At 39.4% G+C, this 144179-nt stretch overlaps 1 long non-coding RNA gene across 1 annotated transcript; it reads right to left on the bottom strand.

Annotated features, from left to right (window-relative positions):
• Positions 1 to 42459: 42459 nt before the first annotated feature.
• Positions 42460 to 134413, bottom strand: LOC123393613. The gene is made up of 3 exons (XR_006608438.1): positions 134335 to 134413; positions 132922 to 133019; positions 42460 to 42548 (listed from the first exon to the last, which is right to left on the bottom strand). It is a non-coding gene; the product is annotated as an uncharacterized LOC123393613 (long non-coding RNA).
• Positions 134414 to 144179: the final 9766 nt, after the last annotated feature.

The following is a 144179-nucleotide window of genomic DNA, read 5'->3' as shown; positions in this document are numbered from 1 at the left end:
AAATGAAAGAAAATATGAACACTTCCATGCCTCCCCAGCCCTGTGTGAACTCCGACAGCCCATTGTCGGGTGTTGTCCTCCAAAGACCCAGGCAAGAGCGTGGTGATGAGCATTTAAAGGATCTTAGTCAAGTTCACAAGACCGGGAATAATAAGAGACTAACAGAGAAAGACATGTATGTTCTCCAAGTTTTATTCCTCAAACTATCCATGGCCTACTATCTGCTTAATGGGACATGGTAAAGCACTGTTCTTCCAATATAATTTATGATTATATATATATATATAACATAATTAATTGCAAGATAATTAAAATTGCATAGGACAGATATTTCATAACACATGAACTTTTAAAATGCTGAAAAGGATCATTAACACACATTATTTAGATCTTTCTGTTTGGATATCCAAAGCATATGAAAGATACTATTTCTGGCCTTGATTTAATTCTAACTAAAAACTGAGATGGAACATATGGTCCCCAAACTCCATCAAGTATTATATTCAACCTTTTAGAACTTTATATCCAAACTTTCAGGCTTGCTATAAAAGTTAAAAAAAAAAAAAAGCCATCAAAAAGAATGGAGCGCATATTCCCTATTAACAGTAGTGAAGTTAGATGTTCATATTCGACCGAGGAGTCATGGGCCTGAGTTTTTATTCCACAAACTTGGACTTTAAATCTTTGTTGATTTCATCGGCATTTGTAATCTTATAATTAGGAAAAATTAATCTTCAATAGCAATGATACAGGAATCCTGCAGTTGAGCAGAACCTATATTTCTCTTGTGATTCTAAAAACAGAGTCATCATTTATCTTCTATTTTTAAGACTTTTTTTTTCAATCATACTATTTCAGCCAGCTGTTACCCACTAATTGTCTTAGTCTCCCTTCAGGTCCTGCATTCGGTTTGATGACGCTAACCTAGTGCTGGCGACACTCAAACTAATTAGTCCTGCTTCTTGAGTTTCAGCAAAGGTTCAATTTATACTGCTGCAAATTATGCTAATACGATTCAAAGTTTTGTTTTAGGATTTAAGCAGAGAATGATAGGAAAGTTTATTTCTTTTACTATCTTAATGATAGAACATTACAGATATGATCTATATTATAAATATATAATATAAATTTAAACACTATATACTATATATTTATATAGTATAAATATTATATATATGTAAATTACAAGAACATGATAGGCTTTTCAATTCTTCATGGTTTGACCCAAGTATGAGTGTGATGTGATTTTCAGAAATTTGAAGAAACTGGGCGCCTGGGTGGCTCAGTGGGTTAAGCCGCTGCCTTTGGCTCAGGTCATGATCCCAGGGTCCTGGGATCGAGTCCTGCATCGGGCTCTCTGCTCAGCAGGGAGCCTGCTTCCCTCTCTCTCTCTCTCTCTCTCTCTCTGCCTGCTTCTCCATCTACTTGTGATTTCTCTCTGTCAAATAAATAAATAAAATCTTTTAAAAAAAAGAAATTTGAAGAAACTTATATTCAAGGGACTCATTATAAACACTACATACATTTTGATTTCTAATTCTTCTTTTTGTGAGGAGGGAGTTCTGGACAACATGGCTTACGTTATTTAACAGCTATAAAATAGGAACTGAACAAAACTTCTTAAAATTGTCCTAATCTTCAATTTGAAATATTAAATCACTTTGACATATATTTTAGGTTTCCTGGAGTCTTCTTATTGGCCTCTTTATCCGAGGGAATGTTGGGCTCAGGACCTCAGCTAACTCATCTCCAGAGGTCTGAAGCACTGTGGACATTATTTGCAACTCAATAAACTCTCTTTGTGGCCTGTCTGCCGTTGTGAATGGACAGAAATAAAATACAGGTGAGGCAGATAGATGGGAAGTATCCCACTTTGTAACTGCCTACTGGTAGTAGACTCTTCACTATCTTTTTAAGATTTTATTTATTCTTTTGAGACAGATATATATATATAGAGAGAGAGAGAGAGAGAGAAAGAGAGAGAGCGAGAGCGCATGAGCAGTGGGGAGAGGCTGAGGGAGACCGAGAAGTAGACTCCCTGCTGAGCCAGGAGCCTGACCTGGAGGACCTGGGGCCTGATTAGATCCCAGGACCTGGAGATCATGACCTGATCCAAAAGCAGATGCTTAACCATCTGAGCCATCCAGGCATCCTGGCTCTTCACTATTTAATACTTGGTAATGTTTTCACCAAAGTGTCGCTAAGCCCCTTGCCCTAGCATGGACCATTCTAGGAATGGTGTGTGTGTGTGTGTGTGTGTGTGTGTTTACTATGGGGGAAAAAAGTCTGTCTCTTTAATATTTGGAAAACCTTTTCACTGGCTTTTGTGTAACAGGGTCTAATAAACTCATTTTCCCCCAACAACACTGTGAAGAGACCAGGGTAGGAGAGACAACAATTCCTGAGATGTGTGTATATACGTACTTTTTGATGAAATAAGACACAGTCACTGAAAAGGAAATGGCTTTCATGTCTAGGATAGGAACTGATTCCATATTTCAAATTACATAAAGATATGCTTATCTAAATTTTTTGTTTGTTTGTTTTAAGATTATTTATTTATTTATTTGTCATAGAGAGAGAAGCGGGAGCGAGCACAGGCAGACAGAGAGGCAGGCAGGGGCAGAGGGAGAAGCAGGCTCCCCGCCGAGCAAGGAGCCCGATGTGGGACTCAGTCCAAGGACGGTGGGATCATGACCCGAGCCTAACTGAGTCACCCAGGCGTCCCAAGCTATGCTTATCTAAAAGTGGCCAAATTATGCATTGTCATATGATTATCCTCTGAAAACTGTTTTCCTCTTATTTTGCCAAAAACAATAAATAATTTAATGTATCTTTATGATGAGGGAGCAGGAGGCTGGCTGAGGACAAAGCAAGAGCTGGCGCCTTGCACCCCCCCCTCACCCGCTCCCCTCCATAGGTGTAGCATTCCTCAGGCACCCCGACTGCCATAAAATGATAAATAGTTAACTTGCTGAGATCACAGTCCTGCAAGGCAGGAGTCTTCCTTGGTTTGCAAATGTCCTTCAGATTACAACAAAGAAGTTACCTTATCAATAGCCCAATTTCCAAAGACACAGAACTCAGTTCCTCAAGCCTAACGTCACCCTCCCCTCCATAAAAAAACCGAAGGAGGCGGAGGTAGAAGGAAAAGTAAATAAAGTTAAATTTCTTCTAAACCTAAATCTCATTAACAAGGATGCTTGATAGCAGGAATGTAACATTCCACCAGACTTCCAATTGTCTTTACTTGATAGCAACTAAGCCTTCAATATCCTGATAGTATTCTTTGCCCCAATAGCCCTTCTGGACACCCCTTTGTCCTCACCTACCCAACTCCTGTGTATATAACCAGCCACCCCTCACAACCCGGGGCAGCAGCAGCTCTTCCTGCCCACGGGTCCCGTCCCCGTGCTTTAATAAACCACCATTTTGCACCAAAGATGTCTTAAGAATTCTTTCTTTAGTCGTCAGCTCCGAACCTCACCCCACTGAACCTGACTTAGGTTCTGGGACTTCATCATTTATATTGACATTCAAGATCTGCCATAGAGTTGAATATATACTCTTCGAAGAGAGCAAGTTTGGTCACATTTAAAAGGGTGTCAGCTTGGCTCAGGGTGTTAAGCCTCTGCCTTTGGCTCAGGACATGATCTCACAGTCCTGGGATCAAGCCCCAGCACTGGGCTCTTTGCTCAGCAGGGGGTCGGCTTCCCCCTCTTCCTCTGCCGGCCTCTGTCTACTTGTGATCTCTCTCTCTGTGCCATATAAATAAATAAATGAATAAATGAATAATCTTTAAAAAAAAAAAGGCATCAGCTTTTATGTTACTGTTTTGTATTAGCAAACTCACCATGAAAAGTCTTCTTCTGGGGCGCCTGGGTGGCTCAGTGGGTTAAAGCCTCTGCTTTCGGCTCAGGTCATGATCCCAGGGTCCTGGGATCAAGCCCCGCATCGGGCTCTCTGCTCAGCAGGGAGCCTGCTTCCTCCTCTCTCTCTGTCTGCCTCTCTGCCTACTTGTGATCTCTGTCTGTCAAATAAATAAATAAATCTTTAAAAAAAAAAAAAAAAAAAAAAAAAGTCTTCTTCTATATTAATGAACAAAATAAAATCACTATGGCTTGTACCATTAAATGTAAATTTTGTAAATAATTTTTAAAAGCAGCAAATTTATTTTGTTTTTGGCTTTTGGGATGTTGTTCCCTTAGTGCTAAAATCCTCAGCCAGGACGGTTCCTTCCTCTGCAACGATCTACCTCACCTCCCCGATGAGCACACTTCCTGACTCCCCTTTTCAGACTGACTTCACATCTGGTCTTTCTGTTAACTTACTGACTGTAGAGGTACTTTGCTTCTGTCTTTTCACCGGGGCAGGTTTTACTTTTTAATGCAAAAACTCCCTTGGTGCCTGGGGATTCTGCCTTTTTTCTTTCTTTCCAGGTTCAAATTCACTTTTATTGGTATTTAAATGCCTATTAGTTAAACCGCCAACTCTTTCAAGGAAAAACAAAAACAAAACCCCTTTATCCCAAACCATTATTCACTGTAGGAAATGTATCAACAGATGCCAACTGACCTCATTTTCTCAGTCTTTACAGAAGAAGCTAGAGTGCTGGGCCCTCTGTTCTGCAAAGTCTCTGGGTTGGTGCCACTTAAATACTTTTTTCTGTATAATTCGAGCACCACTGTAAACAGCTCTGTAGGCAATGTCATATTCCAGTCTGTGATTTTTATATCTCTTAAAATATTGGTCGGTTGTCTATTTTAAAAAACATCAATTTATTTTTAGTCAGGAAAGGGAAAAAAGGAATTTTAAGACATATTTATGTAAGAGAATTATGAATGATACTATATAAATATATTACATATACTATACATGTACAATATACTATGTATATAATATATACCACTATACATAATATATAGCTATATATTAAACATCTGTGGAGGGAAGATCTGTTCCGACAGAAGTTAATATATAACATTGCCTAAATAATTTCCCAAGTTCCTACAGTTGAAATAAAATCCTTAATGTTCACCTAAAAATGCCTTTAGAACAAAGAATCTCTAAGTTCTCAAGTGTGAAGACTGTATATTATTTCTGGTCAGTTCCTAGTGATGAAGTTCTAGAACCTAGGTGAGGTTCGGTGGGCTGAGGTCCAGAGCCGATGACCAAGAAAGAATTCTTGAGACATCTTTGGTGCAAAATGGTGGTTTATTAAAGCACGGGGTCAGGACCTGTGGGCAGGAAGAGCTGCTGCCCAGGGCCTGTGAGGAGTGGCTGGTTAGATACACAGGAGTTGGGTAGGTGAGGACAAAGGGGTGTTCAGAAGGGCTATTGGGGCAAAGAATACTATCAGGATATTGAAGGCCTGTTTACTATCAAGCCAAGGCCACTTCCCCTCTAATGAGGCATTAACATAAAGACAATTGGGAGTCTCCTGGTGGAATGTTACATTCCTGCTATCAAGCATCCTTGTGAGTGAGATTTAGGTTTAGAAGAAATTTAACGTTTTTTTACTTTTCTTTCTACCTCCGCCTCCTTCGGTTTTTTATGGAGGGGAGGGTGACCTTAGGGCTTGAGGAACTGAGTTAAGTGTCCTTGGAAACTGGGCTATTGATAAGGTAACTTCTTTGTTGTAAATCTCAAGGACATTTGCAAACCAAGGGAGACTCCTGCCTTACTGGACTGTGATCTCTGCAAGATAACCATTTGCTCTTCTTGTAGGGCAGTCAGGGGTGCCTGAGGGATGTCACACAAATTACCAAGGGGAGTGGGTGGAGAGGGGGTGCAGGGCGCCGGCCCCTGCTCCCTCATCACTAGTCACAAGTCTTCCCATGTCTGCATTTGCTAAGGACAAAAATATTTGATGAGTTAAAATCCTGAAGACAATATTTTTTTCCTGAGATAGAATAAATAGTTTACCTCCCTCAGGAAGAAGACACTCATCTGCTATTAGTCAAATATGAACGAAAGGAAGCCACAAATGAAACCTTTCTAAAGAGACTGGAGTTTCTTTGGGCCCACGCTCACCTGCACTCAGAGGTACCCGGCCCCACAGGCATCTGCTGAATCCCAGTCATGTCATGTCAGCTGTTCTAAAAACAGGTACGAATCCAGTGTTTTACAGCCCTGAAATCTAAACCATAAATTTCTCCTGGGAGTTACTTTTCTAAGAGCGCTCTGTAGGGACTTTAATCTCAAGTTGTCCGCTATCAAAGTTTGATTTTAACTCAATAATGAATCACTGCATACCTGTCAGGCAACAAAATGGCTGAGTTTCCAAAACAGTTGCATAAGGAATACACCTTACTCTAGAATATCTAACTCTATCCTTACCTCGAGTTAAATAAACAGAAGGCCACACTCCTCCTAGCAAATTTTAAATAGACAAGACAGGATTGTTAACGAATCACCTTTCTCCAGAAATTATTCATCTTGTCCAAGGGAAACTCGGGTAAATTGTAAAAACCAGTCTGTTTGCCTTGGAAGCCCAGATCTACCGCTGAGTAGATGTGGGGATGTGTGAAGAATCACGGACTTCTTTGGACTCAGTTTCTTCATCTGTAGAATAGGTACACATGATGGTGCCTACCTTGAAGCATGGATCCAAAGGTTAAATGAGTTCATGTGCGTAAAGCCTTTGCAAGAGGGTCTGGAATACAGTGATTACTCTGTGAAACTCTGCTGCATTGTTGGTGTTAAAACTCAGTCTTGCCTGGAAACCCGGGATCGGTTTCTGAAGCATCTCCCATGTCTAAGAGGACAAGCAGGTAGAAAGTGCAGAGAAGGCAGGGAATCTTCAGATGGGTCGGTACTGATTGTCCTTCAGCAGAAATACAGAAAACATGAAGATACTTCGTAACATTGTGCTCAAGAACAATTTCACAGTGTTGCTCTATTTCCATGGGAAAGAAACTCACACTTTAAGGTAGAGGCTATGGCTTTAGCCCCATTGAGTTGGGTTATCCCCTACAACATTACTTCAACTACTGAGCAAAACACATTCACAGAACAGCAACTGAGCATTATCCTTTTAAAATATATATCGTGTGTGTGTGTGTGTGTGTGTATGTGTGTGTGTATAATTTAATATCTGTCTATAGATTTATAGAAGAAATTCAGTCTTATATTGTCATTGCAAAAAAACTTTACTTTTTACCCTAAACAAGTGGATGTAGTGTTTAAATTCTATAGTTTTGTTAGTTATGTCTTTAAGACAAATATCTTCCCAAAATAGCCAAAGTCTTATTACTGATTTAGAGACGTAAAATGTAATCATGGGATGCTTTAGTAATCCAAAACATTGAAAAAGATACATGATGGGATTATCTAATTCCCAGTTTGGCTCTAAAGGAAATAGGAGAGAGCAAAATCTCATCGCCACGTGAGATTACAGCATCTTTTACCCATGTGTAGACCACATGACGCTTATACATCTTCTGTAATTCCATCCACGTAGCAACTGCCACTGGCCCCACAATTTCTGAAGGCTGTATCATTTAAAAATTATGTATATATTGTCAAAATATTTAGAGATCTGAAGTATGTAATTCTCTGAGTGTTTAAAATCTAATTTAACATAAACCTGACATTTGGAAAATGTTAAATGCTAAAAAGAGTATCTAATTCATGTGCTAACTGGTAATAAGCTAGCCTACACAGTTTTTCCACATTAAGCAGTTTTGGAGAACTGAGTTATATATGGTAGAACTTGTCTATTTTCCATTAGAAAAAGATAAAAAACAAGGTCGGGGAGCACCTGGGCAGCTCGGTCAGTTAAGTGTCCGACTCTTGGTTTCAGCTCAGGACATGATCTCAGGGTCTGAGATCGAGCCCTGCATCGGGTTCGAGCTCAGTGAGGAGTTTACTTGGGATTCTCTCCCTGTCCGCCTCTACCCTTCGCCCCTCTTATCTCTCTCTCTCTCTCAAATAAATAAATAGCTTTAAAAAAAAAAAAAGAAAGAAAAATGTAAAAAAAAAGTAGCTTATACTTAGAAGATAGATGGGTGCTAAGATAAGTCATCTTTGTTTCAATAAAGGATTACCTGGTGGATAGGATAAGGGCTCCGGGGAGCCAGGGATCACTCGGAACTTTGTGTTCTTAATGCGTTTGCATTAAGTGAGATTGGAAAGACTGAGGAAAGAGTAAGTTGGGAGGCAACCATGGTGGTGGGTGTCGCTCATCTGAGCATGTCAAATCTGAGATGCTCCCTAGACGTCCCAGCAGAGATGTCCAGCAGGCGGTGGGGACACCTGATACTGGTGTTCATCCGAGAGGTTTGGGCTACAGGGATGCATTCAGGAGTCACTGCACGCCACGGAGCTGGACTGGATCAGATAAGGACAAGGATAAGCAGAAAAGAGAGGAATGTCAGCGACAAGAAGGGGTCTGGTGGTCAGAATGATGGGGTACCTGGACATGTGTTTGGGAAGAAGGTTAGAGTCGATCAAGCGAGACTGAACATTATGGTTCTCTTCCTGGGGAGAACTGTAAGACGGAAATGGGCGAAGAGAACATCAGCACAAAAGCCCAGACAACACATCAGATACGAAGGTCTGCAGAGGGAGCAGAGCTTAGGCAGAGACACTGAACAGCTCTCTCCCAGGCGAGCCGCTTCTGAGCCTGCGTCTTCTTCCTGCAGGTTCTAACTGCGCAGTGTGCAATTTCTCTTCTGATGTTCTCTCTCTCTTAGAAACTTCTAGCCTAGGGGTGCCTGGGTGGCTCAGTCGTTGAGCATCTGCCCTGGGATCCTGTCCAGGGCCCTGAGATCAAGCCCGCATCGGGCTCCCTGCTCAGCCGGGAGCCTGCTTCTCCCTCTCCCATTCCCCCTGCTTGTGTGCCCTCTCTTGCTGTCTCTCACTCTGTCAAAAAATAAATAAAATCTTTAAAATAAAAAAAAGAAAAAAAGAAACTTCCACCCTGTGTGTATTAATAGTCTTTAGCTAAGTGGCAGTTCACACCTACAGCTCACAACTTTTCACTGGGACACAAGGAAACAACTATTCCAATCCGTGAGGCCTCTGAGCCATCTTTAACTGACAGCATAAAGTCCCACTTTTAGACACACACATAGACACACCCTCGGCTTTGAGGTGCCCACATACAGCTTACAGAAACTAGTCACAGCAAAACTTCACCCCAACAACAGCCTTTTAGGTATGACTAAATTTCAGTATCAGACACCATTTTAGAAATTTCATGTCCCCTTACAAAACTCTGAGTTTTGAGTAACTTCTCTGAGATGCTTGGGTTTATATTTATTATTTCAATTTAAACCTACCAAAATCACACACACAAAACATTATCAGGAAGTAAAGATGTCAGAGAATATTTCCACACAAGACTGTGCAACACAGATAAATTGTATCGTGCCATGAAAAACTCAAATTTCAGGGATCAAGTCACCAAAAAATAAAGATATAATGTCTAGGTTGGTATGTCCTACTTATCGGTTACATTAGATTCAAATTTTCCTTTCACATTTGTATCTCCTTCCTCCTGCTGAAATACTATTGAGCGAAATTCTACAATCATATTGTTGTTTCAGAGATTTTTATATAAAAACAAGCATATATATGTACCCATGTGTATGCATAAGTCATGCATATACTTTTATTTTGCATGCATTAAATAGCCATGTCTACATTCTTAATTTTGTATTTTAGGCAACTAGATAGCCACCAAAAGAATAAAGTAAGCGTACCTTTTCAAAACTTAGAAATTTAGGAAGGGAGACATGATAATAAAATTCTCTCCCAATTTTCATGAGATGATAATTTCTATTATCCATGATGATAGATAAACCACAAATCCATGGTGATGATAAACCACAAGATGAAAATTTCTGTGTGTAGAAAGGTAATCATCTTTGATTTTTTCACTGGGGCCCAGGTTGTGTGACCAATGAAACCTGCTTGGACTGTCGGAGTTTTCCTTAAGTTAACACATACAAAAAAAGCCAATCCAGAAATTCAGCTAGCTGTTTTCTAAAATTAAATAGTAAGCCTTATTATTCTGACCTTAGCAGCTGTAAGTCAATATAGTATCTCCCTAGTACTGAGGCTTTCTTACAACCTTCAATAGGTCTTTTATCCATTGTCCACATCTAGAAAAGCAATAGTCCTTGGTTAACAATTTTTTGCACCCTTACTGTAGGCTTCAGAAATTTAAAAAAAAGAAATCCACTTTTAAGAGTGTCTTGAAAATAATTATGTGCTCCATGTTTGAGCATCTCTCCTCCCCAACACACCTGGACCATTGTCTCTGTCCTCTCTCTCCCCTGTACCAAGACACTGTACTCTGCTTTCTGAAGCTGGAGAATGAGAAGTTTGTCCCTACTTTTGGACAAAACAGATCTAGACCTCAAAGGCATTTTTTAAAAAAAAAAAGTTTCCTTAAATAATGTCCTAAAGCTGGCTTTTCTGTGTTTGGTCACACACCATCGAAAACAATGATGTTCTTACTTGTTCCAAATATTTTAAAAATGGTTTAAAGAATTTACAACTTACTTCCTTATTCTAACAAGCACTGCATTCATGATAGTGATATGTCTAACACTAAGTAAAATTTGTAAATTGACCTCTGACATTTGAAAGAACAAGAAGCCTAAAACGGTTTCTAGGATTCGACAAATACTTCTTGCAGCTCCGCATTCGAACATGCACATGTCAGAGTTAGGGGGGGTGTGGGCAAAGCCTTCTTTATCCCCGCAAAGAAACAATATATTTCTTTATGAAGAAGTTTCTGCACAGATTTAGGCAGTTTCCAAGCCTAAAGAAATCTAGCCTTTCATTCAAACCGCATCCATACCAGGACCATTAGCTTTCTGGCAAACACTTGGTCACCAGTTCCTCTCCAATAGGACAGAAACGTGAGCCCCCAGTGTCCCCACCTGTCCAGTTTTCTTGAGGTCAGCGAGTGTCCCGACCTCACACGCTCAGAGAGATGTCTCTTCTTGCCCCATGAAAGATCATTCTGAGGGTAACACTAAGAGCAGGGAGCCACTGTACCAACATTGGCCCTTTACGGTTTATGGTTATTACAAAACTTTGTTTTTGTTTGTTGAGTTATCAAGCATTTAAACCAAGATTATTATCATTCCTCAACTCTGACCATGATGGTGTTTTTAGACATCTCTTAACCACTCGTGAAATGAGAAAGCCACAGCGCAGTTTGCAAGGGTTCAGGAGTTAGGGAACCCAGGCCATTTATTTGGTCTGCAACACACACTTCCCAAATCTCCAGTGATGTATTTGGGCAAAACCTGTAAGTTTTGCTTCACTTAACGGCGTTTCTAAAAGTCTTAAGGGTTACTAGAAAACTTAGTTTGCCATCATCCAGAAGCCTCTCCTTCATTAGTTACTAATATTATTGTCTTACTGGCATCAGAATAGTAGTTATTTTTTTGCCTTAATGGTAGACTAACACAACTTTGGGTTTGGGGGGAAATAATGCTAAAATTGTATAGCTCTTATTAAAAAGAAAAGCCTGACTGTGTCTTGGGTTGGAGGATTTTCAATCTCCCTTTATTCTCAGGGATAATTTCCAAACATGGAATGGATCAGCGGAGACACAGAATAAGCTGCTGTGGAGATTGGTTATGAAACTCCTGTAGAGTCTAATCATTCTTTCTCATACTCATTCTTCCACCCACTAAATCATTACCTTCATTAACGGTGATTAGAACTAAGCCCCCAAGCTGGCAGAGCTAGACGGATTCGCACATCTTTCTAATGACTATGGTCTAAAGCACCCTTTTGGGAAAATGAGCTGCTCGCAGGGCTGTGGTCAGAGCAGACAGAGAGAACTAACCGGGGTTCACAGGATGTGCAGATGTAAAACAGACAAAAGGCTCAACTCGAGGGCTGGTGTTCCAAATTCAGTCACAAATGTGCAGTGCCTAACGCACATTTGTTTGCAGAGCTTAATTCTGCATCTGAAAATCAACTGACATCTTCAAGACTATCAGAGAACCCGATGAAGTAGATGAAATGTCAGTAATCACTCACTTCTTTGGGCTGAAATCAGATCCCATATATGGCTCAGAAATTAAACACCACCTTCTTCCAGAGATCACTGACAAGTCTTGAATGCCGTGACAAAAGTGACTTCTAAATTTTGAAATAAATTATGGGGAAATGTCCACCTGTCCTGTCATGCAAATTACACGTGATTTGTATTAAATGTGGAAGCTAGTACGCACTTGCTGCAGGGAAGGTGGATAATGGAGAAACGCGAACATTACTAATGATGCGTTTCAGGAGAACTTACCAACTACTTGCTCAAAGGGATTATTCTGGCAGGATAATCATAATAAACGGACCTTTCAACGTTTAAAATTTTACAAACATCTTAAAAGACATGGTAGTGGAATTTGCTTCCTGGTAAGTATTTCCTTAAACAGCAGACCTGTTCTAGCGGCGCCTGGGTGGCTTTGACTCTCGGTATCTGCTCAGGTCATGATCTCAGGGTCTGGGGATCAAGCCCTATGTGGGGCTCTGTACTGAGCAGGGATTCTGCTTCTCTGCCTCTCTCTCCCTCTGCTCCTTTTCTACCTCACACATGCATGCACACTCTCTCCCCCCTCTCAAATAAATAAATAAATCTTTAGAAAACGCAGAGCTACTCTGAATTACCTCTCTCCTTGAAACAGCTGATTCAATGTGGCAGTTACCCAAAAGTGACAAGTGAACTCAGAACTAGCAATTATAATTGGAAGAGCAGTCTTCAATACATCAAAAGAGCAGAAGAAACAATAAAAAAGAAGCAAGAATAAAGGAATTACAAGGAGACTTCGGAAAATTGGTCTAATTGAATATATGCCTATTTTATCTTCAAACACCTGTTTGAGTACCTCTAAAGGATTGAAAATAACATGACTATTAGAAAAAGTGGTGTGATATGTAAAAAGAATTCTTATTTTTTCCTTGTCCTTCATGTCTCGCACCTGAAGACGGATTTCTAGATACTACAACTAAGTAAGAGTGAATAGCTCCCCTGACTTTTCTCAGGTGGTCAGGCCTTACCATAACCTTGGGCTGCAGAACTGGTCAGGCTGGGAAAGCAATTGTGAGGAAAATTCTAGCATGTGCTTTCTCTTGTAAGTGAAATGCTAATTTGGGAATATTACTGCTTGACCCGATTGATACTAGGGCTGTGGGGATTAAACAGAAGTTTGTCAAGGGCTGTAGAATTTATTACTAAGTCTGCTCATTTACCAATTCCATTATACTGATTTACAGAAGGAAGGCATCTGTACCATCTTGGGATCTGTGTTCAAACAAATCACTTTCTTAGGGTCCCCACGGCTGGTTGGGAAGCTTGCTTAGTTTTTAGACTGTAATCCTGCAGCTCAGGTAAGAAAATGTAAAACGGGCTGCCCAGTTTCTGTTTCTTTGAAATGACGTAATAGAGCCAGATCCATCTGGCTTACAGGATGGGCAGGAGGGCCTGAAAACCGAAAAGAGCAGAAAACGGGCAAGCTAAAGATAGATAAAGAAAAACGAAAACAAAAACAAAACAAGAAAGCAAAAATAAAAGAAAGACTGACGACCAGTCTTGGTCTTCAGCCAAGCTAGAGAGAGAGTCACTTCGCGGAGTAAGGGGGCACACGGAACTGTTGAGGCGAAGGCAGTCCTGTCCAAGCAGTGGCCGCTGTGATCACCTCACGGTCGGGGGACGGGGGGACAGGTGAGTAGCAGGAGATACACAGCAGAGCTAAGTGCTAGTGTGAGCGCAGGGGAGAGCGGACGGTGCATTTCCAGCGGTGGGAGCCGTGGAAGAGCCGGGACGGACACTACGGGGAAGACAGGGCTCCGGCCCAAGACGGAAGGAGAGCACCGTGAGGTCCGGCGAGAAAACGAACAAGCCGGGCAGAGGGAGCTCAGGGATGCTCGGCGGCTGTTAGGGAACGCAGATCACTCCGTCCACGGGGCGCTTTAGCTTAGGTGTAAGGAGATGCTTCTGATTCTTATTCTTTGAAGAGAAAATGGACACATGCTTCGGGAAGAGTTTTAGGTGAAGAAGTGGGGTTAGGTGATACATATTCACCACCTAAGAAAGCACACCCCTCGGTCCCAATCCCGAGTGCCTTTCTGAGGGCCCACGTGTTACTTACAGGACATTGTCTTTCCTTCAGAGACGAAGGATTTTTTTTTTTAAGTTGTGAGATCATGACAAGAACCTGTTCTTGGTAATGACTCACACAGTCTCCGGGGATGTAATTTCATTTACAAGCAGATGGATAAGACAGACTTACAACATTGGGAAAGCCCAGCCAGGCCTGTCTATGATCACAGAAGCATACTATAGCTAAGAACTCAGTCTCAAGATGGGAAACTTAATTTAAAAAAACCTATGGGAGGGGCACCTGGGTGGCTCAGTGGGTTAAAGCCTCTGCCTTCGGCTCAGGTCATGATCCCAGGGTCCTGGGATTGAGCCCCATGTCCGGCTCTCTGCTCAGCGGGGAGCCTGCTTCCTCCTCTCTCTCTGCCTGCCCCTCTGCCTACTTGAGATCTGTCTGTCAAATAAATAAATAAATAAATAATCTTAAAAAAAAAAAAAGAAAGAAAGAAAGAAAACAACCATAATCTGAGAACTCAAAGAGGAGGGACCAGCCCTACCTGATGCCAAAGGAACCACACATGCATCTAAATTGCAAAAGTAACCACCAAAAACCCAAGACAGCTAATGGTCATTCTCTCTGGGCTGCAGAATGGAAATGACGGTGTTATTTTCATTATAAATCCTCTGATTCTGTGGAGAAGGGTGTGGTTTAATAAAATGGCCACGGGAAGTAATTCTGAAGACGCAGAATGAATCCCCCATTTTTGAAGAGAAAAATACTGGTGTCATCCGTAAAGTCCAATAATGAAAACCAGGCGCAGACCAGAGCAAGGAGAGGAACAACGGAAAACAAAGGAAAGGAAACAAGACCACCAACCAACCAACCAACCAACCAACCAGAACTCTATTGAGAAAAGCTCCTGTAAATAGTCAAAGGAAGGAGAGAATGCTAAGGGAGAGTAAGGTTTCAGCTCAAACCACACAAATTTAGTTCATTTGTCAGGAAAGGAAGCAGATGCTCCCAGCACTGCATGGGGTGGGGGTGGGGAGGGAGGGGCTGGTGCTCCCGGAGGCGCCGCTGATAACCCTCTCAGGATTAAGAGAGGAAGAGGGGGAGATAGGTACTAATGATGAAAAACCAAGCAAAGGATAAAGAGAAAGTGTGTAAAGCCAGATGTCACAACTAAAAGCGTGGGAATGCCACGATAAACAGCGAGGAAGGAAAGAGATCGTTGAACTTGGACCGTGAGGCTCTGGGGAAGTTCTGCTCTCGATACAATCCAAACAGCATAGATTTTTCAGACAGAGATTTGGGTTCAAGTTCTCCAGTTCTGCTTATCTGTTGTTCAAAAGGGGGCAAGGACCGTCCATTTTTTTCCACCTCGGTTTCGTTACTGGTGAAATGGAGGTCACTGTCTACACCAGAAGAGTCTTGTTAAACGTGGTCCCCCAGATGTTTGCAATGATTGATTTCATGAGCGTGTCTGCTGTAATCGCTTATTATGAATCTGTCACTCTCCTACATGCTGGACAGAGAGAAATGGATGTGGACAAAGTCCTTTCTTAGAACCTAAAATCTCATAGGAGAGGTAGACCGACAAAGGCTTCATATGGAGGATGTAGAATGTACTGGAAGAAGAAAATACAGTAAAATAATAGGAGGGGCAAGGATCGTGCAGGTTCAGTTAATGCTGCTAGGAATTTCCCATGAATGAGGTGGGGTAGAATCTGTATCCTTTTATGTATGGTTGTGCCTTAGTACTAGATATACAGTAGGTGAGGGGGTTTCAGTTATGACATACACTGCTATGCCTGATGGTGCCAGAAAATGATATATTTATTTACCATTTATATAGTAGGAGTGATATATTTTTAGAGTAAAGAAAAAAATCTACTGGACAAATGATTATTATTTTAAAAGTCATTATAAGTGAGTGGTGGGTAAAACATACTGACCCACACATAAGGTTATACTACGGCACTCTGACCAAGCGAGAGAAGGGGAACAAGCTATTCGTGCCTGTGCGGGGTGGGAACCAGGTGTGGTAAGACCACCTTTCCAGAAAGATCTGCCCTGTTTATTTGAGCCTCTCTGGACTCACTCTTGAAGGTAAGCACATCAAATGCAACTGAGGCCAGGGTAAAGCTGTTTCTGCTATGTTATTCTAAGCCAAATGTTTAAGACATGAAACAAAGCTCGACAGAATATAATAATATACCATCAATATGTGAAATATTGAAGTTCGGGTTTCTGAGTCAGACCTAAGTTTGAATTATGATTCTACCATCTCAGAGATACTATAAACTCAAATAATCACTCTACATTGTAGGGGATAGTTTGTCAGAACTACTCAGAGCAGTTCCAACAAAAATGTGGATTACTCAACAGAGGTTCTCATGAGAAGTAGAAGTCACAGCAAGCATAAGAAAAAGCCATAGTCACGGGAACCTGGCTAGGGACCCTGACTGTGATTATCAAACACCAGCCCCGTAGCCTAGACACAGTATTTATTTGCTTTTCTGCGAGTGCCACATGAACAGTCCAGGACTGAGATGATGTTCTTTAAAGTGCTTAGATACACAGTCTGCCAACTTTGCTCTGCCATTTTTACTGTCTGATTTCTGCTCTCCAGCAACCACTGACTCTATTTTCTGGGTAAGACTCTACAGAAAAGCTGGCAGAAAAATGGATTCCTGTCACTTAGTCTACTGTCTCAAAGAACTTTGCTAGAATCTCCACTCAACCACTAAAATTACAGAAGGTAGCCATCCCTAGAAGTGAAGATTAAAACTATGGTCTGCAATAGGACACATGACCACCAGGAACGAAGCCAGTGTTCAGCTAGGAGAAAAAAATGGAGGGATGAATGGTGTAGCCACAAGAGGGCTGGGCCACAGAGTATGAGTAGACTGTACCCAAGACGGGCAATGGAAAAAGGATTTTGACATACTTGTATGAAGGAGGATGATGCCAGAATGTTGGGAACTAACAGGAAATGTAGACAAATGCTTGGGGGTGAAATTTGCAAATTATAGGGGCTAGACATGTATGTTCTGCTGACAAGTCCTTCAGATTCACCCAAGGGGATCTTTGCTCCCTCAAATGGGTCATTTTGTCAGCATTCTGTGAGGAGACAAGGAAAACTCAAGACTATTCAGCAGCATAATGCAGATATGGTGGATGAAGTCTCAGTGTGCTGTTGTATTTTATATTTTATATTAGAGAAGAAGAGATATCTTTCTGAGCATGGCAAAAAAAAAAAGTTAACTTCTAAGGACATAATCCAAAGTGGACAGAAGGTAGCACAAACAATATCCTAAGTAAAGAAACTAAATCATATTATTCAGGGAAGCTTTAAATGATGAAATTGAATTAAGAGGAAGACTAAATTATTTTTAGAGGCAGCAGGATAATAACTAGAATCATGTAAATATCATTGAGAACATTTTATACAAAGTGGCAGTTAAAGGCATTTTAGGGTTTCGGGGAAAGAAAGAACATCTCTCTCTTTCTTTAAAAAAAAATTATTTATTTGGGAGGATAGAGATAGAGAGAAAGAGAGAGAGAGAGTGCAGGAGGGAGAGGGAGAGAAAATCTCAAGCGACTCCGTGTTGCACACAGACCCTGAGATCATGACCCAAACAAAGCCAAGAGTTGGGCGCTTAACCAAATGAGCCATCCAGGTGCCCCAAGAAAGAATATTTCTATATAAATAGTGTGAAAAGGTTAAAATACAGGATGAGGTAACATTCACACATGGTTAGTATAAAGTATTCTGGAAACAATTAGTAATGTTTCTAAGGAAATGTGACTACATTGCAGTTACAAAGAATGTTAACTGTAAAGAATAAAGGATATTGATTTTGGAGATAAGTGAGATTCTGAAAGGTGTGCCTTCAGATGAGTGTGTAAAAGAAGGAAAACATGTATGCCTTTATCTCATAATATTTAAGCACTAGCTCAGTGCTGCGTATTCAATGGTGAATAGTTGTGAATGGAAAATGGGGAGAGAAATATATCTGCGTACCTACGCTGCTATACAGTAAAGTATTTCCAGTGGGAAGTCATGGATATAAGAACAAATTTAAGATACTATGGCCAGCTCTTGGGCCTCACTGAGAATCTAATAAGAATTTGAAAATTAAGTGAAGGAAGTTGTTTCTGTAGGCTAAAATGAGATTAATGTAGAAAATTAAAGAATATGTGAATTACTTGAGGATCTTCAGCCCAACAGGACCTGAAGGCAACTTGAAAAAGAACATGCAGTATCTAGTTATGAACATGACTTTAGAACGAGTATTTATCAGTCATCTTTGTTAGCCATAAAGGCACATATAGGCACCATATAGAAAAGTTGTCAGTCTCCACCCAGACACTGCCCAGGGGCAAGGAGAGGTTTATGCTCTTGGATTCTACACTTGCCCATGGATTGAAGAGCTTTTTCATGGGAGATGGGTGAGTCACGCTGTCTTGGCATCGTGCCACTAGCTTGATTGTTCCAATTTGGCTTTACTTCTTCTGAGTCTATGATCAACAAATGACCTTCTAATGTTGCCTTATAGCAAAGCTCAAATAGGAGAGATTGAATATATTACTTCCTCATTCATAGCAATTCTCATGGATTAATTTTATCTTACTAACTGTAAGTTTGGTTCATGTTCATCTGCACTGAGATATATTTTTATAACATCCTACCTGATATAACCATAATACAAAGTATAAGAAATGATAATTTTCACATGCTATGATTCAGGCAACAAGAACCATGATCCCTGGGAGGAGAAGAAACCAAGTAATCAAGCCCTGAGCTTATACCAGTTACTGCTTGAAGTTTCCAGCCCATGTGTCAGGGAAGGGACACCCACGTGGGGCCATGCTGGTGCCCTGAGCTGAGGTAGTTCAAGGCAGCTAAGGGCTCTGCACAGAATACCAATGAGGAGGTGCCTGTACAGAGAGGATACTGCAGACATATACAGAGGGGGTCCCCTAAAGTCTTCAGCAGAGTAGTGATCAGTGTGTTGGAGAGAGGAAACTCCTGGAGGCTAGTGGGAAATTTTCCCAAGAGGACCACAGGAACACAGCTCATATTCAGAAAGGGTCACAAATAGTGACTATTTCCACCAGCAGATTAGAAAACTTCAAGAGTATATATTGAGAAGAGTACTCAGAGGGTTTTGCCTCAGTAATAAGGTATAATTAGTTTTAGACTAATCACTGCCCAACAAATCTTAAAAGCAACACCTAAAAAGATGAAACAATTTGCAAGTAACATAACATCATTTCACAGCAAAGCTCAAGAGTAGTTCTAGGAACACAAAAGCATCTGATGCCACTTAAGGTAAGGCTCACACCATCTACCAATTTAGAGTTCTGTTCCCTGAAAACAACTTCACATGAAGGCAAAATAAAGACTTTTTAGACATAGGAAAGCTGGAAAACACCAGTAAAGCTCCACTAATAAACATGTTAAAAAATATCCTACAAGCACAAGAAAATGATACCACAGGGAAATAGGGATCTACCCAAGGAAATAAACAGCATGAAAGGATAACTTTATGATTAAATACATTAGATGTTCATATTATTTATATATTTTTAAAAGAGAATTCACTGTTTAAAGAGAGTGATCATGATCTGTGGGGTTTATGAGGATTGTAAACATAAGTTATATGACAGCAGAAGCATAAATATTGGGAAAAGTGAAAACATACTGTTATAAAGTTCTTATTCTGTAACTGTGGTGGCATAACATCATCTGAAGGCAGCCTGTGATTTTATAAAGATGAATTCTAAAACCCCAAAAGATCCACTAAAATATGAGAGTGTATGCCTAATAACCCAACAAAAGAGATAAACTGTATTTTTTTAAAATGAGCTAGTGATTTCAAAGAAGACAGAAAAGGAGAAAAAGGGAAGCAAAGAGGAACAAATACAAAACAAATAGCATACTGTCATTAAACTGAACCATAGCAACAATCGCATTAAGTGAAAGTGATCTAAATACCATAATTAAAAGGCAGAGACTCTCAGATTGCAGGAAGGGTGGGGGTAAGCAAAATCCAGCTACATACTGCCTACAACAAACCTTAATTATTAAAAAAAAAATAGTAAAAGGATGTAAAAATATATCATAAGAATATCAATTTTAATAAAAGCTGGTAACCATATTAATGAGACAGCACAGTTTTTAGAAAACAATAGTATTACTAGGAATAAAGGAGGTCATATAATAATGTTAAAAAGATTAAGTCATCCAAAAGAGAAAGTAGCCCTAAATAATAGAATGCTATGGTCTGAATATTTGTGCCCCCAAATTTCATGTTAAGGTGATGGCCTTTGGGAGGTGCTTAAGAGATGAAGGTGAAGCTCTTATGAATGAGATTTGTGTCTTATAAAAGAGAAACCTCTGGCTCCTTCCATCAAATGAGGACAGAGTGAGAAGGTATCAACTGTGAACCAGGAAGAGGGCTTTCACAGAACATGGCTATGCTGGCACCTGGACCTTGGATTTCCCACCCTCCCAAACTGTAAGAAATAAACTTTTGTTGTTTATAAGCTACCCAGGCTATGGTATTTTTGTTATAGCAGCCCAAACAGACTAAGACATAGAGCTTCAAGATACATGTTGTAAAAACTGACAGACCAAGAGAAATAAGCTAAACGAAATCCGTAATTGAGATTTCACTCTCTCTCTCACAATAACTGCTAGAACAAGACAAGCGAGGATCTAGAAGACTGGAAAAACATGACTGACTTAACTGATATTGACAAGACAGCCCAAAGAGCAGAAAGAGCATACTTCTTAAGTTCACATACAACATGTTTAAAGAGAAATCACGTTCTGGGCTATAAACCAAGGCTCAATATATTTATTTAAAAGGATTCAAATCATATGAAGAAAGTTCTCTGACTACAATTAAATTAAATGAGAAATAAATAGCATCTATGGAAAATTGCCATAAAAAAAACTAAATAAGTTTCTAAGTAATTCATGGGTCAAAAGGGGAATTGAAGGGGGAATTAAAAGATATTTTAACTAAATTACAATAAAAATTCAGCATATGAAAATTTGTGAAATGCTGCTAAAGTGGGGCTTGGGGACAGGAATCATCTATAGAATCATCTATATAAGAAAAGAAAGCTCGGAGTGTCTGTGTGGCTCAGTAGGTTAAAGCCTCTGCCTTCGGCTAAGGTCATGATCCCAGGGTCCTGGGATTTAGTCCCGAATTAAGCTCTCTGCTCAGCGGGGAGCCTGCTTCCTCCTCTCTCTCTCTGCCAGCCTCTCTGCCTACTTGTGATCTCTGTCAAATAAATAAATAAAATCTTAAAAAAAAATGAAAGAAAAAAAGTAAAGAAAGCTCTCAAATCAACGACCCCAGTGAACACTTGAAGAAACTAGGAATTAGGGGCACCTGGGTGGCTCAGTAAGTTAGGTTACCACCTTTGGCCTTTGGCTCAGGTTCTGCACGCTCTCTCTCTCTGTCAAATAGATTAAAAAAAAAAAAAAAAGAAAAAGAAACGGAATTTTAAAAATTGAACTGAGTAGATTAAAAAAAAGGAAACAAGAAAGATGAGAGTAGAAGTAAAGATACAGAAAATTAAAAAAAAATGGAAAAAGTCAATAATAACTACATTTTATTGGTTAGAAACCAGTTAAGGTCCCAACCACTCTCAGTGGAAGAAGTTTATATAAATGTAAGAATATCAGGAGGTGGACATCATGGTGATTACATTACACTCTGTCTGACACAAATTCTGACTAAATACATGTTGGACCTATACATTGAAAACTATAAAACATTGTGGAGAATAAAGTAATGAAGACCTAAATAAATGGAAAAATAGTCCATTTCCATAGGTTGGAAATCCAGTATTATTAATGTCAGATCTACTCACATTTATCAATTCAACCCTAATCAAATTTTTTGTTGAAATGAAAAAAATTGAAAATTTTATAAAAAGTGACAAAATTATTCTAAAATTCTTATAGGAATTAAAATATATCCAAAATGTATTTTAAAAAGCACAAAACATGAAGTAATAACTTTATCTGACCTATTTTAAGTCCTCAGTAATTATGACAGTGTGGTATGGACATTATGATGGATAATAAAAAAAGGAAACAGCACAGAGAACCCAGAGATTGACCTAAACATATAGAGACAATTGGTTTTTGACAACCAGTTGAAAACACAATTAAGAAAGAATATTCATCAATTAGAATGGCTAAAATTTAAACCAACAATGTGGCTAGAACAGATGTTTGGAAATGCACATGAATTGGATCTCTAATATAATGCTTGGGGATATAAAATTTAAAACTACTTTGAAAAACAATTTTATAGTTCCTTAAAAAATGAAGCACACATAGTGTATTGTTCAGCTATGCCATGGTTTGGTGAGTAGCCAAGGGAAATGAGATGGCACATCGCGCCATGACGTGGACGTGCAGTGAGTTCGACATTCATGGACGTGGCCGCTTTACTGGTGGTGCTCAAGCACTGGAAAGAAACAGAAGGCCTTTCAACAAGTGCATGGTTGCACTGATTGTATACCACGGAATGGAGCCAAATCAGCAACGAGTAGACCGAACACATGTAAATGAATCCCAACATAATTATATTTGGAGAAAAAAGCATACCAAAAAAAGAGTGTACTGGGGGGTTTCATTTATAAAAATCTCAGGGCACGTCAACCAATTTAAAGGAACCGGAAACGAGTCAGTGACTGGGGCTGGGGAGGGGTAGGGATGAATTACCAAAAAGCTTGAGGAAACAGAGTGATGGATGTGTTCATTATCTTCATCGTGGTGTCGGCATCAAGAGCATCTGTGTATGGCAAAATTGACGCCATAGGACATATGTAATATGTGAATTTACATCTGAATAAAGCTGGGACAAGGAGTTGAAATACTCACCAAACAGAGACCTGCTACTGGTAACCTGAAAAACGGTCTTTTTCTGAGTCTGCAGACTGAGGCTTGAGTATTGGATTATGGTAAATGTTCAAATCCCACAAGAGACATCCTGGATGTGGACAGATTCCTGGTCATCTTTCTGGCATTATCCGCTCCCCTCTAAACCCCGGCTTTCCTGTGTAAGAGATGTTTTTTCTTTTCTTTCTTTCTTTTTTTTTTTTTTTTGAACTTACATAAACTCTAGGAAGAAACTCGAAGGTGCTACATAACTAAGGAGTGGTGTTAATTAGACAAAACCTGGTGCTTTTTTATAGCCTGGAAGACTGTCACTGCTGATCAGATTCTTTAGCAAAAATAGCTAATTGGGTATAATGGGTCACATTTTCCTCCAGTGGTGTTTTCTTCTCCTTCTTGTTGCATTGTTTACAAATAGTGTTGTTAGGGTGATATTTATATTTTGAGTTGAACAGCAGTCTAATACTGAATCACTTACTTCATAATATGCCCGATACATATATTTAGAGTCCCCAAAGAGAAGATGCCATTACTTCATATTTATTTATATATTTTTAATTTTTTAATGGAAGCATTGTTGTCAGACAGCATTACTTTAGCCTCAGGAATACAACATAGAGATTCTGTAAGTCTACACATTATGCTCCATTCACCACATGTATAGCTACCATCCCTCCCCATACAGCACACTGCAACATAATGAACTATATTCCCCACGCTGTATCCCCCATCCTTGTGACTTTCTCATTTCATAACTAAAAGCCTGTATCTCCCACTCTTCCTTGCTCATTTTGTCCATCTGCCACCTCTCTCCCCTTTGACAACCAAAAATTTGTTCTCTGTATTGATGGGTCTGTTTTCTGTTGGGGTTTGTTCATTTTTTTTTCCCTTAGATTCCACATATAAGTGAAATCATATGGTATTTGTCTTTTTCTGTCTGACTTATTTCACCTGCTATAGTACTCTCCGTGTCCATCCACGCTGTCCCATGTGGCAAGATTTTATTCTTTTTTATGGCTGAATAACATCCCAGTGTGTGTGTGTGTGTGTGTGTGTGTGTGTGTATTTTACCCTTACCCATTCATCTATCCATGGACATGTGGGCTGCTTCGACATCTGGCTGTTGTAAATAAACATAGGAGTGCCTATATCTTCAAATTGGTATTTTTGTTTTCTTTGGTTAAGTAAAAGTGGAATTTTTTTTGATGGCTACATAGTATTCCATTGTGTATATATACCACATCTTCTTGATCCATTCATCTGTTGATGGACATCTAGGTTCTTTCCATAGTTTGGCTATTGTGGACATTGCTGCTATAAACATTCGGGTGCACGTGCCCCTTTGGATCACCACGTTTGTATCTTTATTTGCGATAACATGGATGGAACTAGAGCGTATCATGCTTAGCGAAATAAGTCAAGCAGAGAAAGACAACTATCATATGATCTCCCTGATAATGAGGAAGTGGTGATGCAACATGGGGTCTTAAGTGGGTAGGAGAAGAATCAATGAAACAAGATGGGATTGGGAGGGAGACAAACCATAAGTGACTCTTAATCTCACAAAACAAACTGAGGGTTGCTGGGGGGAGGAGGTTTGGGAGAAGGGGGTGGGATTATGGACATTGGGGAGAGTATGTGCTTTGGTGAGTGCTATGAAGTGTGTAAACCTGGCGATTCACAGACCTGTACCCCTGGGGATAAAAATATATGTTTATAAAAAATTAAAAATTAAAAAAAAACATGGTAAGAACACTTAAAAAAAAAGTGGAATTTTTTGAGTCATGTGATATTTCTATATTTTTAGTTTTTTGAGCAAACTATACTATTTTCCATAATGGTCACATCAATTTACACTCCTACCAACAGTGCACAAAAGTTCCTTTTTTTCCACATCCTCACTAAAATTTTTATTTCTTATCTTTTTTACTTTAGCCATTCTGACAGTGTAAAGCGATGGCTTGTGGGAATTTATCAAAATAAAAAACTCTTGTGTAGCAAATAAAGCCATTAACAAAACAAAAATGCAACCTACTGAATGGGAGATGATATTTGCAAATTACATAACTGATAATGGGTTAGTATCCAAAATACATAAAGAATTTATACAACACAACACCCCCTCAAAAAAATGACACAAACAATCAAATTCAAAAATGGGCACAGGATCTGAATAAACATTTTTCCAAAGAAGACATACAGATGACAATCAGACATATAAAAAAGATGGTCAGTATCACTCATCATCAGGGAAATCTGTATCAAAACTGCAATGAGGGGCGCCTGGGTGGCTCAGTGGGTTAAGCCGCTGCCTTCGGCTCAGGTCATGATCTCAGTGTCCTGGGATCGAGTCCCACATCGGGCTCTCTGCTCAGCAGGGAGCCTGCTTCCCTCTCTCTCTCTCTCTCTCTCTCTGCCTGCCTCTCTATCTACTTGTGATTTCTCTCTGTCAAATAAAAAAAAAAAATCTTAAAAACAAAAAACTGCAATGAGATAGCGCCACAACCATACTTTATAATTCATTCAGAGAATCATATCTCCAAATGGAAACAAAAAGATATATTTCACACATTCTACACAGCTTAATGTCTGATTCTGCTAGGTTTCCAAATTGAGACGCTTTGTTCTCAAGGTAATATAAACTTGCAACCTTTAAGAACATAAACAAGAAACCTCAAAATCTTGGATTTTCTGCACCTTCAATTAAGAAACAAAGAGAGCTTTGATGTTTTGAAGCTATTTTGTAACAAATATCCATTAGTATGTGATAATTTTAAGTTATAGATTGTCCGTGGAGTGATAGAGACTGGAGAGATGGTCACTAATCACCTGATGCCTGTACAAGGACCGCCATCGATAAGATGAGAAATAGCAAGTGTTGGTTATAGAGAAAGAGAACCCCCGTGAACTGCTGGTGGGAGCGCAAACTGGCCACTAGGGAAAACCACTAATTAACTTACTAAAAAAAAAAACAGAGGGGGAAAATGAATATTCATATAGAATTGGACATAATTTTTTAAAATAATTTTTTAAATTTTTTATAAACATGTATTTTTATCCCCAGGGGTACAGGTCTGTGAATCAGCACTCACCAAACCACATACCCTCCCCAATGTCCATAATCCCACCCCCTTCTCCCAACCCCCCTCCCCCAGCAACCCTCAGTTTGTTTTGTAAGATTAAGAGTCACTTATGGTTTGTCTCCCTCCCAATCCCATCTTGTTTCATTGATTCTTCTCCTACCCACTTAAGCCCCCATGTTGCATCACCACTTCCTCATATCAGGGAGGTCATATGCTTACACCACACACAAAAATAGACTCAAAATGGATGAAGGACCTCAATGTGAGACAGGAATCCATCAAAATCCTTGAGGAGAACACAGGCAGCAACCTCTTTGACCTCAGCCGCAGCAACATCTTCCTAGGAACATCGCCAAAGGCAAGGGAAGCAAGGGCAAAAATGAACTATTGGGATTTCATCAAGATCAAAAGCTTTTGCACAGCAAAGGAAACAGTTAACGAAATCAAAAGACAACTGACAGAATGGGAGAAGATATTTGCAAACGACATATCAGATAAAGGACTAGTGTCCAAAATCTATAAAGAACTTAGCAAACTCAACACCCAAAGAACAAATAATCCAATCAAGAAATGGGCAGAGGACATGAACAGACATTTCTGCAAAGTAGACATAATTTTTTAAATGTGAATATAAGAAAAGCAAAAACACAAATAGAAGAAAATAAAAGCTTGCAGTTTTTTCAATTTCTGTTTAAGAATTTGAAAACCTGGATGAAAATGATGATTTTTCAAAAAATGTAAATTAATATTTTATGTTCCCAAGAAAACTACTAATGTCTAAGGTACTATTACTGTGGAACAAATTGAGACCGCTTAAAAAAATCTACGTTCTCCTCCCCTCCCAAAAAAAACCTAGTAAGTTTAAGTCCACGTCATAGGTGATTTTAGCTCTTCAAAAGAGGTCATTCCAAAGCTCTTTAATTTATTTCAGAGCATGGATTAGAGAAGGAAGAAGAGAAAGTTTTTGTCTGTAGCGCCATAATGTTGACACAACATCTGAGGCCAAATTTCTAGACCAGTAGCACTTGTAATACATAATGGAAAATTTAAAATGAAATACTAAAATATTCAGAATAGAAACAATATCACAATATTTGTAACACGTTAAAATAATTCATAGTAACCTATAAAAAGGTTAAAATTATCTCCTCGGGAGCAAAGAAAGCATTTGATAAAATCCACCATCTGATAAAACTCCTTGAAGTGAATATTTTGTTGTTTTGACCTGATAATCATGTGTGTGTGTGTTTGTGTGTGTGTGTTTGTGTGTTTCACCCTAAAACTAATATGTTTAATAAGAAAACATTAGAAGCACAGCCAGTGAAAGTCAAAAGGTAAGAATGTGCACGATTACATTAATTATTCACCATTTTTCCTGAAATACTAATAGTGTGATGAGGATGAAGAGAAAAAATCCTGTTTATAAATTGTGGTTTTGTGAAGACTCTTGAAAGACTTTTCATTGTTGCCTCCTTTGTGCTGATAATTCAGCATGTGCTGTGTTATAAAAAATGTGAAAAACTCAACTTCACAAATGTAAAGAATACATCTCTTCAAATTATATTTTGGTTCTTTGAATCCATGTTACATAAACATTAGGCTCAATAATTGAGAGAAAAATTAGTGGAATCATAATTTCTATATAAATGGTTAATACATTTTTAATGATGAAAAAGCAGAGGATGCATTCCAAAGTATAAAATGTATTCCTTAGAATTAAATTGTCTTGTGTTAACATAAACTGTTTCACTCTCACTCTAATCTTACTTTCCTATCTACAAAGCTATAACTGAGACCATGTTTATATGAATGCATAACCAGCTGAACTTCAAATATTAAACCACAGCCACTGTATAGCTTCTGTTTGAAATTACAGATTCTCTCGTGACATTATTCCATTTTAGGAAAGAACTTTTAGATGCTTTGGAGTTAATCATGCAATGAGCCGTCATGCATGCGTGTTGTGGGATTGCCCAAATGTCAGCGCACTCCTATTAGAAGGAACTTAGGTTATGTATCACCTCCAAGTTGGTACAACACATTGCCCCTACAGCAGATCTCGTATATACGTTCAGTTAAAATGAGTTAAAAATCAAGGGACTTCGCCAAGAAGTGATTATAGTTAAGCTTGTTCTCACAGAAGACACATTGGGGTGTGGGGTACTTGTAGAAGGTGACATTTTCAGAGCTAAAGGCATTGCTATAAATACTTTATAATAAGCATGTTCTCTATACCTTTGTAACTTGAGAAATGGACAGTTGGTGAATCAGTAAGCATTCATATTTTCTGCAGGATCCCTATGCCCTCGAGTCCCTCATAAAAAGATAAGATTTCTGACCCAGATATTTTCTGATAAGGGGATTTTATAAATATATTACAAAACCAAAACAAATAATAACAATAAAGCAGCATTCTATTATTCTGTGACAGGGACAACTCTGCTCCTCAATTAATTTCTTTGTTGTCCCAAATTTCCTAGTCTCCTAAGAGTCAGGCTAGTCACGTGATGAGTCCTGGCCAATGCGTTGAGGACAGAAGAATGTTTCCCATGCATTTGGGAGCATAAGAGAACTGACAAACCACAGTCAGACCTGTTCTTTTCTGGTCCAGCAAACCAGAAGCCACCTTTTTTAGGAGATGCCTCCAGAGGCGTGGGTCCAGGAGTGGAGAAATCCCTAGACCACGCACCCTAGGCATGGAGAATGAGCACATCTCTTTCCGCTCTGAAGATTCCAGGGCTGTTTTTCACATGGTTCCTTCTGATAATACATGTCCCATGTTTGTTCCAGAGCCCTATATGAAATGACTTCCTAGAGTCCCTTCATGGGTCAGAGTCAGCAATGACCTGCTAAACCATGACTCACTAAAAGAAACAGATACAATTAACTAATGACATGGTAGAATGGAATTTGAGTCTGCTCCCATGATGGGTTGGGCCTCCTCCTCGAGAAACACCTGGATTATTCATCCCCACTAAGTAGAGCTTGCCCCACTGGAACGTTTTCCTCTGTCTTTTCCTTAACGAACTCAATTTCCTCCATTATTTAAGAAGATTGCTGTATGATCTAATCAACTAGTTGAAGCCTTGTGTTGTTGACTTGCTGAATTGTCTTAAGGCCCTGTGCCTTGAGAGATGGATCAAGCACATTTATCCTAAGGTGTTCATATTGGGGAAAAACATTCCCAAACTCTGAAACAGTCTATCTCAAAATAAGACATTTATTGTGTAAATACTCAAGGCTTCCACAAAATTAACTTCTTCGATCTCTGTGAGGGAAAATGTGCCACACTGAAGTCAAGGCAAATGCTGGACAGTAGAGTAACAGACTATAATGGGCCCTCAGGACATGTCTTCTCAGAGTAATAATCTCTCAGGAGAGTGATCCCCGCTGACCCCAGGCAGTGCTGCCACTCCGATATTTTGCTCCTCTGGCTACAGTGATTTGCCCAAGAATGGGCATCTAATCCAACTCTGGCCCATCAGATTCTTTCCCTGGAACTATGAGCCTCAATGGATGTGAAGCTTATGGACCAGGACCTTCTAAAGACCATGTTTCCCACTAAATTGCCTACAGTTGAAGAAAGACACCGAAACATGTGTGAGGAGGGATGTGGAACCTGAAGTTCTGAGTGGCCCCAGGCCCACCCTGTGCAGACCTGAAGCTTCTCTGGTCACCATGTTTCCATGTTTCTTAAGATGGCTTTTCTGGATCTTCATTTCTATGTTTTCTTGATGTCTTTTTGAGAGCTTCCCCTCTGTCAGCCTTTCTCTTTGTATTATTTTTCTTTTTATTTCAAATTGGTTTCCAGTATTTAAATCCAGATTTTCTAGAAAATGTGGGCCACATCAACAATTTGAAAATGGAAGACAACCTAAAGCAAGGGTTCTGGTGATGAGTTACTTGCCATTCCAAGTATTTTTAGGAGTAATTTGCACAGAAGTTGCTGACGCCATAAGAGTGTGAGAACCACCCTAGCTAGGTTCCTTTTCAGCAAAAGAATCATTAAGGAAGCAAGCCAAACTGAGCTAGCCGGCACCTTGGGGATTCTGCACTTTCTTATCTACCCACTGGAACTACTCTTTAGATGTAGCTTCCACTGTTGGGAGGAAACATGGCCCCAGTATTGGCTTCCTTCTGCCTCCTGTGCAGGAGAGCTGGGAAGTCTAGCTTCTATACTTTGCATCTTTACTACTACCGCTTTCCCTACTTTGAAACCCACTGTTATCCCTGGATATCAGTCTCAATGGACCAACAAATCAAAAAGACAGCCTATCCTGCTCTACTTCTGTGCTCAGGCCACATCAGACCTCTTGAACTCCTTGTTCTCTGGGAAAAGAGTTGAACCATAACAAAAGTGGTATCAGGGCACCAAGAGCTCTTACCAGCCTGCCGCGGGGAGCAGAGACACACAGAAGGTGTTAAAGGCAGTTGCAGGTAGATACCTGATAGACAAGTACTGGGAAAGAAGGCTGGGAATAAGACAGGAACAGGTGGCACTCCTGATAAGACATGCTTCTGAATCTTTACAGAGAGATCGCCATGCGATAGCAGATAATCTGCTGGATGCCAAAACACCTGATCTATAAATGGTACGTTGTGTGACATATATTCATGACTCATGTACATGGCTTAAAGTTTAAAGTTAAAATTTTAAAGTTTAAGCTTAAAATATAAATACACGCATAGAGAGAAATACATGATAGAGTGGAAGCTCCAGATGTTTATCCAAATTTGACTTTGATTCATTTTCCATCTCTGAGATTTTAATATGTTCACTTTTGTACTTTCACATGATACAGGAGCTTTAAGCATAATTAGTATGCTTGACTTATTTTAGGATAACACTGGATTTTTTTCAAAGGTAAATCCAACATTAAACAAAAAAAAATTCTAAAAGAACAAATAAAAGGGGGAAGATAGCATGTGTGGTGGTTAATGTGGTAGTCATGCCCTACTCCATTATCAGTACGTCACAGTGTGAAGCTCGGTGTCATACTCTGGGAGTCTCATGGTGAGACAGATCTAGCGGATGTAGGTGAAGGCGTAGATGAGGGTTTGCTGAGTATCCGCTCGTCCCTGCTGGGATACAGGCGTGAAAAGAAAATGCCTCGAATGTTCTCCACACTAGTTTACATCTCCCTGGCTTATTTCTTCACAGTTCTCTGTATTCCTTTATAACCTATAACAATACTAATAAATTTTCTGCATAATTGTCCATTTAAATTTGCCCCTTTTCCTATGTTAAAGGATTTTTTTCTAAGATTTTATTTAAGAGAGAGAGAGAGAGAGAGAGAGAGAGAGAACAGGCAAACATAAGCAGGGGGAATGGCAGGCAGAAGGAGAGGGAGAAGCAGACTCCCTGCTGAGCAGAGGGACTGATGTGGGACTCAATCCCAGGACCCGGGGATCATGACCTGAGCTGAAGGCAGATGATTAACTGACTGAGCCACCCAGGAGTCCCTAAAGAATTTTTCAAAAGATCCATAGTTTTCTTCCATTATGTTTGTTTATTTCCTCTGGTGGGACACAGAGTAGACGCTCGATACCTATGTGTCTTGGGAACTTATCAGGAACAGAGGCAGACACAGCCAGCATACAGAGAAAACTCAAACAGGAATTGAGGACTGACAGCAAACAGGTCAAATCTGCTTGGATGTATGAGTCCAAACACCAACTTTATAGTGCAGAAAGGCAGACAGCTAGGATCAGCAAGTGAACGTCACAGAGAACTAGTCATTATAGAGGAGAACTTTCTGATTCTGAGTTCATCCCCAGATGAAAGAACACATCTGGAACCTCGTCAGAGACTATGATGAAGAAGACTGGTTCATGGAAACTGGAGATAAGAGGCTGAATCAAGGCATGTCAGCATAAATAAGTTAATACTGCTTAACTATAGTAGATAAAATGCATCAAAGCCTGAGAAAATGAGTGAATAGAAACAGAAATTTTTTAAAAGTTCAAGAATTCCAAACAGTGACTGTGGAGATCACTATCGATTTTGAAGGGATCAGTCTTTGTACTGGAGAACTGTGTGAGCCACTGTGGGAACTAGGTGACATGGCCAGGTTCTGTGCTCCGCTCTGTCATCTGCTAATTTCATGACTCAGATATGTGATTTTTACCTTGCTATTTCCTTACCTTCAAAATGCAGAAATTGAGATGATCTATCTTTCTATGACTTCACATCCTATGATAGAAGGTGTGGAAATAGTGGAACCAAACCTCAGCATTTCCCCCAGTACAACCAGAGCTGTGCTGGTGATAGAGACAATGATGGGAAGAAGACTGACCGAGAAAAGGGAAAGCTGATGAAGAGAGATAAATGCTTGTGATAATCCCAGACATTATGGAATCATTGAGAAATGGTTCATTTTATTGGCTGCTTGAAGGTACAACATGCACACTGTAGTAACACTTTCTCAACATTTATTGAGATTTGTTATTTAATTTTTTAATAAAACTAATAGGCCAAAGTATGCTTTTTCAGAACAGGCATTTCCATTGATTGGAACCTATAGTTCCGATGTTGGTCACTGCGGATCAGTCAAAGTAAGGGGTTGAAAGTTATCAACAATGCGTGAAAATGCATACCAACGGCTTTCAGAGTTCTCTAAATTTCCGTATTTCTAAATAATAGCTTCACCTCCATTTGCCAATGCATTTATTTCCTTATCTATTTTTAATTGTAGTGAGAACACTTAACATGAGTTCTAGCCTCTTAACAAATTCTAAGTGCACACTAGAGCGTGGTTAATTACAGGCACAGTGTTGTACGCTACTCTCTAGAACTTGTTCACCGTGAGGACACTTTACAACCAGGTAACAGCAGCCCTTCTTTCTACCTTCCTCTGGCCCCTGGAAACCACCATTCTAGTTTCTGCTTCTATGAGTTTGACATTTTTAGATACTTCCTACATGTGGAATGATGCAGTGTTGGTCCTTCTGTGACTGGCTTCTTTCACTTAGCGAAGCATTCTCTAGGTTTACCCATGTTGCCATAAATGGCAAGATTACCTTTTTATAAGAAGAAAACTACTCCATTGTAAAAAAAAATTCCATTGTCTATATATATCTCACATTCTATTTATTCATTTATCCTTTGATGAACATTTATATATTTTTGTGTATTTCATACTTTGGCTAGTATAAACAATGTTCCCATAAACATGGGAGCCCAGAAACTTCTTTGTAAACCTGATTTCAATTATTTTGAATATATACCCAGAAGTGGGATTACTGGGAAACTGGACATTCATATTCAAAATAATAAAAGTGGACTCTTATCTAACTTACACCAAAATCAACTCCAAATGGGCTGAGGAACCACATGTAAGACCTGAAACTGCAAAACTCTTAGAAGAAAACAGGGGAAAAGCTCCATGACTCTGGTGTAGGCTATTATTTCTTGGATGTGATACCAAAAGTAAAAGCAAAAACAGACAAGTAAATTACATCAAATTAAAAAGTTTCTGTCCAGGAAGGAAAATAATCAACAGTGAAAAGACAACCTATGGAATGTAAGAAAATATTTGTAAAACCTTTATCTGATAAAGGAAAATTTCCAAAATATAGGAGGAACTCCTACGACTCAACTTAAAAAAAAAAAAAAAAAAAAGAAACCCATAAACAATCTGATTAAAACTTGGACAAAGATTCTGTACAGTCATTTCTCAAAAGGAGACAAATAGCCAACAAGTTATGAAAAGATGGTCAATGTCACTCATCATCAAGGAAATGCAAATCAAAACCACAATAAAATACCACCTCATACCTGTTAGGATGATAATTGTAAAAGAAACAAAAGAAGTGTTGATGAGGATGTGGAGAATTGAGAACACTTATACACACTACTGGTGTGAATGTACATCAGTGCAGCCATTATGGAAAATGGTAGGGATGTTCCTCAAAAAATTAAAAACAGAAATACTTGATAAATGTCAGTGCATTTCAGATCATGCAAAAAGAGTGACATTTCTTCCCACATATCAGAAATAGTCAGCAGTGTGTGTGTGTGTGTGTTTGTGTATGTTTTGATTTACCAATCCAGAACATATCACTGACATGTAAGCATCATGTGGAAGACACTATTTCTCTCTCTCTCACACACGTGTGTACATGTGTATATATATGTATTTGTGGCTTCCATTATAGATGAAAAGAAAACAAAACCACTGAACTAAGAATTAAGTGACTTGGTTCTCACAACATCAATATTTGTTCTATCAAGAATGTGTACTCAAACCACCCATACTGAATAGACTTTATTAAATACTCCTTTGATATTATGTGATTGGTTTCTATTAAGAAATTTAAAAATATAACCTTGTGAATCTCACTATTATGTTTATTATAAGGATGTTCCTGAAGCTAATTTTCATCATATTATATGCAACTTATCCTATGAAGACCCAGGGGACATACTAGCTTCCTATAATTATTAAAGAGTGGTTGTGTTTATTTTGAACAATGTTTTCCTTATAAGGACAATGTAATGGATTCTATTTCCTCTTTCTCTTTGGTGCTGTAAGAATCCCTTGTACTCAACCTCTAATAATTTAGGTTTCATAATATGAATACTGCATATAGCTTTAGTTAATAATGTTTGCCAAACAAAAAATTAGATTCTTTGCTGCAGTTTAAGGAGAATTTGTTATAGGGAATGTAGGTACCTAAGAAAGTGAAGGGCGAAAATGTTTGCTTGGAATTTTTCATTAGGAACCATGAGGAACTAAGTCAATCATTCTTGTCATTTATGTCTGGGAACAAAATTTCTCATTTCTGTGTGTCTATTTTATCATACTGTCTAGATTTTCTTACTTATTCACATTTTTAAATAAGATGGAATTTAAGAAATCAAAGGCATGACTTAGATCAAATCGTCTCTTGAAACATTAATTTCATGATATGGAAAATGAATATTTGAATAAAGCACTTAAAATTATCCATATAGTTCATATATAGAAATCCAAAATATAAAGAAAATGAAAGCTGTTAAAAGCAAATTGTGGAAGTCTAGATGCCCATTTAGTCCCTCCATGTCTGTCTTAGGAGCACGTGTGCTTTACTTGACAGCATAATCAATATTAATTAGAGACATATAAACCTAATTATCAGGTTTGTAAGAGAAAAATTGATAAAGATTACAAACACATGAAAAAACGGAATGCCACTGGCAGCATGGTTATATTTACAGACATAGATTTGACTGTTACTATTGGTTTATTCAAAAGTATGGCCTCATTCATTTTCAGGAAGTTCATTATCTGCTCTCATTGACATGATGTGCTTTGGATGAACCTAGAATCTTTCCTCTGACTTTGGTAACCGAACAACTTCCTCATTAACTGATAAGTCTAACATTTCTTTTCAAAGATCTTTTCTTCAGTGTAAAGACATTAGAGTTTTGTGAGGCCATGAGACCTAGTGAGAAAATCACTGATGTGGAAGCCAGTCAACCGAATTTTTGTTTCACCTGCACCACCAGCATTCCATCAAGTGTCAGATATCTCACTGGACGTCCACTTCAGGAAGCAGTGGTGTGGATCATGCTCTGCAATCTATTTCAAAATTCTTGACTAATCATCACAATGTACACATGAATGATTTAACCCAGAAGTAAACAGTTTATGCTCTAAGCTCTGGGTCATGCTTTCACAACATGGGAGGCAGAACTCTCAGAATGGAAAAGGAAAAAATAAATATAGACTCCTGGGGATGCCTGGGTGGCTCAGCCCACTGAGTGAATGACTCTTGATTTCAGCTCAGGTCATTATCTCAGGGTCCTGGGATCGAGCCCTGTGTCTGGCTCCCAAGCTCAGTGGGGAGTCTGCTTGAGATTCTTTCTCTCTCTGCCCCCCAATAAATAAATAATTAAGTCTTTAAAAAATAAATATAGTATTTATTTATTTAATATAATATACATATTTATATATAAAATATAGATATATATTTATTTATATAAATATAAATATTATAAGTATATAAATATACCAACTTCCTGAGCAGGAAGTTGGAAGAATTTAAAATATGTCAATATTGTTTTCTGATTTATGACCTCTTTGCAATTGGTGGGAAGGGGTGAGGGTCAGAGTTTTCAGGAGAGTGGAGAGTTTTTGTTTGCCACTATATAGAATAGAGGGAGAGGTGATTAAGGAACCATAGGATGACCTGGTAACTTTTCAGTCCTCAGTGGAGGTTGACAAGTTCAAGGTTTTAGTGGTAGAGTGTGCAAGAAAAAGTCTCTCTTGAAAGGCTTTTATGCGGGTGGGAGGAGATTCGAAGTTAGAGCCCACTGAGACTGGTGTTTCTCCACGACGTCTTTGGGAGATTTGAAGTTAGAGCCCACTGAGACTGGTGTTTCTCCACGACGTCTTTGGGAGATTCGAAGTTAGGGCCCACTGAGACTAGTGTTTCTCCACGACGTCTTCGGGAGATTCGAAGTTAGGGTCCACTGAGACTGGTGTTTCTCCACGACGTCGGTAGAAGTTAGATTCCACTGAGACTGGTATTTCTCCACGATGTCTTCGGGAGATTCGAAGTTAGAGCCCACTGAGACTGGTGTTTCTCCACAACGTCTTTGGGAGATTCGAAGTTAGAGCCCACTGAGACTGGTGTTTCTCCACGACGTCTTCGGGAGATTCGAAGTTAGGGCCCACTGAGACTGGTGTTTCTCCACGACGTCTTTGGGAGATTCGAAGTTAGATTCCACTGAGACTGGTGTTTCTCCACGACGTCTTCGGGAGATTAGAAGTTAGAGCCCACTGAGACTGGTGTTTCTCCACGACGTCTTCGGGAGATTCGAAGTTAGGGCCCAATGAGACTGGTGTTTCTCCACGACGTCTTCGAGAGATTCGAAGTTAGGGCCCACTGAGACTGGTGTTTCTCCACGACGTCTTCGGGAGATTCGAAGTTAGATTCCACTGAGACTGGTGTTTCTCCACGACGTCTTCGGGAGATTCGAAGTTAGGGCCCACTGAGACTGGTGTTTCTCCACAATATCTTCAGCAGAAGTTAGATTCCACTGAGACTGGTGTTTCTCCACGACGTCTTCGAGAGATTCGAAGTTAGGGCCCACTGAGACTGGTGTTTCTCCATGATGTCTTCGGCAGAAGTTAGAGCCCAGTGAGACTGGTGTTTCTCCACGATGTCTTCGGGAGATTCGAAGTTAGGGCCCAGTGAGACTGGTGTTTCTCCACGACGTCTTCGGGAGATTCGAAGTTAGGGCCCACTGAGACTGGTGTTTCTCCACGACGTCTTCGGGAGATTCGAAGTTAGGGCCCACTGAGACTGGTGTTTCTCCATGATGTCTTCGGCAGAAGTTAGAGCCCAGTGAGACTGGTGTTTCTCCACGATGTCTTCGGGAGATTCGAAGTTAGATTCCACTGAGACTGGTGTTTCTCCACGACGTCTTCGGGAGATTCAAAGTTAGGGCCCACTGAGACTGGTGTTTCTCCACAATGTCTTCAGCAGAAGTTAGAGCCCACTGAGACTGGTGTTTCTCCACGACGTCTTCGGGAGATTCGAAGTTAGGGCCCACTGAGACTGGTGTTTCTCCACGACGTCTTCGGGAGATTCGAAGTTAGGGCCCACTGAGACTGGTGTTTCTCCATGACGTCTTCGGCAGAAGTTAGAGCCCAGTGAGACTGGTGTTACTCCACGACGTCTTCGGGAGATTAGAAGTTAGAGCCCACTGAGACTGGTGTTTCTCCACGACTTCTTCGGCATAAGAAGATAAGGAATCAGAGCAGTGAAAGTAGGCAGCTGAAACCTTTGATCCTTTGGGTTCCAGGACACAATTACAGTGTGTGCGTGGTGGAGCCTACCGCACACCAACAAGCAGTCTGGATGTCTGAGAATTCACCTAAATTCTGACACGATGTGGAGACAGAATCAGATCCCACAGGTCAAGGGCTCAGTCCCACAAGCCTGCCTCTACTTCAGGCACCAATACAATCCCACGTGATCACCTGTACTCTGACTGACAGGCTGTAAATCAAAAATCCCCACAACCCTTCCTTAGGTTCAATTAATTTGCTAGAGTGGCTTGCACAGATTACTAGCTTATCAGATAGGATATTAGAAGATAGGAATCAACAGCCAGATGCAGAAGAAGGAAGGATGAGGCCCCAGCAAAGAGCTTCTCTCCCGGTGGAGCTTTCGACCTGGTACAGTAGCACATGGAAGAGTCCTGGCTTCTCAACCTGGAAGCTTTCTGAACCCCATTCTATTTGGACATTTATGGACACTTCATCACATGGGCAGGAGAGATGAAACCACCAGCCATTGCTAACCGATTCTGCGGCACTCACTCTCCCTTTCCCAGGAATCGGTTCCAGTCTTCCATCTTCTACCCACCTGTTTGTTAACCTGACCAACCGTCCATGCTTGGTATTTTCCAGTATCACGTCATTGACACAGGCGTCCTCCCTCCCCCTTCCCCCACTGTGCTGGAAAGGGGCTTGTTACAAATACCAAGACAATCACTCACCTTTAGGGCCCTGAAGGATTTCAGGAACTGGAGACAAAGAGACAAATATTAGAACAAGAGGAGCTCCCGTTGCTCTTACCTCTCAGAGAATTCCAAAGGTCTGGGGAGCTGTGAGCCAGGAATCCTGGGAGAAAACCAAATACATGTAGAGATATATTCTGGTCATCTGAGTAAGTAAACCGAGAAAAAATAGAGTCTAAGTAATGTCCTCAAAGCTAGGACGGATCACGAGCTGAGACTGAAGTCCAAAAATATCAGATTGAACATGAACTTCTTATTTCACAACCCTTAGACTGTTCACTCTACAAAACCTACAGAAAATATCTGAATAGCCTTATACTTCACGAGAGATCTGTTCTTAAGAGTACATTCCCAGTTTAATTAGCAAAATATATATACATATATATGTACGTATATGTGTGTGTATATATATATATACACACATATATATGTGTATATATATATATATTTTAGCAAAATGAAGCAGTGCTGGTTTTGCAACGTTCCCCGTTGAGGCGATGATACATTCGGTGTAATTTCCACCCCAGGCTCAGTCACAGAGTCTAATGTTGTTACTAAGGACACTGGGGAAAAGACCCCATATGATGAACAATTTTACTAACTGAAAGTGATTTACATTATAATTTACTTTTTACATTTGAACAAATGAATCAAATTGCCAGTTTGACACTTATTAGCATAGTATCAGTTTAAGTTTTTAAAAATTTTAAAAAAAGTTTTTTAATTTTAAAAATATTTTTATTTATTTATTGGACAGAGAGAGACACAGGGAGAGAGGGAACACAAGCAGGGGGAATGGGAGAGGGGGAAGCAGGCTCCCCACTGAGCAGGGAGCCTGACGCGGGGCTGGATCCCAGGACCCTGGGGTCATGACCGAAGGCAGACGCTTAAGGATGGAGCCAACCAGGCACCCAGAGTTTGGTTTATTTTACTTATTTATACTATCATTTTTTTCATTTTCTTTTATCTTACTCTTTTTTAGTGTTTTTTAATTCATTTTTATTTAAGCTCAATAAATTTAACATATTGTAATATCAGTTTCAGAGCTGAAGTTCAGGGATGCATCACTTGTTTTATTCTATTCTGTTCCAACGTGGCAAGAACCTGTGGCATGAAATCCGCCTTCCTCGCAGGTTTTAAGTGTGCAGTAGCCCCTGTGAGCTGTCAGCGGTGCGCCGCGCGGCCGGGACGTGACCCGAACGACACCCATTGGACAGCAACTCCTCCGTCCTCTCCTCAGCGCCCGCAACCCATTCTACCGTTTGTTTCGATGCGCCTGGCTGTTGCAGACACGGCATCTCGGTGGAGCCGGCGGTGTTTGTCTTGTCCGGGCCTCATTTCACGAAGCTGCAGGCTCAGCCGTGCTGCCACGGACGGCAGGCCTTCCTTCGACGGGATCCAGGGGCTGCACTCCGCTGGCTCCTGTGAGTGCCCGCAGCTGGGTCGTCTGGAGCCCGCGGAAGCTGGATTGCTGGGGGCCGTGTCTAATGGATTCCCCTCCGGGACTAGGCACAGGGGTGAGATTTCTCACCTGTTTACTCTTCGCTGGACCCGGAGGAGGCGCTGTGGAGACCAGCCGCGTGCTCCGCGTACGGCTGCCCTGGCCCCGACCTGCCGGCAGCGGGGTGCGCTGGGCTCCGTCCTGCCGGCGCTCAGACAGGCGCGAGAAGCTAGCCTTCTGGGCAACCCCAGAAAAGCTGGGACACTGGGCGTGGGGTACAACTCCTTCCGTCCTCAAGAAGACGCTGGGGGCTGCGGTTCACCCCCTCCTCCCTGTGCGCTGAGATGGGGACTGGCGTGTGGGACGTGGGGACCATGTGCCACCCCAAAATATGCCACTTTGCATATTGATTATTTGGGGTTTCTTGTTTGTTTTTTTTTTTAAAGATTTAATTAATTGAGTAATTTGTTTATTAATTTATTTGACAGAGAGACAGAGAGAGCACGAGGCGGCAGAATGGCAGGCAGAGGTAGAGCGAGAAGCAGACTCCCCCGCTGAGCAGGAAGCCTGACTTGGGGCTCCATCCCAGGACCCTAAGATCATGACCTGAGCTGAAAGCAGACATTTAACTGACGGAGCCACCCAGGCGCTCCTTATATTGATGATGATTTTGAACTAAAGTAGTGAAGTGCAAGAAGAACACTCTGGCCTCTTTTGTCGTTCTGCAGCAGGACATACATTCCCTATGGGAAGGGTACCCTGGGTACCAGGAGGAAGAGAGACATCCTATCACCCGAGATGGGGAATTTAGGGCGGAGAAGGCTGTGCAAACAAATCTTGTTCCTGCTTCATTAATTTACTACCCCAAGCCTAAACCCCTTTGTCTTGTCAACTCTCTACAAAGTTATTGTCTCCTTGTCTAAAATGCATGAAAGCTGCCTGCGTGGTTACTTCCTTGAGTCTCATATTTCTATGAACTCTTGTCCGCATGAAATTAAATGTGATTTTTTCCTGTTAATGTGATGCTAATTTAATTATTATGCCAGCCAAGGAAGCATAGAAGAGAAGAAGGGAAAAGCTTTCCTCCCCTACACCTGCATGCTAGTTCAAACCACCACCTGGCTCTGGATAGGCTCTTGCAGGAATGAGGGTCAGCTCTCCAGGGCAGGCAAGACAGAAGCTTCTCTTGGGAAAAAGCTAGAAAATCTGCAGCACTAAGTCAGTGCCGCTCTGTGACTCCTCAGGGCTCAGCTGGGCACTAGAGTTCCTTTCTCAGTTTCCTATACCATGGTCGGTGGTAATGGCTGTTCACACTTGCCCAGGATGCAGAATCTTTCAACTGGATCCTGGATTTCTCACAAAGAGAACTGGTTTGTGTGTGTTGCTGCTAAACCCGTGTGTCTGTGGGGGTAAGGGGAATCAGTTGAAGGCTTCCTATTCCAGTGTCCTGCTGAAGTCACTCTCACATAATCTGGACAAAAGCAAGAAAATAATATTTTCTTAAAATAGTTTGAGAAACTTACTGAGGATGTTGTATTTATGTGGAGAACATTTATGAAGCATCTTCATTCTTACTTAATTCCTTGGGAATAAATATACCTGTGTGAGAATTGTGACCATCGCTTAAAAAAAATACAAAATAAGGAGAGGAAGGAAGTAGAATTGCCGGGAAGAGAAATCATAAAGGACTGAGGTCTTCATTCACGGAACTGAATGAATTTTGTAAATCCTGATCCACTATCTGTCCCTGCATGACCCTAAATTAATAAATTGATAATCATTATGATTATATGATTATAAAATTATAATCATAATGGTGGTCTTTAACATTTTAAGTATTTTTCTCTTCTTGAATGATGTGCCTGCCACCAGCACCAATGTACAGTCAACCAACTCACCAACTCTGCCTTGAAGAGGGAAGAGGAAGAGTTCTGTGAGCTGCTAAAGGTTGTCCTGAACCTCACTTCCTGTCATTAAAAACGCAGCACAATCTCTTCTTTGGGTTTTACTTGAATGGTATTTTTAAAGGTGTGATTCACTTTGTGTCACTGCTTTTCATTTTCAAGGAAACTCTGGTGACTGACAATTAAAAAAATGAGACTTTGTTTTCTGTGTCATGTATTTTTGTAATTATAGGGTAAATTGTAAGTACATCATAAATAAATAAATAATCTTTGTATTTTCCAGAGGGGAAGTGAATTCATGCTTCCTCATCATGTCCTCTGAAAGTTACGTGACTGACCAAACCCATGGCTCCAGGAGGGGAGGAAGGAGGGCGCCCGGCCAGGTGAGCACTGGCTGGTTACGGAAACTCTGAGTCACTGTATTACACACCTGAAACTGACATCATACTGTCACCTATGCGGGAATTAAAAAAAAAAAAAAAAAAAAAAAAAACCAAGAGTAAAACTTACAGACTCTTGGATGTTTTAGTGCAGTTTTCATCCCAGTAGGTTCCGGGCCAGCAGGTGCCCCAATCTCTTCTCTGGTAGAGCGAGGTCACGTACATCTAGGCAGAAGAGGAAAATCAGATCATCCACCGCAGCTAAGAGACCTGCGACACTAGCTTCACAGTGGCCCGCAGGGTACCCAGGGAGAGAACCCACTGCACAAGGCTTAGTCCATTATTTATGTGGGTTTTGTAGATCCATCTCAGGTCTGCCGTTTGCACTAATTCCACATTTTAACACTCATCATTTAATAGAAGCTGCTAATCCCCTTTAAGGCATCGATTCCAATAACAAACATTTCTAGTTCATTTTACCACCGGATCATACATCATCATCACCTCGGTGTGTCCAGACCTCAATTTCGTTGCGGTTCTTTTAAGTGCTGATTCTGGCACCTAGACTCAACAACTACCGAACTCTGAGTTTGGTGAAATTTAGTTAAAGTGGTTGACTCACGCTGGCAGTGAGCTAAAAACCCAGAGGTGTCTTACTCAAACACTCTGCCATAAAGCCACATTTACCCCTCACTGCCTGCTTCTACTCACGCCCAGTTGGCCAGGATGATGTGCAAACCATCCGAAACCAGCAGTCAATGTGTCTCCTTAAAAGTGTTGCCCACACAGAAGAAGGGTTTAACGAATCAGATTTTAAAGGACTTACAACCAAGTAAAAGGAACAAAAGAAACCATTAGTCTACGCATGGCAGAGAACTATAAGTCTTCTGTAAAGAAGTCACGTATATTTTCATGAGTTCCAGAAAGCCATTCTACCTCTCTCATATCCCAAATAAACCGATCTTCATCAATGTAATTCTAAACATGAAAACTATCAGAAGGTTTTTATATGATAAGATAGAACGCAAAAATAATTCTATCTTTTACAATTAATTTTTGCAATGAATTGACTTTTGGGAATCCATGAAAGTATTTAATTTCTTAGACCAAATAACATGTATGCAATATAGGAATTCCAGGTAGAAATTTTATTACAAGTTTCTACTGTCATGTTTAAAATAAACAATTGCATAAATTTTGCTTATTTCAACATATGTAAATAGATATAACATTAAATATTGATAATATAAACACTACAACAATTATATGAAAATAATATACTAAGCATAATACAAATACATTAAATATTTAGATATAACTTATTTTTATTTTCTTTTTAATTTTTAAGAAGTTTTATTTATTTATTTGACAGAGAGAGAGAGAGGGAGTACACAAGCAGGCTGAGTAGCAGACAAAGGGAGAGGGAGAATCAGGTTCCCCACTGAGCAAGAAGCCTGACCCAGGGTTCAATCCCAGGACCCTGGGATCATGACCTGAGCTGAAGGCAGACACCTGACCATACAAGCCACTCAGATGCCCCAAAATATTTAGATAAAATTAAAATCAGAAAGCACTACTAATGAAACAGCATCGGATATGATTTTTCTTCATTTTAGTTTAATATTAATAAAAACTTTGCCAGAAATTTTATATGCAAACAAACCTCCAAATCATACACATTAATTTATTTACTGTTTGAAAACCCTTCAGTATAAATAATCTAAGGTTTCTGCTGATGAGTTTTTGATGACTATAAAGATGGTCCTAATTGGGTAATAAAAGAGAGATACAATGATACCAAGTAGCATAACTGAAAAGTAGAGGTTTTCTCTTTTTCAAAAGTGCAGTTCAAAAAGGAATCTCCAAAGCCTTGCATTTCTCAGCTTTACAAAATAACGATGTTGGAAAAACAACAACTGTAAACTGTCTCATAAGCTTCTTATAGACAAAGTTTTGATTTCATGGTTTAAAAATAGTGCATTCTTTATTATGGCTGATTTGAAGGACATGGGACCGGGGGGGGGGGGGGGGAGGGAGAAAGGAAGGAAGGAGAAAGAGAGAGAGAGAGAGAACCAGGAAGGAAGGAAGGAAAGAGAAGACACGTGCCCACGGTCCCCATCCAACAATTCTTAGTAGCATTTGGGTGCTCCTGATTCCCTGGACGTGATGTCCCCACATTCCACAGTGGCACTGTGCGGACATGCAGGCTGGTACGGGGACCTGGCAGAGTTTCTCCTCACCCGCTGCTCAGTGCCTGGGGACCAGGGAGGGTGCTCTGCCTTGCGGAAGCTCAGGGCCGCTGCCATAATAGTAACATATTCTAGCGGAAAAGAAGAAAAGTAACATTGCTCTAGAAAAAGGTGCTAACTTGCAGAAAAGCTAGGAAGGGGATATACAGATAAGAGAAGATTTTATGTTCTGGGACTGGCTGTCACTTTTAAAGGAGGAAGTAGTATCTTATTAGGGCATCCTGACCATTTCTTGATTAGAAAAGCATGCTCTGGAGTTGGTGAGCTTCTGACTCGTTAACCTTTGTTAAATCCTCAGCGCACCATGTACATGAAGATAATGTTTTGCTTTGTTTCCATACGAAAGGCAGATATATCTGAAATAAATGTCTGTGCTTGCAGACGCCAAACCTAGTTACACAGTGTATGTAAGCGATTTGCAGAGACCTGCTGGAACAAGTAAGAAAGTTGAGTAAGGTCACAAGGGTGAAATAAAAAATATGAGTATTCGAGCCATAAACAATCAGAAAACAAGATATCATTTCATTTATATTAGCATCACACAACGTTACACATTTTAGAATAAATGTAACAGGCTAAGTACAAGACCTCTCCCGAAATCAACAGAATTTTTATACACAGAGATGATGGGCTGGGTCGGCAAGCCTCAGTACTGATTGGTTGTCACTTGTCTACAAATTAATCGGCAGATTCAAGGCAATCACAGTGAAAAACAGCAACAGGCTTGTACAGAAATTGGCAAGTTTATTCCTAAATTTATACAGAAATTCAAATGACCTAAAATAGTGAAAGCAAATTTTTTTTAAAAAAAGAACAAATTTAGAGAATTTAAATACCCTGATTTGAAGACTTGTGAAGATTCCAGAAAGTGGTGCCCTGACTTACAGAAAGACGCAGATCAATGAAACAGATTACTGATTGAAGAAATAAATTCACAGCATTGGGTAATTTTCATCAAGGAAAGAAAAGTCTTTTCGAAAAAATGGTGGGAGATCAAATCAAGGCAAAATTGTTTCTAGACTTAAATATAAACATCTATAAATCCTCTGGAGGAAAATATAGGAGAAAAATCTTTGCAACTCTGGCAAAGATTTTTCAAATGCGGTTAAAAAAATGCACGAACTAGTAAAAAAACCTTTCGGTTTACCAAAATTAAAAATGTTCTTCTATAAATCACCATGAAGGAAACAAAAGTCAAACCATATTACGGGATACATTTTCAAAATACATATTATGTGACAAAAAAAACCTTTATATGGAACTCTTACAATTCAATTTTATGAAAAGAGGAAATTAAAATAAATGGGCAAAAATTTGAACACTGTATCAGAGAAGATATATGAATGGCAAATAATCATATCACACATGTTCATTATGTTATCTGAAAAATGCAGATTGCAACCTCCAATAAATACCTCTTGACATCCATTAGAATGTCACATGTTAAAAAGACCAACAATATCAAGGTTTTACAAGAATGCAGAATATACACTACTGATAAGAATTTAAACTACAACAGGTCTGATAGTTCAGTGGTTTCTTTAGAAGTTAAACATGTACTTACTATTTGTCCTCACAATTAATTTTTATGCATTTACCCAAGAGAAATAAAAACATATGCCTACAAAATACTTGTGCAGAAGTGATTGTTCACGAGAAGCCCAACCTGGGAACAAAGACAATATGTGCCAATCTGTGAACGCACAGAAAAATGTGGTGTATCCATACAAAAAATGCCACTTAGTAGTAAAAAGAATGAATTGCTAATACGTGGAAACGGCATTGTCCAATCTCAGAATCTGCTTAATCAATGAAGCCACTCGAGTATCTACGACAGGATCCCTTTACATAAAATACTAGAGAAACACAAAGTAACTGGTAATGACAGGCAGCAGCTCCCTGGTTGCCTGGGGTGAGGTGCGGAGAGGAACAACCAGCCCAAGGGCTCAAGGAACCTTTCGGGTTGAGGGGAACGCTGGTGATGATATCTGGTGTGCCCACATCTCTTAAACCCATTAACTGTGTCCTTTTAATTCATGCAACTTGTGGTGCAGAAGTCATATTTCGGTACAGGTGAACTTTAAAAAGCAAAGTGAAAAGAAAAAACTCGAGGTACAAAATGGAAGAGAACCTAGAGCAACAATGCAAAAGGCAGGTGACCCCGGTCTGTGGGTGGGTAGGAGGGCAGCGAGAGGGGACTGTCGCAGATGAACACGGGAGCTCGCAACCGTGGACGGTGATGCTATTTCTCTGTGTTCCAACATTTACAAACAAGCTTGTAATTCTTAATATTAATAGCAACAGAATTTCAGAGCACCGTGGCAGAACACCATGGCCTCGGAGCTCTGAGGGAAACCCTCTGTTCCCACACTGAGACACGGGACGATCTGGCTGCATGAAATACTTAGATTGCTTTTGCGTCTGGGACCAGAGGGCTCCGTGGCTACTTGCTCGTGGGTGACAGAGCAGACAGGACCTCAGCCTCACATGGCGTGTTCCTCAAGGGCTTATTTTTCTCTCTGCTAGCTTCGTCGGGACTCTAAGTGCCACGGCACGCTGCCCCGATGCTCCGTTCCAGGCAGAAGCATTCCTCCTCGGCAGCGGGTGGGAAGGTGTTTGCAGGCTCACAGCTGCGTCCTGCATGCAACTGGCCGAGTCCCTACCCTCCTCCAAAGAGAGCCTCTTTACTCAAGTTTGTATTTTTTCCCTGAGAGCAGCCTGGAGCCAGCAACTTCGTATACGCCTCCATCAACGCCGGGCAAATCCAAGCGCCATCCCAGCTCAAGAGTCCCCCCACCGCCCCCCGCGCCCCACCCCAGGCTTAGCTGGGCCCTGCTACATGTGCATGGCACCTGACCCTCGTTCTCTGACTAATCCTGCTTCCTTGATCCTCTCACACGTATCACTAGAGTGTTCCTTGGTGACTTTCCTGCCTCCAGGTCAGTACCCAGTGTTCAGGGGTGTGAGTACCCTATCTCATACTGATTCCCGGAGAAGGTCACCTTAGACAGTGTTGCTGATAGTAATCTGAAGAAGACTTTATAATGACATTTTTAAACTGTGTCACTTCTTCGGTCTGAATATTTGTTTCCTCCCCGAATCCATTTGTTGAAATTCTTAACACCGAAGGTGATAAAAATAGGTTGATATTTATTGTCTTTGTTCCTTATTAGGAATATTATAATATTTTGCCATCATGAACGGTACTGTGCCTGGTAAAAGGGACCTGCTGAGCTCCTCATCTCTGGCTGCTACGTGAAGACATAGAAAGAAGGCACCGACTGTGAATCAGAAAGAGGGTCCTTCTCCAACCATACAGGAACTCGCATCTTGGACTTCAACCTGCAGAACCCTGAGTATGAAATATTTGGTTGTTTATAAGGTAGCCAGGCTGTGGAATTTTGTTACAGCAGCCCCAATAGATGGAGATGAGACCACATGTCTTGCCAATTGTTTGGCCCATCATTCGTACTAAGGAGACTGGGGTAACCTCTCCTCCCCCATGCTGCCCCCATGCCGGTTGTTACACTGCCATGGATGAACTGGGATGGGGGAGCAGTGAGGGATAATGCACTTGAGAGCCGAGCAGGGAGTCTTAACAGAAAGAATAAAGGGGCGAGATGATTCTTGCTAAATGCTATGGATGTACTGGAGAACAGAAAGGGTGATGAATCACCAATGTCTGACAGTCCTTCGGGCCTCTCTGCCAGCACACAAACAGAACCCCTGTCTCCTGCAACCAGAAGGGTCAGGACACGGGTCTCATGGTGAGGGCAAGAAAGCCCTGGATAGCTGATTTCTCACTTGGCAATGCTGCGCTAGCAAAGCCCTGGAAAGGAAGGGAGCAGAAGGAACAGCATCCTGATACGTAGGATGGAGGCATTGGAGTTGATGCTCTAGAGAACCCCAAAACTCCAAATCCCCCTGAACTTTCCAAGCCTAGAGAACTGTGTCTCACCTGCACCTGTGAGAGTTTAGTGGCCACCCTCCAAACTCTCCATCTTTAAAGATAACATAGAGGCCTCTGCCTTACAAGACAACATGCATTCCTACAGGATCTACTCATCTCCACTCACCTCCACCAGAGAAAAACACGGAAAAATGTTGATTCCTGGAGGAGGTAAGAGGCTACGCTATGAAGGAAATTTCAAGATGTAGCTGGTATAATTGCAAGGGCCAGGGTAGAAATGCAGCTGGGATGCTTGCAGTGGTTTCTGGGCAAAAGGGACCACTCTGCTCAAGGTGTGCTGTCTTGCACCCACGGACTCATCCCAATCAAACTGGCAGTCTTCATGGTGACCACAAGCTCATCTTTCTCTGCCTGGTTCTGTGTCTCTGACTCCTTCTTGGTGTTCATCCCAAGAGCACGTTCTTCTTTATCAGACAGAGAATCAGTGAAAGTCTTTGCAAACTGGACAACAGAGGCGTTGCATCCAAAAAGTCAATGTTTTGTTTACTTTTTCTTGTGTACAGGGCGTGCATCAGTGTCCTGGTGCTGCCTTCACAGAGCACCATGGTCTGGATGACTCAAACAACAGGAATTCCTTTCTGCAGGTGATGTTTCTCCTGAGGCCCTTCTCCGTGGCTTACAGATGTGGCCTCCTGTATATGTGGTCTCTTCTGTGTATATGTCTGCACCCTGACCTCTTCTTGTAAGAACCAGTCACGTTGCACTAGGGGCCCACCCTAATAACCTCATTTTAAGTTAAGTCACTTCTTTAAAGGCCTGGTCTCCACACACCATCATATTCTCAGATCCTGGAGATAAGACTTCTACATATGGATTTTGCAAGGGATCTGTTCAGCCACAACTGTGCCAAACAGCATGAGATGTAAGAGAGACACATGTGGCAGATAACGAGCTAGCCAGCCTTGAACTCTCCAATATCAGTATCCATGCTGGGGAACCCAGCAAAGAAACACAACCATAGTGGATTGGAGGAGTTTCTACGAAGCAGAAGCTTGCAGTATGGTGCCCTGGGAAGACACTGAGGGTCTAAGGGGACCCTGGCAACACTGAGAACGTCACTTAATTAAATTAACCCTGTCTTTATCTTATGCCACGTCATATTAAAGGGAACCAGCGGGTGTTGGATGTCATGGACGGTGGTGAAGGTGAGAAAAAGACCGAGGACACAGCAGTTATACACAGCTGTGTCCCTGTGAGCAATGGATGAATGTGATGTTTTCCTTTATTGGATATATACAAGTAGTTTGCTAATATTTAAAGTGATTCACCAGTGAAAGTAAAAAGTACTATTTAGTTAGCCATTGGGGAAGGCTAGTTTCTGTTTCAGAAATTCACAACTTCAGGAAAACACAAAGAAAAACGAATAATCACCTTTCCCTTTTTAAGAGACAACTTGAGGCAGTGAACTCAACAGAAATGATTTCCTTTAGCGATCCTAAAGATTTAAAGTGTCCTGTCAGCAAATTTACCAACCGGGCAGATTAGGTATCGGGGTAGGCTTTGGGGTAAGGAAGAACATAATTTCAAGATCGATCTTGCCACTCACTAGCTATGATATCTGCGGTACGTTGTTCAGTTTCTCCGAGCCTCGGGTAGAAAGGAGAAACTTGTAAAAACAGTTATCAACTTAGCATCATTCTAATAATCTAATTAGCGAATTGGGATAAAAACACCTGATGAATTGTAGTTATCAAAGAGCAGTTGTTTTCATTAGCGAAGTGTATGAAATAAACATGATTTCTACTGTCCTCTCATTGTATGACTTTAAAAAAATCTACTTGGGGCACCTGGTGGTTCAGTTGGCTGAGTGACTGCCTTCAGCTCAGGTCATGATCCTGGAGTCCCGGGATCGAGTGCCCTGCCGGGCTCCCTGCTCAGCAAGGGGTCTGCTTCTCCCTCTCGCCTTCCCCCTCTCCTCCTCTCCTACTCACTCTCTCATTCTCTCCCTCTCTCAAATAAATAAACAAATAAAATCTTTAGAAGAAAAAAATCTACTTTCGCTTAAATCTGACCTAGTATGTGTCTGTCAAGGTTTGTAGGCGCATCTTTCTTCTTAATGTGATTTTCAAGATGGAGATGAGGAAAATCCCAATTCCTTAATAGAGAAGATAAAAATAAAGCACATAGGACTGAGAATCTTCACAGTTGGCAAGTCTGTGCTAATGACACCAAGGTTTTCATTCACTCGGGCGTGTCCCTTAAAGGAGAACTTAGAAGTTAATACAGGAAAACAAAAACAAAAACAAAAACAAAACAAAACCAAAAACAAAACAAAAACACGTGCTGTTAGTTACCAGCAGGAATCAGGTAAGACACTGCAGATATACCCTCAAATGCTTCCCTGCTGAACTATTAAGTAGTTTTCATAGGCATAAATACATAAACCATTGGTCAACAGGATATAACTTAAATATGAGCACAAACAGAAATGCTCACCACAGTTTTTTTTCTTATTTAATAGTGAAATGTAAATTATAATGAAGGTCAACCATGCTGTAGTAAATTCACTCATAATATAAGAAATCTACTAAAGCTACTGCAGAAGGAACTGACATTTTTGCAAAAGTATGTACATAACAGAACACCATCAAAATAAATATGTAACTACATGTGTTAAATTTTCCGGGAGGTATATGTCCAAATGTTATGATTTTTATCTTTAGGCCATGTAGTCATGTCTTTCTGTATAACTAAGTTATATGTATTTTTATGTAATTAAGGATATACATTATGAGTAACAGGAAAATAGGAGAAGATATCCGTCTGTTGTGTTTATGAAGTCTCTCACTTTCTGAACACTGTGAAAGCAGAAAGTTGTTCTCCTAACAAAACCTTTTTTTCCCCAATAAAAATATTTATAAGCTTTCTCTTTTTGCAGAGTGTCCAATGACTCTCAATAAAGTTGTTCATAGAGATACAAACACTAAAGTCATCCCTGACACAACCATCATCACTCTGGGGATTTCGCTGTGGTGTGAGTTCTTTGAATTTGGGGTATATGCTCAAATGAACCCCTTTAACCCACTCACCATGTTTATAAGCCTTTCTCTTCCACAGGATCTTGGGTTGTGAGCAACTCCGGATCTTTACACACGTTTCTCTTTTTATGAAGCACTTACACAATATATTTCTTAAGGATCCTTTCATTCTGGGGCTCCTGAGTGTTTCAGTCAGTTAGGCGTCTGCCTTCCGCTCAGGTCAGGAACCCAGGGTCCTGGGATCGAGTCCCACACCAGGGTCCCGGCTCAGAGGGGAGCCTGTTTCTCCCTTTCCTTCACCTCCTCCGTGTGCTTGTGCTCTATCAAATAAATAAATCAAATCTTAAAAAAAAAAAAAAAAAGCATCCTCTTATGCCTTCATGAAGATCACACTCATCCTTCCACTGTGAAACGTACTGTAGTTATCACACGGGCTTGCTGTTCTGCTGCATCTCAGCTAGCCGTGATGGCCAACGTGCTCACCGAGGTCTCCTGGGGCAACCTGCCCTCCCAGTGAAGAGAAAAGCCCAGTCTGAGGATATTTCCGTACATGCCTTCCTTCAAATATTTTGTAATGAACAAAATGGCAACTGTTAATAAACGTCCCTTGAGAAGTCATCATTCCCAGGGAGTCACAAAATAGAAACAGTTGGACATCTTAATTTCTGAAGTCTCTTTTTTGCGAAATCACATTCCGTTCTTCTAATGTCGGGAAACGTGAAGCAACGGTGGTCTCCATCAGGAGAACCAGTGTGTCATGGGTAGGGATTGTTGGAGAGCTCTTGTTGAAATGTCAAAATGCTGTCTCGAATCCCTGATGTCTTTGGCTCCAAGATGCTTGCGTGATCATTCTCAGGCAGTCTCAACCGTAATAAAGATCAGTATGTTCCCAAAGGTAAACCAGGGTTCTAGGTGATTTGGTTTCCAGTGCAATGTTCATTCAGTGCTTATAATGCCTAAACCTCCCTTTTGTCCTCCTCTGTGATCTCGTTCCCCTGCTTTCCTAGGAATTTTCAATCTCAGTCTGATCTGTACATTTCACTGACAGGTGGTCAAAGTCACAGTCCACAGGAGCCTGAACTCTTATAGAGAAAAAGAGCAAATAAAAAATTCCATTAAGTATTCTTTTCTAGGGGCACCTTGGGTGGCTCAGGGGGTTCAGTCTCTACCTTCAGCTTAGGTCATGATCTTGGGGTTCTGGCATCGAGCCCCACATTGGGCTCTCTGCTCGGCAGGGAGCCTGCTTCCCCCTCTCTCTCTGCCTGCCTCTCTGCCTACTTGTGATCTCTCTCTCTCTGTCAAATAAATAAATAAAATCTTTTAAAAAATATTCTTTTTAGAAAGTACTTTAATAGCAGACTCCCCAGGGATTGAAAATGTTCAGAAGCCCAGACAACAAAACAAAATAAAACAGAACACACAAACAAAAAAACCCCACAAGAATCTTTCCCTACACTTATTTATTCTAAAGTGTGTTTACATGAACCATCAAGCACTTTTCTAATTAGTCTCCATAATGGTAAGGTAAAGCATATTGTATACTAAGTCTCTGTTAGTACTTTTAGGAAATGTTTTAGAGTATAATAAACAGAAATAAAGATGTGGCTCATAAGTTCCACATAACTTGTACCTAATCGCAATGAAGAGTATTACACACAGTCCAAAGTATATTCTAAAGATCTCTGATTCTTCATCAATGTTAGAATGTATCATTACAAGGAAATTCTAATACAATTTAAAAATACATAAATATGCTGTCTTCTTTCATAAATGCCCTGTAAATTTGCCTCAATGTAGAAGAGAGATAAGAAGAAACTAACACCATGCACTGTGAGTAAATTTTGTGGAACATTCCACAATTTTTTAGATTTATGTTGCCATAAACTCTTAGTCCTTACCCAATTAAGCAATATATACAGGACTGGTAAGGTTTTCAAATAGGAAATTTATACCAGACTGTTTCACATCAACAGGAATTTTAAAGGGTAAAACTATTTTATAAATAAAACTACTAGCTGTGTCTTCATGGTAGGGGGGTCCATTTTGACACAAGTCAGGCAGCCAATAGGAATTAATTTCCCTCCTGAGATGATTTCTTGTCAAAAATAAGCAATGAATTAGAAGTGAGAGTATCACATTCTAGTCTTTCTCAGTGGCTAATTGTTTCTGAGACATTAGCTAATTCCCTATCTGGTAAGGTCTTGGTTTCCTTGTCTGCAGGGTGAGTAGTTGGATGTGGTTTTGTTCTCATTTTTTTCGAGTCATTTTATCTGTTTGAATCACATCTCTACTCCCAATGTCTAGAACAAGTTCTAATTCAATTTAACTAATGTGGTAAATAGTTATTGACACTAGTGCAGAATGCAGAGAAAGACACCAGTCTAGGGCTAAAAATGTAACTATGAGCAAAAGCAGACATTGTTAAGAGTATTTTCATGGTTACCAAACAGTGGGAAACAGTCAAAGATTTTAGCAAGAACATATGAGTCTGAAGCACAATTTGAATCAATCTAAAAATTTCGGAATTTATTTAATGACCAGTAAAAAGTGATTTTATACCATGAATTTCCCCATTAATGTTTTCACATGCAGGTTCTTGAGGAATTGTATTTTTTTTTTTTAGTAAAACAATTCATACTTCTTCCAATCCCTCCAACTTCCACTAGTAATTATTAATTATCTTAGTATATTTTTTTCCATAGCTACATTTTAGGACAAACTTCAGTCCTGTTTTGAAAAGGTCAGTCCAATTCCTCTACCCAGCATCTTAAATATGAAGTTGGCTAGTGTTTCTTTCATAAGAGATGATTCTATGTTCAAGATAATATAAAGTCCTTTGTCTTCATATACCAGTAAAGTCCAATCTTGGGGTTAGTGCTTAGGCTTTAATTTAGAAGTGCTATAAAATGTAGCCTTGATTTACCTGCCTCATAGGATCATCTACTAGGCACCTATCCTGTTCACCTATCCTGATATTCTATCAGAGGGGAGTGAGAGGAACTGATATTTATTAAATGTCCATAGCAGAAGATAATAGATCTTGGAGTCCAAGTACCAGAAGCTTCCAAATAGACCTTACTAACAAAGATTTTCTCATGACCACTCATTTTTAATCCCTCCATAATTGGTAAAAAAAATAATTTGCAATAGTATTAGCAAAGGAGACTGGTGTGTTCTCTTCAGCTATAAATTAGAGTTGGTATTGGTATGTGGTATCCTTGGGACAGCATAATGGGTCATAACAGAGACTTACAGTGACATCACAGTGATGGTCCCTCACACATCTGATGGCTCAGTTCCATGACATGTAATAACAGCCGAGTACTGAGATGTATGCATTAGTCTGTAGGGACATGATATACTTCCCTAACATAATAAGAAAAATTACAATAACATTCAAAGGCCTTGTGGTTAGATAAGCTTTCTTTTATTCTATTATTGTGATTTTCTCATGTTAAAATACTTTAAAATGTGGCTAAAGTGAAGCAGATCAGGATCCAAATAAGTTACTGATACAGACACCAATAGTTGACAAAATACTCGATAAACATTACTACATTTCACCCTTGAGATATGTGATGGTGATTTCATTTTACAGAAATTGATGCCTCAGTACTGGGTATTTACCCCAAAGATACAGATGTAGTGAAAAGAAGGGCCATCTGTACCCCAATGTTTATAGCAGCAATGGCCATAGTCGCGAAACTGTGGAAAGAACCAAGATGCCCTTCAACGGACGAATGGATAAGGAAGATGTGGTCCATATACACTATAGAGTATTATGCCTCCATCAGAAAGGACGAATACCCAACTTTTGTAGCAACATGGACGGGACTGGAGGAGATTCTGCTGAGTGAAATAAGTCAAGCACAGAGAGTCAATTATCATATGGTTTCCCTTATTTGTGGAGCATAACAAATAGCATGGAGGACAAGATGGAGAGGAGAGGAGAAGGGAGTTGGGGGAAATTGGAAGGGGAGGTGAACCATGAGAGACTATGGACTCTGAAAATCAATCTGTGGGTTTTGAAGGGGCGGGGGGTGGGAGGTTGGGAGAACCAGGTGGTGGGTATTGGAGAGGGCACGGATTGCATGGAGCACTGGGTGTGGTGCAAAAACAATGAATACTGTTACACTGAAAAAGAATTTAAAAAATTAAAAAAAAAAAAAAAAGAAACTGGTGCCTCAGGGCTCAGTGATTTTTCAGTAGCATTATAATCACTGAATTCCAACTCTGCCACGTATCCTCAGATTTTAAGAACCCATGTTATTTCCATACCAAGGACCCTTTAGTTAGTGCTTAGTGTTGGGGTAGGAATGGGATTCACGGCATCTGATTTCCAATCAAGGGCCACTGCTATCACATATGTGAGACTTTCTCAACCTATCCTTAAGGAATTTTTCCCGCTTTTAATCTTTTCATATATAAGTTTCTCCCACTAGACTATAATCTTCTTGAAGGTAACCCATCACTTTATCATCCATTGTTTCTAGGACAGAACACAAGTTTGCTTAGATAATCACTCAAATGCAAGTGTCCTCTTTCCACCTTGTCGTGCAGGTTTGAAATTCATCACCTTACCGCTGAGCAACAACGTAATGATGTGGACTACCTGATAAACGAATTCCAGGTCTCCTCGAAAACCACATTTCCACCAAAGACTGAAACCTTATTTTTGCCCTTTAAAGGGAATTCAGCCACATAAGGATTACAATAGTTGTACACGAAAAAGATTTTGCCAAATTCAAGACTCAAACTCAGGGAATTAATGATAATTTCCATCCTCTGTCTCATCCTCTTTCTGAATGTGATCTAGTTTTTATGGGGGGAATTGAGAGTTCAGCTCTTATCATCCTTGCCTTGTCTTGACCTGGTCTTTTCTGTCTTCTGATGCTTCCCAGACTCCTGTGTATCTTCCCGTGGGCTCTAGGTCTACAGCTCTTGTAACTTGTGGTCTTGCCAACAGGGCCACTGCACAGAGCCACACCCCACTGTCTCACTCCTTGACTCTCCATGGTGTGACTGGTCCTCAAATCCTCAGGGCATTTTGCATCTCTTCTTGCACTGTGCTCCTACACTCCTGACTGTAGAGTCTCCTCAGTCTCTGTTATAAGAACTCCCTGGCCAGAACACTAACTCTCAATTCTTAGGCACCTTCTCTGTCTCCCATGAGGCTCTCGGAACTTCACTGGCTCAGTTTCATTCACGCTGGAAAGTTGGAGAAAGAATATTGAGATGGAACATGTACTGGGCTTTCTCAGGTTTGTCCTCTAAGCAGGTCGCACTGCCTCATCTATCCTACTGCATGGAGATCCTTTGAAAGATTCCAGTCTGAAAGAGGAGGCAAGATTCTCCTGATGGTGAACCCACAAAACTTATTTGGGATCTGTAATCCCCCTGAATCTCACTGGGGACTTCCAACAAAGAGCAAGGTGTGGGAACCCAGATCGCACATGACTGTTCATACTTTCCTTCCTTCTTCTCTCAGATCTCTGCATACCTCTTCACCCTACACTGGGACCAATGGTTTATATGAACCTCTTGAAAAATGTGAGAAAACTGGTCTTTTTTTCATCTTACCAATGCTATGAAATAAAGTAAAAATGTCTACAATCACTTTACCAAACTCCTCTCTTGTTATTTAAATTCCAGACTTGAGGCTTCACTTTTCTGAAGTTTTATATGTTGATGGTCTGTCTTATGAGCTTTTAAAAGTCTAATTTAAACACTAAACTTGAAAAATGATGTCTTTGCTCTTGGCAAGGTTCCTTCTTTGCCAAGAACCAAGTGAAGAATTGTAATGCTTTGTGAATTGTACCTATATGTCTCAACATTTTCCAGAAAGTGATCCAATCTGCTTCTCTCAATAACATTTATTAATTTATCAACAAATATTCACTGAGTAACTATTATGTGCCAGACATTTGCAAAGAATGGGTTATGATAGAGTATATAAAATACAGGATATTTTTTAAAAAAATAAACAAAGCAATAAAAACATTCACAAAACCAAACACTCTTAATGATTTTGAACATCTGAAAGTCCACATACAGACTTGTGGTGGTCACCAGTAGTGGAACCCTGAATTACAAAATTCAACAACTTCAGTGTCAGAGTAACATGAACAAAGACAGTTCATATTTACATATTACTCTAATTATTGCAAAATTTCTCGTGGCTTCTCTAGCCATTGGTGTATCCCATGCTAGCAGGTCTATGCATAAACTCCTGTTAACCAACCACCTTGCCTCATTTCCATGACCTAAAGAATGATAGGATTCCCCTTTTTATGTGTGGTGTTTCCTCGTCACACTGAATCCTGTGTAAAAGTTTCATGGGAGAGTCAAAGAAATATCTTAGTGTTTCTTTCTTTCTTTTTTTTTTTTTAAACATTTCTGGATGCTTCCAGCTGGATTAAAATGATGAAAGGTCTGGAAAAATTAGGTTTGTTTCAAAAAGAAAAGAATTTATTTTTCTATTACATAGCTTCTAAGAAAGAGGGGACATGAGCTAAAATGACCTTTTCATTTCCCTTTGATGGTTACTGTTAGTTAGATATCTAAACAACATTTCATGTTCTCCAGGGACTTGTATAGAAGCCCAATTCCCAGGAAGAGTGTTACTTCTATATGTCCCAGAGATTTTATTTAAAGCATACAAATGACGTGTGAACAACTCTTAAAATCTGGAATCTGTCTAAATGGTCCATTTAGAAGTGAATGGAACTTGTATAGTAATATTCCAACAACCATTCTATGTGTTTTATTTCATTTTTTAAATTCAATTAGCCAACATATAATATATCATTAGTTTTTGATATAATATTCAATGATTCATTTGTTGCATATAATTCCTAGTGCTCTACAGGTTTACTTACCATTTAAGGTGGAAAGCAGAAGGGGGTGTGGATTGGAGATAAGGGTGGCAGATAAGGATGGAAAGGAGTAGTAACAAAACAAACAACCAGAAAGAGTTACTCTCAGGTTTTTCTGGTGGAAATTCTGCATTGTTATATGGAGATCTCTGGTAGAAAGTGTCACTAACTCTTCATTATCTCGGTGGAGAGCAAGAGTCTCCAGGTAGCAGTTTAAACTGTCACTGCTGAGTGCAGACTTTCTGGAAACTTCTGGTGAAAAGAAGGGGACCACCAACCTCTGAATGCAAGACCTCTTTGCTCACCTTTGGACACAATCCCTAGGCACAAGCAGCTCAAATGTTAGAAAAGGATTGTTACATTTTATGTGTCAAGATAACAGTGTTATTCAGAAAACTTAACACTATCTCTAGAAAAGCGGCATTAACGATCTAGTGATATCTCCTAAGATAGCTCTTAACAGACGTAAAACATTGAGAAGCTATTGTTTTTCCTCTACAATCCTGTGCTTTGACAGGCTTCACACTGTAGATCTGCAGGGATTTCTTTTTCTTAAAATAAAGGAGGGTTTTTAAAGTCATATGTATTGGTGACATGGATGCCTCTGAATGTACATGGTGAAGTGTATTTCTGATTCATGTTATCCTGGTCATTTCCTAAAACTGCGACTGGAAACAGCTCTTTTTTTTTTTTTTTTGCACATTTCTTTTAATGGCCAAAACTGAATGAAATTCAATTACCAAAAAAATAGTCTGTGAGTTTCAATTTTGCATGTCCTGTTACTTTTTGAATTTGGAGTTCTGCTCACTGATTCTCAAGTTATTGTGTCATCTGGATCAATTGTATCGGTATGTTCACACAACTGTGAAATAGTTTCATGGATGCAGGATGAAACAAATGTCCCAGCTGAGCACTTACAGGCGGGGGCGGCGGTGGCAAAATGAAGTGGGGTTATTGCTCGTCTCTTGCCAAACTTTCTTCTGTTTTGTTTGGTTTCCATTGAGATTCAGGGATGGACAGAAGACATATCACCTGTTGCCTGTGAGACAGATTCCTCCCACTTTTCCTTTATTCACATCATGCTTAAGCAAATGAATTATGAAAACAGAACTGTAAGTAGTTTTAACAAGAACGTGGATAGATCTCTGTTAAAACTCACACACACTTCTACCAAAATACTAGCCAATAGGATTCAACAGTACATTAAAAGGATTATTCACCATGACCAAGTGGGATTTATTCCAGGGCTGCAAGGTTGGTTCAACATGCGCAAATCAGTCAATGTGATACAACACATCAATAAAAGAAAGAACAAGAACCATATGATACTCTCAATAGATGCTGAAAAAGCATTTGACAAAGTACAGCATCCCTTCCTGATCAAAACTCTTCAAAGTGTAGGGATAGAGGGCACATACCTCAATATCATCAAAGCCATCTATGAAAAACCCACCGCAAATATCATTCTCAATGGAGAAAAACTGAAAGCTTTTCCACTAAGTTCAGGAACACGACAGGGATGTCCATTATCACCAATGCTATTCAACACAGTACTAGAAGTCCTAGCCTCAGCAATCAGACAACAAAAGGAAATTAAAGGCATCCAAATCGGCAAAGAAGAAGTCAAACTATCACTCTTTGCAGATGATATGATACTATATGTGGAAAACCCAAAAGACTCCACTCCAAAACTGCTAGAACTTGTACAGGAATTCAGTAAAGTGTCAGGATATAAAATCAATGCACAGAAATCAGTTGCATTTCTCTACACCAACAACAAGACAGAAGAAAGAGAAATTAAGGAGTCAATCCCATTTACAATTGCACCCCAAACCATAAGATACCTATTATGGTATCTTATATAAGATAAAGGAATAAACCTAACCAAAGAGGAATAAACCTAACCAAAGGAATATATATAAACCTAACCAAAGAGGCTAAGAATCTATACTCAGAAAACTATAAAGTACTCATGAAAGAAATTGAGGAAGACACAAAGAAATGGAAAAATGTTCCATGCTCCTGGATTGGAAGAATAAATATTGTGAAAATGTCTATGCTACCTAAAGCAATCTACATATTTAATGCAATTCCTATCAAAGTACCATCCATCTTTTTCGAAGAAATGGAACAAATAATCCTAAAATTTATATGGAACCAGAAAAGACCTCGAATAGCCAAAGGGATATTGAAAAAGAAAGCCAACGTTGGTGGCATCACAATTCCGGACTTCAAGCTCTATTACAAAGCTGTCATTATCAAGACAGCATGGTACTGGCACAAAAACAGACACATCGATCAATGGAACAGAATACAGAGCCCAGAAATAGACCCTCAACTCTACAGTCAACTAATCTTTGACAAAGCAGGAAAGAATGTCCAATGGAAAAAAGACAGCCTCTTCAATAAATGGTGTTGGGAAAATTGGACAGCCACATGCAGAAAAATGAAATTGGACCATTTCCTTACACCACACACAAAAATAGACTCAAAATGGATGAAGGACCTCAATGTGAGAAAGGAATCCATCAAAATCCTTGAGGAGAACACGGGCAGCAACCTCTTTGACCTCAGCCGCAGCAACATCTTCCTAGGAACATCGCCAAAGGCAAGGGAAGCAAGGGCAAAAATGAACTATTGGGATTTCATCAAGATCAAAAGCTTTTGCACAGCAAAGGAAACAGTTAACAAAATCAAAAGACAACTGACAGAATGGGAGAAGATATTTGCAAACGACATATCAGATAAAGGACTAGTGTCCAGAATCTATAAAGAACTTAGCAAACTCAACACCCAAAGAACAAATAATCCAATCAAGAAATGGGCAGAGGACACGAACAGACATTTCTGCAAAGAAGACATCCAGATGGCCAACAGACACATGAAAAAGTGCTCCATATCACTTGGCATCAGGGAAATACAAATCAAAACCACAATGAGATATCAGAATGGCTAAAATCAACAAGTCAGGAAATGACAGATGCTGGCGAGGATGCAGAGAAATCCTACACTGTTGGTGGGAATGCAAGCTGGTGCAACCACTCTGGAAAACAACGTGGAGGTTCCTCAAAATGTTGAAAATAGAACTGCCCTATGACCCAGCAATTGCACTACTGGGTATTTACTCTAAAGATACAAACGTAGTGATCCGAAGGGGCATGTGCACCCGAATGTTTATAGCAGCAATGTCAACAATAGCCAAACTATGGAAAGAACCTAGATGTCCATCAACAGATGAATGGATCAAGAAGATGTGGTATATATACACAATGGAATACTATGCAGCCATCAAAAGAAATGAAATCTTGCCATTTGTGACAACATGGATGGAACTAGAGCGTATCATGCTTAGCGAAATAAGTCAAGCGGAGAAAGACAACTGTCATATGATCTCCCTGATATGAGGAAGTGGTGATGCAACATGGGGGCTTAAGTGGGTAGGAGAAGAATCAATGAAACAAGATGGGATTGGGAGGGAGACAAACCATAAGTGACTCTTAATCTCACAAAACAAACTGAGGGTTGCTGGGGGGAGGGGGGTTGGAAGAAGGGGGGTGGGGTTATGGACATTGGGGAGGGTATGTGCTTTGGTGAGTGCTAAAAAAAAATCAAACTCACACTATTTTAAACAAATGATTTGCAAAGGCATTTTATTTGAATAACTTATGATTTGGTTGTTACACTTAAAATATGGCCAATGGCTGATTGCTTGTGGCTTATTCAGAAATTGTGTAGTGATTCCACTCTACAAAGGAAAAGGGCTATGGGTATATATATTCAAATAATGCCATTTCTACTTATGAATTTATGTTTGATGTTTGTATAATTAATTTTTCTAACTCTTTATCAAACAAAAATCTTTTCCTGATTACATTCCATTCATCTCAGAGATGGGTAAAAGGACCTCAGGGAACCCAGGAGACTGGGAGTTATAGGCTTTGCCAAATGATAATCACATCTGATCTTTAATTTATTTATAATTAATTTATATTTTAAAATTTTATTTTTTAAGTACCCTCTACACCCAATGTAGGACTTGAACTCACAACCCTGAGATCAAGAGTCATGGGATGCTCTGACTGAACATGTCAGGCACCTCTACATCTGATTTTGTTAAAATCTCCCTCCAGCATAGTCTCTGTATTATACCGGTATTAGGAGAAATCATTTTTATGGTGTTGAAAAGAGATGAACCAATTTGAAGTTTATATATATTCTGTACTACAACTTCCATGGGCAAATAAGTTAGCTCTTATTTTTTTGTTCACTGATATAATAAATGAGAATGTGCTAATGGCATCTGTATTAATTGCCGCGGATACTGACCCTCTCCTTAACTACTCTGTACGGCCACCCTGAGCCTGTTTTGATGAGATACCATCCTTTGGCCTGTCCTCAAGAGACCAAGTTTGGCAAGGTTCCTGCTAAGTCAATTTATGCAGAATCCATCTTATCTATGATATTTCCTTTTAGTAATTTTCCAAGCACTGACCACAGCCTGCTCCTTGGCTATACACCCCTGCCTTTCCTTGCATTCAGATTAGAGCCCAAGTTCCCACCCATGCTGCAAAACCCCATTGCTGTGGTCCTTACACCTATGGTGGCAGTCCAGAATGAAGCCTGTTTTCCAAGTGTAATGAAGATTTTTTTCCTTGATAACTACTTCTGCTTAATGCACTTTTGCATGCTGCATGTGGGTATAAAACTGAAATTTAGCAAGTCGGTGGACAGAAACCCAAAGTTACTTTTTTTGATGTAACATTTCTCTGTCAATTATTTTCTAGACTACTTACAAAGGGTACTAAATATCATTTTAAGAATGTAAAGTTTGGGCGCCTGGGTGGCTCAGTGGGTTAAACCACTGCCTTCGGCTCAGGTCATGATCTCAGGGTCCTGGGATCGAGTTCCTCATCGGGCTCTCTGCTCGGCGGGGAGCCTGCTTCCCTCTCTCTCTCTCTCTCTCTGCCTGCCTCTCCATCTACTTGTGATTTCTCTCTGTCAAATAAATAAATAAAATCTTAAAAAAAAAAAAAAGAATGTAAAGTTTCTAAGTTTCTTCCAAATGATCTGGGAGAGGACAAAATCGTGTATTTATTCAGTGAGTACTTAGTAATTGCTTACGCTAGGGGCTGTGAATGCTGTAGCAAAAACAGCACATGGTCCCTGCTTGCAGAAGGCCTGAGATTGGTCATTGAGCTGGACATAACATGTGGTGATAAACTATATTAACATGTTGTTAGAGTGATATTCAGGGTTTAGTTGGAGTAGAGAATAGGACAGAACCCAACTCAGACTGAGGAATGGGCAGTAAGGGAAACATTTCTGAAAATGGTGCCAGGGCCAAGTCTTCAAAAACAAGATGAGTAGGTGATGGACAGACCAAAGACACACGAGCTGGCATTCCAGCAAGAGGGAACCCAATGGTGGGTCCTTTACGATCAGGCAGAAAAGTATGTATCATTGGTTAATGTAAAGGGGATCAGTGGCCGGATGGCCCAGGTCCTGCTGTGTCATGCGAAGGCACATGGCCTTTAAATTTAAAAAGAAATCTACTTATATAACTTTGACAGTGATACAGATACATTTTTTTGGTAGATCTTCTCATGGTTATGTAGAAAGCAAGACTGGGGGCTCCGAGTCTAACCGTTCCTATACGTGTACTTCGGCAGAACAGAATCAAGGGTGAGATGCTGGCCATGGGCGCGGAAAGCGAAGATGAAGAACGAAGGACGGAGTTGAGATTTTCAGTGTGTACTGCAGAGTCAGAGAACTGACTAAATATGGCGCTCAGGCAGGGCAGGTGTCCAGAAGGGAAAACTACTAAAGCCAGCGACCTCATCAAAGTTAGGAAGCGGCGTGTGGGGAACGCAGTCCCTCCTGAGGCTCTACTATACATTCTGCTATTGGAAAACTGAATAAGAGAAGAGTGTATGGACATTCGATGAAGAATTACTGATTGTTGATATTCAGCATCTAGTAGGTATGCTGGTTCCTCTGATGGAGGAGCGGGTAGCTTACGGACAGGATCTAACCTATGACTGTTTTGAGTAAGTCCAAGACAAATTCAATTAATCCTTTCAGTCTTCATGGCATAACTCAAAGGAGTCTGCAGATAATCAGCCAAGCCCAGGAAGCATACAGGGAGAGTATGATTTGGCCAACATCATACATCCTGTATCGTGGAGAGCATCACTCACGTTCCGATAGAGTCAATACATGTGCTCTTTCCATATTGCCATCATGGCATCTGTTGTAACTCCACAGTGTCCCAAATTTTGACCACATATTTATGTCTTTCACAAAGCAAGATGTAATCATTTCTTTCATCATTTTATTTTTTTTCTCTTCTCAAGGAAAAACAATCCTTACTGTTTACTTCATGGGATTGCTACCGTTCAGTTTTCAAGCTTTCTCCAAATGTTTTATCACGTCTCATGCAGCCAAAAGTCAACTCCCTGAATCATGGTTCTGCCTTCTTTAAAGGATTTCTGGAGTCATCTATTTTCTTCTCTACAAAACAACCCCTACTTAGTTTTTTTAAAAAATTTATTTACTTGAGAGAGAGAGAACATGAGCAGAGGGGGGGAAGGAGAGGGAAATGATCTCAAGCAGACTCTGCGCTGAGCTCTGAGCCCCACCTGCGGCTCGGTTTCATGATCCTGAGATCCTGAGATCAGGTTTCAGCTGAGCTGAAACCAAGAGTGGGATGCTTAACCAACTGAGCTACCCAGGCACGCCTTCACTACTTAATTTTTAATAACTACTTTGCATGTAATGTGCATATTTATATTTTGGAAAATTTTAAAAATCTGTAATTGGAAATAGGCAAAAAATTAGTTTTATGATTTAAATATATTGACTCAGCACATCTTACTTATATGAACATGATATGTTGATTTGATTTTTTTTTATACCAAATAAATATTTTATCATGCACCTTGGCAGTCATTCAGTCTGCTAGATTGAATATTCTGAATTATGTCAAGGGCAGGCAAAAGTATAAAACCACACAAAAAGATTACAGTGGAGAATTGATCATAGGATCTTGTATTTTCTAAGACTTAATTTTTAGAATAATTTTAGGTTCAAAGCAGGACTGAGAGGCAGATACAGTCCTACATACTCCCTGCCCCTCACCTGAGCAGCCTCTCCCGCTGTCAGGATCCCTCACCCTATGGTACATTTGTTATGACCAATGAACCCACGGTAATACCTGATTATCAGCTAGAGTCAGTAAGTTTATACCAGGGTCACTCTTGTGTTGTCCATTATAATAAGGACTTGTATTAATGAATAATGACATGTGCCCATCACTACAGTACCCCATGGAGCACTCTCTCTACCCTAAAAAATGTTTTTGTATTTTTATTTCTTAAATCTCCCTAAAATACAGTAAGCAGCTATTTTGAAAGGAAAATAATTCAACAAAAACATGCAATTTGAGAGGAGCTACAGTAAGAAAACCAGTACTATGGAAAGGATATGGTAGATTAATAACTTATTCAGTAGATCCTAAAAAGCTAAATGACATTGAAGTCATCGTATTTTTGTGGAAGAACTCCTATTCCCTGGAAGTTGGTAAGAAGGCTGGGCTATAAACAGAAAGATCTGGTGAAAGTTTGGAAAGCAGTTAGCTGGCCCTCCCCTTCTAGCTCATCATGCCAGCTTGTCCTCTCTTTTGGCAGAAGAACAGATAATTATCTTATGGACAAGGCAGGTTCTAGGAACCCTAGGGTTTAATGTTTCAGGACCAACTGAGGGTGGTACTTTCATTTTGAAAGTAGAGGACTTAAGTAAATGTTTGCACACAGGAAGGTGAGACTCACAATCTTCTCCCTCTAATCAAATCCTACAACTCCATCATACTTTTAAATTATTACTTTAAGAGTAGTGGAGCCTTTTGTTCACATCAAAGTGATACCATATCGTGAGGGGACAGACAGCAAAATGAAAAGTCTCAGCATTTACAATATTTAATGTAATTCCATATGTAAGACAGTTTTCATTCAGTACAACTCAATATACCCACCTGTATCCGTTTTCATGATTGCACTAAATTATTTGACAAGTATTCAAAAGAAATAACTTCTTGGCGACTGTTGGAATTTGAAAGCAGTTTCCAAAGAGTCGAAGAAGCTCTTGGGTTTTGGAAGAGTTCTAAGTGATCTCAGTGAGGACTTGTAAATAACCTTAGTGGGTGTCCAGGAAGGCCTCGGGTCATCAAGTGTGAAGAACCTTTGAGTGTTGTCTGGAATTCGTTCAGCTTGACAGCAACTCCACAGCAAAGCTGTGTCTATAAAGATTCTCCAGGGGGACAGCCAGGGACAGTCCCCACTTTTACTGTATTTTCCAGAGGCGGATGGAATAATGAGAATCAGTATTCTCTGATCTAAGAGCCGGTCAGCAAGGAAATGTGGTCATGACGTTATACACAGTTGTCTGTCGAGGATGAAACTAGCTCCGTGTTTGAGCAACAAAGTTACAGGATGCACGGATGCCTTAGTTTTTAAAGATGAATCCTAACAAGAAACTTATTATTTATAGCAAACTACTAATTCATGAGGATATTCAATTTGTAGGGTTTGACCTCAAAACAAGATTACCAGGGCGCCTGGGTGGCTCAGTTAAGCCTCTGCCTTCAGCTTAGGTCATGATCTCAGGGTCTTGGGATGGAGCCCTGCATCGGGCTCTCTGCTCAGAGGGGAGCCTGCTTCTCCCTCTCTGTCTGCCTCTCTGCCTACCTGTGATCCCTCTCTCTCTATTGATTAAATAAAATTTAAAAACAAACAAACAAAACCAAGAGTAGCAATCTGATGGTCCAGCGTAACCCCATGTTTGCGGTATAAACATTCCCCCCTACCGCCCCGGCAAAATTGACTTAGGACAAAAAGCAAAGGCAGAAATGATGTACATCATTAGACAGCATCGGTATGGAAATCTGTGTTGATGAACCTGACTCTTCACCTGTGACCGGGAGGGAAGGCCCGAATCTCATCTCCATGCTGTTTCCATCACGGTGAGAGACCTTCAATTTGTCTTGCATGTGTAGAAGTAGGCTGTAAAGACAATTACCTCAGTACCTGAAAACGGCACTGGGACATACCTGATCGCATACTGAGCTGCGCGTGTGTGGGGTGTGTGTGTGCACACACACGTGGGGGTGGGCATTGTTTGCTTTTTGAATTAGCTGGAAAAATGCCCCGTCTGTCCACTTTCAAGCAGCACCCTGGCAGACTGTGTATTCCAAAGATGGCCAGGACCACAACTCAAGCCCTTCATGCTCTTCTGGAATATAATACTGGCCGCTCTCTGCCTTTTGAATCCGGGCAGGTCCTGTGATCCAAAGAGAATGATGGAAGTGGTCCTGTGCCAAATACAGGGATAGTCCTCTGGACTATCTGGACATTTCTTCTTAACCCTGCCTCATACTTCCTCTTCACTTGTGTTCTCCTACAATCAGCCATCATGATGATGACATTCTCAGATGACCTCTCAGCAGAGAGGCAGCTCCAGCAGACACCAAAGTGAGTGACTTCTTACACACCCAGCCTCGTCCAACCTTCAGACGGACACAGCCCCAACCACTTCTGAGTATAAATGCACGACAGATTTCAAGCACGAACCACCCAGCTCATCCCAGCTTAGCCACAGAAACATGAAAGATGTCTCATTGTCGTCTTAACACATTGGGTCTGGCACTATTCGTACATACCATAAACCAGAACAACTACTGAGAAGGTCATCTGACATTTTTGGAACATCTCCATAAATTTGGATAGGCCCCTCACATTCTACCTTTCCAAGGTAGAGGAAAACATGTATTTCTTAGTTCACTTTTGGTTAGGATACAGGTTTGTGATCCAGGGTTACGTGGACCCACAGACCTCAGTAAAGACGTGAGCAACTTTAGGAAAAAGGCTCTGTGGGGAGATTCTCCTCTCCAGAAGGAATGGCAGCTGTGGACACTCTAAACATTTCAAAGGCAGGCTAATAATGCCATATGGCTTTTGGAATGAGGATGGTTTGCAAGTTCAGTCACACCAGCAGGACACCGCAATAGGCTAGTTTGGTGTTAAGGTTTTGAGCATTATCCCTGCCATTTTACCATTAAGTATAAATCTTTGGCCGTCCTAACAATTCTGTCATTGACTTGGGAATCATTGGGAAGTTTATTTTCTACCTAAACTATTTAGAGTGGATTCCGTTTATCTGAAGTTAGAGAAAAGGGTACATGCATGACTCAACTGGGCAACTTGAAAAGAGCTAGGGTGCCCCAAGGCTTCCTCTGGTCACCGACAGCACAGGTAACATAAGCTCGGTTGGAAGAAGTAGTTGCATCAGGTGGGCCTGGAGACGACAGAAACAATGCGGCCCGACAGTGTCCTTACGGCACATCCAGGCTTCTCCAGATGGCTGCGGAGAAAACCATGTCCAACGGTCACGTGAGTGCAGGGCACCACGACTCACCCAGGGGGTCTCGATGTGTGGCTGCTGGAAGAGCGCAGCAGCAGCACCTCACAGTGTGTGAAACACATCCAGCCCTCCGGACCCTCCTGAACGGAAGCCCAACAGTCTGCTTGTCTTGCGTGCAACCAGCCCACCAGGAGATTTTGACGCATGCTTAATTTTAACAACCCCGTTATATGGATACTTTGCTTATGCCCTCTGTAAGGGAAAACAAAATCTGTGAGTCCAATATGGCTCATTCTGGGAGAATGCACTTTGAAGGAAGCACAGGGTGTTCCTTCACCTGCGTTCTCACAGACTCACCGATCGCGGTTCCTCGGAAGTCACTGACAATAATTCAACAACCTAATTTGCAAATGGCTGACTCCCTGTCCAGTAAATTAACTGGATTAAGTGCGCTCTCAGGAATCCTCCACCTGTCTTGGGTTTCTCTTTCTCTATAACAGTTAATCTACTAGTTTCGGATCAGAGTATGTCGATCCCAGAGTACAACTTGGAAGCTGCTTTTATAATCTTTGTGAATTTATGAGCTCTCCTTTTACACTTAATAGTCTATAAATATTTCTGCTTCATAACAGAGCCTGTTTAGTCATGTTACAGCTAATTACAATTGTTTTTTCTGTAAAGTGCATTTCCTTTTCCTCATGGGCAGCAAATGAATCAGTCACATGCTTTCCCAGAGTCATCTTTCAATGCTCCCTGTCCTGGTCAAGTTCAGCATTTCAAGCACTCAGCTCTTCCACTCCCAAACTACATGACCTTCCAAGTCCCAGTTGTCACTCACACGTGGAATCTAAAACCCAAACAAATGAGCAGACCAAGAGCAGAATCGGACATAGAAACATGGAGAACATGCGGTAGTAGGGTCGTACGGTGACAGATGGTACCACAGGACATCATCTCTACATGTGTGCTCCCGTACACATACATGCCCACGCAGCAGACGCAGAGATGCTGAGTCACTGTCTGTGCACCCGAAATGAATGGAACACTGTGCATCAACTCTACTTGAATAAAAAAAAAAAATTAAAAATCAGTTAATAAGTAAATGGGATCTTCATGTTCCTCACACAGGGACCTGTGATGTTCACATTAAACAGTGTATCTGAAAAACATTTGTAAATAAAAAGAGTCCTACATAAAGCACAGGGACTTAATCAATAAGATTCTAAAATGTAGATTTAATCAACAGGAATCTAAGACATAGATTCTTTAATCAATATGATTAGATAACTTAATACAGGCAAAAATTCCTTTTGAATGTGAAAAAGTATTCTGAATAATATATTTAGACATATTAAGTATTCTGCCTAGAAGCACAGCAATTAAGAAAATCTGAATTCAGAGAAAAGTCCAGGAATAAAGATTTAGGCAATATGATTTTTAAGATTTTTAGGTGCTGGTTGGTGGGTGAGGTCCTTTTGATCATGCCTGTCTATTATCTCAGAAAAATACAACTACTAGAGTTAGTAAAATAACTAGCATCACTAGTGTTATTAATAAATTGAGAGTAGGGACCCTGGGTGGCTCAGCTGGTTAACAGTTCGACTCTTGGTTTTGGCTCCAGGATCACGGAATCAAGCCCTATGATGGACTCTGTGCTCAGTGAGGTGTCTGCTTGAGTTTCTTCCTCTGCTCTGCTCCCCCTCCTCTATGCACATGCATGTGCTCTCTCTCTCTCTCTCACACATATAAATAAGTAAATCTTTCAACAAATAAACTGAGAGTCAACAAACATGTCCAAACAAACAGGTCAGGCAGATGTAGCTTCAAATCCTGTCTATGTTCCCACTACTTGTTTGTGATTTGGGGAGTACATAGCAGCTTTTCTGCACCCAAGTTTTTATCTTTTTTTTTTTTTTTTAAAGATTTTTATTTATTTATTTGAGAAAGAGAGAGAGCGTGCATGAGCAGGTGTTGGGGAGGGGCAGAGGGAGAAGAGGGGAGAGAATCTCAAGCAGACTCCCCACTGAACGCGGAGCCCTGGCTGGATCCCAAAACCCTGAGATCATGGCCTGAGCTGAAACCAGGAGTCAGACGCTTAACTGACTCAGCCACCCAGTGCCCCTCATCCCTGCCCACGAGTTTTGATCTTTTGAAAGTGAGAAAAATACTATCTAGTAGTCATGAAAGTCTGACAAATGCAGTGTACCAAAGGCCCAAGTATCACACATTTGAAGTCAATTGTGCACAGTCTCTGTTCCCGGAGATGGTGGAGAACGGGTTCATCAATTCCTCTCAATGTGATTCGCTGAACTTACCCTGCCCAGGTTGGCCCATGTGACCATCGATGTTGCGACGCGTGAGTCCGTCAGTCATAAGACAGTTCCATCTCTCTGGATTCACTTACTTTAGTCTCCAGTATCCCTCCCCATCTCGTCCATAAATGCACTGGTTGCTTCTTCGTCAGAATTCTCTCAGTTCCAAGATACAGACACCTTCCTTGCATTGGCTGAAGGAAAAGGAGCAAAGGAAAAAAGCAAAGCAAAATGCTGGAGGAGAGGCAGCTTCCTCTCCATCTTTGTTTCGTGTCCTCGTCTTCCTGCCTTGGTGTAGAGTGACTCCTGGCAGGTTCTCCCCCGCCGGCCCTCGGCAGCCCCGCGCCCACATCCCATCAGCTCGCACCTTGGTGGAAAGGAAGATCCTTCTCATTAGGTCAAGCAAGTGAACGTGTATGTCTGTCTCCCGGGTTCAGAATGACCTTCTCAACTGTGCACGCTCAATCTTTGCGTCTTGTGTCTGGGCCAGTCGTTCCCTTCTGGAACCGCAGGGCAGTGGTCAAACAGGCGGAGTGCGCAGGCTGGGAAGCGGGAGAGGCCGGCTTGCAAAGGAGGCGGACAGCCTGAGCAGAGAGAGGGGGACGACCCGTGGCCCGGGAGCCCAGCCGCTGCCCGGTGGACACCGCACAGGCGCTGCCTGCACTGATAAATGAATGACGGCCGGAGCCATGACGAGGGACAGCGCTCTTGTTCTGCAGACACTATAAATCTGAAGAGAATAAGCAATCCTTTGGACAGAAGAATCCATCTTCCCTCGCTTCACCTACTCGGGGAGAGCTTCAGCCTCTGGACCGCTCTTCCCGCGACGGCCTTGGCAACAGCAGCTCCTGGAACCACGGGGGAGGTCGTAGGAACACCGGGGGAGGGGGACACGGTCCTCCTCGCCACACACGTGATTAATATCCCTGCCATTCTGGCTGACCTTTTAAATATGTTCTTCTTAACAATACAGACAATGAAATTTTAAGTTTTTGTTACTTTTTTAAAAAAATTCAACACACAAAGGAGTAAGTGGATGCAACCCCTATGGGAGAAGGAGTTGGTGAAATACTAAGATTCCAAGCTAATTTCTTTTGAGACCTTGCCACGAATACCACTTCCAAATTACAATGGGGTTAAATAACAGGATGTAGAGAACAGGTTCCCCTCGGGCCTGGAAAGCGGAAGGAGCTTGAATATTAACCCTTCCTTCTTTGCGTCCCCAACTGTTTTTGACATTAAGGAAATACGGAAAAATGAGACTTCTCACGACTTTATCAGCAGTGTTTATAAGGAGACTGTGTGACAACCGGAAGCTACCATTTTTTCCCCTATGTTGGGTTTTTAATTGCTAAATTAACAATAAAATAGCCCTGCCTATTCACAATGTTGAAAGTAAGATAGATGTAAGCCAACAGCCTCAAGTAGCAGTGGGACCTGTGTATCTGCATTTATCAGGACAGCTGAGTTTCAGCCGTCCTCAGGTCAAGCTGCTTCCTTAATTCGGCTCTGCATGACCTCGGCACATTGCTCTTCCCAGAAACCTGAGCACCATTCTGTTCCGTGGCACGGCCTGATTACGGCAGAGGGAGAAACAGACTCACTCCTTTGGATGACCAGGGGCTGCTGTTTTGGCAGCAAGGATGGAAAATTACTATATAGAAAGATCCTCTTTCCCTCCCATTATTAACATTGCTTTTTCTGCTAATTTTCCCTGGGATAAAGATCTCAGGTTACTTAATGATAAATTACCCTGCTTCCCCCGGTCAGACCAAACTCCAAATAACATCTGTGAAAATCTATCATAGTAAATCAGCGGCATACGTTGGGCCTCTTCAGCCAGCAGCTGGACAAGCAGGAGGATGACGGCGAGCCCTCTAGGACCACCAGAGAATACATCACGAATCCCCCATTTTGCAGAAATGCCAATTTAAGAAGAGATGAGTTATAGATAAAAGACAGGGTGGCAAACATTGTGGTGTTCCTTCCTTCTAGACTAGAATAGAAAGACTTCTCTTTGGCCATTCCTTTGGCTTGGGAAGTCTACCATTCAAGAAAATCAAGCAGAGAAATATGAATTAATGGGAAGACGGAAAAGGACAGGGACCATTCATTTCTTATCTTCTGGAGGCTTTGTAGAAAGATTATGTGGAGATGTTTGCCGTCTGGGTATGCACAGCAGGGTGGCACTCAGGCAGAGGAACTGCCGCAGACATTTAAGCTGGATGAAAAGAAAATTCATATGCCCAACATCCTCCATGCACGAGGCTGATCTGTTAGACAGCAATATGGAGTCCACAGAGGGAAGAAAGTCACAGACCCTGAATCCAAAATGAATCGCTGCAAATCACTCAACACTTCACACTCATGTATAATCTTCACAATACTGTTTCAAATTTCAGTTTAGGAAAACAGTGAAAATATATGTATCTCCTGCTTTTATGGACATGTCTTATTATGACTGTAGAAGCGATAGTACCTTAGATCCCATGAAAATCTTAGGTAGGGGAGGGGCAATATTTCTGACATTGGAAGGGACCCTGTCGTATTATAGGATACTCATTTTTCAAGTTAAAAAAAACCCATGTGGTAATAAATCTAATAGCACAGTAAAAATACTCGCTTGTTATAGGTAATATATAGAAAACAAATTATTATCAATGACTTCTTATATCTATCGTCCGTTATATTTGTACTAACGAATCACGATTTAAAATCATGTTACACAGACCATCTTACTTTAATACAAAGTTTGTATAAAACATTTGTGAGTAGGTAGAACACATAGAAATATGTTCATTTTTCAAAATGTAGAAATATATCATAGTAAATTTTTCATGGAGATATATATAGTAGTTAGCAATGGTATATTCCAATGACTTGTGACTTCTAACCCAATCTACACTTCTGGTAAAGACTTTAGCAAGTCTTTTTAAAAATAAGTTTATGGTCACTGGTTAAGCATTTGCCTTCAGCTCAGGTCATGATCTCAGGGTCCTGGGAATGAGCCCCGTGTTGGGCTCCCTGCTCAGTGGGAGTCTGCTTCTTCCTCCTACTCTCTGCCCCCTCCCCTCTTCCTGTGCTCCCTCTCTCTCCAAATAAATAAATAAAATCTTTTTTCAAAAGTATGTTTATGATTTGTTAAAACTACTAAGCTAGAGAAAGTGCACACGAAGTATGACGTAAGACCAGTGAAGGTAGGACTAATGAAGAACACCTTCATTTGCGCACAACAGAGCCCGAGACAAGGAGATGGATGTACATGGCTTTTTCTTGAGGTGACTGTAAGGAGCAAATGTGAGGGAGTAGAGAAAAGGAAATTCAGAAAAGGCAGTATACGTAAGCACTGCCAATCCCAGGGGGATTTTATTATGGACACTGAAAGATGATCTAAAATATATATTAAGGGGTGCCTGGGTGGCTCAATGGGTTAAGCCACTGCCTTCAGCTCAGGTCATGATCCCAGGGTCCTGGGATCAAGCCCCGCATCAGGCTCTCTGCTCAGCAGGGAGCCTGCTTCCTCCTCTCTGTGCCTGCCTCTCTGCCTACTTGTGATCTCTGTCTGTCCAACAAATAAATTAAAAAAATCTTTAAAAATATATATGCATATATATTAAGATACACACACACACAGGGACTTAGAACCAAAACCAAAACTCAAGGCAAGCTTGAAAAAAAAAAATGAATGAAACATAGCTAGAGGTCTCATACTATCTAACTTCAAGATTTACTCTAGAACTACAAAAACTAAAACAAAGGGAAGTTGGCATAGGAAGTAACAAATAGATTTATGGACTAGGATCAAGCACGCAGAAATAGACCTATACATGCAGTTTTTGACAAAAATGCCAAATATAACCTTTCAGAGAAAGGAAATCTTTTTAACAAATGATGCTGGATTACCTGGATATCCACCAAAAAAAAAAAAAAAAAGAAGAAGAAGAAAGAAATAAACTTGGCCCTTAATTCATACCTTATACACAAATTAACTCAAAGTGGATCAAAAACCTAACATAAAAGATAAAATAATGAAGCTTTAGAGAAATAATATAGCAGTAAACATTCATAATTTGCTAGCCAGCCAAGTTTTCCTAGACAAATTGTAGGAATTAATAATAATAATAAATGCTATATTAGACTTTACATATATTTTTAAAAATGCAAAACTTCTATTTATCAAAAGGCACTATTAAGAAAATAAATAAGCAAGTCCCCGAGTTGGAGAAAATAATTAAATCATTATAAAATATGTATTTGACAAAGGGTTGGTACCTGAGATAGACATAAAGTCCTGAACAGAGCAGTATTTAAAAAACGCACAAGAACAAATAGAATAAATTTGTGAAATATTTAAACTGACATTGTCCATAAGGCAAGCACACAAATGCCCATAAACACATATGTTCTCTGCATCATTAGTAATCTGAGAAACTCCTACTAAAACCACAGTGAAAAACACACCACTAGAATACGTAATAAGAAAGACCAGATTTCTGGCACAAGACGTTAACAAGGACATAGAGCTAAGAGGACACTGAAGCATTGTTGGTGGGGTGTACGATGGTATCGATGGTGTTCTCTTCTTGTTGCTGGGAGTGTACAATGGTATTCTGTTCTGAAAAAGGCTGGATACGCTCTTACAAATAAAAAAAGATATACCTAACATATAACCCAGAAAGTCAACTTCTAGGTATTCACACAAGAGAAAGAAAACATAGAAACACACACACACACACACACACACACCCCTTGTTCTAAAATGCGCCCAGTAACTTTATCCATAGCGTTCTGATTACTCTTCCAGGGTGATACTAATCAGTGATAGAAAGCATTACGGCTGACACCCACAACATGAATGGACATCAGCTGGTCTTGGTTCATTGTTTCATGCTGACTTTTTAAATTTTTTTATTTTTTAAAGATTTTATTTATTTATTTGACAGACAGAGATCACAGGTAGGCAGAGAGGCAGGCAGAGAGAGAGAGGAGGAAGCAGGCTCCCTGCTGAGCAGAGAGCCCGATGCGGGACTCGATCCCAGGACCCTGAGATCATGACCTGAGCCGAAGGCAGCAGCTTAACCCACTGAGCCACCCAGGCGCCCCTCATGCTGACTTTTGACAGAGCAGATTTAACATTTACCAATCTATCGATCTTGTGGTCCTTAGAAGCCTTTTTCTCATCCCTCGTGTGGATAAATACTCCTTAACTGCTTCTAGTCCTTACGGCTTCATTCTTCACATTCCCAGACCCATTTACCTTTAAGTATGGTGGCTGGTCTGACGAAAGATTCTAATTGCCTGCTTCCCCAAACAGTTAGTCATTATTCTCAGCATCATTAGCCAAATAAGTCTTACCCTCCTTCTTTGTAAAAATGTTATCATCATTTACAAAATTTTCAGATACACTGTTTTTTTGGTCTTTTTCTGTTGTAGTCATCATTTTTGTGCGACAATAATGCGGTCCTCAACCACCCGACTCTGTAGCTCACTCAGCTTCGGGGCCCTCACTTAGGGCTGAGTCCTCGTACTCAGTACTAAGCTTTGTGTACATGAGGATGAATCAGCCACAGTCATTCCTTCCACACATTGTGTTTGAGTGTCTATTTTCCCGTCACCAGTTTAAAAGATGTCTGCTTTGTTAAAACTGCTGAAGTCTAAGAAAAGAAAGAGAAAGGAAGTCGAAATTGTAGTAGCATGATCCTAAGGATATTTTTAACTCACTGAAACTGCCTATTACAGATTTGGGTTTATATTTATCTAATCATGCAGAAGTTTCATAGACTAGAATCTAAAAACGTATATAGCAGGGCAAGTTTTGTAGTCAGGGTTGAGAATGGACAGATTCTAATTTTCTAAAGGCTTTGCATTAAAAGAAAAAGTTACTTTGATTTGAAAGCTAACAAGGATCTCAGAACTATCTCGTTCAAAATCTTCATTTTGCTAATAGGGAAATAGAAGTTCAGAGGCAAAGTGATTTGTTCGACATTATGCCTCTCGCCTGTGGCTGCCCTGGGGTGAGAGCACAGGTCTTCTCACGCGCTCGTGCCCTTTCCTCGCTACCCATCAAGTTACCTCCAAGAAAGCACTAGCTCAGTATGGCTTTGTGTGGGGGATCTTACACGCAGGGCTGCTCGAGTTTGAAATCCTATTAGAAGAAAGATGACGGGAGAAAGCCTAAGCCACCAAGGAGAGCAATTAGGATGCAAACAGGTTTGCTCTGTCCAACGGCAGGCGCTCTAACAGGAGCATGTGCTCATTAACCAAATCATCCGCTCGCCACGCCAGCCCCAAGCTCACTGCCAACAGCAGCCACGCTGATGATGAAAGCGCCCGGGCCCCTGGTAACCTCTTGGCTGTCTCATTGTCTTGTACGAGGAGATGGAAGAAAGAGACAGACATTCCATCATCTTAAAATGCATTTTGAATATTTCTGAGGAACAATTGTTCAGGAGCTGAACTTCTAAATCTCTGAGGCTGTACCACAGAGGGGAACTTTTCCATCAAAGAAAAGTGCACACGAAGGGGATCGGAAATGGCCAGCTGGGAGAAAATTACAGCATTTGCTGAGATGAGGCTTCACGAAAGTCATTTCCACAGAGAGGGCTTTGCCACACGGGAAGAGCTGTCATTTCAAAACGCAAGATTTAACATGTGGTTTAAAAACTTTGGAATGTGTACTGAAGTTTGCAATGCTACCTGCGGAATCACTGTTACTTCTGGGTGGGGGGGGGGCTGCTTTTGCTTTTTTCCTGCTGCCATAAATAGAAATATTTTAGCTTAGCTACTACAGCCACAGGTACTTTCATATAAATATATATGTACTTTTATTAAGTAATATGTATAATTACATATACACACATATATAAGCAATTAACAACAAACTTTTTAGTTTGTTTTTCTTAAAATACTTTTACTTTTGCTTTTTCAAATTTTATTTAAATTCTAGTTAGTTCGTGATGTAATGAGCACTGGGTGTTATATGCAGCTGATGAATTATTAACATCTACATCTGAAACTAATGTTGCACTACATGTTGGCTCATTGAATTCAAATAAAAAATTTAAATAGATTCTAGTTAGTTAACATGTAGTGCAATATTGGTTTCAGGAGGACTGTTACTTTTATAATCTAATTTAATCTATATTCTATAGTAATTGTTGCAGTCTTAAGTTTACAGATGACAGAACTGAGCCCAATCAAATCCTATTTGTCTTAGAAACCTCATGCAATGGTTAATCTTTAAACTGTTCAATACACAAGATAAAATTTGGGTTCTAAAAACAAATTATCAAGATTTTCAGTGATGCAGGGGTAGATACACAGATACATCCAGGTTATTTTAAGTAATTACATAACTGAATGAATTTGGTAAGTCCTTATAGTGATATAGAATTTTAGAGCTAGGGGATATTTGGGGAAAATGACTTCTAACTTTATATTCTATCCATTTCACAATTTTGACTTCATGCTGATTCTGTGTGGGGCTGGCTTAATTTGTTGTTGATTCTCCAGTTATTTAAGGTATAAAGAGAGTGGATGTATTCTGGATTTTTTTTTTTTTTTTTGGAGGGAGACCTGGATGGCGATGTATTTCCCCCTGAGGACCGCCTTTGCTGTATCCCATAGGTTTTGGACTGAAATGTCTTCATCCTCATTGGTTTCCATGAATTGTTTAAGTTCTTCTTTGATTTCCAGGTTGATCCAAGCATTCTTAAGCAAGGTGGTCTTTAGCTTCCAAGTGTTCGTGTTCCTTCCAAACTTTTTCTTGTGGTTGAGCTCCAGTTTCAAAGCATTGTGGTCTAAAAATATGCAGGGAATAATCTCAAACTTCTGGTATCGGTTGAGCCCTGATTTGTGATCCAGTATGTGGTCTGTTCTGGAGAAGGTTCCATGTGCGCTCGAGAAGAATGAGTATTCTGTTGTTTTAGGGTGGAATGTTCTGTACACATGTATAAGAGCCATCTGGTCCAATGCGTCATTCAATGCTCTTGTTTCTTTGTTGATTTTCTGCTTGGATGATCTATTACTGGGAGTGGCATGTTAAGATCCCCTACTATTAATTAATACTTGTCTTTTGTGGGTGAGAAAATGAAGCAGAAGTGGAAACTGAATCTATCACCCCCAGATTGGCTTTACCCTCAGCACAGATTCCCCCTGCCCACAAGACATTTGAGAAAATCCGGGATCTACACCTGATTAGCTTTAGGAAGGCAGGTTTGCAAAGAGCCAAGGCCTTTTTGCTAGGTTTCATCGTCACTGGATCTTCCATTGTGGATGAAAGAAAATGCACATAATGTCACATGTAAAAAACTACATATTGCGAACTCACTACATCTTTGGTTAGGGCACTGGGAGATCAGGTGGAAGCTCTGTAGGACTCATAGCTTCTGAGAGTGAACTTTCTGCAGGCGCAATTTTGAGCCTCCGATCTTTTAAGCATTGACCCCCAGAAATGAGTATTTGTGTACTACTGACGATCTCTGCCTGATCTGACCCACAGCGTATGGTCACGCCACTGGCCTCATGCTTCCCACTGACCAAACACCTTGCAAAACCATTCAGAACCCACCCAGGAGAGGACAGTATTTATGTCATTAGCTGACCCATGATGATAGTGTCCACAGATTGGCTGTTCAGCTTGGAGAGTGATCTGGTGCTTGGGACATGCGTACTAATGCTTAAGGGGACATCTTAATTGGATTTATAGAGGAACTGGCTCCTTTTTTTTTTGCACTCTACACAATTATTTATGATCACTTGCATAGTAAGACGACTTAATGATGACTCCAAATAAATTTTTTTAAAAAATTCCTCTTGTTTCAAAACAAATTCAGGAGGACTAATGAACATGAATCTTCTATCCCATAGAAGAGAAGATTATAAGCCTTAATAATAGCAAGCAACTAACGTGGAACTAAAATATTAGTATGATGTAATTATGTGACATGTTTCACAAAGCTGTTATCATCTGCGCTCACAGGTTCTGTGGTTGTAATAACAACTGCAGGTGTGTGTATCTATTTTAAGTCTGTTTACAGAGTGGTCCCAAGACTATAAACCACAGTGTCCTACTGGTAATAATATTTGAAAACTGTGAGAAGTGAGTACTTGTATTAACTTCTCTATATTTCATTCCTGTCAAAGGATAAGGACACACACCTGAGGTCCAGTCTGAATAACACAGTAAGACTTTATGGTTGGAAAGTTTCAACGCCGGGCACTGGACATGGCTCTTCTTGTTCCTCTCACCAGGTTCTTCATACCATGCCATATTTCCTTTCACATGGAAATATAACCAGAATGCAGGGCTGGTATGGACCACTGACTAATAAAATGATGTGCACTAAAATAATGTTCCAGAGTCAGGTGCCATTGCACTGGGATTAAAATAACCCTGTGCAATGAATAATCTTGTTCAAATCAAAAGTCACCAAGTACCCATAATTTATAAACAACGAGGCATCCCCTATAGTAGGTATATTAATCAGCTTAGGATCTTTAGTCCGAATAGAACTCACCTATACTAGCTGGAGAAACACTAGCTAATATAAAAAAAATGAAACTCAAATCAGATTTGAAAGATAATGGAAACATTTCTCTTTTTTTTCCCCACTTTTGTCCACTTTCATTAAGATGTAATTGGCAAAACAAACTGAGGGTTGCTGGGGGGAGGGGGTTGCGAGAAAGGGGGTGGGGTTATGGACATTGGGGAGGGTATGTGTTATGGTGAGTGCTGTGAAGTGTGGAAACCTGGCGATTCACAGACCTGTACCCCTGGGGATAAAAATATGTTATATGTTTATAAAAAAATAAAAAAAAAAGATGTAATTGGCATACGGCACCAAGTTCAATAGTAGTCAGTATAATGCTTTCACTTTCATATACTGCAAAATAAGTTTAGTTAGCATTCATTATCTCAGATAGATTTTTAAAAGCAAAAGCTTTTTTTCCTTGTGAGAACACTTAGGATCTCTTCTCTTAACAATTTTCAAATATACCACAGAGCAGTAATGAATTATAGTCATCATGTTCTATAGAACATTCTCATGAATTATTCTCATGAATCATGAATTATCTCGTAACATGGAAGTAAGTTTGAAATGTATTTCTTATTAAAATGCTAGTGCACCAGGGATATTTTAGAGACTCTGGTAGAGGTGGCTGCCAGAGTCACGTGACAACTAGATACCAGGGTCTGGGAAACACAGTCCCCAATCTTCCTGGTAATCCCACCATACTCTGAAAGGGGAGCATCCATTTTTCTGGATATATTATTTTATCTGCTGTGTTAATTTGTCAACTAATCACTCCCAGGTTTCCAAAATCCTATTTCATGGGGAGAAATAAAAACAGTGTCCTTCTAGCTAATGATGAAACTATTCGGTGCTACACTCAAGTCATGGAGGAGAAGTGTCCCATACAACAAAAGTTCTGGAGGTTCGAAGTTCAGAATCTAGTTTTGTCTTAAGAGTTGTAACACTGTCATACAATTTGAACCCAGCATTACATTTTGAACCTCTTTCTACCCAAGTGAAGAATCATTTCTGATGGGGACTGAGGGCAACGCTGTGTCTGAAAATAACCTACCCACGTTGCAGCGCGCACAGTACTTCCCATTCCCATTGTTGGCTCCTCACGGCACCACTGAGAGCCGCTGATGGTTTTATCAGAAACCACCCCATTGACGTGCAGAGAAGTTGTGTGTGTGTGATAATTGATACATCCCTGCCAGTGATTTTGTTAAGGAGGAAAATGCTACATCATCTGTCCCTTTTGGGACAGACTTTTGGGGTGTCCTGAGAAATGAGGGGCTATTTCTTATTAAAACTGACTGTGTAATAAACTCTCTGACACTTCATATGTTACGATTTAATTTCTCTAGTAGCTCTGTGAAATGCGACTACCACACCCACATTATCAATAAATAATTCAAAACTCAAGAGAAGGGGTGTCTGGGTGGCTCAGTCGTCAAGTATCTGCCTTCAGCTCAGGTCATGAACCCAGGGTCCTGGGATCGAGCCCAGCATTGGGCTCTCTGCTCAACAGGGACCCTGCTTCCTCCCCTCTCTACCTGCTTTTCTACCTACTTGTGACCTCTCTTTCTCTGTCAAATAAATAAATAAATAAAACAAAACCAAACAAACAAAAAAACAACTCAAGAGAAAATGGTAGATCCTGTATTCGAACTTGAGCCTCTCTGAAAACAAAACAAAACAAAATAACAAGCCACTATTATTTTTTCTATTTTGCCACAAATCTCTCCTCAAAATATGCTTCTTCTGTGGCTGCTGATTCTACAACTTGGCAGAATCAAACTTCAACTTTCATTCTTCTCATTGGTCTAAGAAGATTCCCTACTTGTCGGATTCAAGATCCATGACTCAATCTTGGTAACGTGCATTTTTAGGGATTATCTGTGTTTTTCTAAATTACCTGATTTGCTGGTATGTGAGTGTTTATAGTCATCTGTCATCGCACTGTATTTCTATGATTATCTGTTGTATTGTTGTCTCTTGCATTTCTCATCTTGGTTTTTGGGGCTTTTTTCCTTTTTTCCCCTTAGTTAATGTAATTAAAGCATTGCCAGTTTGTTCATTTATTTATTTCTTTAGAAAAACTGGTCATTACTTTCAATGTTACATTGCTGTTGATTCTGGTCTCTGTTTTATTTATTTCTGATTTTTTCTTTGTTATTTCCTTCCTCTACTAAATTACAGCTAAGTTGCTTATTTTTTGAGTTCCTCATGGTGTGATTTTTTAATTTGAACTTTATTTCTTAATATAAGCATTTACAGCATAGATTTTACTCTAACATCTGCTTTTGCTGCATCCTATAGGTTTTGGAATAATGTGCTTTTTTTTTTTCTTTTGTTTTGAGACATATTTTGATTTGCTGTTTGATTAATTTGGCCCATTGCTTGTGCAGTAGTGTGCCTTTTTAATATTTACATTACTATTAAATATTTAATATTTACATTGTAGATTTTCCAGTTTGGTGTTTTTTTTTTTCTATGGTTGATGGTTTGTTTTGTACCACTGAGATTGGAAAATCTACTTGGCATGATTTCAGTCTTCTTTTTTTTTTTTTTTTTGATTTTTTATTTTTTATAAACATATATTTTTATCCCCAGGGGTACAGGTCTGTGAATCACCAGGTTTACACACTTCACAGCACTCACCAAATCACATACCCTCCCCAATGTCCATAATCCCACCCCCTTCTCCCAAACCCCCTCCCCCCGGGCAACCCTCAGTTTGTTTTGTGAGATTAAGAGTCACTTATGGTTTGTCTCCCTCCCAATCCCATCTTGTTTCATTTATTCTTCTTCTACCCACTTAAGCCCCCATGTTGCATCTCCACTTCCTCATATCAGGGAGATCATATGATAGTTGTCTTTCTCCGCTTGACTTATTTCGCTAAGCATGATACGCTCTAGTTCCATCCATGTTGTTGCAAATGGCAAGATTTCATTTCTTTTGATGGCTGCATAGTATTCCATTGTGTATATATACCACATCTTCTTGATCCATTCATCTGTTGATGGACATCTAGGTTCTTTCCATAGTTTGGCTATTGTGGACATTGCTGCTATAAACATTCGGGTGCATGTGTCCCTTTGGATCACTACATTTGTATCTTTAGGGTAAATACCCAATAGTGCAATTGCTGGGTCATAGGGCAGTTCTATTTTCAACATTTTGAGGAACCTCCATGCTGTTTTCCAGAGTGGCTGCACCAGCTTGCATTCCCACCAACAGTGTAGGAGGGTTCCCCTTTCTCCGCATCCTCGCCAGCATCTGTCATTTCCTGACTTGTTGATTTTAGCCATTCTGACTGGTGTGAGGTGATATCTCATTGTGGTTTTGATTTGTATTTCCCTGATGCCGAGTGATATGGAGCACTTTTTCATGTGTCTGTTCGCCATCTGGATGTCTTCTTTGCAGAAATGTCTGTTCATGTCTTCTGCCCATTTCTTGATTGGATTATTTGTTCTTTGGGTGTTGAGTTTACTAAGTTCTTTATAGATTCTGGACACTAGTCCTTTATCTGATATGTCGTTTGCAAATATCTTCTCCCATTCTGTCAGTTGTCTTTTGATTTTGTTAACTGTTTCCTTTGCTGTGCAAAAGCTTTTGATCTTGATGAAATCCCAGTAGTTCATTTTTTCCCTTGCTTCCCTTGCCTTTTGTGTTGTTCCTAGGAAGATGTTGCTGCGGCAGAGGTCGAAGAGGTTGCTGCCCGTGTTCTCAAGGATTTTGATGGATTCCTTTCGTACATTGAGGTCCTTCATCCATTTTGAGTCTATTTTTGTGTGTGGTGTAAGGAAATGGTCCAATTTCATTTTTCTGCATGTGGCTGTCCAATTTTCCCAGCACCATTTATTGAAAAGGCTGTCTTTTTTCCATTGGACATTCTTTCCTGCTTTGTCGAAGATTAGTTGACCATAGATTTGAGGGTCTATATCTGGGCTCTCTATTCTGTTCCATTGATCTATGTGTCTGTTTTTGTGCCAGTACCATGCTGCATGATTTCAGTCTTCTTAAAAAAATAAAAAAAGAGTGGCCATGGCTGCAGTTAATGGAAGCCCAGCTACATGTCACATGCGTCCCTCCTGCAATGCACACCAGCAAGCTGAACCAACCCAACCCCCTCACCCCATTTCCCATGTATAGACTTTGCCCTCTTCAAGGAGAGGAACTCTTCATCTACTATTACTTCTGTGATTCCCTGAGCCTCGTCATCTATTATACACTGGGTGGGAGTAAGGCTAAATTCAAGCATGGATATATGGTTTTTATTTAATCGGATAATGAAAAGGATACATTCGGGGACATAACACATATTACAGTGACCCAAATTACTTACACTGTCTCATATTGTTGTAAGATACTATCCAATTTGCCATTATAATTCATAGTAACTTCATTTTCCCTGGTGGAGTACCGAAAATTACTGTAACTTATAATTTTATGGTAATTATAGTGAGAACTCACATAATTAGTGTAGCAAGATCACTGTTCTATTTATTTTCCTAAATGAATCATGTGCTTCGTAGGGAAAACTCTTGAAGCATAGGTTTGAAGTTTTAAGTGCTATCTATAGAAGAAACAGCAAGAATCATAACCCGATTGCTTTTCTTTCTTCTCTCTGAAATATTCTCCCTAGCCAAACGAAGGAGAGATCTAAGTTTAAAACACATTAATTCTAGAAATGTGGGTGTGCCTAGGACACTCATGTTCTATTTTTGTAGGACGAAGAGAAACGAATGGCACGCAAACACCTGCACATGTTGGGCCGCATGGTTTTCACGCATAATACACATTTATTTCACAAACAAACTTCACGCCAAGCAAAGGGTGTATCTGCCCCTGTTCTCCACCTCCATGCGGACGGGCCGCCCTGCCACTCACCTACACTGCCTTAAGTCATATTTTTACTTCTATTTTCTTATATTTTCACTTAAAAAAAAATGACTGACTCTCCGTCTTTCTGCTTTTACTAACAACTTTCAATTGCATACGAGTATCCTAACTCCTCCTCGTCAGGCCCAGCATCCCTGCCTTTGCTCAGGCCATCATCACTGCTGCTTTATTCACAGCCTCCTTGGAAACATGCACCTACAGAGATAATCACCTCCTTCTCTGAGTCCCAGGTACTCTTCTCATACCTTTAGAATAAAAAAAAACAAAACCTGAAAACGCATTGGCAAGGATAGAGAGCAACAGGAACTTTCATACTCGACTGGTGTGAACTTGAATTATGACTGACATTTTGAAGTGAAATTTGATAATATTGAATAAAGTTGAAGATGATTATATGCCACAGCCATGAAATTCCACTTACAAGTTATATTATTAAGAGTAACTCTTATGAACTTGCACAAGTATAAGAATGTATAGGAAATTTCATGGCAATTTGTTTCTAATAGCAGAAATAAGATATAATGCAAGGTCCCTCAACAGGAAAATCTATAAAGAAGTGGGTATTTTATAGAAAGTAGTAATAGCACCAGTTATAAGTTGGAAGCTATAAATTACTTTGACAGCTTTGGTTATTCAAACACATAATATGGAGTAAGAAAAAGCAAGTTGCAAAGAAAAATAAAACTTAAATACTTGCAATACAATATTGAGCAATATTTTGAGTAAATATGTAGTAAAATATCCAGAACATTTACTGAGCATTTACTGTATGCCCAGCATTGTCCTAAGCACTTTACTCTTGGAACAGTAAACATGGAATTTCTGAAAATATTTTTCTACACTGTGGGAATTTATGGTGCAGAGTGTAGGACATAGACAAACAGAAGATATCTCAGTTTCATTTGTAATGTTTGTTTTCTTTTCCAAGGTGTCTGCAGTGAGAAGGGAACTCTCCACATGTTGTCCCTGTGTTATCCTCCTACTGTAATGGCTTTGTGGTCTCACATTTCACAATTCTGTCACTGTCTTCAGAGAAAAAGCTTTGTAAATTAATCTTTTCTGATAATATATTCCCTGTGTAAAAGGGAAATTTGGAATAGAACACACAAATCTAAATAATCTTAAGTGCATAAAATCAAGAAGAATTAACAATAAAGGTGTGACATGTTTGTGTTTCCTTTCAGTGCAACAGGCACCAAAATGCAACAAACATGTCCACTGACAGATGAATAGATAAAAAAGATGTTGTTCATACATGCAATGGAACACTACTCAGTATTTATTATTTACATTTACATTTATTATTTACATTTACTGAGTATTTATTATTTATATCCATGTAGATGGGACTGGAGGATATCATGTTAAGTAAATAAGTCAATCAAAAAAAGACAGTTATCGTATGGTTTTATTCATTTAAGCAATGGAATATAAGGAATAGTGCAGAGGACTGTAGTGGACGGAAGGGAAAACTGAAATCAGAAATCAGAGAGGGGTACAACCCATGAGAGACTCTTAACTAAAAGAAACAAACTGAGGGTTGCTGGTGGGGAGGAGAACGGGGGATGGGGTAACGGGTGATGGGCATTATGGAAGACACGTGATGTGATGAGCACTAGATGTTATAGGCAACTGATAAATTACTGAACACTACATCTGAAACTAATGATGTTTACATGTTGGCTAATGAGAGAAGATATTTGCAAATGACAATACAGACAAAAGGTTGATATCCGGGATCTATAATGAACTCCTCAAACTCAACACACATGAAACACAATCATATCAAAAAATGGGCAGAAGATATGGACAGACACTTCTCCAATGAAGACATACAAATGGCTATCAGACACCTGAAAAAATGTTCATCATCACTAGCCATCAGGGAGATTCAAATTAAAACCACATTGAGATATCACCTTACACCAGTTAGAAAGGCCAAAATTAGCAAGATAGGAAACAACATGTGTTGGAGAGGATGTGGAGAAAGGGGAACCCTCTTACACCATGGTGGGAATGCAAGTTGGTGCAGCCTCTTTGGAGAACAGTGTGGAGATTCCTCAAGAAATTAAAAATAGAACTTCCCTATGACCCTGCCATTGCACTACTGGGTATTTACCACAAAGATCCAGATGTAGTGAAAAGAAGGGCCATCTGTACCCCAATGTTTATAGCAGCAATGGCCACGGTCGTCAAACTATGAAAAGAACCAAGATGCCCTTCAGTGGATGAATGGATAAGGAAGATGTGGTCCATATACACTATGGAGTATTATGCCTCCATCAGAAAGGATGAATACCCAACTTTTGTAGCAACATGGACAGGACTTGAAGAGAGTATGCTGAGTGAAATAAGTCAAGCAGAGAGAGTCAATTATCATATGATTTCACTTATTTGTGGAGCATAACAAATAGCATGGAGGACATGGGGAGAAAGAGAGGAGAAGGGAGTTGGGGGAAATTGGAAGGGGAGGCGAACCATGAGAGACTATGGACTCTGAAAATCAATCTGTGGGTTTTGAAGGGGCGGGGGGTGGGAGGTCGGGGTACCAGGTGGTGGGTATTATAGAGGGCACGGATTGCATGGAACACTGGGTGTGGTGAAAAAAATAATGAATACTGTTATGCTGAAAATAAAAAATAAATGAATTAAAAAAATAAAATAAATAAAAAATAAAAGACAAAAAAATAAATAAAATAAAAATTTAAAAAACATATAAACATGAAAGTAAATTATTCCTATGGTGAATTTTTAGAACATTCATTATACATAAATAGCAAGTGAAATTTCCAATCATCTTTGTTTTCATAAAAAATTAATTTATCTTAAGGAGGCAAGCCTGATTGGGAGAAAATATGGCAAAAGAAAAGCCTTATAAACGACTGTTATTCAATACATAAAAAGAACTCGTAAACTCTTTAAGAGGAAAACAAACATTAGAAATGGGCCAAAAACTTGAACAGACACCTCACCAAAGGCAATACAGATGGAAAATAAGCACATGGAAAGATATGCCACTTAAATTTTCATTAAGGAAATGCAAATTAAAACAACAATGAGATACCACTACACACTTAACAGAATGGCTAAAGTAGAGAACTTGGACAACACCAAATTCCGGCAAGGATGCGGAGCAACAGAGACTCTAACTTAGTGCTGGTGGGAATATAAAATCTTTTTTGGGGGGTATATAAAATCTTATAGCCACTTTGAAATACAGTTTGGAAGCTTCTTACAAAACTAAACATAGTCTTACAACACAATCCATCAATCATACTCTTTGGCATTTACTCAAAGGTGTTCAAAACTGACATCCATGCAAACCCCTGCATCTGGATGTTGCTGAAACATGGAAGCAGCTGAGACGTTCTGCACCAGGTGAATGGATAAATGAACTGTAGGACATCAAGACAACTGAATATTACTCAACACTAAAAAGAAATGAGCTATCAAGATCTGAAAAGACACATAGAGACTTTAAATAGGTGTTACTAAACGAATGAAACCAATATGAAAGGCTATATCCTATATGAAATTCTGCAAAAGGCAAACTTATGGAGCTAAGACCAGTTCTTGCCAGGATTCAGGTTGGGAGGATGGGAAGGGATGAACAGGCAGAGCACAGGGGATTTCCAGAAAGTGAAAGTACTCTGTATGATACTATGATGATGGGCACATTTCATTATGTAGTTATCCAAACCCACAGAAGGTATGACAGCAAGAGTGAATCCTAAGGTAAACTGGACTGTGGGTGATAATTATGTGTTCATGTAAACCAATCAGTTATAACAAATTAGTTACAAATTGGAACAATTTCCTATGGATTATATTGATAAGGGGAGAGGCTATGCATGGGATGGTGCTGGGAGCCCATGTCTCATATACATGTGGAAAATCTTTTTCTTCTGCTCAGTTTTGCCGAGAACTTAAAGCTGTTCTAAAAATAAAGTCTACTAAAACAAATAAATAGTTTCTCAATTTTGTCAATTACTTTTAAAAATAAAGTCTCTAAAAATCCCCTCTAAATTCTAAGTGCATACTGAATGCATAAAACATGTAATTGGGGTCTATAATATATGGAAAAGTAAAATACATAATCATGGACTTGTTCCATGAATAATCAACTACTGTGGAAGTTGCTTTCACACAGTACACTACTAGTAAACTACACAGAATATATGAAATTGTTATTTTCATAAACTGAGTGACAGGCAACAAAGTGTTGTGATTTTTGAGAGAAAGGAACCAACAAGCTAAGTCCAATGCAGCTACACCTGAAGGCTGGGAGACAGTTTTCTGAGCCAGAGGGGAAAAGAAATGAACACAGCCGAACATTCTCTGGGTTTAGGAGACAGAGACCAGAATTCACTGAGGGTGAGGCTGCTGGATTTTAAAGGTCTAAGCACCAGAGGGGAAGGTAGACAGGAAGAGAACCTTAGATCTGCAGAAAAATCCCCTGAATTTTCATGTATGAGGTGAAACTCAGTGATAATAGGGAAAGAACCATGGAAAGAAGTAGGTTGAATAACTGAATAACTCACAGAGCCCACAAACGGCTGCAAAACGTTTGCTTCCCACCAGATGGGATATAGACACACTGAGATACACAAAGAATTTGCTAGAGTTCTCCATTAATGATAGTGGGTAGCATTAGCTCTAGACTGAAGAGTGCTCTGGTCTGGTCCTAATGTAGATAAAAAGCAAGTACTGCATGGGTTAAACTCATTCTAAGTGGCTTAACAGAATTCTAGAACAAAAATCAACATTATTGAAGGAATAGAACAAAATTCAGCATCCAACTATGTAAAATCACAGTATCTTTAACCCAATAAAATATCACTGGACATGTGAGGAAACAGAAATATATGACCCATAGCCAAGAGATAAATCAGTAATAATAAAAATAGGCACATAACTTACAAAGATGACAAAAATAGCAGATATGGTAGTTAATGCAGCTACTGTAAATATGTTCTGTGTGTACAAAAATGTAGAAAAAATTAGTATAATGAAGAAAAACATAAGTATTTTTAAAAAATTTAAGTGGAACTTCAAAGGGATAAAAATTTAATATCTAAAATAAAAAATAATTTGGGTATAATTAATAACCTCTTAGAAACACAGAGTGAAGTATTAGGAAGGTGAAGAAATAGCAATAGAAACTCAAAAATTAGAGAGAGAAGAGAAAGTAAAAAAAAAAAAAGATTCATCAAAAATGAACAGAGCATCAGTGACCCAGGGGAAAATATCAAGCAGTTAAAAATAAATGGTATTTAAGATCCAGATTAAAAAAATATATTTTTAAAAAATAATGAAAGGAAAAACTTATTTATTTGATGAGTAGTATAAATCTACAGATGCAAGAATTTCAACAATCACCAAACACACACACAGAAAATAAGACTATGAATGATATATTACAATGAAACTACTAAAGAACAATGATAAAGATGAAACTGTATAAAGCAGAATGAGATGGCTAAAAATACACCTTACTTTTAGACCAAAAATGGTAAGAATTATTACTAACTTCACATGAGAGATTCTGCATGCCAGAAAACAATGTAGCAACATCTTCAGAGCTGAAACACAAACTGCCAACTAAAAATTCTATACCCAGTGAAAATATATTTTAAAAATAAAGTTAAGATGGGCACCTGGGTGGCTCAGTGGGTTAAGCCGCTGCCTTTGGCTCAGGTCATGATCCCAGGGTCTGGGTATCGAGTCCTGCATCAGGGTCTCTGCTCAGCAGAGAGCCTGCTTCCCCCTCTCTTTCTGCCTGCGTCTCTGCCTACTTGTGATTTCTGTGAAATAAATAAATAAAATCTTAAAAAAAAAATAAAGTTAAGATATAAAAAATAAATAAATAAATAAGGTTAAGAGAAACACATTTTTAGACAAAATGAAACTAAGAGAGCTTATCACCATCATATATACTGAAATTTTTTTAAAGATTATTTATTTATTTGACAGAGACAGCAAGAGAGGGAACATAAGCAGGGAGTGTGGGCAGGAGCCTGATGTAGGGCTATGTCCTAGTGCTCTGGGATCATGACCTAACTCAAAGGCAGAGGTTTAATGACTGAGCTACCCAGGTGCCCCTATACTGCAATTTTATTAAAGCATATCCTTTAGGCATAAAGAAAAAACTCAAGTCATGGGAGTTTTCATGATGCAGAACATCATACTTGTTATGGATGTGGTTAAATACAAAACTCTTCCTTCTCACTTCTAAAATCTTTAAAAAATAACTGCAATTTAATGCAGAATATGATCAATGTATTATAGGGTTTCAAATATATGTTAAAAAATGGAATGATGACAAAAGCTCAAGGCAAAGGAGTGGAGAAACGGAAATATGCTCTTGTAAGCTTCTTACAATATATGTAACATGGTGTAATGTTATGTGAAGACAAACTGTGATTGGTTAAAGAAGTCCCTGTAAATCCTAGAGCAGCCATTACAAAGAGAACAACAAAATGAAACAATTACACTTAAGAAGACAAAAGGAGAAAAAAATGAAGTTGAATATGTTCATTTTACAAAAAGGAAAAGGAAAAAATAAACACTTGATAAGCACAGAAAAAAACAATAACATGGTGGTAAAGTGAACACATGACTATGAATAAATATATTAAATATAAATGATCTAAACATCCAGAGATTGTCAGATTTTACATAAAAAATATTGTATAAAAAACCCCTTAACTAATTTTGAAGAAATGAACTTTCCATAAAAAGATACAAATAGGTTAAAAGTAAAAGAATGAACAATAATAAAATTGAAATTACTCCAGGTTAAAAGTAAAAGAATGAACAATAATAAAATTGAAATTACTCCATTATGTGGTAATGCCTTTATTTTCCTGCTGACACACCACTAGGGAGAACCCAAAGTTACCACATTGTAATGCACTGTTTTTCTAAGATGTATTTGATAAAGGGCTTGTATGTACATGAAGGAAATCTGTTAGGGATCGTATGTGAGAAGTCTGGTAACAAACAGAACATTGATCATATATTACAAGTATTTCTCACCTCATAAGGGAAGGCCAAACTGTGTTCTAGAGTGATTCTACCATTTCTTATCCCTTCCAGAGAGGTATGAACATTCCAGTCACTGCATATACCTCACTTGTATTGTAATTTTAAAGCAATTCTAATACAATACCTATAGCGATACTTCATTTACTTTATTTTGCATTTCCCTAATAGATAATGATATTGAACATTATTCACATAATTATTTGACATCTGTATATCTTTTTGTGTGTGTGTGGAGTCTTTTCAAATTTTGTTATTCTCTTTTATTCATTGGTTTATTTTCATAGAATTGAGTTGTGACAGATTTTTATGTACTGGGTACAAGTCCTTTATCAATATGTGTTGTAAAAAATTCATTTTAATCTGTGGTTTCTCTTTTTATTTTCTTAATAGTGACTTTCAAAGGATAGGTTTGTAAATTCAGTATCATCAAATTTATAATTTTTCTCTTGAGGGAAAAATCCTTGCTTAACCCAAGGACGCAAATATCTTTTTCCCCTTTCTGTGGTGTTCACTGGTATTTCTCCTCTCTCATCTGTGATTTTATTTATTTAAATCCTTTCTCTTTCCTTTTTGCTAAGTATGGCTAAAGGTTTTATCAATTTTATTGATATTTTTTCAAAGAACCAGCTCCTGGTTTCATGGGCCTGTTCTATTGTTTTTTAAGTTTCTATATCATTTATTTATGCTCTAATCTTTAGTATTTCCTTTGTTCTTCTGGCTTTAGGTTTTGCTTTTTGTCCTTTTTCTAGGTCATTTAGGTGTAACATTAGGTTATTTATTTGAGATTTTCCTTGCTTCTTGAGGTAGGCCTGTATTGCTAGAGACTTCCCTCTTAGGACTGCATTTGCTGCATCCCAGAGATTCTGGACAGTTGTACTTTCATTTTCATTTGTTTCCATGAATATTTTTATTTCTTATCTGATCTCTTATATTTTCTTGTAGAAATTTTATGTTTTTACATCTTATATTTACCTTCGACCATGTTTATTCTTCAAATGGTGTGAAATATGAATGAGGTTCATTTGTTTGCCTATTTATAAAAAATCTTATGGGTAGAAAAGCCAAAAGGCAATTAGAAAATATTTCAAATGAAATAAAAAATAAAAATACAATATATTAAATTTGTAAAATGCAGTTAAAGCAATACTTAGAGGAAAATGTGTTTCATCACATTTACATTAGAAACGATTTTATTAATTTTTTCTAGCTTTATTGAGATGTAACTGACATGTGACATTGTGCAGATTTAAGGTGTACATATGAATGCTTTTAAATGTATATATTTCAAAATGCTTACCACAGTGAGATTAGCTAACATACTCTTCACCTCACATAATTTTTGTTGGTGGTGGTATTATGGTGAGAATATTAAAACTCTACTCTCATCGCAAGTTTTAAGTGTTTGACACAGTATTCTTAACAATACTCATCATGGTGTACATTAGGTTCCCCAAACTTACTTATGTTATAACCAGAAGTGTGTACATTTTGACCAACATCTTCCCATTTTCTCCAGCCCTCAGCCCATGGCAACCACCATTCCACTCTCTCATTCTACCAGAATTTAAAAGTTTTAAGGTACAAAATCAGTACATAGAAGTCAGTTATCTTTCTTAATGTTAATGATGAAATATCAAAAAGAGAATTTAAGAACACAATCCCACTTACAACTGCATCCAAAACAATAATATACTTAGGAATAAACTAAAGCAAGGACGTAAATGAAGTGTACTTTGAAAACTATAAGATATTCATGGAATAAACTGAATACACAAATAAATGAAAAGACATTCTGTGCTCATGGATTAGAAGACTTACAGTGTTAAAATGTCTATACTCAAAGCAATCTACAGATCCAATAAAATTCTGATTAAAATTCTGATGGAATTTTTCACAGGATCAGAATAGCCAACCCTAAAAACTGTATGGAACCAAAAATACCCCAAATAGCCAAAGCAATCTTGAAAAAGAAGAACAAATCTCAGTATCATACTCCCTGACTTGAAACTATACTACAAAACTATAGTAATCAGAACAGTGTATAACTGGTATAAAACCAGACACCTAGATCAAGAGAACAGAACAGAGGGCCCAGAAATAAACCACATATATATGGTCAATTAATTTACGACAAAGGAAGCAAGAATAGACCATGGGGAAAAGACGTTCGCTTTAACAGATGGTGCTGACAAAACTCTCGGGCCGCATTTAAAAGAGTAACACTAGATCACTATCTCACACTACACACAAAGTGCTAACTCGCACTGGACTAAAGATGGAAGCATGCTGCCATTAAACCCCGAGGAAAAAATAAAACTAGGTGGTAGCTCCTTGACATTGTTTTTGGTAATAAATTTCTGGATCTGATTCCAAAGCAAAGGCAACTAAAGCAAAAATAAACATGTGAGACTACATCAAGTTAAAAGGCTTCTCCCTAGTAAAGGAAACCATCAACACAATGAAAAGCAACCTAGTGAGTGGGAGAAAATATTAAATCATATATCTGATAAGAGGTTAATATTCAAAACTTATAAAAAACTCACACAAACCAATATTAATAAAACTCCAAATAATCCAATTTAAAAAGTGGGCCAAGGGTCTAAATAGACAACCTCCCAAAGAACATGCTCAGATCACCAACAGGTGCCTGAGAAGATGCTTAACATCCTTCAACCAGAAAATGCAAATTAAAACCACAATGAGACACCATCTTACACGAGTCAGAATGGCTAACATCAAAAAGACAAGAAGTGGAGCGTGTTGGCAATGACGTGGGGAAGGGGAACGCTGGTGCAATGCTGATGGAATTGTAAAAAAACAGTACAAAATTCTTAAAACAAAACAAAACAAAAAAACCTAAAAATAGAACTATGATACAGTCTAAAAATTCAATTTCTGTGTGGTTATCTGAAAAAAAAAAAACCTACAAAAATTTGAAAAGGTATATGCATCTTTATGTTCACTGTACCATTTTTTACAATAGCCACTATATGGACCCAACCTAAATGTCCATCAATAGACTAATGGATAAGAAGATGTGAGGTACACACACACACACACACACACACAGAGGAATACTACTAAGCCATTAAAAATAACAGAATCTTACCACTTGCAAAATGTTGATAGACATGGAGGGTATTATGCTAAGTGAAATAATTCACGCTGAAGAAGAATAATACCATATGATATCACTTACATGTGGACTTAAACAAAACGAATGAACAAACAAAAGAAAGCAAAACTCATAAGTACAGGGAACAGACTGGTAGTTGCCAGAGTGGAGGGGACTTAGGGAGACATGATAAGTAGGGTCAAGGGGTACAAGTTGCAGATATAAAGTAAATTAAGTTATGAGTCTCTAAGTACAGCATTGTGACTATAGTCAAAAGTACTGTCTTTCATATTTGGAAGTTGCCAAGAGAGTAAATGTTAAAAGTTCTCACCGTAAGGTAAAACAAACAGAACAAAACAAAAATGTAACCGTGTACTGTGACAGATGGTAACCAGACTTGCTGTGGTGATTCTTTCACAGCACACACAAATTTGAATGATTATAAGTCTGAAACTAGCATAATGCTATTTATGAATTGTGCCTCAATAAAAGATAAATAAAAATAAAACGATGCTTCCTTGAGATGAAGGAACAGTCAAACAAACCAATAACCAAGTCAAAAGAAAAACACATATCTTGGGGAAAAAATTGAAGCTCATGTCTAAAGCCTAACATGCATAGATTCATGTGTGAGTGTGTGTGTGTGTGTGTGTGTGTGTGTGTATACACAAATATACGTTTGTGTATATCCTAGAAATTAAGAGAAAAATAGTCAAAGGAATGCCAGAAAGTTCACAATTAAATACTAACAGCTCTTAAATGTAAATATATATATATATATATATATATATATATATTCAATGTCAGTCACAATAAAAGAAATAAACATTGAAACTATAGCGAGATTTCATTTTTATCTCTTAAATGGGGGGAAAAAAAAGACCTTCTCACATATCTTTAACTCTTTGATCCAGAAATCCCTGAGAATTTACCCTATAGCAATAACACATATGATACAAAGGATATGGGTTGATGGTAACATTTCAGAGTGCTGTGCAGAATAGTAAAACAGTGGAGGTATCCATAAATCCATCACAGACATTGTTAATCCATGATACATCACACACTAAATTCCATGCAGTTATAAAAGGAAATTAATGAGGAACCCCTCCATTCACAAACACAGAAATATCCCCTGCATTTATTAACTAAAAAATAAAGCAAGATTCATAGCCATAGTTGTCATTGAAAAGGTGCAAAATAAAAATACGTACTACAAAAATCCTTAAAGATACATACATACAAATACATATATATATATATATATATATATATATACACACACACACACATATATTTTTAAATAAAATTGTCTTCAGTCTTCTCTAAAGTTTCATTTCATGATTAATAAATTTGAAATTATCAACAACTTTAATTGATAGTTTTGTATTTTTAAATGAGAAAACACTGTTTTTACAATGCATTAAGGACATGTTAACCTTAGCAAATTATTCTAAATGAAGTATAGTCTCAGTTCTAATATATGTGATAGAATAATTTGTAAATATTTAAGAAACAGGAGTTTTACCAATAGTTCATCTTTTGTCTATATTCATGATACTTCCCACTGACAAATGCTTATTTTATAAGGTAAAACATGTCTGATTGGTTTTTCTCTATTTACACAGGCCTTGACATTTTCCTTCTATTACAGTATAGGAAATTAAAATTAAAGCCATCTAAAATTAAAGCCATCATCAAACGAATTAAGCTATCCCACAGAGTAATTACAGGATGTCACAATTAAACATTCTAGGTGTTTGGGGTCTCCTCGCTGTTTGCTTTGTTTTAAATAAATGTCAGCTTCCAAAAGTGTCAGAAGCTGAAGTTTGGTGTTTCATTTATTTAAACATCTTCAACTGGTTTTTTAATGAATTGCAACCAATATTTATTGAATTTATTTACAAAAAAATGTTCAATATCGTTCTAGGATACAGAAGCTGATTTTTAAAAAAATTTTAAATTTAAAAAAAGGATTTTATTTATTTACTTATTTTATTTTATTTAGAGCAGGAGAGCAGAGAGAGGAAGACAGAGAATCCCAAGAGGACCTTGAGCTGAGCGTGCAGCCCGACGCGGGGTTCATTCTCAACACTCTTGATGTCATGATCTGAGCCGAAATCAATAAACAGATGATTAACCAACTGGGCCCCTTGTGCCCCCAGAAGCTGATTTATAAGGTTCACATATTTCTAAAACATAATTGATCACAGGCAAAAAACAAGAACAATATATACAGATGAGCTGATTTTATATTTAATACCAGCATTATCAAAAATTACTTTTGAAAACAGCTATTGTTAAATACTTTTCGTCTTCGTTGCCTGTGACTGATTATATTTTAGAAACGTTAGAGCCTTTAAAACCTACTTTTTAAACCAGCTTCTGTACGCTAGTATAATGCTGACCATTTTTTTGGTTAAATAAGTTCTCTAATTATATATATATATACGTAAATCTCACAAAACAAACTGAGGGTTGCCGGGGGGAGGGGGTTTGGGAGAAGGGGGTGGGATTATGGACATTGGGGAGGGTATGTGATTTGGTGAGTGCTGTGAAGTGTGTAAACCTGGTGATTCACAGACCTGTACCCCTGGGGATAAAAATATATGTTTATATATATATATATACACACACATATTTTGTATATGTATACATATGCTAATTATATATATGAGCTAATTATATATATAAAATTGTATTTGTGAATTTTGAAGGTTATGGATTTTTCTTGTTTTTTTTAATGCTAAGTGACATTATGAACTATTTCAACCACAATTAACCCCAAATACATTCGTATTACATAATGTCCTTAATTCAGCAAGACAGTTTTACTATGATGTTTTCCTTCCCCAAAACAGTCTTTGTAGATTTTTCATGTTTCAAAAACAACAGATGTTCTTCTCTGAGGTTAAAATGCAACCTTTTCATTGTAGCATTCACAATAATCTCTGCTCTTTCACTTTCCACATAAAGAATTTTTAAGAGCTTTACTTTTCTGCCATAAATTTGTTAAAAAAAAAAAAACAACAACCTGCTGTTGGACTTAGCATGATATTTTAGTTTGATGAATGCTGCTTTTCATGTGTCCCCTGCTGCGGTGTTTGTGAAGTTCTGTCAGTGCTAACATCTAGTCCTTGGCCTTTCCTGTACGCACCCCTCACCCCTGATGCACACTCTGAACTGGGACGAAGATGAATTAATCAACAAGAAGAATCATTTGATCTAAATGAAAACTGATGATCTATCTGCAGAGGGCTCCTTGCATAGCCTTTCTTCTGCTCAACATGTCAAACCACCACTTTAGCCACGACTTTGAAAAATAATGACATACTTTTGAAGTAGATGCCTCTGCTCCTGACTCAGTATCTGGATTTTATGTGAACAAGTGATATCAATCAGTACGAGCCATGGGGCAGATGGAAAATATCAACAAGCATTTTCTTTTCTTTTTTTTTTTTTTTTAAAGATTTTATTTATTTGACACACAGAGAAAGAAGTCACAAGCAGGCAGAGAGGCAGGCAGAGAGAGAGAGGAGGAAGCAGGCTCCCTGCTAAGCCCTGGACCCTGGGATCATGACCTGAGCTGAAGGCAGAGGCTTTAACCCACTGAGCCACCCAGGCGCTCCTCAACAAGCATTTTCTGTAAGTGATGTGCTTGTCAGGAATCTTCTTCGATAACAAAACCATTCCTTGGTTTAAAAAAAAACACAAAAAAGATTTATTGATTTATTTGAAAGAGAGAGAGAGCAGGGTATGGCGTGAGAGGGAGACGGAATCAGCATGTGTCTTGTGACCCTGAGATCACACCTGAGCCAAGACCAAGAGCCGAGGTGCTTAAGAGACCGCGCCATCCGGGCACCCCACGTCTTGATTTTGTAACCCTCATTCTGTTTGTTTGTTGCTGCTGTTTTCTTCTGGATGGTGCTAGGGTTTCTTGGAGAAGGGGGCAGCCCAGCGGCGATCAAGGGGTCCCAGCAGGATGGCGGTGTGAGGCAGCGGACAGGGACGACGCAAGGCGGACTCCTGCCACACTCGGGGCCCAGGTGGTCACAGCGAAACAAAACCAGTTTTTGAAAAAAGAAAAACCAAAGGCCAAGATTGAGGAATCAAAGAAAAAACCTTCAAAGGACCCACTGCAGGTGAAGATGTTCCAACGGAATTAAACCACTCCACCAGACGTTCCGCTCCTGTAAGGCTTTGCCTGAGAGTTCTCGGAAAACCTCAATCAAGAAAAAACCTTCTGCCTGGTGAAAGGTTTATTTCCTCACTATAGACTAAAATGAATGTGGCTCATTTTGTAAGATTAATATAACCTCGATTACAAAGCCAGACAAGGAATAAAATCCAAAAGTCTAACATCTCACTAAATCCAGCAATGTGTTAAAAAATATAAAACAACCCAATGGACCTGAGTACATTCTGGAAATGCAAGACTCTCATAACATCAGAAAAATTCTATAATTTAATTCACTTCAATCAACTATACAAAAATGTCATTGAATACAAGCATAAAATTTTTGATAAATCAAAAAATCTAAATTAATATGCAATAGCTGAAGATTTTATAAAATGGAAACTGTCTTACACGGAGGAAAAAAAAAGCATGTGCAAAAATCTTACAGCCAACATCATTTACAATAGGAACAACTGGCTGTGCTTCCTTTACTACTTGGAGCAAGGCACTATGGTCACTCAACTTCCTGCTGCAGTGGTTGGCTGCGCAAGTAAAGCAAAGAAGGAAAAAAGAGAGAAAGAGTCCAATCGACCAACAGGCACAGACGTTCACACCCTCCCAGCGTCACCCGGCTGATGTGGCGGCCACTACTGCAGGGACCAGTACCATCTGAATCCCACGCAAACTCGCTCTCAGGGCAACCTCCTCCTTGCCCAAGTGGCATTCTCTGGTGTCCTGCCCTGTGGTCTGCTGTCACGCCGCAGCATGAGACATGATGGGGCCCTACTCGCACTGCGGTTGTGAGCTTCAGGAAAGGGACTGACCTATGCCCCGTGGGCCAACCACTGGCTCAAGAGAAGTAGGAACCAAAACGAACTCTACTCTTTTCCTTCCTCTAGACAGACTCTCTAGAAATGCAGTTCATTTCACGATTTGGGGGAGGCTGCGGTAAATCAAGCAAAGAGCTACAATTAGCAGCAGCTAATTCACTGGCTCTCCATTCTTTCCCCTGGCATGCCCTTGACCTTAGTTCTTCTCCCTGAGATTACTTTCCCTAGTGAAAAAGCACATATGCCTTAGTCCAAGATTCTTTCTGAGAGACAAAAGCTAATGGCCCTGGAACGCAGACTGTCACACGGGGATTGTGCAGTGCAGCTCGGTCATCGCACAGCCTCAGGTTTCATACAAACCAAACCCTGGTGTCCACCTGGCAGTGAGAACTACGGACCCTCCACGGTGTTCTGATCAAGGCTGTTGTCTGTGGTTAGTTGTGAAGAGGGGCAGGTGCAGGGGAAGCGCCGGCGACCACGATGGCCACGGCAGGAGGTCGGGGAGCGCGGGAACTAGCATGGATGGGGGCGGGGGGTTTATAATAACTCCATTTGGGATCTCTGGTGAAAGAAACTTAAGTTAGGGTGGTCAGCTTTCAACTCAAAGTACACCATGGATTCTGAGGGACTTTTCAAGAGATTGTTTTTAAAGACAGTGTCGTCTCTGTGGGTGCAGAGCAGAATACGTGGGACCTCGCAGCCAGGATCCAACTGCAGATGTGTGTGATAAGATGGTAGAGAAGACCCCGCCCAGTGCCAATACTCTCCAGGGTCAGAACTGGAACCCTGGTACAGAAGACCACAAACCTGACGGCGAGGAGAGGGATATTTGGGTGGGGGAGTCTAGAGAGCCTGAGTCCTGAGATTCTCATGGAAGGCTTGGTTTGTTTGTTTTTAAAGATTTTTTTCTTTCTTTTTTTTTTTTTTTTTTTTTTTTTTTTGAGAGAGAGAGAGAGTGAGAGAGCACAGGTTGAGAACATGAGTGGGGCGGGATGTGGTGGGCGTGGGGCAGAGAAGCAGGGCAGGGAAGTGGGGCAGGAGGAGGGAGACAAGCAGACTCTGCCCCGAGCCCAGAACCTGCGCAGGGCTCCATCCCAGGACCCTGAGATCGTGACCCGAGTCAAAACCAAGAGTTGGATGCTTACCGGACGGAATCCCCAGGGGCCCCTCTCCTGAAAGTTTTGATTGGTAGAAGCAATCTCTGATTTTTCCAGAGAAAAGTAGCCTCACTCTGACAAGAGAAAAATGCAGTGACTTCACTGAGGTAGGGGTGTGCCACAACGATGCAGGCTTTCCTTGGGCTTTGCCACCTGGCTTCTCGCTGCTTCCAGGTTAAAACCAGAAGCAGGACACATCTCCTCCTGACAGGATAACTATAGTTTCTGTTTTGGGAGGAAAAAGCTATATGGCCACAGAAATTGCAGAAACTGGTTAAATGACACTGAAGAGAACAGGGGAACACATGTGTCATAAGGCTGGGCATTAAAGGCGCTGAACTGGAGGTACCAAGCAGGGGTTACTGATGTGGAGTCCACAGCTAAGTCAGAGTTTCAGTGTGCTCTCAAGGACACCAGGATGTGGTCCTAATAGCTTAACTGGCTCCTTGAGCCACTTCTTTGACATGCAAAAACTTGACCTCTGAATAAGTTGATGATGCCAGAACTTTCTAGGCACAGTACTGAGGGAAATGTCAGACATCTCAGTGAGGTGATAATGTTGAATGAGATTAACTCTGTAGAATGTGAGAAACTCCTTCTAATAATGTTCCCTGAAATGGTCCAAGGACACACCTTTTACTATGAAAATAAGAAACGTACTTCTGAGAGAAGCACAAAGATATTTGAGAAAACATCATATTCTCTGTAGGCCATGGTTGAGGGTAAGATGTGCTGCTGTGTACCAGTGAGGATGGTAGGGTTGCAGAATGACACAGCGATTCCCGATCCCTTTTGAGACAAGGCAGATGTCATTACTACAGTGGACAGTAAGGACGGAGTGCCCACAATGGTTACTTTATCATGGTGTTCTCATGGTGAAGAGAGAACAACCAGTTAGCGATATGTATGTGGTGTGGTGTGTATGTGTGTGTGTGTGTGTGTGTGTGCGTGCACGCGCATGCACGTGCGTGTAACTTTTCTGCGCTGCTATTATTTACACAATCTGGTAACCTGAAGGCTGAAGGCTGGTATCAGTTGACAAATGGAATATTGTGGTTCATCACCAACTTTCTAGATCAAAATCAGTTCACAAACCTAGAGCTTTCCACAACGTGAAAAATGTCATAAATGCTTCTTCAACTTTTCCCAACAAGTTCTATGACTATTTTCCAAAGTAATGCACCAAAAGATGAAGGTCAGGATATCCAGGTATTTTGCAGCTAGCAGAAATGGAGCCTGAGCTGGTGCTGATACCAGGAGGCAACTAAAACCATTTTGATTCTCTGGATAGACAAGATGCATTTAGAGGTGGCATGAGAAATGGAGGTTTAGCTAAGGCCTGTTTCAGAGTAGGACTAATGGATCTGAAGATTCACCCTGGGATCACTCTTCTGCTTTCCTAGTGTATAAGAAAGTATGTGTGCATAAATATGACTTGGGAAAAACAAACAAACAAACAAACAAACAAAAAACACAACACACACATTTCTCTTCAGAATGAAGTTTGGGTTACTGCACCATTCAAACCACTTAGATCAGCCAAAATACTGGCCGAAGGTGAGTGAAATCTGAAATGAATACTGAAGGAGAGGGGATGGACACCAGGTATAATTGTCAGCAAATTCACAGCAGCAAAGACTGCAGCTTGCCCCACCCCCCATCTTTCCGGAAATCTTTGTGGAGTCTACATCTGGCCGCCATCGTGAAGGGACAGTGCCAGATCTCCTCTCAGGAAACAAGTCACAGCGTCTCTTCTCACATTAATGGAGACCTGTATCATACTAAGATGAAGAGGTCAAGCAACAGTGGAGTGACAGAGTGCGTCTGAGAGGGGTCCGAGACTCTAGCAGACACATTCTACAGACCACGTCACCTTTTATTGGGCTCCTTAAGTATGGCTTCTTCCACCACTGATAGGGACTGACTAGTCCATGATATAATCAATTTCCACTTGGACACAACTGGAGAGGGCCTTGCTGCTCCCCCAAGCTGAGTCCCCTCTGCTTCACAGTGTATGCTGGGACATGAAGCTTATAGTCATTGCACTGTAACGCTTTGCTTAATTGGAGGAGAGAGCCAATGGGTTCATTCTTCTCCTTTTTCCCCTCAGGACACACTGTCCTACAAAACAACTAAAATGGACTTCTTGGTAAACAAAACCAATCATCAGTGCTTAGTGGCAGCTAGTTTGACAGCATATGTCATATCGGCTCTCCCTCCTCTGCTTCCCTTTCCCAGACCCTTGATTGTGTTCCTGGAATTGTACTTGCTAATAAGTTGGTAGCACATAAGCCATTTTATGAGATGCTGCTTTCTAGGGGTCCCAGACTAGAACAGAGGGGAGTCAACAAGTGGTATCAAGTACAGACAATATGCTCATTGTTAAAGAAAATACAATAGAATCATCAGACAAATGTTTAAAACAAATTAGAGTTCTGCAAATTTGTCAGGTACAAGATGATCAGCAATAATGAGTCAGAAAAACATCATGAAAAGAAAGTATTATTCACAGTGAGAGTATTAAAAACAGTGCCAAATGAGCACAGAAGAAAAAAAAACCACTTAAGCAGATTATACAAAATAAAACACTCACATTGTCATAAATACAAAGGAAACTGTGTCTCATAAAGACAGCCCAAGACAGTGTGAAGAAATGATGGATAGTTAACGGATTGTGTTGGGAAAAAATGGTTCATTGTGTGAAAAAGAATAATACTGAGTCTCCACATGAAAATAAAAAGTTTTAAGAGTTTGACGTGGGTCCCTTCTCCAGCCTAAAGAAAGTGGTCGCTACACAGTATTAACCTTGAAGCACCAACACGAGAGTCCTGTGGTCAGCTCTGTATGAAAGCCTGTCCCAGGAGCGTCGTCAGTTGGCCGGACTATGCAGTCTGGATGCTTTATGGCATGACTGACGGACAGGGAGCTGCTCACTCAGCCTGACTCTCTTGCTACCAAGACATTTAAGTAGAAGGAACCTGAATGTCACAGCTTTGTTGCGCTGATATGTTTTCTGCATCGTATCAGCTTCGTGCCAACCTCTCCACCGTCTTCAGAGGGGATGACTAAGGACATGCTGAATCTCTGTCTCAGTGTCTGTGTCCTGGGCGATGCTCCTTCTACACTCGGTTTTGCTCCCTGTCTGTGTTCTAAGGTGACCCAGTGCTGACTAAGCCCAAAAGAGCTCTTTGATTTGGACTGACAATCTGAGCAAAAGCACTTCCAGTGGTTTGGTATCCATACCACACACAGAAGTGAACAGGTGACGTGTGGAGAACCGCCATGGAAAAGGCACCCATGTAAAGGTGGCCGTGGAGAAATTGGAATGTCTGAGTGGTTTTAGATAGGAATACCTCAAAATTAGAAATTTGTATGTTGATGTAATCATGTTAACAAATTAAACAGATTGATGACAGATGCGGAGAGGACATTTGGAACATCCAAAAATGTTAAAGAATTCGTATCTACAATATCAATGGAAATATTGAAAATGTGTGAGAGTACATGTAATTCTAATTTAAAAGAAAGCAAATGACATATGTAGGAAATTCACAGCATAGAAAACTGGAAGGCTAACAAGTAACAGGGAACAGCTGTAAAAATAGAAGGAAGTAGACAATCAGCACGATGCCTTTTCAGAAATAACCAAAAAAAAAAAAAAAAAAAGGCTGATTTTAAATTTAGAAACACTGTGTAATCTAAAACCTAATTATAAAAATTTGATAATAGATCACAGGTATTTTGATATAATACACTAATGAGCCTTGAAATATGATAATTAAAATAAAAATAGCATGCATTTCAAATGAATTAGTGTCTTACGCATGATATAGAGAACCACATTTTGCTAGATTTTACCTGGCAATAGTTTAATCCATGTATACCCCAAGGAGGTCAAATCCCAGAGAAGCATTGATAGAAAAAAATAAAGACACTTTATGAAACCTTGCAACTCAATGCTTTGTTTTTTTTTGTTTTTTTTTGTTTTTTTTTTTAACTAATAAGCTTTACTGGGGGGCAGTTTTAATTTTACGGAAAAATTAAGTGTAAAATAGAGTGTTGCCATATATCCCCTGATCCCCAAGTCCAGTGTCCCCTTTTTAACATCTAACATTAGCCAACACTAATACATTAATATTAACTAAAGTACACAGATTAATCAGCTTCATTTCGTGTGTTGTACAGTCTATGGGTTTGACAAGTATGTAAAGACATGTATCCACCATTACAGTGAGGACAGAGATAGATCCCTATATGCATATCTGTCTCCCACATATGTTATAAAAAATAAATATGCCCTAGAATGTCATCTTTATGAGACACATGGGTAGACAGCTTCAAGAAAGATCAGGGGCACCTGGGTGGCTCAGTCGGTGAGAGAGCTACCTTGAGCTCAGGTCCTGGGCCAGGATCAAGACCAGTATCAGGCTTCCTGCTCAGCGGGGAGCCTACTTCTCCCTTTCCCACTACTGCTCTCCTACTTGTATGCTCTCTCTCTGTCAAATAAATAAGTAAAATCTTAAAAAAAAAAAAAAAAAAAAAAAAAAAAGAAAGTCTGATCAATTTTATGGAGCCAATAAAACCCCTTGGAAGTGTTGGCCTGATGCCTTGCCTACAGAGCTTCCCACAGCCTTACCAGGCCCTGCTACAAAATACTAGTCGTCTCTGCAGAAGTCTGGACTCAAGGTCAACTGCTATGGTTGCAACCTATGAACAAACAAGGCCCTGAATTCTTTTCCTGACAGAACGAGCCTAAGACCGCATCCAGGTTGTACCAGCTCCGAGAGCATGCCCACAGCCCGTTCTCTTCGTCCCAAGATAACCTCCTGACATCAGGGACTCAATTCTTCCTCATTCTCAGGTCAAGTCTCCACCCCAAAGTGAACATGAGAATATATGGTACATAATGCATATATGTATATATTTATATACACACACAGCCACACATACATGCTATGTATTTATACAACAATATGTGATACATCTATCGACCTATCATTACCGATCCGTCTCCCGTGATGGGTTGGCAGATAGGTAGGTAGATATGGACATATCACAGATTAGAGTTGCGTTGTTCCCCAACTCCCCTGCGTTTCTCGCATGAACCCTCCCTCCTCCAAACTCCTGGCAATCGCTGATCTTTTCCATCTTCCTCGTTCTGTCTTCTGCAGAGTGCCATGTCAACGGACTCGTACAGGATGTAGCCTTTTCAGATTAGCCTCTTTCACTAAGCAACATGGACTTAAGCTTCCTCCAAGTCTTTTCACGGCTCAGTTCACTTTAGTGCTGAGTAATATTCAGTTGTCGGGGTGAGCCACAGGTCATCCACTCATCTGCTGAAGGGCAGCTTGGTTACTTCCAAGTTTGGGCAATTATGAATAAAGCTAGTATAAACATCACGGGCAGGTATTTGTGTGGACACGAGTATATTCGGTCCCTTTGGATAAATACTGAGGAACATCATGGCTGGAGCCTGTGGTAAGAGGATGTTTTGTTTTGTGGGAAATCACCCAACACCCTTCCAAGGTGGTTGTACCAACCTGTATTGCTGCCAGGGATGGGGGAGAGCCCCGACTGGGTGGGCCCCTCCCCAGCTGTGGTGGTCCCAATGCTCCAGATCTGGCCATTCTAACGGCTGCATCATGGTATCTCCCTGCTGTTTGAGCTGCATTTCCCCAGTGACATACGATATGCAGCGTCTTTTTGTCGGCACACCCAGTCGTTTCTGAAGCTCTCCCTCAGCTTCCTTTCTGCAGCGGACAAAGGAATCTCTTTTTGTTTCTCTTAAGTTGTTCTAACTCCGGCGCTGGTGTGCTTCCCGAAATATCTGCTAAGAGCTGCAGACATTCCAGGGATAATTTCCACCACTGCTATCTTTGCGAGTACAATTAACTTATGCTGGTGTCTGTGCCAGCGCTCATTTGTAATTAAGTGTCCCAGGTTTCACTGGGAAGGTGGCATCGGCCCGACAGGTTAGGGTTAGGGTTAGGGGCACAGGCTTTCTGCGGGGCCAGAGCTCTGAGACTCACCAGGCAATTAGGCCTCAAAAGAGGTAACCTCTCAGGTACCTGATCCTGTTTCCACCCGTGTTCCCTCCTGTCACAAACCCAGAGAACAGCTGCAATTCTCTTTCTTGCCTTCCTTTGTCTTCTCCATTTCAGAATGTGTTAAGGGTATCAGATAATCCTAAACATAAATGTGAATTCCTTTGACTTCTACCGGTCCAGGCCCCAGCCCACTCACGCATCATTCTGGCTTCTGGGGATGGTCATCCTGTCCCACCATTCAGATTCGAAACTCAGTACCTTTCTTCCCTCGACCTCATAGTTCATGTCCAAATGCCCGGTGACTCTCACTCAGCCGTCCCGGAACAAGGTCCTGATTCCACGCTCTCCACTCACTGTCTTCCTGGTACCTTAGTTCAGCTTCCGCTGTCTTTATCCAGAGTAGTTTGGTGCAGTCCCAGTCACAGAGCCCCACCAGACCCCTTCCACAGAGATCAGAGTCACCTACTTGCAAGGCCAGCCCAAGGACTGGCATCTGTGACATGCTTCTACTTCCCTTCTACTCTTCTCTGTACTGACCTCACTTCCTTGCGACCAACCTGCTGGTCTTCGGGAGTGCTCCCCCAGAGTGCTCCCAGCCACCTGAGCACGCGGCCTACCTGCCATTGCCAACACCCTGCTCCCAGGCAGCTGTGCCTGCCTCCTCCTGACCTTCCCACTCAAAAGCTTTGAGATCCTCTCCATTCTTCGAAGGCCTTCCAGAAAGTGGTCTGAAACCACTACAGAGAATCAATCAGTCTTTGCCATGTGATAGGATAACACAGGATTCCTAATTCCTCTTATCAAACTTGATTATGTTTCATTACAGGTGCGCATTCCTGCTTTTTCTCTCCAACTGTGAGCTTCTCAGGGGCACAGGTGTGTATCCTGCTCCTTGTCCACCAGCAGAGTCAGCAGAATCTCATACCTGGCAGACACGGGTCTGCTTATGAACGGAACTGACGACTGTGTGAGTAAAAGTCACTGGCTAATCGTTACCTTTACTCTCTTTATCCCTTTTCATAAGACAAAAAGCGGACACACACCACTAGATTTTTTTTTTAAGTGCATGAAGCCCACCACAAACAACAAATATGAAGATCTTTTTCATCAAGGCAACATTTTAAAGATCTCCAAGTCTATTTTCCCTACAACTAAGACTTTATAGCTGATTGCCTAAGGTGCTGCAGTGGCCAAGAATTATGATTAACTTTTTAATAACAGAGTCTGAAAACATACATTGGGCTGTTTTTAATATTTTGATGCATGTATTTCAAATACATGTTTTCTGAAATCACATTCTAATTGTATCATGCCCTATGAAGAAATGCAAATTTCATTTACTCATGACCCCCAGATTTCAGGATTTCATTTTAGTTTAGTTTTTTTTTTTTTTTAAATGGGAGCCTACAATAAATTAGATTCTGTTCCCGCAAAATGTGTAGACCAACAAGTCCTCTGGCAGTTTGGAAGATGACAAGTGAACACAATGCAGTGAGTCTGAGCCACTCTCTCATCAGCAACAAAACCAGGCTTGCTTGTGTGCAGGTGCAGGGACACTGGAGCTGGAAGGAAGACCGAGACAGTTCATGGCTCGCTCTTTGGCTTTTAGTATCCATTCTGCAGTCTAAAAAATTAACTGGGAATCTCACAAGCGAAATGGGGCAGAGTATAATCAAATTCTCCACTGCATCAATTTTCGCAACGATGGCAGTTGGAACAGTTTTCATACTTTTCTTATGTGTAGGTCAGCTGGGGAAATCTAGGAACCTGCCCACTGTAAGTGAAATGGCATTTTCTCTGGCACACACATCAGTCACTTGTCACAGCTGGCCGAAAGCATCATCAAAGACTCCCAGAAAGGGGACCTGCGTGAGCCCCTTCCTTTGCAGGACATTGCTGGGAAAGAACATACAAGGGTTCTTCTGTAAAAATCTGCTTCCTGAGTATGGAATCTTCAGAATATGTGGGTCTCCCAGACCCCTTGGTGCCTATAAGTAGGCTCAGTAGTGTTCCTGGCTTGCCATGCTCCCTGGAGACTTTGTAATGCTGGAAGGGGCCTTTCCCTGTGTGAAAATGGATGGAGTGACCACAACGGGGTGGGGTGGGGATATATATATTTTTTCTGAAAATAGAAATATATAAATTTATATACTATATATTCTAGGCTGTGCTTTCTGCATTTGTAATAGTGGGTCACAGGGATGACATTGTGATGTGACCACTATTCCTCAGGTTTTGTCTCTGTCTCCTGCCCTGGTACGTAAGGCATTTTGAAAAGTCCCCCCACCACGACTGGATGGGGATGGAGATGAGAAGGAGGGCCTGGTGCCGGCGGCAGTGGGAGTCCTCAGCTGTGACAGCTACTTACTGCACACATTACCGATCTGGAACTAATCTAGGAGCTTCATGAGCATGGGCACGTGCACTCTTCTCAGCAACACTGTGGCTCTTGTATTCCCATTCAGAAATTTTTATCTCTGGGGCGCCTGGGGGGCTCAGTCAGTTAAGCGTCTCCCTTTGGCTCAGGTCATGATCCTGGGGTCCCAGGGTCCAGCCATGCATTCTGCATCAGGCTCCCCATTCAGCAAGGAGTCTCCATCTCCCTCTGCCTGCCGCTCTCATGCTCTCTCTCTCGCTCAAATAAATAAATAAAATCTTTTTCAATAAAAGAAATTTTCATCCCAAGGAATTCTGGATAAGCATTCTATTTCAGATGTTCGTTTGCTTTTTATTCACTGGAGTCCTGTGACACTTAACTGAAGCCCAGTAAGAGAGGTAAGAGAATGAAAGGAAGGTGACACTCACGGTGACAGCTACCTTGTCTCCAAGAGAACTGGGCCTTTCCTACTTCCTGTCGGTGTCCTAGTTACTAAGGGTGAACATGAAGCACTGGAAACACAGCCTCTTATTAAGACCAATAATTGATCTTTATCATCGACCAAGAAAGAAGTTTTTTAAAAAACTGAAGATAGGGACGTCTGGGTGGCTCAGTGGGTTAAGCGTCTGCCTTCGGCTCAGGTCATGATCCCAGAGTCCTGGGATCGAGCCCCGCATCGGGCTCCCTGCTCGGCGGGAAGCCCGCTTCTCTCTCTCTCTGCCTGCCCCTTTGCCTGCTTGTGATCTCTGTCAAGTAAATAAAATCTTAAAAAAAAAAAATGAAGATATAGAGGGGAAATGGAAGATTTTGCTTTTCCAACAGATCTATGAGTAAAGAAACACAGATTCTACACTCTGTGTGGCTGCAGTTACATCTTTCTTCTTTTTTCCTTACTCTTATGGTTTTGCAAAGAAAGGGTGTCCTGTCATCAGAGTTCACTTAGGGACAGACTAACCTTCAAGTCTCCAAATATTTTTCATAATTTCTATAAATGGTACGATGTCTTGCAAATGTTTAAGATTCATGGCTCAGAACACAGTGTTTACTTTCCCAGACGCCATTCTGCCTATAAACACAATTTGCGACCAAGAACCTAGTTCCAGGGATGCTTGATGCAACTTCATAATTGGCTTGAGAACACTGACTGAAATCCAAACAAAATGCCAGGTAGAAGATAAGGACCCGACCTTTCTCATCTCATTGTAGACAACACGCCGCAAAGTTTTACACTGTGAAGTCCGGTTTCCAGAGCAGGCGGGGAACTGGCCAGTTGCCTTGGCGACAAGCAGGCTTCATGCCAGCCTTCTGGTTTGTCTCTGAAACCAGGCTCAGAAGCAACTTTGCTACTTGACGAAATTCCTGAATTCCTCGAGGCTGCTGTGCTGGGGACTCCTTCAACAAACTGAGCCCACCCTTGAGTCCAATTTTCAATGCAGGGCTTCAGTGAATAAAGTCGGAGAATGATGGAAGAGTTTGTTGGTGAATTTACACAGGAAGGTCTAACGTAATGTGCTGTCCATTCTGGAAAGGCTATCTGCCTTCTTTTTCCCTCTTCAAACTATATGCCTCTCCACCGAAGGGGGAAAAACAAAGTTGTCTGGATAAAAAGCTGTTCCTGCTTCTCCTGTCATTTCAGGCTAGTTAATTTGGCGAAACACAAACACGAACACAAACAAAAACAAAAACAAAAAAAAACTTCAAAAAACAAAAACAAAACAAAACCCTCCAAAAAGATAGAAAAATAATATTTTAAAAAACTCCACAACATCATATATCTCTTTTAGGATCAGCAGATTAATGGGTGAGAAGCTGAATGTCCATGAAAGGCCGTGAACACAGACACAGCTCCAACCAGCTCCGCCAGCAAATGGGTCAGGCGGAACCAGACAGATCTGGGTTCTAAGCTTCTTTCCAAGGCTCTAACTTACCACACAGATGGCTTTGGAGAGGTAACTTAACTCTTTCATGCCTCAGATCGCTAATCTGTTTAGTTATATAAAATCATTATCTTTCTGCTCCAATAGTGAGAATTAAATTAATATTCAAATTCTCTGGACTTAGTATATGCTCAGTAAATAGCTTCTCTCCCGCCACAAAACCCTTGTCATTTTCTTAGCATGTAAAAATAATGCTGTAACTTCGGTGAGGAACAAAGGGACTGAGACTGACTTGATGGCAATTCTCACAATGGTCACAATACTCGAACGGACACTGCACAGAATGTTACGGTCACAGGACAAACTTGTTTCAGAGATTAAATAGTTTCCTTGTGCTGAGGGACGGCAATGAGGTTCATTCAGGAGTAGGGAGAGGGCGTACTATCGGCAAGTTTCTTCTCTAACAAGCTTTTTAAAAAATTCTCTTACAGATGTTATTTATTTACTTGACAGAGAAAGTGAGAGAGGGAACACAAGCATGGGGAGGGGGAGAGGGAGACGCAGACTCCTCACTGAGCAGGTAGGATGAGGCGGGACTCGATCCCACGACCCTGGGATCATGACCTGAGCTGAAGGGAGACGCTTAATGAACTAATAAGCCACCCAAGCGCCCCTCCAACAAGCTTTTAAAGAACACATATGTATGTCCAGGTACTGTTCACAGTGGAGTAAACGTTTTATTTAAATTATCGTATAATAACTCCAAGAGGAACACGATCTTTATGACCTGTTTTACGGAGAAGCCGAACAAGGCAAGGAGATGAAGCAGGAAAGGCAGCAGAGGCTCCGGCTCCGGCTCCGGGGTAGACGAAGAGGCTCCACCGACAGACAGGTAACTGTGGAGGCCACGGTCTGTATCCTACACTCTGGCATCGCTGCTCCCAGGGAGGCGCTTACCACACTGACTTCCCGTCTCTCGTGAGAACGGTTTGTCATTTTTTTTCGGTCACATCTTAATCGTGCTGTCCTTCTTCCTCACGTCTGTCTGAACTGTGTGTGTTCACACTGATTCCCTCCCTCTGGCTTGATCTTGTGTGTCGTCTTCGGCTGACTGCTGCATCTGTCTCCGCGTCTTTGAATCTGGAGGGGACCTTGGCACACAAGAACCTTCCCATCTACCCAAATAAAGTGAAGGCAGACTTCTGGTAAAAGTTCCTACACCGAAGCTTCACTGTGTGCAGTATAAAACCTAAATAATTTATGCTGGTGGGTGAGGCCCGCTATGACTGTACCTTGTCATACTTTTTCTCTCACATGATTTCCCCCCAATCATCTTATTCACTAACAGTGGACTCCGTTACTCCCTCTTGAAGCAGACCCTACAGGTCCCTGCCTCAGTTTATAAACCATCTTTTCCTATCACCTCTCCCTCTTAAAATGACTCATTTTTTTCTTCAAGGTCCCACTTAAATGCATCTTCTCAAAATCATCTCCCGAATTCTCCCAGGTAGAAGTATTTTCTTGTTTTTAGTGGTCTGAGACAGTTCAGCCTACATTGGATTTTGGCCTGTCACATGCATCAGGTTCGACTTCGGGTAAATCACATCATCCCCAGGATTCTTGATCCTTTGTATCAGAAGCTGGGAGGCGCTACGGAAAATCCCACCGAGGGACCTGAATGAAGTCTCTCGCCTCCTCATGTCCTGATTGTTGCCTCTCACTGAGAAGAGGCGAGAGCAACACCCTGGGACCATCACATAATGCCCTGGAGGGAATCCACTTAAATCTGTGCACACGTTTTCACAGAAAATCTGGCCAAAATTGAGAACAGGTGTCACCATCAAACCTGCCGCTCAAAGAATTTTTTAGACATGAGTTTTGCTTTCTTATTTTTCTATAAAAAATAGATAAAAGACATATCTTCTAGTGGACTAAGGAGGAATGATTGCAACTTGAAAACTGATGGAAAATGAACTAAAGAGGGTGTGACCTCTTCTGTATTTCTCCAGGCACAGGGAGCGAGCCGTGCCCGTGCTAAAGCAAAAAGCTCAGGCTGCTGAGATCTCACCTTTACGTGGAGGGCAGGACACTCCCGAGAGTGGAGTCCTATGGAAGACTTGGCTCTTTGTTTCTAAGGAATGACATAACTGGACTTTTTACTTGTAACTGACCTATACCATCCCAAAGGTGGTATTACTGCAATCACATATGGTAAAGTCAGTCTCTCCCTGAGATCTTTAAGTTCTTAGCTCCCAAGACTACCATAAAGACAGAGATAAAATGGGGGAGACTGGGTACCTTGCATATCGCCAAGCACGCAGGAATTCCCTGCCTCTGTTTCTCTAGTTTCCAACATTTTGCTACACTGTAACAACATATTCTTTTTAACCCTCTTTTATTTTTATTTTTTAAAAATATTTTATTTATTTATTTGACAGAGACCACCAGTAGGCAGAGAGGCAGGCAGAGAGAGAGAGACGCAGCCTCCCCACTGAGCAGAGAGCCCGATGCGGGGCTCGATCCCAGGACCCTGAGATCATGACCTGAGCCAAAGGCAGAGGCTTAACCCACTGAGCCACCCAGGCACCCCAACCCTGTCTCTTTTAAATACAAAAATCTGTACCTACTAATGTATATGACTTGAGTCTTCTAACTGGGAGCAGACCACCCCTGCTGTCCAGGATGTCAATACTCTGGGCAAAATCTGTGACCCGCTCAGCACCACCTGTCTACCCAGTGTTTTGCATCCCGTACTTATTAGTGAATGTCTGAATTAAATTGACCCCGCTGAGTTCGAAATACAGAAGCTACATTTATCAGACTTCCCACTGAATTGCCTGTAAAACGAGCTCAAGAAGCATGCAGCTTGAGTAGACAAGAACGGATAAAAGTTTGGGCTGACGGATTGTGAAACCAATGCTGCTTAAGGTTAAGAGACCCTCATCTGCTCAGCCGTTTCCAAAGACCTGTGAGGAATGCACTCTGGGGTCCAGATAATCATATATTTTTGCTAAATTTTGTAAAATCACAATCCATGACAACAGCTTTCGATTTTCACTCCTGGATGTTCTTGGCCTCGATTTCCCCTGTACTGGGGCTACGGCAGTGGCTACACAGGCTTCTGCTTTCCAGTACAAGGGAAATGTGATGATGTGGTCTGCGGTTACTTCTGTGAACAACTCTTCCAACTTATAAATGGTTTCCAGCAGCATTTTTTTTTAGGCCATGTTGTCAACCAATACAACACTATGACAAATTTTCAGGGCCAAGAGTGGAGTCCCTGTAACCAAACTTGGTATTGTAAATATATGCATAGCATACAAAAAACAAAGTTTGAAATGTATGTATCTAGCAGTTAGACTTGCAAAATTCTTCCAACCATCAGACGTATAAAATCATAGGCAGAAAACACAGTTCTAATCAAAACAGAAGTCACCTCCTAGCAGGGATATCCGTAGTGGTTCAGTACATAAATTATAAACGCATGTGATGGACTGAACAATTAGCTCTGTTCCTTTGCATTGCTCGTCATCTCCATATTGGTTACGATCTCATTATTGGGACATTACACTTACCTTGGCTCTTTGCTCATACAAAGGAATGCAGTAAAAATGTCAATGTGCCAATTCTAGCCTGGGCATTTAGAGACCGAATGCAGTTCTGCTTGCCCGTCTCTCCCCTGCTGTTGCCACGAGCGAAATATGTCCTGCCTTGCTCCCAGTGTTAAGACAATGAGAAAATCATGGATTAGGACCACCAGAGGACCCACAGAACTCTAGTAAGAAGCAACGTTGGTCAGCCATGTAGCTGAGCCAGACTAGACCAGCCAAATGCTAGTCAAGCCACAGACCCAGGAGAAAAAGTAATTCTTCGCTAAACCACTGAGTTTGGTATGTATTTGTCATGCTGTAAGTAGCATTATGGCAGTAGAGAAATGCTACAATACGTACGATCACTCTATGTTTTGATGGCGATTATATGACATACAACTTGTTAGCCCTGAAAGACTTGAGAACACTGCAGTTGAAGTACAGTATACTGAGAGAAAAGCTGTATGTTTTATGCATCCAAGAGTCCGTTACAAATTTTGACCAATATACACTAGAGATTAGAGGCGCCTGGGTGGCTAAGGTGGTCGAGTGTCCAACTCTTGGTGTTGGCTCAGGTCATGATCTCGGGGTTATGGGATTGAGCCCCAAACTGGGCTCCACGCTTAGTGGATTCTCGCTCTCTCTCTCCCTCTGTGTTCTCCCAGCTCATGCACCTTATGTACGTTCTTTCTCAAATAAGTAAGTCTTTAAAAAAATAGTAGAGAGTAAATTACCTCTCTCTTTTTTTCTATAGAAAATGAAACAAAATCAGGGCAATATGAAAATTTCAAAGAGATTGTAAATCTATGTAGATATTGCTAATGTGTGTGTGTGGTGTTTATGGAAATGTCAATTTCTTTAAATCTACATGTTTTTCAGATTATTTTAATTGCTTTATTAAAGTGTAGTTGTCCTAAAATAAATGGTCCATGTTTGAAATGTATACGTTTTTATATACGTACACATCACCACAACCAAAAAATGAATATACGTACTATCTCAAGAACTTCCCTCAGACCCTCTGTAGACTCCGCCTCCCATCTCTGCTGACCCATGACCATCTTCATAAGCAACCACGGAGCTGCTCTCTGGGGCTACTGACCAGTTGGAGCTTCCTAGAATTTTATGTACACAGAATTATTTGCTTTTTCTATGGCTTCTTTTATACAGCACAACTATTTTGACATATATCCATGTTGCTATAGCAACAGTTGGCTTCTTTTTCATCTCTTAGTAGTATTCTATTGTATAATTACATCACCATTAGTGTATAGATTCACCTTCTTTAAGATTTTTATTTATTTATCTGAGAGAAGGTGAGAAAGAGAGAATGAGAGAAAGAACAAGAGAGAGAGAGCACAAGCAGGGGAGGGGCAGAGGGAGAGGGAGAGGCAGACTTCCCGCTGAGCAGGGAGTCCGACGTGGGGCTCCATCCCAGGACCCTGGGATCATGACCCAAGCAGAAGGCAGATGCTTAACTAACTGAGCCCCCCAGGTGTCCCTACATCCACCTTTTGATGAACAGGTGGGTTGTTTCCAGCTTTGGGGTAATAAAAATAATGATGACATGCATGTTCACTGACAAGTCTTTATATGAACATAAACTTTCATATTGTTTGGGCAAATAACTATGACGGGAATAAATGCATATACAGTCAGTGTATGTTTAGCTTTTTAAAAAAAATGTTGAACTATTTTCTAATAATTATTATTTTCACCCGTTTTTTTTCTTTGAAAGTTCAAATTCCAACACATCCTTGCCCAGACTAGGTATAGACAATATTTTTTTCCCCTTTAGTCATTCTAAAGAGTGGATAGTGGCCTCTCATTGTGGTTTTCATCTGCATTTACCTAAAATGAGTAATGAGTTAAGTATCTTTCAACTACTAAATTGCTATGTGTATATCTTCTTTGGCGAACTGTCTGCTCTAGTGTTTTTTGCCCATTTATCTATAGGGTTATTTTTCTTCTTATTGAGTCTTGATCATCATTGAAGTGTTTTCTGCATACAAAATCCTTTGTCAGATTTCTAATTTGCAAATATTTTCTCCTAGTTCTTGGCTTGCTACTCTCCCTCAACCCTGAAGACACCCCGAAGTATCTTCTTCGGGGTGAAGTTTTAATTCTGATAAACTCCAATTTATCAATTTGTTGTTTTATGGGTCATTCTTTGGGCGTTGCATCTACAAAATCTTTGCTTAGCCTGTAGTCACAAAGGTTTTCTCTATTTTCTTTGGGAGATCTGGTAAGTTAGGTTCGCTGTGCTGACACTTAATTTGTATACGGCATGATGTATAAAGTTTATTTGCTTGTTTTTGTCTTTTCATTTTACAAAGACTATCTTCTTTTTCACTGAATTGCAACTGCATTTTTGTTAAAAATCAATCAATCATACATTGCGACTATTTATCTGGAATCACTCTTTTGTTCCAATGATGCATCTGCCTCTATTAATGCTAACGCCACACCTTCTCTTCACCATCATAACTCTATAATAAGTCTTAAAATCAGATAGTTTAATGTTCCCAAATTTGTCCTCTTTTTTCAAAGTCATTTGACATTTATTTATATTTCCATTTAAATTTTAAAACTCATATGTTATTTTCTACAAGAAAATTCTGCTGCACCTTTGTCTGAAATCTCATTACATCTATCTATAGATCAGTTTGCAAAAAATTGACATTCTGTATTAAATTTTCCGATCCATAAAAATGATGTATTTCTCCATATGTCCTTCCTAATTACTCTCAATAATATTTTGTAGCTTTTATTGTAGAGTTTTGCCTAAATTTTACATGTTTTATCCCAAAGTGCTTCATATTTTAACACCATATTATAATTTTAATTTCAAATTCCATTTGTTCATTGCTCACATATAGAAATACAACTGAATAGTTGTATGTTGATACTGTATTCTGAAAATTGGTTCAGCTCAGTACTTTATTCTTCTAGTGCTTTGACAGAATCCATGGGGTTTTCCATGTAGTCTAGCTTGTGAATCATCCTTACTTCCTTTTTTATTCTATTTATATCTCATGCTTCACTGAAGTCATTAGAACATTAACATGATTTTGAATTAATGTCATGAGAGTGTACATTCCTGTCTCTGTCCCGATATCAAGGGAAAATCACTCTTTTTTTTTTTTTTAAAGATTTTATTTATTTATTTGACAGACAGAGATCAAAAGTAGGCAGAGAAAAGAGGAAGCAGGCTCCCTGCTGAGCAGAGAGCCCGATGCAGGGCTTGATCCCAGGACCCCGGGATCATGACCCAAGCTGAAGGCAGAGGCTTAACCCACTAAGCCACCCAGGAGCCCCTCACTCTGTCTTTTGACATTAATGATATGTTTTCATTTATGCTCTTTATCAGTTTTAAAAATTTTCCCTTTATTACTACGCTTCTGAAAGTTTTAGCAGGGGTAAATGTTGAATTTTTTATATGCTTTTCATATATGTGATCATGGTTTTTCATTTTTGTCTCTTAGTATGTTTCAGTGTAAATTGATTACTTTTCTAATATTGAACAAATTCCCCCAACTCACTGTATGTTATCTTTTTTATGTGTTGCTGTATTCGATATGCTGGAAATTTGTTAAAACTTTTGTATAAATTTTATAAGGAATATTGTTCTGTTTTTCTGTTAATATGTTTGGTTTTGATATTCGAGTAATGGGAGCCTCATAGAATACACTTAATTTCCCCTTCTCTTCAGTTTTCTGGAATATTTTGTATAGTTGGTATTACTTCTTCCTTAAATATTTGAAAAGATTTTTCAAGGGAGTGTTTTTACCAACAAATTCCCTTTTTCTGTTAGACGTAGAGCTAGTCAGGTCGTCTCTGTCATAGCTTGTGAACTCTGATGGTGTCCGTATGGCAACTTCTGCTTCATGTACGTTGTTTGATTCATCATCTTGATTCTCTTGATACCTTACTATCATTTTAATATGTTTTATTATAAATAAACGTTCACTTTTTGTTAATCACTTGGTATTTTTTGGGTCAAAAAAAGCGGTCTTCAAAACATTTAATCTCCTGGAAATCTTCAGGAATGACTCCTGTTACTCCCGTGCGCCACCCTGGCTGTGGATACCCTTCGCAAAGACACCTGGTTAATTCAAAAACACTTGCAAGACCATCCTTACTTAACTGGCCTAGCAACAAGCCTCCTCCCACTTTAAGTTCACTGGTCATGAAGACGTGGCCAGTAGATAGTTTTGGAGGATAGGTAGTTCCTGTAAGTTCTCTGAGTACAAATCCTTTCATTTTCACAGTCAACTCTGAAATGTTAAAACTAATCTTGACCCAGAATTCCTTCCATCAAAACACCAGAATGATTTAGATTCCATTAATCATGTGAACTAGCAAGTACCTTCATTAACAAGGTGTAAAAAAAGAGGAAGAGAGGATCAGGCATATGCCTGCCATGATTAGCTAATGTATACATGTTCTGGCATCTTTTACAGCAACAGTGAAGTAGAATTAAGAAAATCTCATGAAGGGGCGCCTGGGTGGCTCAGTGGGTTAAGCCGCTGCCTTTGGCTCAGGTCATGATCTCAGGGTCCTGGGATCGAGTCCCGAATCGGGCTCTCTGCTCAGCAGGGAGCCTGCTTCCTCCTCTCTCTCTCTGCCTGCCTCTCTGCCTACTTGTGATCTCTGTCTGACAAATAAATAAATAAAATCTTTAAAAAAAAAAATCTCATGAAAATGGGCAAAGGACATGAACAGAAAACAGACACATGAAAAAATGCTCCTCATCACTCACCATCAGGGAAATACAAATCAAAACCACAATGAGATCCAACCTCACACCAGTCAGAATGGCTATAATTAACAAGTCAGAAAATGACAGACGCTGGCGAGGATGCGGAGAAAGGGGAACCCTCCTACACTGTTGGTGGGAATGCCACTTGGTGCAACCACTCTGGAAAACAGCATGGATTTTCCTCAAAAAGTTAAAAATAGAGCTACCCTATGACCCAGCAATTGCACTACAGGGTATTTACCCTAAAGATACAAACGTAGTGATCTGAAGGGGCACGTGCACCCGAATGTTTATAGCAGCAATGTCCACAATAGCCAACCTGTGGAAAGAACCTAGATGTCCATCAACAGATGAATGGATAAAGAAGATGTGGTATATATATTCATACAATGGAATACTATGCAGCCATCAAAAGAAATGAAATCTTGCCATTTGCGACAATGTGCATGGAACTAGAGGGTATTATGCTGAGCGAAGTAAATCAATCGGAGAAAGACAATTATCATGTGATCTCACTGATATGAGGAAGTGGAGATGCAACATGGGGGGTTTGGGGGTAGGAAAAGAATAAATGAAGTAAGATGGGATTGGGAGGGAGACAAACCATAAGTGACTCTTAATATCACAAAACAAACTGAAGGTTGTGGGTTATGAACATTGGGGAGGGTATGTGCTATGGTGAGTGCTGTGAAGTGTGTAAACCTGGCAATTCACAAACCTGTACCCCTGGGAATAAAAATACATTATATGTTTATAAAAAAATAAAAATAAATTAATAAATAAAAGAAAATCTCATGAAAATAAGTGACTAATGCAGGTCTCTTGCTATGATTTTCTGCCATGCTAATACCTGAGCCTCTGATTCCCTTCTATTTACTTCAAGGTATATTATTGAAGATTGTTTACATTATTAAAAAGGAACTTTAATGCTTTTTTTTAACTTCATGAATTATCTGTCTATATTATGTTCTTTGAACATTTTCTCTACCCACTTCCTTGCAAACAACATAAGGGATTGCTTTCACCACTGATCCTCAGGGACAGATCATCCAATTTTGTCCATAACCACTTAACACAACCCCAATTTACCCACCATTTTTGGTAAATTTTGGGGTAAATTTTTACCCAATTGTATACTTAACCATCATGTCATACTTGCTAACTTTGTGCGTTACCATTTATATTACTCCATATTCAAAAGTTATTCTACCTAGAGAAATGTTTATGTAATGGTCTTCCAGGATTCTTCCACTGCAAAATTTTTAGAGATGTTAATAAAATTTATTATCCATTTTCATATTTATCAAGTTTTACTCTACTTGTCGAGTAACTGATGATTTTGAAAAGCGTAGGATTCAATATTTCATACCAGTTTCACTGTCCTACAAAACTCCTAACATCCGAATCACATCAGGAATCCTCCTTCCAGCCCAGATGAAGGATTTTCTTGGACTTAAGAGCCAGGATTTTGAGGACTGGTCCATCTCCCAAGTAGCATTCCCCTGGGATATATCCATGTGTTCACATACCGAAGAAAATGAATGACAGCATAGCCAGGAAGAAAGCTAAGACATAAAGGACAAATGCACAAAGACTGAGGTGAGGGCAAGTTTTACCTCCTCAGCAGAACTGATACCACCTCACACCAGTTAGAACGGCCAACATCAACTAAACAGTAATCAACATGTGTTGGAGAGGATGTGGAGAGAGGGGAATCCTCCTACACTGTTGGTGGGAATGCAAGTTGGTACAGCCACTTTGGAGAACAGTGTGGAGATTCCTCAAAAAATTAAAAATAGAGCTTCCCTATGGCCCTGCCATTGCACTACTGGGTATTTACCCCCAAAGATACAGATGTAGTGAAAAGAACAGCCATCTGTACCCCAATGTTCATAACAGCAATGGCCACAGTCGCCAAATTGTGGAAGGAACCAAGATGCCCTTCAACAGACAAATGGATAAGGAAGATGTGGTCCATACACACTATGGAGTATGATGCCTCCATCAGTATTATGCCTCCAACTTTTGTATCAACATGGATGGGACTGGAGGAGATTATGCTGAGTGAAATAAGTCAAGCAGAGAAAGTCAATTATCACATGGTTTCACTTATTTGTGAAGCATAAGGAATAACACGGAGGACATTAGGAGAAAGAAAGGATAAGTGAATTGCGGGAAATCAGAGGGGGAGATGAACCATGAGAGACTGTGGACTCTGAGGGTTTCAGAGGGGAGGGGCAGGGGGGTTGGTGAGCCTGGTGGTGGGTATTCAGGAAGGCACATATTGCATGGAGCACTGGGTGTGGTGCATAAACAAAGAATCTTGGAACAATGAAAAAAATCAAATTAAATTAAAACAACAACAACAACAACCCAGAACTGAATTCTTGGGTGCTGGGAACACGGGGACTGCTGCCGTCATAATGGAGTCTCATGGACAGAGTCAGTATAGCTTAGTGGTTAATGACAAACTTCTGTGCCACACAAAATTCTGACTCCTCTTCTTCACATCCCTGGGAGAATTTTTTAGAATCTAACTGCAAGTTCCTCCATCTTTAACAGTTCTTACTTAACACCATTACAATAAAAACTACACAAAGACTAATGAAAAGACTCAGTGCCAAACCTGGCAAAATGAAAGAAATAAACATCTGTGCCACAGGCTGAGTGTGGGTGTCCCCCTAAAATCCACTATGTTGAAACCCAACCCCCAAAGTGATGGTGTTAGGAGGTGGGGGTCTCTGGGCGGTGATAGGTCACCTGAAAGGGGAGCCCCCATGAAGGGGATTCATCCCCTTATAAACAGGACATAAGAGAACACCCACGTCCCTTCTGTCACAGAGAGAATACAGGTGTCTATGAACCAGGCAGTGTGCTCGCTCCACACACCACACGTGCTGGGGTCTGGATGCAGACCTTTCAGCCTCTAGGACTGTGGAAAGTAAGTCTGTGTTGTTTATAAGCCAACAGCCTTTGGTGTTCAGTTACAGCAGCCCAAATGGACTAAAGCCTCTAGCAGGTATTATCCTTGTTCAGAAACAGACGCATGGAGAAGTTAAGAAGGCCGCCTGTCCCCCAACCCTCACCCCCCACGTACATGGCGGCTCCAGGGCTCAAGCCAGGCTCCCTGACTGGCGCTCTTACACGGTCCACTTACTCTCCTACTGAATTACTCTGTCTCAAGTTTGGTCAAATCCTTGCACTTGCGACTATATTCTTGCAGCAGACATCCTAATGTGAATATCTAAGGTATGCCAGTGACTTCACAGCCTTGGTGATATGGGAACCTCCGCTGTGGTTAGAGAAACCAACCAGTGGTACAGTCAAGATGTGCAGTCACAGGAGAAAACCCAGTGCTGCAAAGAGCAAAAGCAGAAGAGGACAAGGTGAGCAGAACAACTCAACACTTAGCAAACGGAGGTAGCTAGTGAAAGAAAAGAAAAGAACTCTAGTAAGCATCCTCACAAATAATCAAGATGATATTGTTCACGTAAAACAAGGAAATGATACAATGAAGAAAGAAAGTTGAACAGGATGACGAGAGGTACGGTGAGAGGCTGTCATTTTCCGGATGAATAGTTCTGTAACATTAGATTTTTCAGTACAGAAGTAAGTAACTTGAGCTATTATCACAAAATCAACACCTCTAGGTTAAGGAATAACCTAGAATAGAATACTATATTATATTTTTATTACATGCATCTATCATTTGGATTTAAAAGGTTATATGCATTTATTGATGATTAAATGAATTATAGTTCTAATTTTCACTTATATTTCTTCAGCGGGATCAGTTTTTCTGGGAATTATCTTTAAAATAAAAAACACAGGAATAAAAAAACCAGTATTTCAAACTAAAAAAATTCCAGCCAAAAAGCCCAACTGGTTAACTTTTCTGAGGGTTTATCAATATTTCCCATAATAATGGTAGAGGGAGTGAATCTCAAATCTACAGTAGATTCCAGTGAAGATGACCCTGCCTTAAACAAAAAGGGCAGAGAGAAAAAAGATCATGGCTTCTGTGACTTTTTAGATGAGAAAAGAAGAGCCACTTACAAACAACATATTTCAGTTTACTTGTTTTTGGTTTTTTCCTCCTTCAGGAGTATGGCTTTGGCTTCAGGAAGAGGTGCTTATGAAGGTCCGTACCTACTGGGAGTCCAGAGACCAAGCTGTCTTCTCACAGACACACACCGATGACAAGACTGCAGTTTGGGTAGGTAGTCCGCTCTAGGGATTCAGCCTTAACACAGGAAGAACGTGAGACTGCATTCTGACACTAGATGCTTCCTCATGGTTAGTCTGATGGGACGGGCCGCTTACCTCAGGAGACAGAGAAGGGATCTTCTTAAGCTTCTCTCTCATGCTCTCCCCCACACTGAAGCTGATAGGAAGCATATCTGCAAAAATTTGTTCCTTCTACACAGACGCGCATGGGTGGTTCAGTGGTAGAATTCTCGCCTGCCTTCTACACAGACGCATTTTACCTCCCAGAGAGAACACCTCTGTACCTCACATATTTATTAAAATGCAAGAAGGCGAAGGAAATACTGAATCGTTCCCAGATACATCCCACTGTGCTCCTCTGATGATTAATGTGTGTGCCAACATGGCTAGCTTTTAATTCCCAGATATTTGGTCAAACACCAGTCAAGATATTGCTATGAAGCTTTTTTGCTTTGTATTGTTTTTTGTTTGTTAGTTTTTTTAAGAGAGAGAGTGAGTGGGAGTGAGGGCATGGGGGATAGGGAGAGAAAGAGAGACAATCCTAAGCAGGCTCCATGCCCAGCACAGAGCTCAAGGTCGGGCTCAATCTCACCACCCTGAGATATGACCTGAGTCTAAATCAAGAGTCTGATGATTAAAAAAAAAAAAAAAAAAAAAAAAAAAAAAAAAAAAAAAAAAAAAAAAAAAAAAAAAAAAAAAAGAGTGTGACGATTAACCTAGAGAGCCACCCAGGCGCCCTACAGTGGAGGTATTTGGTTACAAGGGCTTCACATTAAAATCAGTAGACTTTGAAAGTACAGGCTATCTGCCTGACTGTGGGTGGGCTTCAGTCAGTAAGGGGAAGGTCTTCAGAGGAAAGAGTGAGGCTCACCAAGGAAGAGATTCTGCCTGCAGACCGCTTGCAGACCTGAACTATAGCGTCAGCTCTACCCTGCGTCTCCAGCCTGCCCGCCTGCCTTGCGGAACGTGGACTTGAGGGCCCCACAATCACATGGGCCAGCTCCCTGATGTAAAACAGTCTCTCGGGCTCCCTAGCGTTTGATGTAACTATATTTCCATCTATGTTAATAAGGACTGCATTATGTCTCCTTTGAGTGCAATCTGCATGTACCTAGAGTTAATTCACCAGGACAGGCGAGGTCTTGCTGACCTCCACCGTTCGCAGCTGATGCAGGCCGGGGGAGAATACCTGTCGGCACCGCTCAGCTGCCGGGGTCCGTCTCCGGGAACACACGCACGTATGAGCGTGAACTGTGCACGGCCTTTACAGTTTCTGCCCAGGAAAGATTCAGTCCCCTTTGTTCCCATTTCTTTGGCTGACATGTGACATTACCTCCGTTAACTTCAAAGAAGGCTGAGGAGTGCAATTCTATCAAACACCCAGAAGAAAGAGAAATTGATTTTTTTCATGGGAAAAAGTAACAAAAACCGTCTGTGTCCTTCTAAACATGACCTCTGACTCAGTACACTCTCTTCACATAAGCTGCACTCACCCTGTTCCCCAGGGAGAGAATCTAAATCCCACCACGTCACAGCGTCAAGGTCAAAGTCTAGGATCCCTGAATGACACCATTTTACTCATATGAAATTCCCCTGCTATTGCTCTTGTCAGAGAGAAAACTTAACGAAAAAGGAATCTCCCTTGCACTCACACAATCCACAGTGATAGGACAGAAGAACGTCACCATGATAAACACAGCCCCTTGGGAAGGAGAAAGATGGGGGGCACACAGCTATCTCTGGTCCAATGAACTTGTACAGCATCAGAAGGAAGATGTCTGCTTATGGCTGATTCTCACCGTCAGAGGACAAGGGTCTGCGCAGACTCCGCAGGCTCACTGCCCATGAACACTGGAGAGTCATTGTTTGAGACTCTATTGGCCACACTGAAGAGTCATTTTTTTGAGACTTGGATGTGGGTCTCTTGAGCAATATGATTCTCTTAAAAGTGATCTTATTTGGTTACAGTCAAATTTTATTACGATTTTTTTTTTCAATCCGAGGACTCAGCACTCTTTTATTTTCTTCCATTGATGGCTATCCCTCAAAATGTAAATAACATTGTAAATGTGTCCTTTCTCTAATATTGGGAAAATTCATTTCCCTGCCCTTATTTCAGAGAGAAATATAAGTAAACATGTAAGTAAAAAATTTAAGTAAAAGGAATAAACCAGAAGCAGTTTTATTCAAAGGACAAGAAGAAAGTAAATGCAGGCCAATTAATTTCTGGAAGAAATAATAATATTGATCCAGTTCAATCATAAAGTTCATAAGCACTTTATTCAGAGAAAGAGCTGCTAAATATGCTCAGAAATGCAAAATTTTATGATTTGAAAAAATATTATGATTTGAAAAGGAATTTTCTTTATTTGAATTTTTTTAAAGGTTTTATTTATGACAGACAGATCACAAGTAGACAGGCAAGCAGAGAAGCAAGCTCCCTGCTGAGCAGAGAGCCCAATGCGGGGCTCGATCCCAGGACCCTGAGATCATGACCCAAGCTGAAGGCAGAAGCTTAACCCACTGAGCCACCCAGGCGCCCCCTGTGATTCATTTTGAATTAATCTTTTCATAAAGTGTAGGGTTTAAGGTGAGGTTTACATCTTGCCTATTAATGTGCAATCGCTCTAATATCGTATTTGGAAAAGGCTCTCCTTGCACTGAATTCTTTCTACATCTTGGTCAACAATCAGCGAGGCATAGCTATTCATGTCTATTTCCAAGTTCTCAGTTTTGCTGTGTCGTACTATGCAGAACTCTTTTTAGGAATTAAGGAAAATATCATGTAAAATGTATTTATTAGTTAATTCCTTTTACTAATTGTAATATGGAAAATGCTGCTATCGTGTTCCATTCTCTCTCTCCTCAGCATAAAGTCAGCCTCTACCGAACATCAGTGAGGTCACGTTAATAAGTTATACCCACAGGTTTTACATGTGGAATGTGGACAGATTTTGCATAAATACCTTATAGCCCTGGCTCCTAATGCCTTCAGTACCTGTCCAAAATATACTGTATTAAAATTTGGGGATTGTTTATAATGGAAGTTAGCTCATCCTGATGTTCCTATCCCCTTATTCTTAATGTCCTGGGATATTCCATAACTCCAGGAAACCACTGATTTTACCCAACAACAAGCTTTAGTAGTTACTAGGGGTGAAGAGAAAGAAGTCATAGCTAGTGCCGTCCTGTCTGACCTCCCTCCCTGTCAACCAGCAGCTCAGCTTGCTGACTCCACTTTATCAAGTGGGGTACATTTTGGTTTCTCTGAGTAACTGGCAAAGCCCAACTACGCATGCATTAGGAGTCAGCCTGGGAGCCTGGGACCTTTTCTATCAACAAACAAGGAAGTCTGGTTTCATTCAACCCTGCCAGCCCAAGGTGTTGCCAGGAGAGAGAAGCTGGTTATAAAGAGCCTTTTAGATATTATCTTCCTAATTCCTTTGGTTAAAATTCTCTCTTCTATAAAAGTTTCAAAAAATTGTGCACAAGGTTCAAACATCAACATTTTACTTTAACAAATCTAAATTTAGATGATAAAGTAATAAGTAAAGACAGCGACTGGTTTGTTTTGCAATGAAGAACGGACAAAGTAAATTTAAAATGCCTTACATAACAACTGTCCTTAAAAACTGTGTAAAGAACAATATATAAATGACCCATTATTTGGTTCCCAGTGTTTGGGGGACTTGGAATGTCTGACATTCTTCTGGCAATGTCTAAATATAGAGAGTTAAGTACATAATCACATGGTCTCTGTGTGTGTGTGTGTGTGTGTGTGTGTGTGTGTATATATATATATATATATATATATATATATATATATATATGGTTTCAGTTTCAATCATCCAAAAAAAATTTTTTTTCATCCATCCAAAATTGAAGGAACTCTATTAACAAACGGCTCTGTTGTCATTCAGGTGACCACTGTTTAGACTGCCTCCTAAAACTAGGGTAGATGCACTGCACCCTTTTTAGTTAATATTTATCTTTTGAAATTTATGCACAGAGAAAGCACCACTGTATAAAATACTTTATAATGTACTATGAGAAAGGATGTTGTTATATATATCAGTGTGTGTGTGTGTGTGTATACATATTTTAGTTTTTATTTTAATTGAACTGGAGCTCATCACAAGTGCACCGCTTAATTGCCATCACCTATTTAACCCATCCCCCACTCCCCCTCTGGTCACCACCACTTTGTTCTCTAAAGATAAGAGTCTGTTTCTTGGTTTATGTCTTTTTCCCCCTTGCTCATTTATTTTGTTTCTTAAGTTCCACATATAGTGAAATCATATGGTACTTGTCTTTCTCTGACTAACTTATTTCACTTAGCATCATACCCCATCCATGCCATTGCTAATGGCAAGATGTCAAGAATGACCAATATGTTAATTTTCAAAATCAGAGCAAAATCTTCTTGGAAGTTATTCTTATTTTGTGTACTATTTTCTTTGACATTCCCAAAAATTATACCTAAAAACAGATTGAAAGATAAAGTTACATTATACTCTGGTACATATAGCTACACACAAAGCAATTCACTAGTTTATTTTATGAGAAACTTAGAAACTAGCTGAGTGACTCCTACACATATGTACATATATACATACAGACATATATATACATACATGTGTATGTATACATACTCTTATGTGTATGTATACATACGCATAAGAGCAGGCAGGAAAGGCTAAGTAAGACACAGTGTTACCATAAACTTCACGTCTAGCATAGCACCATAAAATTAGGGGGTAATTCTGACTCCCAGCTTCTCCCCTTGAAACAAGGGGTTGGACTGCATACCTAACACCCCAGTCAAAAACTGTAACAGGAGACAAAGAGGGTCATATATGATGATAAAGTAGCCAATTCAACAAGAGGATGTAACATTTGTAAATATTTATACACCTGACATCAGAGCACCTAAGTAGACAAAGCAAATATTAAAAGATCTGAAGGGGAAAGTGGACAACAATACAATATTACTAGGGGACTTCAATACGTCAATTTCAAAAATGGGTAGATCATCTAGACAAAACATCATAAAGAAAACACTAGAATTGAATTGTACTTTAGACCAAATGGACCCAAAAGTCCTAAATAGAACATTCTATCCAAAGGTAGCAGAATACATATTCTTTAGCACCTTTGAATATTCTCCAGATTTTAAAGATAAAATTGAAACATTGAGATAGACAAGCTAAGATAAAAAGAGAGAAGACTCAAAGAAAACCAGAAATGAAAGAGGAGATATTGTAACTGATAACAGAGGAATACCAAAGATCATAAGAAAATAACCTGAAATAATATCTGCCGACAAATTAGATAACTCAAAATAATTGAAAGAGAAAATCCTAAAGACTCCTAGGAAAGAACATGGGTAGTAATTTCCTTCATAGTGACTGTAGCAATATTTTTCTAGATGTGTCCTGAGGCAAGGGAGGAAAAAAAGCAAAAATAAAGTTTTGGGATTACATCAAAATAAAAAGCTTCTGCACAGTAAAGGAAACAACTAACAAAATTAAAAGACAACCAACAGAATGGCAGAAGATATTTGCAAATGACATACCCCAAAATACCAAAAAAGGTATTCAAAAAATATATATATATAGAAGTGTAAAACTCAATAAACAAAAATGAATGATCCAATTTAAAAATGGGCAGAAGACATGAACAGACATCTTTCCAAAGAAGATGTATAGATGACCAACAGGCACATGAAGAGATGTCCAACATCACCCATCATCAAGGAAATACAAATAAGAAATACAAGGAGCTATCACCTCACACCTGTCAGGATGGCTAAAATGAAAACCACAGGAAACAAAGAGTGTTGGCAAGGACGTGGAGAAAAAAGGAGACCTGTTGCACTGTCGGTGGGAAAGCAGACGGGTGCAGCCACTATGGAACACAGTGTGGAGGTTCATCAAAAAGTTAAAAATAGAACTACCCTACCATCCAGTAATTCCACTACTGGGTATTTACCCAAAGAATATTAAACACTAGTTTAAAAGGAGATATGCACCCCTATATTTATGGAAGCATTATTTACAATAGCCAAATTATGGTAGCATTGTTAGGTGAATTGGATACAAAAGATGTGCTATGTATATACAATGGACTATTATTCAGCCATAAAAAATGAAATTTTGCCATTTTCAACAACATGAATGGGGTTAGACAGTATTATGCTCGGTGAAATAAGCTCGTCAGAAAAAGAGAAATACCATATGATTTTACTCATGTGGAATTTAAGAAATAAAGCAAATGAGCAAAGGAAAAAAAAATACAGAGAGACAAAATAAGAAACAGACTCTTAGCTGTAGAGAACAAATGGATGGTTACCAGAAGGGTGGTGGGTATAGGAATGGGTGAAATAGGTGGTGGGGATTAAGAGCACAATTATCATGATGAGCACTGAGTAATGTACAAAATTACTGAAAAACTATCTAATACACCTGAAATTAATATAATGCTGTGTGTTAATTATACTGGAATTAAAATAAAAAGAACTTAAAAAAATTCCTTGAAACATACAGCCTACCAAGACTGAACCATGAACAAACACACCAGGCCAATTATAATTAAGGAGATTGATTTGTAATCAAAACTTTCCCAATGAAAATTTCAGGGACAGATGGATTCATTGGTGAATTCCACCAAACATTAAAGACAAAACAATACCAATCCTTCTGAAACTCTTCCTAAAAGTGGGAAAGGAGACAACATTCCCGAACTAATTTTATGAGGTCATTATTATCCTGATGCCAAAACTATATGAGAACACCCACGTACACACAGAATGAAAACTACAGGCCAATAGCTCTAATGAACACAGATGCAAAAATCCTTAACAAAATATTTGAGAACCAAATTCACAGTACCTTACAAGGATCAGGTGTGCATTATCCCTGGATGCAAAGAGATGGTCCAACATACGCAAGTCGATAAATGTGATATATCACATTAAAAATTAAGGTCAAAAATAATATTATTATCTCCACATACGCAGAAAAATCATTTGACAGAAATCAATATGATTTCATGATAAAAAGTCTCAACAAACTGAGTATAGAAGAATGTACTTCGACATAATAAAGGCCATATACGAGAGGAACACACAGCTAACATCACATTTAACTGAGAAAAGTTGAAAGCTTTTCAAGATCAGGAACAAGAGAAGGGCACCCGCTCTTGCCACTTACATTTAACATAGTACTGGAAATCCCAGCCACAACAATCAGGTTTAGAAAATTCCTTAATATTACAACTACTAAGTATTTATTTTAGAGGTGAATTTAAAGAGACAAATTTCTTTTTCATTCTGCCTTTACGTACAAACAAGTATCTTTGTTAAAAACAATAGACTCTCTTAAATTAGAAAATAAGCAGTGTCAGATAGGAAACATAAAACACAAATAATTGAGGATGAACATTAATATTTGTAATAAACTATGACTGTAACTCACAGAATGTTTTTCATATAGAAAGTAAATTTTATAAATAACAAAAAACCCAGCATTTTGAAATTATATTAGGTTTTATAAGAGAAATGTCTATATTTCCCCCATTATAGGCTCATTAAATGTTCTATTCTAAAAATTTTTCCCTCTAATTAAAACCTGTAAACTCTTGACTTTGTTTCTGTTAAGGTTTCTTGAGGTATAACTGACAAATAAAATAGCAATTTATTTAGAGTCTCAATATTATTTCATATACATTGTGCAAGAATTCCCACTCCTGAATTAACACACGCATTACCTCACCTACGTATCCTTTCTAAAATTTTGAAAACACTTAAGTTCTGTTGTCTTAGCAAATTTCAATAACACAACAGTGTTATCAAACAAGGTTGCCATGCTATTCTCTGTCATGCACCCTTTGTAATTCAACATCATCTTCGTTTAAATGCTTGTTGATATATCTAGAACTGTAACTCCTTAAGGAAAGAGAGTAGAGATTTTATGGCATAATTTTAGTACAGTCCTAGAAGGAATGTGTATGTGTGTAATTTGATTAAAGGACCGAATGAGGAGCTGGTATTCAGTCAACACTGGATAACTGAATAATGCAAAGCAAGCCTCCTGAGGCCAATAGAGAAATAACAGAAAGCTTTGGAGGATTTTGACCTACACATAAAACATCATGTTTGATGTGAGACTCACCAGATCTATTATACAGGCTCATCCAACACAAGGGGTTCAGTCTTCATGTGCCAGACAGAAGGAGACAAATGGTCACCAGTGAGAAGTCCCAGTGATGACTACCAAAAAAAAAAAGCAATGATGAGTATTCTTCACAACACAATTCATTTCTGAAATTATACTGATTGACCAAGGGTAGGAATTCTATTTACATGCACTTTTATCAGTGGTTATCAACCTGTAGTCTATATAATTTTGAAAATTTGTATATTTATTTAAAAGATAATCTAAAATAGGGGCGCCTGGGTGGCTCAGATGGTTAAGTGTCTGCCTTCAGCTCAGGTCATGATCTCTAGGTCCTGGAATTAAGCCCCATGTCAGGCTCCCTGCTCTACAGGAAGCCTGACCTCTCCTTCTGCCTTCTGCTCCCCCTGCTTGTGCTCTCTCTGTCTCTCTCTCTCTCAAATGAATAAATAAAATATTTTTTTAAAAAAGACAATCTTAAATAAATTATTTTAACTGTAGTTTCAGGTTACCCAGAGGATCACTGTGATGGGCTGAATGGTTGTGTCCCCCAGAATTCATACTTAAATCCCTAATCCCCTAATTCCTAGTATTTGGAAATGAGGCTTTGGGCAAGTCTTTGGGTCAGGAGGATGGTAACTTCATGATGGAATCCGTGCCCTTCTAAGAAGAGATTTGGGAATGCTTGCTTTCTCTCTCTCTCCACCGTGTGAAAAAACCAGGATGAGGACACTTACTAGAGCCTGACTATGCTGACTCCCTGATTTCAGACTTCCCAACTCCAGAACTGTGAGATGCAAATGTCTGTTGTTTAAGCCATCCAGTCTATGGCATTTGTTATGTAGCCCAAACTCACTAAGACACCCAATAATGACCTGGTACTGTCACATGATTCCAGCCACAGGTTTGGTTTGCATTTGACAGCTTCATGGGGCCAAGGGATCAAGTACAGTGAGTACATTTACCTTGTAAAATACTGGGTGGTACTTTAGTTTCTGGTAAGTTGTCACACTGCACCACTGCACTGTCAAGATGATAACAGTGTGGCATATTTATAAACAGTATTCTAAGGGATGAAGTAGTTTAGGATGGGGGACTGTTAAGTGACCTGAATTAAATCAAATTAATTAGATTAAAAGGCTTTACCATTTGGAGCTTTCATTCCTAGATGTCACAGACCTGACAGGACAACTGCAGTGTGTGAGGGTGGAAATCTCAGATTTGTAGAGGAATAGAGTAAGACTGACCCTGGTGTACCTGTGCCTCCTCTCTGTTCGACTCCCTGCTTTGTCTTGTTTCCCTGAACGGTGTAAACCCAAGGTACATTGGAAAATGGCTCTCTTTAGATTTCAGTAGGTGTCTCTGATGGTATCTCTGTGTCCCACTAAGCTTATTGTAATGGAAGTCTACCTGTATGACACATGCTTCTCCTGAGGCTTGAGACAATCTTTCCTCAGATCCAAAAATCTTAACATTCAGCACCTAGAAACTGAGAAGGCACATCAGATAAGTTACAGGTTTAAACATAAACACACATGTACACCCGATAGTGGAGGAGAAATCATGGTCCCCACATCGACATGGTATGCGACTTCACCTAATCTCAAATGCCCTATCCCTTGCAGTGTCTGCTTTGTGACAAGTGAGATCTTACGCCCCGTAAAGTTAAACAATATGATCAAAAATGCCTAGTTTGCTTGTGGCAGAATGAAGATTAGAATTTAAATCTTTTGGCTATCTGGGCAACCTGGACGGCTCAGTTGGTTAAGCATCTGATTCTTGACTTCAGGTCAGGTCATGATCTCAGGGTCTTGGGACCTAGCTTCATGTGGCGGTCTGCACTAAGAGCAGAGTCTCTTTGTCCCTCTCCCTCGGCGATGCCCCTCTGTCTGCTTGCAGGAGTGCTCACTCTCAAATAAAAAAATGAAATCTTTAACAAAATAAAAAAAAAATAAAAAATATTAAATTGTGGTAAACAATAAATCTCTTGGCTATCAGCCTGAAGATGTTAAAAACAAAGACATTACATTATGAACAGTATCATGTTTAAGAGTAATGATGACATATTTTCCTATATTGACTGACTGGGTAGTAACAGTACTTAACTGACATGATTGCAGGAGGGTTGCAGCCTGGTGAAGAGCTTAATACTCAGTGTTAACTGACAACAACAACAACAACAATAATACCACTTAAACCTCACTAGCACAGAATGTCACCTAATGCAGGAGCTTTGACTTAATGTCCATTATTACATATCAGCTGGTTGGACAGCCTGTATGAGGTAAGCATTTAATAAACAGTAAATGTTTATTGAATGAATGATGTGCCCCATATATAAATACATCTATATTTTTCTATCTAGCCATCCATATATATCTCCTCTCTACTTCGGTATCTATAGTCTTATCCAAAATCGGAATCAGAACCATGAAATTATAGAGACTCCAAACCCTATATTCTCAAAAGTCATATAGGAAAAGGGCTCTACATAAACAATATACTCGGAAAGGCAATCTTAAAAACATAAAACAAGATGTAGCTAGGACAGAACATATTTCACAGAAAACAAGGGAAGTCTCTGTATGGACTGAATGGTGACCCCCTCCTCCCAAAGAAAAGATATGTCCACATGCTAACTCTTAAAAGCTGAGTATGTGACCATATTTAGAAAAGGGGTCATTGCAGATATAATTAAGTTAGGGCTTACAATGAGATCATTCTGAATTACCCAGGAGGACCTTAAATCCAATTATAAGTGTCATTAGAAGAAACAGAAGAGAAGTCATAGAGGAAGAGAAAGGCACATGAAGATAGAGGCAAATGCTAGATAGATGCAGTCACAAAAAATGAAGACAGTCACCAGAAAGTAGAAGAGACACAAAGGAATTTTGTCTGAGAGGCTTCTGAGATTGCAACCCTGCTGACACAATGATTTTGAACTTCTATGAGAGATTGAATTTCCACTGTGTTAAGTTGTTCAGTTTGTGGTAATTCATGATGACAGCTACGGGAAACTAACACAGTCCCCAAGACCAAAAAACAAACCCAACTAAAAATAGGGGACTATAATCAGTAAGTAAAAGAGTACTAGAATCTCAAGCACTCAGTGAAAAAGGGAACCACAAGCACCAAAGCTGATGCTGGACTGATGAGATTAAATGGGATTAAATTAACCCATGACAGATTTGCAGAAATGGATTTGAAATATCCAAGTTAAGATATGACTTTTGAAAGAAACTAGGCAAACAGAGTTTCTGCAGAAAAATAATCGACCAATAAAAAAATTACTAACATACAATGAATGACAGAAATAACAAATAATTTGGACTCTGAAGACATGATCTTAAAGTGTAAGATACCAGTTACAGCTACAAAATAAAAATAAAGACACTATATAAAGAAATAAAAAAGGGGAACTAAAAATAATGAGTAGGAAGCATGGGACTCTGAAAAGTGACCATTAACAGAGGAAAAGAAACAAATTAGTATCATATATTAAAAACTGCTGTTTTAATAATCATTACTCTTAATAATATCATATATTTAAAAACTGGATGAGTAAATTAAATGACAAATTAATATCATATATTAAAAACTGCTGTTTTAAATGTAAAACTGGATGAGTAAAGTAAATGACAAATTGATGTCATATATTAAAAAGTGCTATTTTTAATTTAAAACTGGATGAATAAATTAATTGACAAATTAAACACAGCCCAATGGAAATAGTGAATTCAATGGTGGATCCAGAAATTAGCATAAAGAGAAATGAAGAGAAAAACCATGACAATAAATAAGAGATAAGGATGATAAAATGAGGATTATTGTACGGCTAAGTGAGGTCGGAAAGAAATTCTGGGGTAAATGAATAATAAAGTTACTATTGAAAATGCTAAAAAACTGAATGTTTTTTTTACAAGATATGAACCCAAAGACAGAGGAAACAAAAAGGCCCTATCAGGGAAAATAAAAGCAAATTCACTTGCAGACATATCATGGCATATTTTTAGACTATCAAAGACAATAGAGGAAAATAGGGATCACAGAAACAGACCCATAATCAATGAAAATATGAAAGTCGTAACATAGTACATCAGTGGCAAAATAATCACTTACTTAACAATGATCCTGGAAAAACTGGTTATCATCATGGAAAAAAAGATACTGGATTCTTTTATTACACCATAATTTAAAACTGATGTAGGTATAGTAAAACTTAAACATAGAAAGCAAAACTTTTAAATTAAAAAAATATATATAGAAATATTTTTTATGCATTTAGGGGAATGAAAAATATATTACATATCACTTCATCGTCACCATACTCTAACTACATTAAAACTGAGGTGTCCATTTATTTAGCTCTGTGGCTTTGGACAAGTAACTCTTCTCATTTTTGGTGTCTTCCTCCAAAAAGCAGAGATATTAATAGTATATATATATATATGGCAGAGTTATATTAATGATTAGAGAATCAAAATATATAATGTTTAGGACAGTAATTCATACACAGACACACATAGATTATGTAGGTTTTTTTTTTTTAAGATTTTATTTATTTATTTGACAGATGGAGATCACAAGTAGACAGAGAGGCAGGCAGAGAGAGAGCAGGAAGCAGGCTCCCCACGGAGCAGGAGCCTGACATGGGGCTCGATCCCAGCACCCTGGTATCACGACCTGGGCCGAAGGCAGAGGCTTTAACCCACTGAGCCACCCAGGCACCCTAATTGTTTAGTTTTTATTATTGATGCTTTCATAGATTTTATTATGATTTTAAGCACAACTCCGTATTTTAGAAATTCTTCCTCCAAATGTAATCGTGGACTATCAGGCCACCTAATTCACATAGTTTATTAAATTACCAAGACATCATGACTGCCTTGACCTTGATTCCTTCACCTTGAAATCCTTCTTTGTAAGTAGGAAAACTTAACTGGGTATGACAGGGTGGGGTAAAGATGTTCCATTAGAAGACTGCTTGGAATAATGGGTGTGAGTTCTGATGAATTCACAAAAATAATCCAGGATTTTCGGAGTTAAAGAAAGTTCTGAAATGGACAGGCTTGCATTTTTTTTTTTCATTAAATTTTGATAAGGTGACCTCTGACTATTTGAATGATATTCTCTGCTGACCTGGTACTCTACTGACAGCCAAGAATAAAAGACCTTTTGCTTCTCCTCTCTAATCTCTGTAGTGCATTCCTTTGAAATCCTGTGGAGAGTTTCAGAATTCTAAAACAGACTCTAAAATTGAATTCTGACCATTTGCATAGCCCTTTGTTTAGAAAATGTAATTGTTCATATAATCAAACCATATTAATTATTTTCTCTGTGACACAGACATTTTTAGGGGGAAATCATGAGATTAAATGATTTAGTAGGTTTTATCATAGTAATGGAAAGACTTCTTATTCAAATCTAAGGCATATGTATGTATTATATAGACTAGTGTTCACCCAGATAGTCTTATCCTACCTCATCACATTAGTTCATAAGCTAATGGAGGAAAGGGTGATTTCTGTATCTCCCACATTGCTTAGCAGTGTTCTTCTTTAAGTAGGTGGATGATAAATTCTTATCTGGTAAGTGAAACCGAGCATGGTCAAAATGGTTTTTGAATGACACTGTGAATCTGAATAAATAACTCTGAATAAGTGTTTCTAAATAACACCCTTTAAAAAAAAATATGAAACCACAAGCATTTTCCTTCTGTAAAAAATATTATGATATGAACTAATTTAAAATTAAATGTTAATTTAAAATATTAATTCAAATTTAGGACATCTTTATCTTATCAATGTTCTAATTATTTCCCCCCAAATTCTGATAATGTACAATACTTGGAGGTTGTAGCTTTATAGTTACTGCATATAATCAGAACATTAAAAAAATGTTTATTGAAACCATTCTCTCTATGGAAAATACGTTTAAACTCTGTTCTGAAAGCTGGTGATATAGTTTGTCATGAACTTTAATGATGAATTCTAATTATGTATATAGTATGTATGCATGTGTGTATGTGTGTGTGTGTGTATATATATATATATATATATATATATATATATATATATAAATTACTGGTTATGGTAAAATAGATTGAATTCCAAAATAAGTGACCAAGACCATGTCAGTGAAAATTAAAAGATATTAGTTAACCCTATGGCCTATGGCAGTAGGGATATTCTTCATATGTTCATATGAAAAAATTAAATTGAACAAAACCTTGATGGGTGGATGTTATTTATGAAAGTTAAGTAGCACAATACATATTTTGTAAGCAGATGAACAATGTGAATGTGGGAGCCAAGGTCAGGGTGTCTCAAAATGTGTCAGTAGGGCATAATGATTATTTTAAGTTAATGTTACTTAAGAAATAGCCAATGCACATAGAGAACTCAGACCCCACTTTGTCTCCAGAAAGCATTCAATAAACCACCCCGTATAAGGAGGAAAAGAGACATTCTTAGCAAAAAAGATAGGGACCTCAGAGCTGAAAAGGGCTACAAGAACAAGTCTGTTACCTTTACTACTCTACTACCCTACCCGAAATTCAGGTTAGAATTCCTTACTAATTGAAGCTCCGAAACCTATGTTTTCTTTGTCCCACCAATTCCTCAGAGATCTATTACTTCTTTGACTAAAAAGTATAAAAGCTACCTGCCTTCATTATTTCCTCGGGTCTTATTTTATCACTGGGTCTCTGTCAGCACACAATTTTTTTCACCTCCTGTTAATCTGGCTCATACCAATTTAATTTTTAGAATCACTAAAAGAACCTTAAAGGGCTGAATAAAAATTTTTCCCCAACATGAGCAAAGGAAATGAGTAAGACTCATGATGCTTTGTGATAAAAACCACTCATGTGAGTCCCGTATGTGTCTGATTCTAAGTCCTTGCATCTCTTATAATATAGGATAGTTCTTTTATTTTCAACTAAGTACTATTTAAACAAATCATATTAGTATGAATGACAATACCTAAATCAGTACTAGCTTTTATTAAATTAAATGCTTATAGAGGTCATCTGGCGAAATTCCAGAAAATAAACAAAAAGGGAGGAAAAGAATGTAATACAAAGTTATTAATATGGGGTTACTAGTCATACACTTACCAGTTGTGGCAGTTTTATTAAATAAGTTCAAAAATAATACTGTAATTGCTCAAAATGTGGACATGTCAACTATATCCCCATGCAGTGATAATAAAATTATATATAAGATATATTACAACAGTTTACTTCCCTGAAGATGGATACTTATGCATTAGAATAAAATTTTCTGTTTTAAATATAAGTAGATATAGTAGATATAGTATAGAATAATTTCATAAAACATGAACCTGTATACAGGAAATCTTTAGAATTCATTATTTCTTACCAGTCCTGTGGAACAACCCGTTCTTTACTTTCCTATAAAATATTTTCCTAAGTTCTTCAAATGTGAGTATGTTGCCATCTTTGCCATATCAGGTCAAGGGCACATAACATCACCATGACATCACCTTTGATGTCATACTTGATCACCTGACTAAAGAGGTATAAGTCATATTTCTTTACTGTAAAGTTACTCTGTTTTCCCCCACTGTCCCCATGGTCCCCATTGGAAGTAAATTACTATAAGCATCTAAAATTTATGGAATGAGAGATTATGCTCCACCCCTGGAGAGCAGAATATATATACCTTAATTATTGGAAATTCATCTTCATGTGAGAACTAACTACCCCTTTTCCTGAACTGGCTTATTTATTCAATCCTTAATTTATAAGAGTTCAGACTCATAGATACTTATTTTATACTTGAAATTTTATCCAATATTACAATTATTATTATGCTCAAATTATTCTCATGTGTAGCCTTTTCAAATACTGCCTCTCCCACTTAGCAATATGCATTTAAGGATCCACAATGTCTTCTTATGGCCAGAGAGCTCATTTCTTTTCATCACTGGATAATTTTTCATCATAAGGATATACTACAGTTTATTCAACCATTATCTCATTGAAGGGCAACTTCTATTTTTGGTGCTATTCTAGATCATGTTTTATTAATTTCAAATTCCAATTGTTTACTGATGATATTTAAGAAAGTAATTGACTTTTGTATATTAACCTTGTATCCTGTGATCTTGTTATATTCATTTACTAGTTCCAGAATTTTTTTGCTATTTCTCTTTGTACCTTGGGATTTTCTACAGAGAGAGTTATGTCGTCTGCAAACAAGGATAGTTTTATTTCTTCTTTCTCAATCTAAATATGTTTTATTTCCTATTCTTGTCTCATTATACTGCCTATAATTTCTAATATGATCTTGAATCCAGCAGTAAGACATAAGATTCTTGACATTTCTCTGATCTTAGGAAGCGTGTCCAATTTCTCAGTATAAAGTGTATTAGCTACAGGTATTTTGTAGATGTTAATTATATCAAGTTGAGGAAGTTCCTCTCTTTTCCTGAGAATTTTTACCATGAAAAGGTGTTGGATTTTGTCAAATGCTTCTCTGCATCTATTGATATGATCATATGACTCTTCTACTTTAGTCTGTTGACATGATGGAATTCATTGATTTTTCAAATGCTTATCTAGACTCACATATATGAAACAAATGTCCAGTGGTCATGCATGGTATATAATTTTCTTATATATTGTTGGAATTAATTTTTTAATATTTTGTTGAGGATTTTTACGTACATATTCATGGTCTTTGCTTCTTTGATACAATTTCTTTTTCTGGTTTGTTATGAGAGTAATGCTTGCCTTATAGACTAGGTAATAATGTATTCCCTTTGCATCTATTTTCAGAAAGAGAAATGGAAAATTTATATTAAAAAAAAACATTAATATAAATCCTTTCTAAATGTGGATAATTGGCCCATGAAACCATCTGGGCCTTGTGCTTTATTTTTTCCAAAAGTTAATAATTATTGATTCCTTTTATTAAATAAATATAAGACTATTCAAATGATCTATTTCTCTTGGTGGGAGTTTGGGAAGTTTGTCTCTTTCAGTAAAGTGGTCTGTTTCATCAAACTTATCAAATTTACATACATAGAATTAATAATAGTATTATTATAATTTACTACCCATGGGATAAGTGGCAAATGACTCCTCCTTCATTTCAGATTTGATAGCTCCTGTTTTCTCTCTTGTATTCTTGGTTAGGCTGGCTGAAGGTTCACCAATTTTACTGATCTTAAAAAAAAGACCTCGGTTTTGAGGATTTTCTTCATTTTTTTTATTTTAAATTTCATTGATTTCTGCTATAATTATTATTATTATTTATATCCTTTTTTTTTCTTAGGCTTAATTTGCTTTTATTTCTCTAGTTCAACAACGTGGAACATTAGGTTATTGCTTACAGATATTTCTTCTTTATGAATACGTGCTTTTAGTACTATAATTTCTTGTTTTTTTCATAAGACATATTTTAACATGTTAGGTGAAATCTCATTCTGGTTTTGATTTTTATTTTCCTAAATTACTGATGTTGATCATGTATTTGTTGACCATGTGTACATTTTCTTTGGAAAAATGTCTTTTCTGGTCCTCTGCCCATTTTTCAATCATATTATTATCATTATTTATTTTGTTATTGGATTGTACGAGTTCCTTACATATTTGGATATTAATTTCATCAGATAGTTGGTCTGTAAACATTTTTTTCCCAATTATGTAGGCTGTCTTTTCTCATTGTTGATTGTTTGTTTTGCTGTGCAGAAAATTTTAAGCTTCAGGTAATCTTACTTGCTGATTTTTGCTTCCATTGCTTGTACTTTTGGTTCCATATCCCAAAACTCTTTGCCAAGATCAACATCAAGGAGATTTTTCCTTTATTTTCCCTAGGAGTTTCATGATTTCAGGCCTTATATTTAATATTAAAATCCAATTTGAGTTAGTTTTTGTGAATTGTGTTGGGGTTCAATTTTATTTGTTTATTTTGTTATTTTGTTTGTTTGTTATTTTTTGTTATTTTGTTAATTTGTTTGTTTATTTTCCCTAGGAGTTTCATGATTTCAGGACTTACATTCAATCTTTAAATCCAATTTGAGTTAGTTTTTGTGAATTGTGTTGAAGTTCAATTTTGTATTTTATTTATTTGTATTTAATTTTTAATTCTTGTGACTACCAAATTTTCCCAACAATTATTGAGGAGACTATTCTTCCCTCTTTGAGTAATCTTAGCTCTTCTGTTGAATATTATTTAGCTCTATATACATGGAATTATTTCTTAACTCTCAATATTATTCTCAGCACAGTCCTTTTATTTATTTATTTTTTTGTCAATAGCAAACTACTTTAAATACTACAGTTTGTAGTGTGGTTTGAAATCAGGAAATATGATGTCTCCAACTTTGTTCTTTTTTCTAAATATTGCAGTGACTCTTCCGGGTCTTTTCTGATTCTACAGAAATTATAGGATTGCTTTTTCTATTTCCATAAAAATTACTATTGGAATTTTGATAGGGATTGCATTGAATCTACAGACTGCTTTGAGTAGAATGCACTTTTTAACTATAGTAATTCTTCCAGCCCTTGAACATGCAATATATTTCCATTTATTTTTGTCTATTTCCAGTTATTTCACCAAAGTATTATAGTTTTCAATGTACAGATCTTCATATCTTTAGTTAAATACATTCCTAATTAAAAACGATTTTGATACTATTGTAAAGGAGATTATTTATATATTTTTCTTTATACATTGTCAGTGTCTAGAAACATAACTAATTTCTGTATGTTAATTTTGCATCTTGCATTTTCCTGAATTCATTTTTCAATGCTAACAGTTTTTGATGAAAGTCTAGCACTTACTATATCTAAGATTATATCATTTGTGATGAATAATAATTTTACTCCTTCAGTTCTGTTTTGGATGGCTTTTATTTCTTTTTCTTGACTAATTGTTCTGGGCAGTACTTCTAGTACTATGTCGATTAGGAGGAGTGAGAGTGAGCACTCCTGTCTTTTTCCCGACTTTAAGGAAAGTTTTCAAATTTGTATCATTGACTATGATGAGAGCTGTGGACTTGTCATATATGGCTTTATTGTGTTGAGATGTATTCCCTTTATACTAAAATTTGCTGAGTGTTTTTGCCATCAAAGGATGTTGTATTTTGCCAAATAGTTTTTCTTCATCTATTGGGATAACCAAATTATTCTTATCTTCCATTTTATAAATGTGTTTATCACATTCACTGCTTTACATATGTTGAAACATCCTTAGATCCCAGGGATATAGTCCACTTGATCATGG

The sequence above is a fragment of the Mustela putorius genome, unplaced genomic scaffold (assembly GCF_011764305.1).
Source record: "Mustela putorius furo isolate JIRA1106 unplaced genomic scaffold, ASM1176430v1.1 tig00000905_pilon_pilon_pilon, whole genome shotgun sequence".
Classification (NCBI taxonomy): domain Eukaryota; kingdom Metazoa; phylum Chordata; class Mammalia; order Carnivora; family Mustelidae; genus Mustela; species Mustela putorius.
The sequence above is the reverse complement of the archived record's forward strand: the minus strand, read 5'-3'. Positions and strand labels throughout refer to the sequence as shown.